The following is a 144,179-nucleotide window of genomic DNA, read 5'->3' as shown; positions in this document are numbered from 1 at the left end:
CAAATAAATAAATAAAAATACGCGAGGCCTACATCTTAATTTCGTAAAAAGAATGAATAAAGTCACAGATACTTTAGAAAACAAATAAATGTCTATAAGTAACTTTGAAAATTACTCAAACAAGATAAAAAGAAAGAGAGAAAGAGAGAGAGTGTGTGCGTGTTTTCAGTCATAATAAAGATTTTCTCGCATGTAAACTGCACTCTTACTGTATTTTTAAAGCCTCTCTTGCCGGAGGGCGCATCGCCGCTTCCATTTGGAGGAAACACACATTTGAATGATTGTTTATTCACTGTATTTACTTGAAATAGCTCATTATCTTCAATAGCATCGTTCGATTGATGTTAAAGGCGCGGATGTGAAAAACTGCTTTCACTCGCTTTCCCGCCATCTCCACCTCGATTAGATTTTCTCGCGAGGTTCCTTTTGCACGTTCGCGTCTCTCTTAGGCTCTCCGATCATTATGATCATTATGCAGTAATTTAATCAAATGTTCTTGACCGCCCGCGAAGGTTGAATCTCAGCCTTCGTTGAAGCGTCTTTCCGAGAAAGTGGGATTCTTCGTCTCTTTTTCATTCGTAGCTCTTTTACTTATGGTGTCTGGAGTCTCATGCTTTATTTTCTTAATCTTATTTGCCGCACAACCGTCTATCATCATTTGCGGAGAGTACGAATTTCATTCTCGTCGAGGTATTTCAATTCAACCGTCGTTATTTCTCGCGAATCTTGAACGATCTTTTTCCCATATCTCGTTATTAACGCAAAATAGCAAACGGTTTTTCGATATAATTATGTTTGAAGAAAATAACTTAGGGAGTATTATGACTGTGTATATATCATTAAATATATTAAAGTTTAATTATACGTAACATAAGGCTTTTTTATACTTTCTTGATTTTTCGTCAGATTGGCTATATAATTTTAATCTAACATAATTATAATGTTGCTAAATTAGCGATTCAATTCGTAGATTTAATCTCAGGAACGTAAATTTAATCGTGTGAAACGCAGAATATGCACTCGCTTCCTGTTTCTACGTTCAAAAGGGTATACGCTTTTGATTATACATTTTATGACAAAAGCATTTCCTTCGTCTCTATTTGTACACAATTTCTACTTCGTGTCTATTGTTACGTGTGATCCGTGAATCCGTATTTCTTATAGCACTATTGGGAAAGAAAGAGAGAGAGAACTCAGGCAAAGTCAATGCTCTAATTACTGATTGTTTGTTGCGAAAAAAAGCCGGTGCAATAACGAGTTTCTGATTAACGGCACTAGTTGATAATTCTCCTATCATGAGAAAAACTACGCTAATGTCGATAATTGGGATGACCTTTGAGCTGCATCGACACATCTCAATATCCGCAAGAAAGCGAGGGAGATCGAAACAAAAGCACGTGTTTTATTGCATTTATCGCATCAAGGGTTATTGTCCGGAGTTTCCTCGTTAATAATCTAACTATGTGTATTTTATAGATAACGAAAGAAATAGATGACGCGAAAAGATTTCAAGCAAAATATTATTTTATTATTTAAACAATTAATTACTTATTTAAACGGAAAATAATCTCGATAAATTTAAATGGAAAATAAATTTAAATACAAAAAGATGTAATAATTTATCGACATGCTTCAATTAAACATAAACAAGATGCATATTCTATCAAACATAAAATGCATGTATTTATTTATCTATTAATTATATAAAGTGCTAGCTAAATAAATTATCAAATTACTAAAAATTTTAGCACCGATTTTAACAAACTTAAGAGTCAGATATAAAAGAAAACAAATTTTGGTCAATCTAATGTAAAATTATAAATCACAAATTGAAAATAATAATACTAGCGAAAAAATAAACAACATTGAAAAAATAAAAGTAATATTTAAAAAAAAGCACTTATCTTATTTATGTAAAGATTAAAACAAAAATACACGCACTACTATTTTATCCGTTTCTCTTAATACGTTGCTTCAAAAGCACCACAAGTGCATCTCAAAGCATTCGGTTGAAAAATTTGGAAAGGAACACCGACCGGCCTCTAAATTTAGAATTCGAAGAGCCTTATTTCCTATACATCGGAATTTGTTTCGTGATGCGTTTCACGCAGCTTATTTCTGGTATCTGTGTATACTGCGATGAAACAACAACTTTGCCAGGCCGTCGAAAGATTTTACCCTCGTCACTCGTAGGACATACTACCGATTAAAAGTATTACTTATGGAAACAGAAAAATCATTACTTTAATGTACATAAATATTAAATTTTTTATTCAGTTTCTCCTTTTGCTTTTAATACTGCATATTCTCTCTCCCTCTCTCTCTCTCTCTCTCTCTCTCTCTCTCTCTCTCTTTTGATTGTTGACAAGTTTTCTTAAAATTGTTATTGATAAAATTGTTGTTATGTTTTGATCCCAGTATGTTTACAATCTTCTACAATTGTTTAGGAAGATTGTAGAGAGGAGAAATAAACAATACACATTTACATATTGTTGACACATAGAATTTACAATTAACGCAATTATAAAGCATCAGTAATATAACGCATTTTAAATAGTATCAAGATTTTACAATAAATTGTATATTAATTAATTTTAGGAAAACAACAGATAATATACAATTTTCATATTTTTCATATTTTACATATTTTACATATTTTATGAATATGTGTAAAATCTAAGGGAAAACAAATTTAATCATTTGCTTGTGCTTGTATTTTTTTTAGATGTAGACAATACTTTTGACAGATACTATAATAACGTATACAAGAGAGAAATAAAAAGAAATTTTTCCATCATTTTTTTCGATACAAAATGATTAGAAGATTTTTTTTTTACTGAGAAAAGATATTTTTTAATACTTTTCGAAAAGAGTTATGAGAATAACATTCCCTCACTTAGTAACTGTTAGCACATTTTATTATCTGCTATACTAGAAATCTGCAGTTTCACACACTGTGCGTAATCTTTAAAAATGTTTTATAAAAACGCTTTTATAAGCTTATAAATTCATATGTTGAGATTTCAAATCGAAAGAACTCTCTTTCAAATCTAGAGAGAGATATCGCGACTGGAAAGCGTAGTACACGCATTACACGCCGGCCTTACAAGACATTCGATCGAAAGTTTGATCAGCGATAGATAGACGCATCGCGTGAAGATGCGTTATGTTCTTGTGAAACATCGCCCGCTCATTGAGAGCGATGATTAAGCAGAGGTTTCGCCACCACCTCGAAAACTGATTCGATCTACGTAATTATTAAATTATGTGGCTTTCACGGCTAACATCATGCGCGCATTCGTCCCTCTCGCCGGTAATTAACACAGAGAGCTATTAATCTAATGAAAATGCACATGTTGCCACATACACGATCCGAGGAACATCGATCCGGAACGTTGACCGATGTTAGATCATCTGGAAATGGACTAACCGTTTCGCCTAATTCGCACAGCTGCGAGATCGGAATGTCATCGGAATGCCGTTAACGGAATGCATAACTGCTCGCCAAGTAGTTACGTCACGAGACGGAGAAAGCATTACAAAGATTTTATATTGCGAAAAAAATATTTACCTGCTCGAAATCTCGAGAAATTATTTTCCGGTTATTCGAAATCTTTTTCTTTTTCCCTATTATTTTTGATATCCTCATATCGATTATTTACTTTGAAGGGATATTTTTTGTCATGTAATAAAATACATAAATCAATCTAAAATCAATTTAGGCAGTTGTGTAAAGAAGAAAAATGATAGAAATGTGTTATAAAGAAGAAAAATGATAAAAATGTTTTACTAAATTCTTTTTGATTTTTTACCGCTGTATTTTTTACGACAAAAAATCCCACGATTCTTTGAAGGATTGAGAAGAGATGAAGCTATATTTTAAATATCATTGGAATTCATTTCGATTGCCTGATTTTGAAATAAATGGTCGTAAAACGTTTGACAGGTTTTTCTTCTTCTTCTTGAAACCTTCAAACCTTTTGACGGGATATTTTATCACGATATTTGAAGAGAGAACAAGCATGACTACTCGCGCGGTTGTTTCTCTTTCTCATTATGCGTGAGTTCTCTCACTTTTCAGGTATCGTCTTTAGCAGAGATTGCAAGGAACAATGCAGTCGCACACGGCTCTCGCGAGATTCTTTCCGTTCCATTTAATTCGTTCGTTACCAAAGACCGCTATAATCTCCCAATTAAAACAGATGTGATCGCAACCATTCACAGACTTTACATCCAGGATATTGTTATATCAAGTGAAAAATAAAAGTTTCGCGCAATTTAAAAAATGCAATTTTTAAGATAATTTTTTCTCACATTAGTGCATAAAATTTTATAACATATTTATCGATATTATTATTGTAATAAATTCACACAAGAATAAAATACAGATCTTACGATAAAAATATAAGCAATTTTAGGAAAAATAAAATAGCGTACCAGACAAAAATGAAAAATAGTTTTAAAAAAAGTGCTATTAAAGAGAAGGCATTTTTTAAATAAAACCAATTGTGAAATTTTTGACACGCATAGTGTCATTATATTATTTTAGAATTCCGAATTTCTGTACATATTCTGATTCACAAGTAGGTAAACGTTACTCGTCGTAAACTCGTCGGATTTACTTTCTGGTTTCACTATCTTCATTGTGGTGCACGTGGAGTACGCGATAAAAACAATGATAAACGAGTCGAACTTTCTATGCATTCGGTGGCTTCCGGGGCGTTCCTGATGATGAGTAGAAAATCTCGGCGCCAGATATGTAATAGGGCGTATATTATTTGAATGCGCATTTCGTTTCTATTACTGATCGAAAGTCCACTATTAAAATCGTAATTAAATGTGGCGGTTGACTCTTTATCTTATTCAGTTGACAGATTCAGAGTGGTAAACTGAAAGAAAGCTAATAAATCTTTGTAAAATAGAAAAAGCGCCAGCACCTTTATAGTGCACATCGCGAAATCTTCCGCTCTGGAAGCTCTAGGATTCTGCGAAATCGATCGTTCTTATCTTCAGCTATAAATCACTCGCTCTCACTGCCACTTGTATTTTGCAGTAATTACATAGAAAGTCTGAAAATGTGCAAACGGCAAATGCATTATTAATTTCTTTAACGATACTACTAATTGTTTGGGTTGTATAGATCCATTTTTCCTCACATCCGGAAACTAAATCCCGTATGTGCAATGTGTAAATATTTTATCGACTAGTTTAGAGTTGCACGAGGTATCAAGACTGGTTTTGATATTATTTTATCTTGTCTTGATTTTTTTTTAATTCAAGACAAAATCAAGACAAGATTTTTAGTTAGTTATCAAGACAATTAGATGAAAGAAACTATTATACAAACTTAACAAATTTTATTTAATAAATAAAATTTATATTGACAAATTTAAAAACAATTAATGTAATGTAATAGACAAAATAATAATTATTTTTACATAATTATTTGGCTACACAAAACTTTGCATGCAGTATGTGTCCTTAGTTCTCTGATATTGTGCGTATGAGATGCGTCTGCATTCTGATCATCCATTGTATGCAACTGCTTTTTTGTAAAGACAACATACATGTGCATTTTGAAAAGTAAGCGAATGACACATAAATAGTAATAATTAAATTATATTAAATTATTTTAAATTATGCAATAAAAAATTATTTTAAATTATGTAATAAAAAAATAAAGATTATGTTAAACATTTTATTTCAACAATTATTTAACATTAAGTAAAAATCCTTAATAAAATCGAGACAAAACAGATGAGATTTTTGCTACGAAAATTCAGAGCAGATAGGATTTGAATTCTCGAAAATTTTCAAAACCAACACGATATGTTTACGAACATTGTCTTGCCTCGAGTCTTATACCCTACAAGCGTTTACATCGATAATAACGATTTCTAAACCGCGAGTGAAACTTTTCAACTGTTATGCGAAATCCATCGCGCGCGGTCATGCTTTTGCGGATAAAGATACGAGTCGTTTCCGTTGATTATGATACAAGGACAAAGAGAGACGTCATAAAAGAAGAAGAAAGAAACAATAATTATATATTAATCGCTATAAAAAAAATTTTGCAAACTGGACAGGACATTTTTGCACGCTCGAGAGGCATCGGAATGCGCGTGTAAGAGTTGGAAATGTTCCTTACGTAGCGCTATCGCAGGTAACGTGAGACTTTGCATTCTACGCTGGTCGCAAAGTACGATGGCAATAGCAATAATATTCCGCATCGAGAGACGCAAAAAAAAATTTCACAGCGGGAAATTCTACGTGATGAGAATAATTTCGAATATAATCATCGTGCGTATAATTATTCGCGCACTCTGCGTGCGCGTTTTCACTTATACAGGATGTTTCTCAATCGTGTTTTGTCAACATTTCGCAAAGTCTTTTAAACAATTTTTTTTTTCAAATTTTTAGCTCTCAGCAAATAACGTCCAAAGTATTTATTCATCTCTTTTTGCTCTATTCACTTGGGACAAAAAAGGCTATTGTATTGGCAGCAATGAAGAAACATCTTGTATATTGCTACATGATGTAGCAAGCAAATCGTAGAACAAGTGCATGTTATCTATTGACAAGTAAATCAAGTTGAACACATTATGCATTGGTTGTAAAGTAACTCCTGTAATAACGAAAATAATATAATACCAGGCAAATAGAATTGATTACGAGTTTAATGACGAGTTGATAAACGAGAGAAACAAAGAGAGAGAGGATGAGAGATTGAGGTAGAACATGGCAAATGACTCACACATGCGGAAATCTGCTGGTAGATAAAACATGTTAAATGCTATGCGTTTTGCGTTTATTGAGGAATGATTAGCGCGACTAACATTATTACGTTATGCATGTAAACATAAATGATTAATTATAAATTGATGACGAGGACTATCATCTTGAGAGTCGGGAACAGGGGGTGTCTCACTGTCGCAATACATGTACATTTTTCCTGGAATTACTTATGCATTACTTCGAATTACTTCGCATTACTTCGAATTACTTCGAATTACTTTGCATTACTTCGAATTACTTCGCATTACGTTGTATTATTTCGCATTTTACCGCGCTTACGTCTGAAGCAGCATCGATAGCATAGGAATGGGGATGAGTAGGGGTCATTTTGGACGGTACACAGTGTCTGTATGCATGTGCGGCCGTTCAGAACCATCCCCACTCGCATACTGTCGATGTTAAACTTATAGAAAAGTTCAATCTACAAGATATTGTATCTCCTGATTATTTGAAGCAACTTCTCCTTTTTACTGGATATGACAATATCACATCAATAAGCAAAATAAACGAAGAAAGACTTCTTTTGCCAAAGAAAAGTTAACTTTATTGTTAATTCCTGAAGAAAAAAAAGATTTTTTTGGTATATACACGGCAAAAGAACAATATTTTGAAATTTTATTTAGGCATAAAGAATTATTAAATATATTAATTAAAAGTAGTAAAATATGTTTCTTGAATCTACTATTCTTGAAAAAACTCAAGAAAAAAATTTAGAATGTTTATGTGACGTTAGTACACAACATCAAAGTCTACGTCTAATAAACGTAAATGCTTAAATAAAGATAGAAATATATATAAAACGTAATAAAAATAATTTTGATGATACAATTAATACATCTAAAAACAAATCTTCTTATTTAACTGAAAACGATAAATCTAAAGCTGTTAATCATATTAAAAACGTAGTTTCAAATTATATTATTATATTCCTACAAAGCATCGATTATGATGAAGCTAAAAAATCACAAACTCTTTCTAATTTAGATAATATTAGCATAGAAATAAAAAATCAAACTGCTTATGTAAATTGCACAGAGTGCAATTTTTTTTCTAAAACATTTACACAAATTGAAAATAATAAATATCAATGGGTTCTTTCAAATTTTAATAAGCATTTTAAAACGCATTTTAAAAATAAAAAGGCTCAAAATATGGTAAAAAATTCTAACATTTTAAATTTTCTTCAAGTAAATCCAAAATCTAATGTAATAGAAAAAAATATTAATGAACAACCTGATGAATGTAATAACAATGTCGTCATAATTCCGTATGATAATGCACTCAAGAAAATACATGTATGGAAGCTGAAAAATTATCAAGTGTCTCATTATGTTCTTCATCAAGTGTTGATGATTCGATTCAAAAAGAAATTAATTTTATTGAAAATGTATCACAAAGTTCTAGTTTCATATGTACTCAACTTTATATGGATGATCAACTAACATCACATAATGCAAGTCTTTTCTTGGATTTTTCTTCGGATTTTTTTAAGAGTGAAATTACTAAGGAGGCAAATCAAAATGACAACAGCAATTCTGATGAAATTATCCAGCTTCCACAAAAAATAACAAATTTTCCAAGCAGATTAGATCGAATAAAGACAAAAAGAAATCTTGTTTTAGATATAAATCAAACGAAAATCACAAACTTTGTTGAAATTTGTGAACGTATCAAACAGCATGTAAATGAATGTGAAATAATTTCTCAAGAGTTTGTTTCCAATTTAAGACTTTTGGATGAGGAAAAATATTATGCTGTCTATTATAATAACACATTCTATATTGAAAGAGTCATTGAAATATTTGAAAATTCTACAAAAATTAAATTTTTAAAATCCAAATTAGATGTTTATAAATGGCCTAAAGAAACAGATATTCAAATAATACAAAATGAATACTTATTCTTTGGACCAGTTACTCTAATTGGAACCGAACCGTTTCCTTAAATAGACATGAAAAGTATTAATTAAAAGAAGAAACAAAGAATTAAAGAGAATATATAATGATTAACTATATGTAACTCAAATATGTGTACATATATATATATATATATATATATGTAATTGTTTATTTTGCAAAATATACATATTATAAATTTAAAAAAATGTCTTATTTTAAACTTTGTTCCAGTTATTAATTAAAAAAAAATCTTTTATTTTAAACTTACGAACATGAACACATAAAATACAATTATACATATATATATATATATATATATATATATATATATATATATATATATATATATATATATATGTATGTATGTATAATTGTATTTTATGTGTTCATATTCGTAAGTTTAAAATAAAAGATTTTTTTTAATTAATAATTGGAACAAAGTTTAAAATAAAACATTTTTTAAAATTTATAATATGTATATTTTGCAAAATAAAAAATTATAAATAAATATATTTGCATTACATATAATTACTTTATATTTCATGGAATTGTTTCGTATTACGTCGCATTACTTAGAGTACATGGTGCATTACATGGAATTACCTGAAATTACCTGATAATTCGCAATACATGTACAAATTTTTAGTCAGTGAGACACCCCTTGGTCGGGAATTTAAGCAAGTGTGCTGCGCATAATGAAATCTGCTAAGAAATAAATCAAGTTGAAGATACGTTCTGCGCACTAAAACGACTTTTTATGTAGAAAAAAAATTGAATTCATTAACCGTTTCTCCGATTTGCATAAATATGTCTGGAAAAAGATTCTGTTCCGCGAATAAAGAATGTTTACGGCTCTGACAAAGAGGATAATATATATGTATTCGTGAAAAATATTTTTCTTAATTCTCAAGATGACTGAATAAGACGGCTTGCAAAGTTTGACAACTTATTTAAAGGATAGCCTATTTTCATGAGATGCAGTTACGCGCAAAAAATTTTAATCGATAGAATTTAATGTTGTGAATAGAATCATTATTACTGACGTACAGATAGGTTATTACGACTTGATTCAGCAACGTGCAGATTGTGCTTAAAAAGAACTCGAGTGCTGCTCACTCACCAAGAGAATGAGTAAGACACAGTAAGAGTCATCGTGAATGACAGTACGTAAAATATAAATAAATTCGAATTTCTGAATCTCGAACACTTGAATTTCGAATCTTGTATTCGAAATTCATGTGCGATTTCGAGTCTTCACTCTTAATCGCACAAGTAAAAAATTAAAAATATTTACATAATAAAAATATCCGACAGCTCAAAAAAAAAAATATTTTGCTGATAGTAAATACAACAAAAATTTAATTACCTTTTTACATAAAAATTTATATTTTTTGTAAAAATTTATATTTTCTACTAGAATATTATTTATATAATGTGTAGAATTTATAGCCAGAAAATTTTAGTAATAAATTATTTGTAATAAATTTAAATTCCATTGTTAAATATTAATCATTGCATCGGAGAAATATGAGTTTCGGTACAGCTAGAATGATCTTTGCGAAAACGATTTTTCTATGTATCATAATTAAATTTTAAGTATAATTAATAACAAGTATAATTAATAATTATAATTAACAACAAGTATAATTAATAACAAGTATAATTAATCTTAACAGACACAGAAAAATTTTTTAAATATAATTCTTTCCAATATATCTATCTCCCTATCATTTAGATTGATTAAATACAAAACATATGCAATATCACGGTATTTACTAATCATTTATCTATTTCAGCTAATTTTTCGTATCCAGGAAATTATTGCTGTAGTTGGAAGATCATTTTCTTGAGTCTGCAGAGACACAAAAGGAACAACAAAGTATGTATATAACTCATATCAAGTTATACCCGTTGTCTTTGTCCTTCCCAACTTTTTCATGTATGACAAACGCATGACGTATCGCAAGAGAGAATAAATTGCGGTAGCAACACGAAACGTGGCATTATATGCGAGAGCGATTTAAGGACTTATTCGTGCGTAAATCCAGACACACGTGCGCGAATACGGTTCGTTCGAAAGTAGAAGCTCTATTAGCAGGTTACACATTATCACTGGACATTTTATCACAACACAGTGTGTGTCGCGAAGAAATACGTCGCGAAAGTCGGTGGAAACGCGAATAGTCCAGTTTAAAGGAACTGAAAGAATCAGAGTCAATAATCACCGCACGCATGATTGAAGTCTTGAAAAACGCGCGAATGATTCTATCATTTACTTCTTTTCCGTAAAAACTGTGTTGAAAAAAAAAACAGGAATATATTTATCTATTTATTTATTATCAATCTAATTTTTCAGTATAAATTAAAAATCCGTAAAATTGAATTTAAAGAATTTTAAGAATAATCATCGCATGCGCAATAAGAGAGTATATATTTTCACTTTAATATTTTATACCGTTTCAACAAAATGACGAAATTTCTGACTCGCAATTTTAAGCTCTCTTTCTCTTGTGAATTAATTATTCTTGACATTAATATAATAATTTAGTAATTTTTATGAAATATATACAACTTTTTTCTTTATTTTTCTTTTTGCGATCTATAATATAATACATTTAAAAAGATAATTTAAGACACTAGCTATATATATCTTTCTCTCTCTCTTTCTCTTTATTAAATTGACCTATTAACATTGTTTTCTTTAATGTTGGATTATTAAATTGTATAAAGATAATTCTTGTGTTTACTTTCATGCTCTCAATAAAATAAGACATTGGCAAATTCATAATAGATACGTAAAAATAAAATGACTAGAAACTTTTTTAGTCACAGACAAATAACTCAGATATTAGATCTCAAGATATTAGATCTCAAACAAATAACTCAGATACGTATATTCCCTATATCGCATACAAACATGCGTACTGCTCTCTCGTGTAATGGAAAATATTTTAAAACCTGCATATTGTATAATGCATTCCAATAGTTTTTCCCCCTCCATTTTTCATTATCACATATATGAAACGATAATCTTAAATCAGAATTATTATCGGTGAGGAGATAGACATATTTCAATGAAGCTTCATCAGTTTACAATTCATATATCACGAACATGCTTATCTCATATTTGTCCTGGATTATCTCGTATTTGTCCTGAATGGATCATACTGCGCGGTATCCGCTCGACAAAAATTAAATTAGAGAATATACGCAAATTTTCTGACACGAAAAATTGCTCTCGGACGTCTAATTTTCGCTAAAACAATTCAGAATATCGTGTTTACTACCGCCGATCAGAGAGTCCACAATTTAAGATCCGCCTTAGATAGTCGCAACTTTATATGCGTAGCGGATCTTGTCGAAGTGTCGGACTTGATTCACTCCAGCTCCGAATCCTCGTGCTCCGAATCTCGGATGAACGAACGAAATCTCCTCGCGAATTTAAACGCTTTTGCATAAAATAAATTCGCAGAAATAATTCTTTATAATAATAAATAAAATTTATAATAATAAATCTTTTACCTTTTCGGAGAAGATCTCAGAGATCGCATCCGGCGAGGCACATTTAGCACGATAATCCCCGTTGGTGAGCAGCGAGAGAAGGCGAGTCCTCTTTCGAGAGTCACAAGTTGAAACACCGCACAGAATAAGAACGGAAAAAAAGGGGGGAAGGAAGAAATAAGAGAAAAAGCAAAACGCCCACGCGATCGCGTGGCACAGCCGAGAGCGACTCGCCGACTGCGACTGACTGACTGACTGACCGACTCCTTCGGTCTGCTACACAGCCACCGCACTTGCATCAACACACATATACCTGGCACATCCAGCACTCTCCCCTCCGGCTCGGCGAGCCTTTCGTTTCCAGTTCCATTCCAGAGCCGACCTAAGAGCCTGGTCCCTCGTGCTGCCTCTTTTGTTGCATCTCGTTCGTTCCGCACGCGGCGGTTCGGTCGCTTCCGACCGATGTTATTCCTCTCCGCACCTTTGTACGTGGATCAACCTACGCACAAAGTAATGAGAGGTGTAAATCGATTGGTGTAAAAGAAACACACATAGTCTTTCAGAAAAGGATATGAATTTGCAACGATTTTTCCTTAAAAATAACTGTGTGTTTTTTATTTGCTTTTAAACGATTTCTCTTATTTTATTTTGTGTATAAAATTATTAAAGATTGTTGAGACCTGAATATTTTACGAGATATTTCATGTTTATATAAATTTATATTAAAGTATATAAAATATCTCGTAAACTTTCTCTCTATTCAATATTTAGCTACTCGACTCTTATAACGTCTTACGCCAAATATTGCAAGGAATTAATAAAAAAAATTGATTAAAAGAAGGATGATTCCATTTAAAAGAAATGAAAATAACTTTAAAATAAATTCATGATTTTTTTATTCAAGATCATTATCATATTATGTCCCCCTCGGAATCACAAAACTTTTGTACGGAATATTGTTTGATGGAAGTCTTCATTTTTGAGAAACTGCATCATTTAAAATAGGCCATTCTGTATAAAAAATTTTGCTAGTGAATTTGCAATTGAAATAGAATTGGTCAATTTAGAATCAAGTTTAATTCACAATTAAGTACATTTTTCATCTTTATTTATCTACAAAGCGGCAATAAATCCGTCAAACCATCCGTCAAATCCAACCATATCTTAATTGCTATGTAATTCAATTAGTTGTTTGGAGTTATTAATACTGTTCCGTTCTTTGCTATATCTTAGTCGCTCAACTAGAAAGAAATATTCTTATGCGATGTCTGATTTTCTTATGTGATTTCTAAAGCTAAGTAATTTCATTTCATCATAATTTATAATTAGGGAAAAAATATCACATCTCTCATTTATTTAAAACATTCTTTATTTATTATAATCAAGATATAATCGAAATAAATTTTATCTAATAAAATTAAGGATTAAATTAATAATCTTTTGGATAATATTATTTAGCACGAACATTTAAAAACTGATATTTTGTAGCTGCAACACCATACGGTTTTTTGCTGAAACTTAAAATTTCAATAATAACTTTGCTGCCTAATCGATTCTGGCGCATCGAGTTGCATCCAAGCATCCCAAATCCAATGACATATTAAAATCTATAGTACAATTTTTCTCCTTAGAAATATAATATAAGCGTAAAAAAAGTAATTAAATAATATATAATATGTAATGATCTATTAAATTCCTTGTATTATACCTTTTCGCGAACTACCTTTGATCAAATTAAACAAATAAGCTATAGATTTTCCTGAGAAAGTTTTGAAAGTTTCGGTCTAACAATTTTTTTCTTTTAAACCAAAGTACTAAGAATTCAACTATCCATTTTTCGGATTTTAATTGCAATAAAGCGGGCCTACACAGTGTATATGGTCAGTCGAATATATTTTATTTTCGTATTTTTCATAGTTCAGTTGAATTAGAACGCGCTCCACATATTCGTAATTCAAGGTTACGGTTGTATATCTCGACATGATCTCAATTCACTAGTCTTCGTAGGCAACCCGACATACCTCTTTGCAAAACTGACGATCATCCACTTCCACTGAACAAATTTTAATTTTTTAAATATATATCATATAATAATTTCTATCATGTTAGAAGAAGAGAAAAAATACTCTCTAAAGAGATAGTAATATAAAATAATATTTAATTAATTAGATTACAAAATAATAAAATAAGTTTACAGATACTGTGTAAATATTTATGATTATATACATAAGATTAATATAATATAAAACTCGCACATAATATCGCGTTACAAAACATTATTAAAACTATATATATTACACGAAATGTATTTATTTACGTACAAAGCGATACATTGAAATAAATAGAGTGATTCATGTTAAATATGGAGATAATATATGTCTTCTCTAAATCTTTAAAACTTATTTTATTTTACATTTAAGTCCGATACGATAATATTTCTTATTCTTTCATTTATATCTGGTTCGTTAATGTCGCTTATACGAAGATACGAAGTTTGTTGTAACATATCGTATTCGATGTCCTGTTGCGGTGTGTTTGCGTTATAATTTGCTTCGTTTTCATCGCTGATATCTAAATTATTCAGTTTACGCATCACGTCGGGTCTGATATACATGGAAACTTCAGATATATTTTCTTGTATTGGGTTTCTATAATTACGGTCGTAAATCGATAGGGTTGACATGCCTTTAATATATTCCATGTCAATATCTGGATCCGCAGAAATTCTTAATGCGTTGATATTAATCGTACCGATGGCTTCCAAAGTAGCATCCATTTTATGCTGTTCCCATCTCCATCGTAATTCTTTTTTAATTTCACAACCCAACTGAAGCATTTTTTTTCTCCTCGAAAGGCGTTTAATTTTTACAAACGGCCTTGGTATTCTCTTTATTTTTCCCATTATACATCAAACAATTTTCTACCCATCAAGCGATTATATCAGATTATATCTCTTTCCCAAATATCAATTATAAAATCTTACATTTCTTAGTATTTAATTCAAAATATGTCCTGGAAATACAAATATCATGTTATTCGATTAATTGTACGGCATGTGCATCTAACTCGATTATTCAGATTATAATTATCCCGTCTGTTATTAATGAATAATTAAATATAAATTTTTAAATTCAATTTTTATTACATTTAAATTTAAAATATAATAATTTATATAGATTGTTAGGTATCTTTAGAATCGATCACTTGAGTCATCACTTAAGTCATCAATTAATTTTTGCAAAAAATTGCATTCAGAATTCAAATTATATCTCGAATGAGAGAGAATCGACAATTCGATATATCTCGAATGAATCAGACAAAATGCGTAGAATCATAATTATCGTTCTACTATCGCCACCTATGGTGACTGAAAGTATTATAGCCTAGTATAACCTACTCCATCAGTACACAATATCATAATGTTTACATATCTATTAAAATGTTCGTCTTTGAAGATGCTGTGTTCAGAATATCGTACATTGAATCTTATTCAAATGTCTGGATATTACAATAGTTGTAATATTTTTATTTTTCACCATGTTATGGAACAAAATCGCGCAACACTTGTTACGATCTACTGCAGCCATTGAGGTTGACTGCTAACTGTTGGAAGTAGTATATCCTGCCATCTAGCCGTACTTTGTCAACCATGATATAAATTCAATAGTTATCAACTATCATTTTCCTGTAATATATATATTTAATTTTCGTATCGATTTAAAATAAGATTATATATATATATATATATATATATATATATATATCATAGATTTCAAAATTATGTTTTTATGTTAATTGTTTAAGTATTATATATATTATACGTTTACTTGGACTTGTAAAACTATATAAATTATTATAAATTATTATAAATTAAATATCAGAATACAAAAAAACAATTATGTTATAAAATAATATTATATTATAAAATAACAATAGTATAATATAATATTAAAATATATATAATATAATATGATAAAATATATTTTTATTTTTTTTTATATGAAATCTAGTTCATTGAATTCTTTATTGATTTTTCGTGGCACTATGAAATATTAAATTATGTTATATTTAAACTAGAATAAATGAAACATCTTTTTTCGATAAATTTCATATTACTTACTTATTATTAACATAAATGATATGTTAAATATTTTACATTGTTTACGTATACATCGATTTTTATAATTTAGGGGAAAATAATGATTGTCCAACCGTGATTTAAAAACACATTATTATAAATTATTAGCGAATATCGATAATATTTGCTTTGAATAAATTGTAAAAAAATCAAAATCAATCAAAAATTTTATAAAAATAACTGTAAGAAAAAATTTCACTAAGAAATGATGAGGAGTACATTAGACTAATCAAATGAAAATTAATCTGAGAATTATTTCTATAATTTTACTATTAAAAATATTTCCAAGAATATTTTTCTCTTGCTAATTTTTGTTCTAATATTAGTTGATGAAAAATATTGTATCATATTGAATATTTAAATATTAAAAAGGAAAAAATACTAGTTATTATTATAAGAGAGAGTACATAGGAAATTTTATATAAAAATTTTTCAGTATATATAATTAACATCGTGAATCGTCGAATTGTGTGTTTATTGATTATCTTGAATTATTAGGGAAAGAGAGAGAAGCAGATATGACGTTTTTACAATAGTTTTTACTTATGTAGAACCTGAGATGTGAATTTCACGACAACCACAACATAATTCGAGTATATTCATTTTAGATGACCGCAATTATGCTCGGTCTCGCTTCCCGACAATGTGAAAGTTAACAGACATCTAACAGACGTCCTAATCCTTCAGATCCTCTTTTATAGACATCTCAGACGTTCTGAAGATTTCTTTTAGACATTTGCATCGTCTGAATTAAAGTATTTTAAAATCAATAATATTTCGAAAGGAAAGTAAATCTAAAACAACTGAAATCGAAACCGTTATTATAAAATTCTGATGACTTCAAATTTCGAAACATAAAAAGAACGATCACTATATAATTATGAAATTATGTTCCTACATCGAAAATTATGTTCCAACATCGAAAATTGAACTCATCATAATTTAAAATCCTTCGTAATCATCCTTTTCTAATCCCTCGATATAGTAGTTTTCGCTAATTTTTCATGTATTCTTCAAATATTCAAAGCAATGAAATACAATTATAGTTAACAAGCTACTTTATTTAAACATTTATAAAAAATTCTAGAAAATAATTATCTTCGATAATATTCTTTAAGTCATAAAAATTTATTATCATGTTCGAAATATTTAAGAATATAATCTATGTGTTAAAATTAATCCGTATATACTGCATTTAATCTATCAATCTAAAAATGTTAAATAAAGCATTATGAGGTGTTGTAAAAATAGACAATCTCTTGTGGATATATAAAACAGATAAAAATAAGTCCTAAGTTTCTACAAAATTTTTTTCTATAACGCATCTCTACTAAAATATTTGTCTTTAAAGTTAAAATTTAAGGGAAAGTCATATCGAGAATTTTTTTTATTAATTTTGACCAAATCTGTTTCAATAAGTTTGAATACAATTAATGTAATTTGGTATCATTCAAAATCATTGCTCTATTATCTGAATAAAGGTTTACTTTCTATCTGTCAAATGTGTTTTTCTTCAAAACAATTAATTTTGACGAAATAAAACAAAAACACCCTTTTTCTAAAAAAAGATGTAGAAAAAAATGTGAAAACATATTTAAAAAACATATAAAAGAAACCTACCGATATATCAAAGTTTTGTAAATTAGAAGGCTTGTAGATAATCCGTCCCTGACTCTCCGACGTGGTATCAAGAAATTTAACATGCTATATTTAACACACTATATTTTCAAGACAACTTTACTTAACACAAAAATAATTATTACAAATTATTAAAATCTACTAGAGCGATGTAAAAATTATTTGAACCAAAAATGCTTCTCAAAAATTATAACTTTAACGACAAATATCTCGGTGGAGATGCATCGTAGCAAAAAATGTTATAGGAACTTATGTGATTATTTCCACCTGCTGTACACATGCCCACCTTTGAGAGATCGCCCACCTTTACCGAAACACTCTGTACATGTAACAATAGAGGAAGCGTTTCCGCATCGGACGGAAGAATCTGCGCACGTGCACCGAGCGCGACCGACCTGACCTGACTGGAAGCAAAGGGATGATCAATAACTTCCAGGATATATAAGGCTCCGTTCCGGTAGCGTGTAGCATCTCTTTGAGTTCACGTGATCGGTTTATCGTGCAAGCAACGGACCTCTTGGCCCACGATCGCGTTGTCGGCCGACTGCGTTTCAAATTGGTCTGTACGTCAGATAGCACCGGAGAGGTATTACACATCCACTGGGTATACATATATATAAGTGCTTAGCGTGTAAGATACGCACGCCGATAAATTACACGAGATTTATCGGTCAATAGTAATGTAAGGTCTCCTCATCTCTTTTCCATTGCGAACGATCTCGGCGATTTAAAAAAGAAAAAAATCGAGCAGGCACGACGATATTTTTACCAAAGTGACGGTATTTCGCGGTAACAGTGAAAATAAAGTAAGCTTCAATTTTCCATCGACGAATCATTAACATTGAGAAGCACGTGCACGATGTCTGTCACGAGAAGTACGGTAAATATGATTGATTCTCCGCGTCTACGGGCTTATAAATTTAAATTTATTCCTAAAGCCGCGTTTATGTAATCAATTACAAGACTAAGATCTTACTGGCTCGCGTTATTTTGCGCGTATACCTCGTGTCAAGCGCTCCGTGAAATATTGCGAGATACTCTTTGATTGGCTCGCATTATAAAGTTTTCCATGACAGCGATCAATAAGGGTTAATTACGTTGTATGATATAATAATGTGAATCTACAATTGTCTACTAAGAGCTTATCGCGATGTAAATTCCGATGCCTTGCCGATATCGTTCGCAAACGGTTAGACGTTGAACTGTATCAGAAATATGAACATTCTTACGAGGCTTTGCGCACATCTCCACGAGCAAATGATTGACAATAAATAATTAACAAATAATTAATAATTACGACGTATAGTGTCCTTCTGTTTTCGCAAATCGTTTTGTCAAATTTTCCCATTTATTTTCCACACGTCCGCTAAACATGCGTGTGGCATGGTGTAGGCCTCCTGGGGATTCCCGCCATGTAAAAAAATGGGAACGCGTCCGGGCACGGTACCTCCTGGGTGACGAGGAAAGCCGTGCCGCTCTTTGTGTTCCTGATAATTGCCAGGATCCTCATTCATAAGAAAATCCGTGCTTTATTCTCTCCCATTCGCGATTTCTCAGCCGCTCGCGTCGCTCGCTGTGCAACTTATGCGCGACGACGAGCCGAGAAAGTCAGCACGATTTTATGAGCGAGGTCTTAATTTGGTTCGCGAACGAATTCTCCTCCCGCATTAACCCGCCGGTATTGTTTCGTAATACCTTAGCGAGGAATGCTACGCGAGTAGCGTTCCACTAATTTGGGCGCGGCTCCGCGCTAATCGACTGTAAATAAGGCTCTAAACAACCGTTTCCACGAAATAATTACGTTACTCGCATCATGAGTGCACTCGCGTTTACGTTATCGTAATTTCCGATCGTCGTCATTAATGTGCATATATATAATTTGTATTTTTTTTTTTTTTTTTTTTTTATTAATTAAGATCGTATCCACGCTTCATATCGTTTTTTCCCGCAAATACCGCGCCGAGGTATATAACGTAACGGGGCACGCCGGTAAATCGAGTTTCGCCCGACTCGGTATATACGACAGAAAATCTCACTTTAATGAGTGAAACCTGTATCTATTAAGGCTTAACGCCCGTCCGTTCGACCTGTTACCATGGCGAGGCTGACGCGATTAAATTCACCGGGAGAGAAGCGTTTTATCGTTATTGTGCGCGCAAGTATTTGCAATGTACCATTGTTCGCGGAAGGAATGCAATCAGACGCGGAGGCGGTTATCTCGACACGCGACGATTGAAGAAAAAAAAAAAAAGCAATACCGAGAGCATCTTCTCGCGCCTACTTACCCACTTATATCGCCATTCTCTATAGGGTTGCACAAGATTCAAGACCGAGACAATATTCGTAGAGATGTTGTATTGGTGTTGAAGATTTTTCAAAACTTAAATCTTAGCTCGGGCTCTTGAGTAAATCTTTATAGCAACAATCTCGTCTTGTATCGTCTTATTTCGAGATTTTTACAATTTAACAATTTTTTTATTCAATACTGAACTGATTGTTTTAAATAATATATATTTAATAATATATAAATAATATATTATAATAATATATATTATATATTGAATAATTAATAATTATTATATAATTAATAATATATTATAGTATATTTAATAATATATTTAACATAATCTTTATAATATAATTTAAGATAATTATTTATTACTATGTGTCATTTATTTACTTCCTAAAACACAGGATATATATATTGCATTCTGACATCATTATATGCAACTGTCTTCGAGTTTATTAATAATTTTTATCTAATATTGAATGATTATTTAAAATAATATTTAACATAATCCTTATAATATAACTTAAGATAATTATTATTATTTATATATGTCAAATATTTTTATTTATTAAATGAAATATTAAATAAATATTAAATAAAATTTTTTAAGATCATATATAATATCGTGATCTTTTTCTCATCAAATTGACATAAAATATGCATACTTTAGTTTTTTTAATAAATTAATAATCTTGACATCAATATTCTTGACAATCTCACTTTTGATACTGTCATAACTAATTAAAAATCTTGCCTCGAATTACGAGACAATATCAAGACTGATCTTGATGTCTCGTGCAATCCTAGTTCTCTCTCTTTTACAGCCCCCATTCTTCGAAAAAATATCCTTTGCCTATCCTGTGGACCTCTAAAAGATGCACCGTCATCGCGCCGTCCCATATCGTTAGCCTGTTTTTCGTCGCTATAATAATCTCCCCTTCGCTCTCGCTACTCATGATGATTGCGAAGAAATTATATTCGCGCGATGTGGCGGCCTCGAATGAAAATGACAACGAGAAGGACGGGACGAGTTCGATAATCCTGATTGAAGATATCGACGATGCAGTCGAGCGAATAAAGTCAGAATCGCTAAAGAAGGGTCTCCGTTTTCCATTTTTTTCTTCTCATACGAACGAGTATTATAAATGCTAATATATGCACGTTTGTTTTTTTCTACTCGTTTCTTTGCAAAATATACATGCGACTTTAGGCTACAACTCGCGACATAAGATTCGGGGAGCGGAATTTTATTTTAACGTGTCGCGTATAATGCAAGAAACATATAAAATTATAATAGATTCATCTTGAATTTTATATCGCAAATTCTACAGATTATTATCGTTTAAAGCAGGTTTTGTGTGTCATGCACGATGCACACACGCAAATTTCAATTTAATTTTCCTTTATGTAATTATACCCATTTGCGTGTGCTAAGAGCATGATATGTGATATTCAGCTTCTCAGAAGCTAACATCTGCGAAGCTGATAGAGAGATTCTATGAATGCAACTTCGAGAACGCGATCTATTATTAGCAGATGTATTAGACATATGCCTCTCTATTTCCTTCGAGTTGATACAAACGACAAGCAATATAAACACCCACGTAACAGGATGCATTAACCTACTCAGACGGCGCATTATATATTACCAATCGATTCTCGAGTAAAGGGTACTCTAAAGCTGTCGCTATTCCTTTCATCTGCGGATGCTGCAGTTGCTTCTAAATGTTATAGTATTCACAACGAGTTCTGATTACATTTTAGCTCATAATCAACGTCATCTGAATTGCCTCTACAAATTCTTTAGCTATTATAAATTTTCTCAATGGAAATCGCTTTGAAGTTGAATTTAGGTTTGTTAAACGAATCGACACGTGCTGGCAACGATTTGTGTCAGACAATTGAAATTCCCCTCTTTCTCTCTCTTCTCCGGTATATTTCTATTATCTGTGTGAAATTGTGCGGTTTCTATTAAATTGAGAAAGTCAAATACGAGGCATTCGTTTCCCGCCTTGAAACCACAATAATAGAAAAGCTGATAATCGTATCGCGCTGTCATATCGTACAAAATCGATTTTTCAAAAGAAAGTTTAGTTTGCGATTTAATTATATCCTTGAAAACAATATTATGACGTAGATTTTAGTGACATATATGATGTGATTTTTGCCTTCTATAAATAATTAAAATCAAAAGAAGAAAAGTAAAAATCGAAAGAAATAAAAAAAGCTGATAATCGTATCACGCTGTCATATCGTACAAAATTGATTTTCCAAAAGAAAGTTAAATTTGCGATTTAATTATATCCTTGAAAACAATATTATGACGTAGATTTTAGTGACATATATGATGTGATTTTTGCCTCCTATAAATGATTAAAATCAAAAGAAGAAAAGTAAAAATCGAAAGAAATAAAAAAAGCTGATAATCATATCACGCTGTCATATCGTACAAAATTGATTTTCCAAAAGAAAGTTTAGTTTGCGATTTAATTATATCCTTAAAAACAATATTATGACGTAGATCTTAATGACACATCATATATGGTGCGTTTTCTGTCTCTTATGAATGGTTAAAATCAAAAGAAAGATATAAAAATCGAAAGAAATAAATCCTATAAGTTTCGTTAAGACGCGTAATGTTAATGACAGAAAAATAAACGAAAGTTCGCGGACTCGCGCCAATATTGGAACGTAGAGAGAAAATAAATATGCTCGTCTTCGCAATACGTTCATCAGGTACGAGACGTGCAACGAATGCCTCGCCTCCGTCTCAAGTGCGTGCACAACTTTCACCACTATAACCATTGTCGCTGTCATCATATGCTCACACGCATCCCATATATTATATACCCACACATAGGTAAAATAATATATATTCCCACACATGTAATATATTAAAAAATCCATTCTCTTTTAGAAGAAGATGAACGTTTGGAAAAACATAAAAACAAATTTGAGGTATTCTTTTTCTCACTACTTTTTTAAATAATATTTCTTAAATTATATTATTAATTATTACTACTTTTCTAAATAATATTTTTTAAATTATAATATTTAAAATAATATATAAAAATAATATTATTTTATATTTTTTTTGTTAATAAAAATAAACTATAAAGTTCTAAAATTCTATTTTTAATTAATCTATCTTCAAATTCGTAATTTTAATAATTAGTGAGAATTTTGCGATAAATTACATCAAACATCATGATTCTGATAATTTTCAGTAAGCAAAAATTTTTAATATCCATCTAACGAAAATTATTCGAATTATGTTAGTATCATTTTAAATTTTCGCAAAAATCTCATTAATCTATTAAAAAATTGCTTTCGAGAAAAATAAATTAAAAACATAAAAATTTTAATTTTTGTTATTATAGTATATTATATTAAAAAAGCATTGTAGTGTTTTCTATTTAGATTTCTACACACGGCAGCTTTCATCTTATCAACGATAATTTATCCTTAGTTCGCGGTCTATGCAGTCTATGATTAATTTATTATTAGGCTGCACGTTAAAATATATATTTGCCAAGTATTCTTAAATACATACATGTATTTAAACCCACACGTATTTTTCTTTCTCTTTTATATGTAGATGTTATTCGAGTCATTAATATTAATTTAATCAATATTTAACAGCTACAACGTGTTGAATTTTCTCAACATATGCGACCGCACGAAAATCATATTATAACTGCGTTAACCTAAATGTCTGTATGCCGAAACGACTACTACACCAAGATGCTGGTAAAGTGGGTAATATTAATTAGGATAAGTTCGCCGTTTGTTGAATTATATGATTCCTATAATTGCCTCTTCTTCCGAAGAGAAGCGTAGTTGAATTAATTAAATTACCTTCAAATTAAAGTTTAGAGAGCACTTTTAAAAGTAATTCCTCACATTACACAAACATGTGTGTGTGTGTGTGTGTGTGTGTGTGTGTGTGTGTGTATTAAATACAAATTATAAATTATCGCATCTTTAAATTAAATTAATTAACTAAAACATCGTGCTTTATGATTATAAAAAATTTCCTGTCTTTCTATTCAAATATGCGCATGTGTATATACATATGATATAATATTTTTTTAAATTTTAAATTGTATCTCAAAAGTTCTATAATTTTATACATTTAATTACGCAAAAAATTAAATTTTTTAAATATTAACTGTATCGAAATTGTTCTGTGTAATTAATTTTTTTTTCTTCATTTAACATTTAAACAAATATATTTAATAAAAAAATAATTTTTAGAGAAAAAGTATTTTCTAAATATAAATTTTTATAAAATATAAAAATTAGAAATTTATAATTTTTATATAAATAAATTAATAAAACTATAAATCTTAAACACAATGTTAAAATAATGCATATATGTACTTTTATAAAAATATTAATTATTATATATATTTTATTATTTATTAATTATATTATATATCTTATTATATAATTGTTATATATTTTATTATAAACTATAAATTTTGAGAAATAAAAAATTAAGAATATTTAACATATGCATTAGATATGACTGGTTTATTTACACTCGCAGAGATAAATATTATAATTAACTTTACAGATAAAATACAAATAATAAATTAAATAAATTATAAATTACTCACAAATTTTTCGCTCTCGATGTCTTCTTGAGAACGTCTTCCATGCTTTCCTCTCTTCTGGTTATTTGCTACTCTTTCATGGCACTCATGTAACATTCACTCGCGAAAACATGTTTAATTGCTCACACATTAATCAGTAAAATACGATGATTGCGACACTTTGCACGACATTTCCGACATAAATCTCATACATTTAACGCGCACTTCATTTTATTTTATATTAACGAGAGAAAATCATAGTTATATAGAAGCTATGTGTTTAATTATTAGAAAACGGAGCAATCAAATTTACATAAAGTTGTTAGTAATTGAATATATCCTTTCGTTTGGGAATATGAATTGTACTGAATTTCATTTTACGATGCTATACATGTATATCGCGATTTATAATTAATTATTACACTCGAATCACATAATGCGATACTTCAGTAAAAATACCAATATCATATTTATGAATAAAACGCGAATAAGAAATTAATCGATTTTAAGTCGAGCAATTCTGCGACTCATTTTATTAATAAATACAGTTCTCGTTAATTTTATTTAGTTAATGAATATACATATCACGCGAAATATTGTAGATTCCTTGAAACAATTATCACCGTAAATATCAGAATAAGATAACTTATAAGTCATCTTTTATCATTTTGATACCTATTTTATGAATCAAATTTTATGAATCGCGAATGAAATATTTGCTTCGATAAGCATCTGATTACGTGTCACTTATGATATAGAAACTAATTATTACGGACTGATAATACTTTCTCGACCGTAGTGTCTCAAATACTGAGGCATCGCTTATACATTCGAGTCTCACCTTGCGAATGACAACAGAACGATCGTTGAGTTGTCATTCGCACAATGACTTTGCCCCGTCTTTTGATACATAACTGTCAATGTATAACGCGTAGTTGTTTATATCCGACCATTTTTCGTTGTCATTCGCGCGGTGAGACTCGAATAGCGACGTGTGACGCAGTATTTGAGAGATTGTCATCGCGAGAAGTATTACAAGAATGGGGATAACTCCGATGATTCGCTATAATTATTATAAGTATATTATTAGTGATTATTATAATTATCGGCTCGTAAATAATTCCATCATAAATGACATATAATAAGATGCCTAATCGAAGCAAATATTTCGCGTACATTTATTTTATAGTGCGTTAAATATATTTCAAGGCAGTAATTATTTACCTAATAAGTAATTTTCCCATCATAAATGACACGTAATAAGATCGTGACGATGCTCATCAAAGAGAATATTTCGACTCATTGTTTTATAAAATAAGAATCAAAGCGGTAAAAAAATAACAATTATAAATTATTGTCTTGTTCTGATATTTACGGTGTCAATAATTTGTTTAATTCTTAGATTCTCGAATATATCTCATATTGCGTTCTATATAGTTAATTTAGTAGATATAATTTGCTCACCATTTTTTCTCCCTCGCATAAAAAATACGAAATAATATATAAATCGTCGAATCGAATAATTTCAATATGTAAAACTAATATATATTGATTATTAATAATATTTTTGTTTATTTCGAATAATTTATGTTTCAAATACATTGCATGAGAATACGAAGTATATTAAATGATAATTAGTATATTTTCACGAATTAACTAATTGTTTATTAGATTTATGTAATATTGCGCAGTATCCAAATAAAATTGCCAATGTTATTTTTATAAATAAAATCTTATTGCGAATAAGAAACAGATCGATTTCGAGTCGAGTAAATAATTCGCGACGCGTTTAATTAGTAAATACAATCGTTTTGATATAATTACGTGCTTTAATATTCATTAATCATAATAAACATTCGATATCTGTGCATCAATGATCTGTCAAAATATTCTTTTAATTTATTCGATCAAAATTTATCGCGCAGACAATCACACTCAATAAAGCAATATATATTTTCGGATATTATACATTCTGCGAATATTTACCTTTTTTTTTAACTTGTACGTTTATTCATACTTATATTAAAATAACAATAATCGTTTTAAAACAAGAATTTATTCGTTAACGAGAAATTCGTTAACAATTTGTTAACAATAAATTGTGTGAATTTAGTAATGCAATTTTCAAGTAGATCATAGAGTCGTGTAACCGTGATTTTCGCGTTTTCCCCTGTTGCAATATAGAATGAAACGCACATTGCGTGTGCGATTAATGTCGTGCAAAGTATCGCACAATTGTATTCCGTTGATTAGTATGCGAGTAATCGTAATTAAATGTGCTTTCGCGAGTATTGTGTACCATAAAGCAGCAGCAAAAAAGACCAACAAGAGGTGGAAACGATCTGGGAAGGCATTAAACGACGGCAGAGCAATCATGAGATGAGTAAGTAATAATTTATTTTCTTTACTGTGTTACTTAAAGTTAAATGCTTATTTGCTAATTTCGCGATAGTGATCCACTACAAATCATTGTGTGTATGTAATTTAATATACATACATATATATGAACAACATACGAAATATTTGTAACAAAATAATTTCTAATCAAATTAATAATAAAATATTTTTTTCAAATTAATCTATAATTTATTCAAATTAATATGTGAAATTTATATGTAAAATTTATATGTGAAGAATTTCTATATTGAACCAAATTTATATTGATATAAAAAATTTCCGAATTTTATACATTATCGCAAATATCGGTCGCTAGTTTAACGCGTTTAGCCTTAATCTTGTTTTATCTCGTTCGTTTCTCACGCATAAACGGCGAACAATTTGTGAGAGTATCGTTAACCGCTCACCTCGGGGCAGGCATTTTTTACAACGAGCGGCACTTAACGCTACAAACTCCAAAATTGCATCGCTGCACGCGAGAGAGAGGATCCGACAGTGGACAATCTGATATTGCAACAGACCCCTCTTTCATCTCCCCCAAACCATATTCGTAACCTTGGACACTCCGATCTTTCTGGCGAGTCACAAATCATATTACTCTGCACTAAAAAAATTGCGTACAATTTTAATTAATTATTACATTATTTAATTTATTATTATTTATTATACATTAGTGCAAAATCACACACGGAATAAATAATAGAAAATTGTACATTTTTATTATTTATTCTGTAATTATACGCTTATTGTTAATGTAATTTTGACACGAGCCTCTCCTTTTCCTCTTCCCCTCTCTCATTCATGTTCGTAACCTTGGTCACTTCAATCTTTCCGACGAATCACAATTCATATTACTCTGTATTGTAAAAAAATTATCTAAAATTACATGAACATTAAGTGCAAAATCACGGAATAAGTAATGGAAATGTATAAAATTTCTATAATCATATGCTTACTGTAAATATAATTCCGTAATGCAATTTTTCTTTGCGGTATAGTCTCAGTTCACGAATCACCGAATAGCCGAACAAAGGAATTATTACTGCAACCGGGTGAAAAAATGCGAAGAAGAAAAAGACGAGAGGCAGACGATCCTGTATCAATTATAATTATCGAAGCGCGTTTTCGTTTGCGCTCCTCTCATTTCGCAAATTTATATATACTTTCTGATTTAGTTTTTACGTAAATGCGCAATTCTTTTGCAACTCGTTCCGTGACGTTCCGCAAGTTTGCATGCGTGAACCGTGGCGAACAATGGAACCGGCCATTTCCGTCTCGCCGCGCGCGACAAAGGCGCCAAAACTTAATAGCCCCTTCAATGCGAGGTTACGAAAGGACGGAAAAATCATCCGGCGGACTCTCGATTTTATTGTCGAGGATTTTGCGTAATACGCATTCGCGCGAGAGTGTGACTTTCGCTTCTTAGACTTACCTTCGCGCGAGCATCCTCATTATGCGTGTATATTCCGAAGAAATGTCACACGTGACAGCTAGTCGAGCACGTGACTATCAGCTGATCGATAGACATCGGGAGACATTTTCCCTCAGCTGACAGTCTTACCGTAAGTTTGTCAACCACATCCAACAATTTTCAATATTTGACTGGCCCAGAATCATACGTACAATCACACACATAAAGTCGTATTTTTTTTTGTTTAGGTAAAATATTAGAAATGTAGGTTAGCCACACGCATGACACTTAGCTAATGCTAGTCAATTGACTTTGATGGAACGGGTCGTGTTAATTTTTTTCTATCAACGAGAGAACTTCTCAATTTCATAAATGTGAACATTTTATAAACTACCATTAGCTAGTAATTTAATTGTGTCGACTGTACAAACGTTCTTAATCTTCGTGAATTTTTTTAAGCTTGCAGATAATAAAGAACACAAATTATTTTCGAGCGGACAAGCGCGAGAAGCCGGTAATGGGCTTTAAGTTTGTCGTGTTCCTTGACTTTTAGCGCGTCCCGAAATTCCGGTGCATTAACGGTGGATCAAGGAATCCGAGGAATAACGGCACGCCGGCGAGAAGAGAGAAAGAAACAGAGAAAAGCAACTATAAATAAATATATATATATAGCTTTCTTTTATTTATAAGATAAAGAAGTCGATAGGGAGAGCGAATTAAGAACGGTGTGCCGAATGTCGTACATTACTTATGAGCGATCCGACGCCGCGGTTTTACAGAACGGAACGGAATGGCAGCTTCTCTCATTTCCTACATTTTAATTGGCCACACGATGATAAATCCGTACGTCTCTAATTGAACCTCGAGAGCGAAACGATGCGATGCGATATGCGGCGGATATCAAGTAGATTTACAAATAGTAGCTGAGGAGAAGTCGTCATCGGAGCGCATCATCTTTACGAAAATGCGTAACTGAGATCCAGCGATTGATGCTCAAAATATATTTTATTTTTACGCCATGCATTATATCGTATTCTTCTAGGCTTATGTCAACATTGTATTGACTGAAAATTATCTTTATTAGGATTTTTTTCTGCAAAAAGAATCTAATATTTTCTTTATTAATTTTATTTTTATACGTATATATACGGAAGATCTCGAACTTAAATGTTAAAACTTCGGGAGGCATCGATAAATTAAGAAAAAAAAATCCTTTAAAGATTTGCCCGTTTTTACTTCATTTTGGAAAAAATGGCAAAAAGCACAGAAGAAAGTTTTTATTTTTTCACTTATTTATTATTCATTTATTTATACTTATTTATTCATGTTACTACCTTAATTAAGATATTGGTCATAATATATAAACTCTCTAAAATAAACAGGATACAATATCCCATGTATTTATTTACAATATCCTGTAATATTTCACTTCAGGAAATTTTCAATTTACTCTCTTTTTTTAATATTTTATGCTCTAAAACCTTTATTTCATGATACTTAACCTAATAATTGTAGTGGTGTTTTATGTTTTTGAGTGAAAACTGTTTTGCAATTTTCTTTAAAACGAAGTAAAAATGAAAAAATTTCTAAAGAACTTCTTTTTATCGATTTCCTGTAAGCTCTCGAAATTTTGATATTTTAAATTCGGGATTTTAAATTCATTCTATATATTTCTTTTTACAATACATTATTTTAATGGCCATAAATAAATTTCCTTTCTCTTTCTTTATTGTACATTATGATTATACAGGATTATAATTTACAAGAATAAAGGACGGTAAATTTTGAAAATTCCGTGTTTGCTGGAGCCAGACGGTTAATGCAACCTAAATATCATAGATGCTTAACTCTCTAATATTTGAGTGGCCTAAAGTCTCTGTTTGTTAAATCAACAATTTTCTTGTTTATATAGAATAAAAAACGTACGTTAAAATAAGAACGCTATTCGTTTTACGATAATTAAACATTTCTTCGAGGAAGCAATGAAAACGAGAAACTCCTCGTGAATTAGAATTCAAGAAAAGAAAAGATCGAACACGAGTACAAAGCTCCGGTAAAACGTACACAGTTATTCTGCCATAAATAAAACGGAGTCGTTATTGGGATCAGCCGTATGTTGTCTTTGCAACTGGACATTTCGAACTGACCTACTTCTTTGAGCCGGGAATACGATGAATGGAACGGGAGGAAGAGGAGCGAAATCCTGATATAATCAATCCGACTGGTTTTACATGACTGTCGAACGTAACAATCGGCTTATAATAATATGTGGTCTTGTTGCATTTTTAGCATCGAAATCTCAACGATCTGTTCACGAAGTTTCATATTAACAATTTTTATTGTGACAAAAATACGAATAGATAGCGAACGCCATCGTTTCTTGTCTCTTATTGTGACATGTGGATAAATTTTTCTTAAGCATCTAACTAAATATCATGCGAATCATGTCACGTTTGATGTAATTTGCCGCAAAAGTACCATTAATTCATTAAAAAATTACTTTTGAAAGATAAATTAAAAATATAAGAATTTTTATTTTATTAACAAAAAATTATAAAAAGAAAAATAATATTATATTTTTAAAAGTATTGAAAAAATTAAATTTATTTTCTTTCAGAAAAAAGATTGTTTATATCTCTTTTTTTTGTCGGATATATTGCAATAGATTAACATTTCAAAAGATCGGTTGACATTCTGTTTCCCAATATTAAAAAAAAAAAAAAAAAATATATATATATATATATATATACAGGGTGTTTCTTAATAAATGCGAAAAATCTTAGATCATTCTTTGTCGAAAATTAAGGGGGTTTTTCATATAAACATTAAAAAGTTCTAATAAAAAATTGAAAAGGGGTTGCTAGTTTCATCCCCTTGTAACAATACGGGAGGCTGAAAAAAATATTAATAAATAACCTTTTCACTAGTAGAAAATATCCATCTAATTTCATTTCTTTAACTTGTTTCAAATTTGAGAAAAAAATAAAAAAATAAAATAATTTTTACCCCCATTTTTGGAGGAGTGTAACTCCACAGGGAAGGATGTAGGAGTATATGTTTATGTGAAAAATCCTCCTTAATTTTCGACAAAGAATCATCTCCTAAAATTTTTCACACTTATTAAAAAACACCCTGTATATATATATATATATATATATATATATATATATATATATAGAGAGAGAGAGAGAGAGAGAGAGAGAGAGAGAGAGAGAATGAGAGAAAAACGAGCGGGCTACCCAAACGAAACACATTCGCGGAACTGTCATTAACGTCATGGAACCATTTAAAAACCATCTCCCGTCCATAAACCCAGAAACGCAAGTATTGTCTCCCGCTGACCGCGGCCAAACTCTTACTCGCTGCCATCAACATCGGCTATAAAGCTGCCGATAAAAATGTACCGGCGATCTCTCGCTCCGAATATACATGCACCGGTACCAGTTAATTAGGGGAGAGGGAGGCGAGGAAAGAGCTCCCGTTTTTTTTGATAGAGCTCTTTATCGACGAAAATAAAGAACGTGGGCGCCCGATTGTGTCTCTCATGAGGAGTGTATTATTATGCAGAGGCGACGACCTCCGCCATTATTCGTTCGCTGTGTCGAAAGTGTGCAACCCAGCAGCGAAGGAAATCTGTTGCAAGGAGTGTGTATCGTTAGCGGCGATAGTCGTGATGATATTCTGCCGCTTAAAAAAAAAAAAGTCTTTCCTTTATACCTTCTCCTCTGCGTTGTTGCCCTTATAAACGAGCGGGCAATTAACGAGCTCCGATACCAGTCTAACCAGTAATTTTGGGCATTTATCAGTGCGTAGTCGGGGGAGAGAGAGGGGGGGAGGGGAAAAGGGGCATAGGAACCTTTCTAAGTTTCATCGGCGTGGTTGAAGGCCCGGTTATAGCCCGGGCTAATCACTCGGGACGAAGGGAGGAAGGGAGCGGGAGGAAACCGGGGAGGGCAATGGACGGCATGCGAAATGAGGCGATTTTCTCCGGGCTCGGAAGGGGGAAGGGGGGGAATGTATATTGCATTAATCGCATCGGTGGCGAATTACAAATCAGATTTTACGATTTACATTTCGTACACGCGCGCAAAATCGGATTAAGAACTCTTACGCCAGGTTTTTCGTGCGAGCGATGTCGAAAAATCGAGCAATCGGAGTTTGTTTGGGCGATCGAGCGGTCTTCCCGAGAAGTCGGCTTAGTAAAAATAACGTTCGCTTTAATTAATCGTGTCACCGCGTATATAATTATGGGGCAACAGCCTGATAACCCATTTAACGCATTCTGGAAAAAAAATCTCGGTTTCATCAGGCATTTATATGCATTTCCAGTCTGAATCGCATAGCATATACGGCGAGAGCGGTGTACCTTTCCCGCTATATTTGCCGGGGATATCTAGCTCAACAATACGTCTCAGCTCGCCTACGTGTGCAATTAGTCGGCGTATTTTAATACAGAGATGCGCGCACGCGCGCGTTAATTAACGCGAGCGTCTTCGTAGACGAGGGGAGAGGGGGGGCTGTTGTCGGCGAGAGGAAGAAAGTACCACTGTACGTTTGTTAAACTACTTTGGCTACAATTGTCGACTAATTAACGTCTATAGGCTCTCTTAGATCTCGGTAGAAGTTTCACTAGCGATTAACCGCCCTTCGTGTTTGGTCTGTCACTCAATTATCCATAACTAATTATACTTCTCCATCTCTATCGTTGGAGAACTTTTTCTTCCAATGGTGACTTCATGGGCTATGTAGCGCAATGATATAGCTGCAAGTTTCTTCGCGTCTGTATTTTTACCTCTATACAATTTCGTTGGTTTTAATCTTGAGTTTTAGTAGTTAATGTGTGTATATTTTAATATTTGTATATTTTAACAAAATTAATTGATCTCACTGTGCTGAAATTCATTTTTATTGCTAATATTAAAAATAATTTTTATGAAATTTAAAAATAATTTTTGGAAATTCAATGTTAAAATTTTCTTCTTACAAATATGTCATGTTTGTTAAAAGTAATATTTGAAAATTGATGACAAAACATAATAAAAATTTGAAAAATGATAATGAAAAACGATAATTAAACGATAATTAAAAATTTGAGAATTAATGATCAAAAAATAACAAAAATGATAAAAAAATAATAAAAAAAGTTATTTAAACAAATACAATTAAGAATGCAAATAATATATAAATAATCAAGCAATTTATATGCTTGATTCATTTGATAAAAGGTCGCATGATAAATTTATAATATTCATAATACATATAATAAATACAAACAAAAGAATTTTACACAAATTGCTTCTTCGCGCTCTTTTGTGTTCATTTTTATTCCTATATTATTTTAATGCAACTTACACATTGCTCGTCAAAATTCATGTTTTCCTTCCGTTCTCGAAACGTCAGGCTGTCCAAATCACTGATCCATAATACTCCTTTCCAATGACCCTGTTTTGCTTTATCGTGAGAGGTAAAAAGCTGAATCTTACGTCTCGACGAAAGCGAATTTAGTTTCAATGCATGCCTGAGTTTTCCGGAAACTATTATTAAATCGAAAATTAAGAATAAGGAACCGAAGATCGTCTAATTGAAATGTTCCACTTTGATAAAAGATAAGGAATGTAATTGTCATGTTACCTTGTTAACGATTTTATCATGAGTCAGCTCGAACGAACAAATCATTTATTATTACGCTGATGTAAAAACAATATTCTCATTAACGCGTCATTAAAGATCAGTTATCGCATTCTTATAAATAAAAGTATTTTAAACTTGTACATAGATTTTAGTGAGTATTTATTTCATACAATTTTCTGTAAAATAATCTTGTTGTCACTCAATCATTCTAAATAAATATGATAAAACTTACAAGACGATTTATTGTATCGGACAGAATTATAGCTGGAATATGTAATATATAAAATATATTTATGTAACTTTATCCAAAAGACATTTTTGTTTTAATTAATAAATCATACTAATTACCATATTTTGTTAAATTTTATATTAATTTTTAATTTAATAGAAAAATATAATAATGTTAAAATTAAAAATTTTCTTCAATATAGATTTTATTAGCGTTTACCATTCGATGTAACAAAAAAATTAACTACATTTTTAAACTACATTGATTCCTAATATGGATTTTCTCTTGGATAAAATAAATTAGAAAATACTCAATTAACAAAAAAATTATCGAAAGAAACATATTTATTTAATTTTATTTTAATATTTGAATATTTTAAATATTTAATATTGTTATATTTAATATTTTTATATTTTTAATATTTTATAATTTTATTTTACTAAAGGATTTTTAATAAAGGAAAAAATTGATTTATGCTGGTTTTTTTAGAAAATATCAATTTTTATCACCGGCATGAATTTTTTTACAAAAAGTGTGCAATTTGCCAATCCGGATGTGCCGCCTCACGATTCGATCGAAAAAAAAGAAACATGTCGCGGTTTTATTGCCGACGTTTTTCCCCGTTAAGTTAAAGAGAACCGTCCGCGGCGGGACTCGCGGAAAACGATTGATGCGGAAGTAGAGTGGCGGTCGACAGACACTAACATAAGAGAGAAGGCCGCGGCAGAGTCGGCCGTCGGCCCCTCGCCGACTGTTCTCTCGAGGAGGACGACCCACTTCGTCCAAAAGCGAGAGGGACGGCGATACCGGCTGGCAATTACGCGCATATACACCTTTACAGGTATATATACGTAAATACGTTCATTATCTCTTGCCTCCCTCCCCTTCCCCCCCGTCGCGGTTGACTCCTCTCCTTGTTCGCGACGCTGCTTGAACTGATTTCGACGACGAGACGAGCGAAAGGAATTCAATAGCGGTTTTATCGTCGGTGATACTCGACATCGAAAAAACTCCTCCAGCACTTCATTATCTCGCGTTTTTTTTTATATTGGCGACATTGATAGTTTTTCCTAGCTGATTAATCGTCTGACACATGGTGGTTGATGCAAGTATCTGATAGAGTTTCACTAATGGATTATTAGGTTTTCTTTTTCATTGAGCCTTCGATGTAGGGTTGGTACTCAAAGACTCAAGACAAGACAATATTGTAAAAATATTGTATTGATATGGAAAATTAAATCATGTCTTAATCTTGAGTGTGATTTTTGTAGCAGAAATCTTATCTTGTATATATTGTCTTGTTTCTAACTTATTAATAATTTTTATCCAATATTGATTGATTATTTAAAATAATATATTTAATATAATCTTTAAAATATAATTTAAAATTGTTATTATTTATGTCTCATTCGGTTACTTCTCTCAAATATTCGTTTACTTCTCTCATATATATACATATATTATTTTTATGTAAAGATAGTTGCATACAATCATTAATGTATTTTTATTTATTAAATAAAATTTTTTAAGTTCGCATATAATATAGTGATTTTTTTCTCTTTAATTGATAAACATACATATTTTAGTATTTTTTAGATTAATAATCTCGACAATATTTGTCTTGTTCCTGTTTTATTAATAGCTAATTAAAAATCTTGTTTTGATCTTGTCTCGAATTTCGAGACAACACAAGACAATATCAAGATTAATCTCGATATCTCATGCAACTCTACTTCGGTGACAGAAATAGGATGGCGCGTTCTCGCAACAATAAATATGAATTTTTCATACGCGGTGCGAGATCCGCGAAGATGACAGTGTCGGTGCTGAATGGTGTCGAGAACAGAGGGAAAGCTCATTTTCACTTCGTTACGTAAAATGGCTGGAGAAGCGGACGGCTTCAGAAAAGTAGCATCTTTTTTTCTTTCGCTTAAATAAATTTGTTTGTCTTGTCATCAGAGGTCTGTCATTACGGCCGGTATTATCAGTATTATCCTGTCATCCGCTCCCTCGTCGATGCGATTACAGTCTAATTTAATGGTAGCCAAAGTGGCACGCGAAACTTTCCTCGGGGTATCAACCTGTACATAATGATATTCCAATTTTCGTATATTATAGACTTATACGCGACCGCTAATCGGAGAGAAACGCGGGGATTTCGATGCAAATGTCAAAATCCTTATCGTCAATGTACTAATTCGCGACTCGAAATCCCGCTACCGCGCGTCCCAAGAAATCGCTACGGCTGTCAGGGATATTTGTCTGCGTGGAAAAGTGCGTGAAAAGTTTCTCTCCCACGACGGGGACGACCGTGATGACGGTTCCTCGCTCGTCGTTCGTATCCAATCGCATCCGGCGCGGCTCCGGGGCCGGGGATCCATCCATCTCGTGGAATCCTGGCGGGAGACGACACGTGGTTGTTGCGCGGCACGAGGCCGAGACCGAGTGTGGTGGCTCCCTACTACCACCTTCCTTCTCGGCTTCCTCGTCCACGCTGGACGCAATGAGGCGATCCGCAAAGCGCGACCGGTAGTCGAACCGCGTGCACGCCGAGGAAGTGCACGTGGATCTCTCGATACGCGCGTATCACGCGGCCACGCGAATAGTATCGAAATAAATCGGTTTCGAGGTTTCGGTTTCGATCGCGCGAAAGGTTCAGGAATCGATCTCGAAGAGCGACGCTGGATATCGGTTTCTCTCTCTTTTCAGATTAATTAATAAGTTTGTCTCACGATCCATGTGCCTGACAGTCCGATATTGCGGTTGCATCTGATCGTGTCATGTGCATCGTGCATCAGATCGTCTCCGAATGTGTAAATACGGCCGCGTGTTCGTAAGAACGATCGACGGGGAAGATGGGCCAGGAATAACGATCGATTGAGTGCCCTACGATACAGACGGCTGCCCTGTGAGGAACGATTAGCTTCGAAATTGGTGAGTCGATTCTCGAGATGACGAGTACTTGATGTGCGATTGCGCGTCGATAGAGTCGAAACCAGTTACAAATCTCATTGAGGATTTAAAGGTGACAGATGTCGCAATGTGTCAAGTAGTATAAAACAATATTTGTAAAAATAGTAAATAAAATATTAAAAATTTTCGAAAACTTCAATCTTGTCTTGAGTGAACCTTTGCAACAAAAATCTCGTCTTGTGCTGTTTTTACTTGATTTTATTGACAGTTTTTATTTCTAATACTGAATAATTATTTAAAATAATATTCCATATTTAACATCATTTTTATAATATAATTCAAAATAATTATTACTATTTATGTTATTCGTTTATATTAAATGTAAAATTTTATACTGTTTATTTTATTTATTGTGTTGATTGTTTTTAAATTTGTTATAATATAAATGTTTTTAGATATTAAATAAAATTTTTTAAGTTCGAATATAATATAGTGGCTTTTCCTCTAATTTAATTTATAAAGTTTACAAATTTTACAAATAAATTATTTTGATAAGATCAATAATCTTGACAATCTTAATTTTGGTAATTAATTAAAAATCTTGTCTTGATCTTGTCTCGAATTTTCGAGATAAGACAAGATAATATCAAGACTCTCTGGGGATCTCGCGCGACCCTAAGGTTCCAATAAATCCGCGTAACAATGAGTAATAATAGTACTTGGAGATGTTATCATAACTTAACGTATGATATCTCCAATTCTTATACATTAAAATAATAAAGTAATAAAGTAGCGAATTATCGTGAATTATTTAAAAAAGAAGAAAAAACGAAATTAAGCGACATTCGCTCATTTGTAAAGTAAAGACGAGCTTCGTAAAATAATTCACGATCGTTTACAGTGAATCACGCGATGATCCGCTGAAACGTGTAAAAGATTGGAAAGTTTTAATCTCGCGGTATCGATAGAAAGTCTCACACCGCGCCTGGCGCGAAAGCAATTTTAAGCGTTAATATACTTGCATCCGTGCGGATGAAATTAGTCTCCGGAATAGATGATCGATCAGTAACGAGCATTATCCGACTGCTAATACAAGAATTATCGCCGCTTCCAGAAGTAGGCGAGCGCGCTAGATTGAAAACAATATAATCAATAGCCGCAGGTTAATATTATTAGAAAGTTTCGATACCGTGCGATCGAATTATAAGCGAATATAGTTTTGAATATAAATATCCTTAGATTCCCCGCAGATGTTAATATCTCATTTTGCATCGTTTTTATCTTTCTTGTACGAGAGCAGAAATTCTAATTAAAATTTCTTTATATATTGCAGGAAGAAAATCAAGGATATATATTTATTATAGTAATTTGCAAATTCTGGCTTTGCTAAAGATTCATTGATTTCAATGAAAAAAGATATTAATGCATACTCTAGCGAAATTTAATAGCTTTTCTCATTAATTTACCGAAACACATAAATAAAAATAAATTTTAACTATTAAATATTAATATATATAATCGATAATGTGATGTTCTTTTACTCACGAAAGACAGTCTTGCTTCCGTTCATACATTTATATGATTTTAGTATCGTACTTTTTTTTACAAATGTTATATGATATAATGCAAAAGTGAAAAAGATGCGCAAAGAATTATAATGTATTTTAGACGTCTTTACGAAGTCTTTGATATTTGTCTGAGTTGGCGGGAAAAGAAGCTATGGAAGAAAAAAATTGCAACTTGATTTTTTTCTGGATCCTTTTTTCTGGATCAAGCCGCGAATCCTAATAGAAGAGATTATTATTGAGTGATGGGAATGCATTGCTCTGATAAAAGACGGAAGAAAAACGTAATCTACTTAAAAAAAATTCTAATGAAGAACGAGACAGTTTTTCCTTCGCTGCTTTTCGCGATCACGAATGCTATCCGAAAGGCGATTAGTCCGCCTGTGGCGGAATCCCCCGTGTGAATTGGGTCAAGCCGATTCCTTCTTAAAATAACCGTAACCACTTGCCGTGATCGAACGCGCCACTTTCACTGATTAGTCTCGCGCGCGCTTCCTAAACACGTGCGTTCTACCTTGTGTCGACAGCTTCTCCACATATATCTTAGGTGTCCTAGTCTTCTCACCCTCTATCGATTGACTGGATTGAAACTAGAAATCCATTTTCTGATCAAAACATTTTACTCAGAAAGTGAAAAAACTTATCATTTTGGATAGAGTTGCATGAGATACCAATTTAATCTTGATATTGTCTTCTTTTATCTCGAAATTCGACATAAGATGAAGACAAGATTTTATTGTAATTGTCAAGACAGTACAAAAACTAAGATTGTCAAGAGAGAGAGAGAGAGAGAGAGAGAGAGAGAGAGAGAGAGAGAGATTGTTGGTCTTGTCAAGATTATTGATTTTTAAAAGAAGCTAAAATACATGTACATATTATACATATTTGTAAATTAGATGAGAAAAAAATTATTACATTATATATGAACTTAAAAAATTTCATTTAATAAATAAAAACATTTATATTAACAAGTTCTCAAACAACTGATACAATAAACAAAATAAAAAAAAATAATACAAAATTTTACAAAATTATTTAACTATACAAAATTTTACATACAACACATGTATGCGGTTCTCTGCTTATATGCATGTGAGCTGTATCATTCTGGCACCTCTGTATGTAATATTGTCTTTTTGTATAAAGACAACATATATATATCGTGTTTTGGGAAGTAAGCGAATGACACATAGATGTGTAATAAATTTTATCTTAAATTATATTATAAAACTTATATATTATGTATTATTTTAATCAATTGTTTAATCAATTATTCATGTTAGGTAAAAATTATTAATAAAATCGAGACAAGACAGTACAAGACGAGATTTTTGCTACAAAAATTTATTCAAGAGATTTTTGAAAATTTTCAATATTAATACAATATTTTTACGAATATTGTCTTGCGTTGAATCTAGTGCAATCCGAATTTTAGAATCTTAATCTGTTTTCATATGTTATTACATTGCATTTTTTAAAATAATTATTTTTGCTAACATAAAATAAAACCACTGATCGAATAATTAATCGCCGAAAAGTAGTGCGTCAATTTTTTATGCAATTTTTATTAATGTATGCTTTTATTATATTTTATTTGTAAAATTTACTTCATAAATCTTGCATAATTTAGCTATATTAAAAAAATAAAAGATTTAATGCTTTCTTGTTTCATCATATCACTATAATTTCACACACAAAATCGTTAGATCTTTTCACGAGAATCGCAAGATTTTGTGTGCATAAATTTTCATCTAATTTAAAAATCACTTTTTGTCGGAACCTATTTAGTCGCCATTGGAAGATTAATAAAAAGTACCTTGTGTAACGAATCGAATCTTCATGCTATAATAGGGCCCTCTCAGAAAAATCTCTCGGTAAAAATTTCAAGTCTAAAAGTAGACTGATTCTCTCTCGTGATTTCACTTTCGTCGAAAGCCATCGTCATGTTAACATCGTCGGTGGTAGCGAGATGCAATCAATTATTTCACGTTGCAGCGAAATAGATATAGTTCAGAGATGCATTCACTTGGGCGCATCGCTATTTCGTTCTAGTTTCCAAGTGTGTGCATGTGTGTGTGTGTGTGTGCCAGTTCGGAACAAATTAGAGACGCTTTTGTTCGCGATGGATTTGGGTCTCTTTTCTCGGAGAGAATCCGAGTCTGTTAGAGCGTTTCGCCGTCACGGTCCCCGGGCCATAACAGATCTGTCCCGCATATATCCGACCCAAAAATCAAGGGATAATCGTCTCGGAAACTCGAAACGAAATGTGGTGTATTAATGCGCCATTTGTATGCGCTTTCTCGAAACACGAGCGCGAAAGCCACGTCGATTAACGAGCCGCTGATGCTCACTCCGAATAAACGAATGCAGAGCATGAGAAATCTGCTGTTACACGCTAATGACGAAACGTTATTTGCTATCGTTTTCACGAGATAAAGCTAATTCACGATGGGTAATCGCGATTTGATTGCATTTCTACCTGTTTGCGCCTTCTGCTTGTCTACCTGCGAAATTGAACGACCTATTTTAGAGTCATCCTATAATAATGGCGCACAATTGGTGAAAGAAATAAATATTCATGTAAAAAGGTGGGGATATTATTATTTACTAGAGGGATCTTGAGGGATGTGGTCATTCTACGGTGTTGTGTTCGTCGGTGCCGTTTCTTACGGAAGGCCAGTCGGAAGCCAGCATGCAGTGCATGCGAATACCTCCACCGGCACTTATTTGGTCAGCGAGCGACCTTTCAAGAATCCTCCATGGCAATCGGAATTGCATCCATCGAGCGAGATACCAACATCGCTCTGGAGTCGCATATCACTGTGTTAAGAAGCAGCATTAGGTGTGAGGTCCGAATAGTTCAGTGGTCTAGAGCAGTTACTTGGAAAGCGAAAGACTCGGGTTCGAGTCCCAATCCAGCCACTTGTACCTCACATATTTTTCTGGTCCACGAATATTGTTTTCTAACAATTACTCGTTGGGCTGAAGAGTGTGCGAATGCTCTCTTCACGGGATATACCGTTGCCATGGATGGATTCTGTCGCTCGTTGAAAAAAAATGGACGTATAGACACGTCAGACTTCCTCCCACATACATCTCTATCTTTTCTGGACTTTTTATACTAGTTATACACTGTGTTATTACAAAATAGTATGTAATAGTACATAATATTCAGATATAGTTTTAAGATTATCTTCGTTGGTTTCAATAACTCGATTACGGTTTGTCAATATCGTTTTTAAATGTAAAATATTGACTTTTCTTTAAAATCTTCCGATCTTTTGTGAAATAAATCTATATTTTTGTACAACATTTTTTTCATTTTCTTTTTTATTTACTTCCTCTGCTGCTTTCTCGAGCCGATTGCTCAAATTTAAATGATCTATAATCTTGAAATTCATGCATGAATTTCCTCAGGCAGTATTTGCATTTAACATTGGGATTCAATATTTCTGTTGATAGATCTATCTTGTAATGTTTTTTGAAAAGATAGGGATGTATGTTGGAGGAAGTCTGATGTGTCTATACATCCATTTGGTCAACGAGCAACAGAATCCATCCGTGGTAACGGCATCGACCGAAGTTATCATGAATGATTGACTACCGACTCTATGGAACGGCGTGTGGCTGAGGATTTTTCCCAACATTATGAGAACATTATTTCAACATTATTTCAACATTATGAGATTTTAAATCTTCTTTCATTTTAATTGAAGATGATATAAATCTTCAAGGCCTCTTCTCTGACTTCCTGTTCAAGAGACTTCTCTATCGATGTCAGCTCACAAGGAGGAAAGATCAGTTAGTAGTAATCAACCACCTTCTGATCCTCGTGATATATTCCTAGTAGGGTCAATATCAGAGAAAGATAGGGAGTATGTGGGAGGAGGTCGGACGTGTCTTTACGCCCATTTTTTTTTAACGAGCGACAGAATCCATCCGTGGCAACGGCATTGACGCATATTCTGTGGAGAGAGCATTCACAAATTTTTCAGCCTAACGAATAATTGCTAGAAAACAATATTCGCAGACTAGAAAAATATGTGAGGCGCAAATGGCTGGATCGGGAATCGAACCCGAGTCTTTCGCTTTCCGGGCAACTGTTCTAGACCACTGAGCTATTCGGACCTCACACCTAATGCTGCTTCTTAACACAGTGATATGCGACTCCAGAGCGATGTTGGTATCTCGCTCGATGGATGCAATGCCGATTGCCATGGAGGATCCCTGAAAGGTCGCTGGCTGAACAAATAAGTGCCGGTGGAGGTATTCGCGTGTACTGCATGCTGGCTTCCGACTGGCCTTCCGTAAAAACCGGCACCGACGAGCACAAAGTCGTAGAGTGACCACATCCCTCAAGATCCCTCTAGTAAATAATAATATCCCCACTGTGCCAAATAACAGTGGCGGATGGATCCTAAATAGGGCCAAGCTTCCAAAAAAGATAGGGAGACGTGTCTATATGCTCATTTGGTCAACAAGCGACAGAATCCATCCGTGGCAATGGCATCGACGCATATCCAAATAAAATATCATAAGTGATTTACTCTCGAAAATGACGAGTTACTTATCTTACTCTAATTACTTGATAATTTTTATAATTTGTGTTGTCTGTAACATGTGCTTGATCGCACACGTGCCCCACAAATGCGTTTATTGTCGTGAAAATAAGTCTTTTTATGATATATCAAAAATATTATCGTAGTGAATTTGTAATTATACATATCTATTCCTTTGTACGTATCTACTTTTTTACATCCGTTAACAGTAGAACAGTTTTACCAAGGCAGATTTAGGGATAATAGAAAACGAGAGGGGATTCTCCTGTAGAATATTTATCACACGTTAGCATTATATTTGTTAGTTGCATCGTTGCATGCATATAACATTAATGTGCTATAAAATTTTCCTTTAAGACGGCCATAATTTTCTGCGATTGTAATTATAAATAAATTGGAATTAATGCGCGTTACCAGGTAGGCAGGAACTTCCGTGAAAGCAACTTCATTAGCGACGTACAACGAGGCATAAAGGACGATGTTTTATACTGTGCTAATTCCACGAAAAACGTTAAACATTCGGATCTGCTGATCCCTCATCTTAATTATTCGAAGATTTAAAAAAATATTAAGTATACGGTTATCGGACTAAATCGCGCGTGCAATGAGTTGTACAAAAGTGCTTTGAAATACATTTACTCAAAAAAAGATGGAAAATTTAGTATTAATCTTATTTTAGTATTAATTTAATATTAATCTGATAATATATATATGGCATGTTTCATCAATTTTAATATAAAATATATTAATATAAAAATAGAAATATAAAAAATTATTTTTTAATAAAAAAGATCGGACTCCTAAATTCTTGCTAATGAAAAATTTGTGTCACAAAGCAAATTTCATTTCGAAAATTGTCTGATTATACACATTTTAAAAAGTCCTTAAGACATGAAAAAAATATCACGCAAAATTAACCGATTTTATATAAAAAATAAATAAATCTGCGGATGCAATGTAACTGGAATATTTTATGTTTTCCATTCTATCTATCTCTCCATTTTATAATAATGTTTTATGTATACTTTCCTTTCGTGTAATTATACGGGCTAGATAGTTAATTTTTCGATAGATAACGAACGAGCGTTTAATTGGAATAAAATGCCCCACGAAGATACAAATGTATGTCAATCGCGCAACTCGACTCGTTAACGCGGTTTCGAGGTGGTCCACTCTGTCTCGACGAAAATCGAGTGCAATAAAATTTAGCGGCCGGAAACATTTACCATTGGGATCACCTGGAAATGACGCTGCATTTCATTTATTTTAATAAACGATTTCTTTCGATGTAATTAATTAAAAGATCGAAATGCCAGAACTCGGTTGTTTCACTTTAATGATTATTTATATGGGATTGTAAAATTCGAGGTTTCTTACGAAATATATCATTTGCGTATAAAGAATCGGTAAATTCGAACGAACTTATAACGGTATAATATCTGCGGGAAAAACGCTCGAAACGCGTTATTGTGCCGACGCAAGATTAAGCTCAAATAGTGGAAAATGATTAGCGTTTCGTCTATTAAATCCTCCGAAACATATAGGCGGCGAACGAGAAATGTGTGCCGATTGAAAGTCGATTTCTAGGTGGCCCGATCTTTGCCGCGCCTCTCTTGCGAAAATTCACCTGCAGTAGATGTAATATATCGTTCCGTTTGATGTTAATGAACCCTTTCAAATAATAATATAACAAGTATCTATCCGCATACCTTATATTACGGTCAGATTTACATTTCTCCTAGATAATCATTAGAAAAGTGTTTCTTTGCAATTTACAATTTTTTTTTAGTTTATTTTTATTTAGTGCGAGGTACAGGAAAGTCCATTACACAAACGGAAATAAGAAGAAAATTAAATTAAATATATACAAATAAGAATAAAATTACGAAAATAGAAATAAAATTAAATTAATTATTTCTGATTTTTAAAAAACTAGGAAACTAACATCTTTATGCATTTTGCATGAGAAATTATTATATTATGCGAGTATATTATTATTTTTCATATCAGACAAATTCTATATTTTTTGGATAAAATCCATGGCAGTGATAAAAACTGTTATTTTCTGGAGAAAACCAATAAAAGCTGGTTTTTTTCTATTAAAAACATTAAAATAAATGGAAAATCTTTTTATCAATATTCGTCAATTAAGAATATTTTCTAATTTAAGTTTTGTCGAAAATAAAATCCGTAATAAATTAAATATAGCAAATAAGTTAGCTTTTTCTTAGCAAATGTTGAAAAGTAAAAACGCGAATCTTTATTGATAAAAAATTTTAATTGTTATCATTACATATTTTTCTTATTAAATTAAAAGTTAATACATAAAATTTAGTGACATTTATATCTAAATTTTTAAAAATTGCACACATTAATTTGAATTAAAAATGATTTTATTATATCGGTTTTATTTTTTGAAATTATAGTAATTTTATTTGATTGACATGATTTATTAATTAAATAAAAAATATCTTTTGCATGAAGTTATATAAATATATTTTAATTAAATATTAGTTATTTTTATAGTTTTTACCAGTTTATTCCATTGGAAAGGCTAGGATAATAAAAACTAAAATTTACAGTAGTTTTTTCTACTCATTAAACTTCTTCAGTCAATCTTGTGTGGTTCACACATATATAAAATACACATATATAAAATATTACTTTGATGAACAAATTTTTATCAATCTTAGCAACACCAGTATATTATTACGATATTAATTAAGATACTCATAGCAATTCAGCGAATAGTATATGCGTGTGCGTACATACACGAAATGGCAAACAAATTTCCTCGGGACATGACATGGGACACCCTATTGCCACGAGAAATCATATCCATCGGCGTTGCCGCGACGATACATACGCGAGGTGTTAAAGTAGGTCACTTTTATCCCCTGTAGCAAACGATCACGATCAGAGATTGGGATCGGCCGTCGTAGCCGATACGGAGAGCGAATGATCGCATACTCGATACACCTTCAGAATACTTACGCCATTGTTATACACCGCTCTATTGTTCTCCGAGACTCCGTTTCGGAAATTCCCTTTTTTCCCTGATATCTCAAAAAAACCACGAATTATAAGATGTCGATATTATCGTCTTCCGGCTCTCTCTCTCTCTCTCTCTCTCTCTCTCTCTCTCTCTCTCTCTCTCTTCATAAATATGCACGGAAGAAGTCTTGCCGTGCTCGCTCGTAATTCGGACGAATCTAGAGAGCCGATCCGTAATCGCGTCCGACTATTTCCGCGACTAATGAGCAGAGCCGCGAATAATGAAATTACGCTTGTCTGGGCAAGTAGCCCAGATGTTCGTGATGCGAGATTCAAACAGGAGTGACGAACACGCGAGTCGTGGACAATCGCACGGAGAGACGATGTTTGATCGAGGAAAATCGTTGTGGCATAACAAGACGAAGATAAATTTAAAGTGCTCTAATCTCGCTATTAGGATGCACCTTTTCAGTAATGCAGCGTTAAGCGTTATTTTTCTTCTCTTCCTTTCAATTCCGCCGTCAATTTTAATACGGATATGACACGACACGCGGGCAAGCTGCTCTAAATGGCGACGCGAGATTTCTATAGTGAACAAAAAAATGGATCGCGCGTCCAGGATCTAATCTCGTCGTGTCAACTGTCGATATCTCCCGAGGATGTAAACAGATGTATTAGAGCATGTTAGAGATGTGAATAGAAAAAAGAAACAAAATATTTGTCATAAAATACGCTTTTTTTTAAGGAAAAGTAAGCCTCTTTTTTATTTTTATTTTTTTTTATTTAACATCTATATTTATGTTTGATTATTGCTAGTTATTTTTTCATTATTTTTGATTTTTTAAATGATAGATTTGAATTAATCATTATTATTTAAATGTAGGTCGTATTTTAATTGGCTATATGATTATGTAATTACTATTTTTTAATTAAGTAAATCTTCCAAAAACAAATCAAAATTGAAGTTGAATAAATTGTTTCTATAAGAACACAGTCTGTAAATTTTAAAAATGTACTTTAATTAGTATTAATATATTAGTTTTAATATAATAACAAAAAAGTACTTATTTTTTTCGTAGTAATTTTAATGAGTTAATTTTAAAATAAGAAACGGAGATTATTACGATAAAAAATGATACTAAAAATGACATGGATTATATAATTCTGATAATTTTCAGTTAAATGTATAATAAAAATTTTTGTATCTTGCATCTAATTGAAAATTATCCGAATCATGTAGTGTTTGATATAATTTGCCGCAAAAGTGTCATCAATTCATTAAAGTTACTCTCGAAAAAGGATAAAACAAAAATATTAAAATAGTACAGTTCTTTAATATTATATTATATTAAAACTATTAGAAAGAAAATAGTTTTTTCGTCTCTAATACACACAATCATGTATGTATATATGTATATATAGGCATGTTCACGTGTCGTGAAGATGAAACTATTAGATACATACACGCGAGGCACACTATGTTTGCGCACTATGTTACCTTACGTGGTTTACCTTACGCGCGATTATAATTCCTCTCTTTCATTTCTTTCTTTCTTTCTTCACTCCCAAGTCTTTTCATGGCGTTCACCCATCGACCTTCTTAAGAGAGATCCGTCGACTTTTCCATCGGCCTCGATCTCGATACACACTCGACGACGTGTGTATCTAAATGCGGGAAGAGCGGCTACGTCAACGCGCAAGAAAATATGTGAGGTCTAGGTAGATGACACGAGATAGATCTCAGATCGCGGATAGCATGCTTTTCGACGACGACCCCCTTTGAACGCACTCGAAGCACTCTTTTAACCCTTCGATTATAAAATATAAATCTGTGAGACAGATGTATCGCGTAAAAAAAGAATTAATTATTCTTAATAATTATTTTCTATTTATTCTTAAGAATTAATTATTCTTAATTAATTATTTTCTTTCCTATTAAATATTGCCGACGTCATTCTTTTCTTATCACTTTTTCAATTTTTATCTGGACGCATAGATGTACTTTCAATTAAGGATTAATCTATAATTAATGAAAATATCTGGGAAATTAATTATTTATTGTATTTCGTGTATACATCGAAAGTATATACGTATTTGCAGTTTGTCAATCGCGACTTTTCACCTACAATGAAATTAATCATATTCGAGAGATGCCTAGAGCGATAATATTTGACAGCAGTCAGTAGGGGATTGTGCGATACAGTGGGCTTTGCAGTAAATTTCGTGCCGGTGAATAATGCGCTGCCATACGAAACGGACAGTGATATGACATACAAAACGTGAAAATAAGGATGAATTGCAACGTTGTTCCGCGTGTGGTCGAAAGGTTTCACCAAGGTACCGCGCGAGCTTTCTCTCGGATGAGAAAAATTCAACCAGCGACTCGACAAAATTTCCAAATATGCCGGACGTGTACGCATAAAAATATACGTAAAGGTTTTATTACTTCGGGGACCTGAAGAGCGACTGAAAGTGTGTCACATGTTGGAAAAGAAAAATTTCATGGAAACGACTCTTTCCACGCGTGCGATTTTTCAAGCAAATTTTCCCTGGAATTTGCGTCTATTAATTACACGATGCTCGCTAGTTATTAACGCACTTACGAATCGTCGCATCAGGCACTTCCCTCGATACTTTCACTGCCTCCATAATCATCGAGCGTGTATAAGGCTGAAGGAAGTGCCATATTAACGTTACATCTAACCAGAACGAAAGTCGGCAAACATCTTCGATACACACGTATGTTCTATCCATTGTCCTATATTCAACGTCGCATCTAACGCATCTTTCTGCTAGAGCAAATTGTAGATACATACCTTGTATATACCTTGGAACTTGATACTTGATTTATATGTAAAAATATTTTTTCACCGACAATAACTTAGATGTACCTTTGCGCAATTTATAATATTTTTTATCTAAACGAGGAAAGTGTAGATTTATGTAAATATCTATTTGAATATTTAAGAAATTGTGTGGATTATAAGAAAAATATTTATAAATATTAATTGCAATTCAATTTTATTAATTTGCAATTTTGTCTACATTTTCCTGAGAATTGACAATGATAAGATAGTCTAAAAAAATTCATCCACTGACAATGTGTATGTTATTGTATATTCAATTTATAATTTCGAATATTTTATTTAAGCTGGAACATATATTTGTTCGAATATAAGAAACTTAATTATACGAAAAATATGTATCTATAAATATTAATTGCAATTCAATAAAATTTTATAAATTTTCGTCTCCTTTAGACTCTAAAACAGTAATGATGAAAACTTGAATTAAATTTTAATGTTTGTATGATTTATAACTTTGTAACAATCAACTGTTCCTTATACATATAATTTTATCTACATCTTCTTGAGGCTTGACAGTGAGATTGTTTAAAGTCACAGCCAACGAATGTCTTAACGAGGTATGCGCAGAGTGTTAGTTCAAAGTCGATTAACGTAAGATGCACGTGTCTCGCATGTACATACATACATACGCCGGCTGAGTGTCCATTCAGCGTCGATAATGACGACTATTATGTCTATACTTTCTCCAAATTAGCGGTAAAACGTCACGCGCCACGCTCGCATTAGATAGGGTTGCGTCCGCGCGATTTTCCTTTTACTTTCAAAGCTATTGTAGGATGCGAAAAGAGAAATGGAAAACATTAGGTGCATGACAAAGTATATGGGTGTCTCCTAAAAGAACATTCTTGTGTGATTGAAAACATCTCGAGAAGAACCTGAAAGAATTTATTAAATCAGCTGCAAAAAGTCTTTACATGCATTATAAATTATCTTGCTAATTATTTTATTAAAAAAACAACGAAAGTAGTTCTCGAAAAAATAACTATTTTGTAATAATGATGAAACACACATGATCGAATGGACTTAATTTCGATTTTATTAAAAAGGAAAACTCGTCTCTTGATGAAGTAGAAACATTAGAGCATTTAGCAATAAATTGTAATACAGAAAATGCGAGGAATAATAAAAGAACGAATCAAATTTTAGGAGAAAATAAAGAGGAAATTAATTGAATGAAAAGAGAATAAAACCAAAGAAATTAAATTAATTATTGACAATCTAAAAGTAATTGAAATTATTTAGGGTAAAAAACAACAGTGTATAATTAAACATATTATAAAGTCTGCAATGTACATTTTATGTAAAACCCCTTTCAATGAAGGGCAAAAAATAAATAAATCTATCTAATTCCTCTCTTGATTTTTTTAACTGATTTCAAAAATTAATTTTTCGACTCGACTACTTGAGAGATTAATTTCTAAGTTTGTTCTGTAATCAATAACTCTATTTTTCTATTTCCTTTATTATGTCATTTTATAAATCGCTGCATCCCACAGATTATCAGATCAAGGATAAACATCTCTTGTGGGTAGATAAAATCGACCGCGGCTTCCTTTTTGCATCCAAACGAATGTCGTAACGTTTGGCTTACGAATAGATTACAATACATTATCGAGTCACAATAGCCAGATATGTACATCCTTTACATTGTGTTATAAAAGACGATCGCGCGAAGTGCGGATTCATGTTGTCCGCTTTGGAGCGAGCCGGTTCGGGTGATTTACGGCCCACCCGAAAGCTTCGAGAGAGTCCCCCTTTTTTTTCTTTCTCTCTCGAAACCTGTGACATAGATCCTGGGGTACGTCCGCGAGCAATAACTGCATCTTCCCGCGATACGAGCGACCGGTTGCGATTCTTAAAACGCGAACTACACCGACTCTCGGCGCGATAAAACGAGCCGCGGTAATTGCCGACACGGCTGAGCGTTTATATCCGTCCGTGGTGAATTCCGCGCGGACTTTCGTTGAGGATTAGTAAGAGTAAAACGTAAATGCTCGGAGACATCGATTAACGGTAACGGTAAACGACTTACTCGTATTCCTGGCGCGTATACAGCAGGCACAGTTTCCAGCTGCCAAGGCAGCTAATATCGACTTTCGCGACGACTGTCGTCGCATTACAACCGTGGAAAGCGTCCGATTAATTATTCCGATTAAGCGCCGCGATTAATTAAGATCGAACACGGAAGGAATCCGCGACTCGGGGCGACGGAGTGACGCAACTCGAATCGCACGTTAGTTGTAATATGCACGGCAGCTGGATTATATTGGCTTTTTTAAGCCTTAAGTCCTTGTCACACGCGATTATCCTTCACCTTGTTGCTATAATTTACTTCTTATCGGATCTCGTAGACTGTATACAGGGTGTCCCGAAACTAACGCTTGATATTTTAAAGGCAGATTCTCTGGCCAATTTAAAAACGATTTTTCCTCAGCGAAAATGTCGCGGCACTAATAGTTTTCGAGTTATAAACGATTGAAAATAAAGGGTTTTTCGCAAACTAAGGCTTATGGGAATAAAATATTAATAAAGTCACATTCTTTAGTTAATTTTAGGTAGAGTTTACTTTAATAGAATTTTAATTTAAGGCTTAGTTAGAAAGATACATGATGACAAAAATTGGGAATATGCAAAAAATAATGATCTCCCTCGACATTTTCGCTGAGGAAAAATCGTTTTTAAATTGGCCAGAGAATCTGCCTTTAAAATATTAAGCGTTAGTTTCGGGACACCCTGTATATAGACATTACGGCGATTTATCTCCAACTTTTTGATACAAAATCATATACAGGTATTTTATTGCTCTGTACATGTACAGTACAGACCATTACAATATTTGCACTATTTAACGATATCTCTATACATATATAATATATATATTATTTTGCTGAGATTATTACATATTGAATTTATCCACGAGAAACATTTCTTTCAGCGCGCGCGATATTAGAAAGATAATACTAGAATTGCGCAAGTTCAAGACAAGATTCGTAAAAATATTGTATTGATATGAAAAATTTAAATTTTGTTTTGATTTTGAGAAAATCTTTGTAATAAAAACCTCATCTTGTAGTGTCTTGTCACGATTTTATTAACAATTTTTATCTAATACTGCACAATTGTTTCAAATATAATATTATAAAATAAAATATAAAATGAAAGATAATAAAATATGAGAAAATATAATATAAATGTTTAATATAATAATATATAATATTTTTTTAGAAAAATGATTTTTTGATGGAAAATTATTATAAATTATTTTTAAGGACTTTTTTTATTAAACATTTTGTTGCATACATGGTAGAATATTTTTTTATGTACTTGTAAAATATAATATAAATATGTTTAATATAATAATATATAATTTAAAATTATTATTACTATATGTCCATTACTATTTGTCATTCGTTTACCTCCTAAAAAAACATAATATATATACAATATATTGTCTTTACGAAGAGACAGCTGCATACAATGATGCGACTTATACGCATACAATGAAAAAATTACATAAACATGCTGTATGCAAAGTTTTATATAGCTAAATAATTGTTTAAAATTTTATATTGTTTATTTAAATTATGTATATTTATTTAATTATGTATGTTTATTTAAATTATATATTGTTTATTTTGTTTATTACATTAATTGTTTTTAAATTTGTTAATGTAAATGTTATTTATTCTAGAAAATTTTTTAAATTTGTATATAATATAGAAATTCTTCTCATCTTTCTCTCTCTAATTGATAAATATACATTTTAGCTTTCTTTAAAAACCAATAATCTTGACAAGACTAATAATCTCTTGAAAATCTCAATCTTAACAACTAATTAAAAATCTTGCCTTGTTTCGAATTTCATGACAAGACATGATAATATCAAGATTAATCTCGGTGCAATTCTAGACAATGCAGTCTCAGGGTTGCAAGAATTATGTATTTTAATGTTTTATTCGCGATGCAACATATATAATAGAAAGGGATGTATGTGTGTGTACTAATAACGCGCGCGCGATAGTCCATTCCGTAATTAAAGTTTCTCTCCAATTATAATTCGATAGAGATGTGGATAAGGCGCCGTCTTACGTCGCCTCACGTCGTAGTATTAACAGTATATTAACCCCTTGCCCTCCACAATTATCAACTAGGCCGGGTTTAAGAATTTATGCGTTCCGTTCAAAGTGTCAACTGGGAGAAAAAAAGAATAGACAAGATTACTTGTAAATAATTTAAATTATAAAAAAATATTGTCTAAGTTTAATATAATATTTCGCTTATTATAATCGTTTACAATATAATTTAATTATATATATAAATGATTATTAATAAATATATTATATATACAACGCAATGTTAATTTTTATATAAACAATTTTTGATAAAAAAATAGAAGAATAGTAAATTAATTGAAATAAGTTTCGAATACAAGTATAAAAATTTTATATTAAATTGCAAAAAAAATTATTTACGACATGAATACGTAATAATTTTATTCACTCTTCTCGATTATTTGGTCCAAAAATTTGGAATCAATTTTCTTTTAATTTAAAGAAATATTTGACTTGCTTGCTGAGTTTCTTATCGAGACTGTCTAGACATGAATTGAGCACAAAAAATTAAAGTCCTCTATTATATTACAAGTAGTATGTCATCCTAATGTCGGTCCTCGCCTACTCCTGTATATCATAAAAATTTCCATACGATCTAAATGTCATGTGCATAACCGTTCCACCCTCTTTTGTGATAGACATCTATTGATTAAATGAATATTAAACATGGCATCGTGTACAGCTAATTCAAAGGTTGCGTGTTTCCAGTTGCTTTTGATACTGCTCTTTTTCATATTTTTCATACTTTTAAACGTAGATACGTATCGCGCTAAAAAAATATCAATAATATTTCCGAGAAGAAATAGCTGCAACCAACATATTCCATTACTCATCACTCATGCAAGTGTCCACCTTCTCGTCAGGCGATGTAAAGAGATTAATGTGGAAGGGGCGCGATTTCGACCGGTTCTCATTATATGTATATCACTTTGAATCGATTAGACGGGGCGCGCCCTTAAAAATTCGTGTTTAAGTAGCGGGGGCAGCGAGCCGAGAATGCCCGTATGATAATAAGAATAAGATGCCATCCGCGATAGCGCCCACCAGCTTTCGCTACCACGGGACCATAATCACACTCGGACATATTGATGCATGGACCGATCCCCATTCCACGCCCCGCATTAATGACAGGTTTACAGGCCGTCATTGAAATTTCGATCGATTACCCCTGCGCGTGACCGCTGGTCCCCGCTATAAAAACAGATTTTCCGGAGAGGTTACAGCCAACCGTGCGGAGATTTGGATTGATCTTATCTCGTTAATTAAGCTGAAACATTTTCATACGTTGTGAGAAAATAAGAAATATTGTGTTTCAAAGATAATAAATTATATAATAATATAATTTATTAAATTTTATAAAAATAATAATTAAAAGTTTATTAATATAATAATAATTCGAAAGAGGAAAGAAATTATAAATAAATATGAGTATTATTATTGGATAAGAAACATTAAAACTAATTTTTTTTTCAAATTTATCTTTTGATTTAAAATATAAATAAAATTTTAATAATTTTTAATTATAAAATTTAATATTTAAAATAATTATTCTAACAAAAATTTCTTTCAGAAAATTAGAATTAATTATTATTAAATAAAATACTCCACTTTTGAACGGGACACTTCTTATGCATTATTCATACGAGAGGAAAAATGCGAAATTTATCCCACATTTATTTACAAAGAGACACTCTATTAATATTGTGGAATTAGAATGTCTTTTTTATGAAAAGAGAATATAAGCTTCTTTTTTCTGTAGTTATCCCTTAATATGATTACTGTAGTTACGCGTAATATGTACGTATGATTGAATGCATTCGAAAAGGGTTTCAGTCGCAGACGCTAATTACGAGTTATACGGTACTCTATCCAGGAGGGGGATGAGAGACGGGCTAAAAATTACGTTGGCCGTGTCATTAGAGAGTGTTGGGCTTGTGTGTCAGTCGATAGAAGAGGGATTAATCATCCTTCATCGTTCCATCTTGCTTACATTCGTCCACGGATCGTTCTTTGATTCTCTCTCGTTCGCGACGCACGCTCTTTGGCATTGATGACTACCATCGAAGAGACCGAAACGTTTCTTTAGGGCATAGCGGCAGTTCGCTACAGTCATTTAAGCCCATTGGACTGCAATCGATTCACTACGGAAATTACTCCTCAGTTAATAATGCCATCATTAACTAATCTCTTATGCTTGTATTTCTCTCTCTCTCCCTCTCTTTCTCTCTCTCTCCTTCTTTGTCTCTCATTTCGTTTCCCCTTTTTCTCTTCCTCTTCCTCCAAAGTATTTACGTGGTAAATTAATCACGTCCGGGAATAAGTATTTCGCATAGCTTGAATAAAAAAATTTTGTTGCATTGTTCTCCTTTTTCGTAAAAAGAATATTAGCAAGTTGAAACAATAATTGGACGAATTGTATAATTATGCAATATAAAATCAATATAAAAAATTACATTCCTTTTTTTTAATATTACGAATCCAGGAAAAATCGACTACAATCTACTCTAGATACTTTTTTTTCAGATTATCTTATTAGAAATCCTCGTGTTATTACATTAAAATATTTTGCAATATACAGAATTAAAAATTCTTCAAAAATGGTTTGGTATCGTCTAACTACTATCAATTGGAAACAATATAATACATTAAATCGATTATATATTTTTAATAGATTTATATGTCTTGTCAAAAAAATGATACGTAACATGAGAAAAACAGACAGAGAAAGAGTAAAATTTTTTACACTTAGAATTGTACAAATACTAGTCTTGATATTGTCTTCTTTTGTCTCGAAATTCAACACAAAATCAAGACAAGATTTTTATTTTTTAATTGTCAGTACTAAGATTGTCAAGATTGTCCTCATCAAGATTATTGATTTTGCGTTCTTATTATAATTAACTGCCTTTTCGTAAAGACTTGTATTTTTTGAGAAATAACTGGATGACATATAAATAATAATAATTATTTTATTAAAATATATTATAAGGATTATACATCAAATATCATTTTCAAACAACTGTTCAATAATAATTAAAAATCGTTAATAAAATCGAGACAAGATGAGATTTTTGCTACAAAGATTCACTCGACATCGGAACAAGATTTATAAATTGTCGAACATTTTCAATACCAGTACAATATTTTTACGAATATTGTCTTGAGTTTTTGTGCAACAAGACCTATTGACACCCCCTCTGAAAAAGATGCTAATACATCGACCGCTCGTTCCATACGTCTTATACCTTCTTATTCCGATTCGTCCGTGCTTAATGCAGATAGGAATACGCGGCAGTGAGGAGAAACCGCGTGTAAACTGGCCTTTACCTGAATGGGACACGGCTATTGCTCCGCGCCGCGCGTCCGAGAGAGTTACCGCTAATCTGTACTTACGCTCGACTGGTGTTGCCTCCGTGCTTACACGAGCGGATCAGCCTACAAACGGGTATCGGCCGATCGGGGATTCAAACAATTACTTGTTCATTAATCGGCGGATTTTCGTTATTCGGTATCGACTGCATAAAAAGAGAGATACTTGAGAATACAGACACATTTTAGGTAAAAACGCTCTTGCATCACTCTTACACCAAAATGGGTCTACAAAAAAGGAGCACGGAGGGACGTAAACTTGTTTAACGCGTTCGCATAGCAGTGAGCATCGACGATGGCCTGAACTTTCACGGCTCGTGCCGTGTCAGACACCGGTTGGTGACCGCCAACAGGATCCAAGTAAAATATGTCTCGTGACTTTGTTGACGAGCGAGCGTTGACGTTTTGCGATAAAAGTGTTAAATGCGAATGTTGCGATTATAGAGAATCGATGGTATGGACCCATCACGATACGATAATCCCGCGATGATGATATTGTTCTGATAAGACGACAGTTCGTATCTTGCGCTAGTCGAAGGAATTTCCTTTGGTATGCCATCTACGCGGTAATCGACGGTGTAATCGAGGGTACTGAACGGGTTACTCAGGGATTAACAGGTACTAAAAATTTTCACCGTTCTCTTTTTTGACGGAAGTTCAACTTCGATACTTCTTTTCGGTAATATTACCTGGCGTAGCCATAAATCGATAGATAAAATAATCTCTCTGATTATATTCTGACACGCTTATTACTTTTCAATATTCATTTTCAGCTAATCATTTCAACGTTTCATTAAACACCAATACATAATTTTTATTTATTCCAACAGTCTGTATTTCTATATATTATATATAATATATACTAAATTTAGTTTTATATACATGTAAACATTTAAAATAAAAAATATATGGATTACGTTCAGTGAAATATCATTGGCTGAAAATATATTATCGTATATTGAAAAGTGATATTTATACAAGATATTTCTGTAAAGGTGAACAATTTTTCGTGGGCATCTAGAACAGATAAAAATAACCCTTTAATTTCTTCTAAAATTTTTATTCACACATCTCTTATCATTTTATTATCATCATTATTTATTTCTTTCTATCAATTAAATGTATTTTTCTCTAAACTATTAATTTTGACGAAATAAAACGAGAGTACTTATTTTTGGAAAAAGATATAGAGAATCTAAAAATATATATAAAAATATAAAAAACATATATATGTATATAATCTACCGACTTCAAAGTTTTTAAGTTAAAATAAAGATTTATAGGTAATACGTGCCTAGTTCTCCAAAGTGAAAAGTTCTCAAAAGAAATCTATCATGCTATTTTAACTCTGTTTCTTTACTCTTTACGTAAAAATAATTATTACAAATTTTTTTAATGTACAAAGTGATATAAAAATTACTCAAAAGAAAAATGATTCTAAAAATTTTAATTTTAAAGACAAATATCTCGGTGAAAATGCGTTGCAGAAAAAAATTCTATAGCAACTTATGAAGTTATATTTATCTGCTCTACGTGCCCACGAGAGACCTACCTTTATCGAAACATCCTATATAGTAATTCGTATATATTTCTTAATACATGTAGCGCGATACTTGTTTCCATGTTTTATTATACAATTTCAATAATCGCGCTGCTCGGTATCAAATCGCGTGAGTGGCGCAAATGATAAGCTGTCTCATTGAAATAATCCCTCGGACACAATTGCATAAACGCGATGTTGCAATTGATAAAATTGCGGTGCAATTTTCGTATCCCATACTCAAGACGGGAGTCTTTTATTCCTTGCTCTTTACTGGCTTGGATAACGCTACCGGCGTACGTGACTACGCACGTTCATCCGAGGCGACAGATTAACGACGAATTATCGTACAATCTTCATTGACGATCTCACCTGTATGCATATGATAGCGCTCACTTAGTTTCTCAATTTCTTCTTCATCTCTTGTATACCGTTTTTTCTCTCTTCCTCCCTCCCTCCCTCTCTCTCTCTCTCTCTCTTTTTAAATCAAAATTTTCTCCTTCGCTCTCTGCATCGGTCTTTTAGCTGCGTCTCCTACCGCATTCTCGCTTCTTACCGCGTTTACACAACCACAGATTTCTACGGGTGGGATGGAGAAAACGGTGCCTCGTATACACGTCCATTTTTCCGAAATCGGGCTCACGTTTCTCAATCTGTAGCTGGATTGTATACGTCTTTTTTGGGACGCATTAATTTTTTTTCTCCTGCCAAGTGTGCCACAATCGCTTGAGATTTTAATTGAAGCCTCACGAAGGAGAATATAAATATTTTGGAGAACAATATATGATGATGTGTAGATAGACATCGCACGTTTATATAGATATTTTTTTGTATCATTATTAATCTTTCAATTCTTGTATCATTATGAATCTAAATTAATTCGTTAATATTATATTGAGAATGAAGAAAACTCTGGAGTAAACTCTCAAAAAGATGGTCTTGTAGTTACAATAATAATTTTCTAGGTATAAAAGATTAATTGAGATAGATAAATAATTAGCAAAATATCGCATATTTGCATTTGCAATTTGCATTTAATTAATCTAAATAATAGAGATAGAATTTATATCTAAACTGTTAGTGAAATTTAGAAAGAAAATTATTCTGATGCTTATCCATGTTAAAATTAATCATTAGAATGAATCATTACTTGTTATAAAGTTTAATTAAATACACAGAAAAATCATTTTTCATAAGATTATTCTGACATCGTCGAAATTATTTATTCAATGTAATGATTAATATTTGACCATGGAACTTTTTATTGTTAGATTTGTTACAAGTTGTGACTAGAATTTGCTCTTATAAATTATACATGTCACAATATTCTAGCAAGTACAATAATAAATAAATTTTTGTCATTACATCTAAAAATCTATTTACATAAGCAAAACATTTTTTTGAGTGAGAAAGCAATGTAATGGTACAACGACTCATTGTAATGCTTGTGAAGAGAATAATCGCGTGAAAACTCAAACGAGTCACGCGACACGCCGTTCTATGGTGTATGCGAGATTAGGCTGTATAACTATTATAATAGCAAAAACAATTCTCTTCTCCCTTCAACGGTGGCATAACGGTAGCGAAGCGGAAGCTGAAAGTAATGCAGGAGCTCCTGCTACCCTTCCTTCTTTCTGGATGTATCTCGCGATATCGGACGTTCCGCTATATCTATTCCTCCGTTAACCTCCCGTTATTGATCGTACGTTACCCGAAGCGAGGATTATGTCGTAAATTTTAAAATTATGTTTACATGAATTATTTACGCATTGTTTACATGATGCTTACACGGCTTTTTTCATGTAAACTATTATAAATTAAATGTTAAAAACGGTAATTACATTATAAAATAATATTAATATAACACAATATTTATATAATATTTATATATAATATATATATAATATTTATGTAATATAATATTTAATATTTATATAATATTTATGTAATATAATATATTGAATATATTTTCTTTTTCTATTAATATAAAATCCAACTTGTTGAATTTTTAAATTTTTTATAACATCATAAAGTATTAAAATTATATCGTTATGTTTAAATCAGCATAAGTAAAACATTTTCGATAAGCTGTATATTTTATAAATTATTTATTGTAATTTACATTATTTATACGTAGATTATTATAATTTACTAAAAGCTCAGCCTTAATTTCGCTCGCGTGTTCGATTTTGACGTCCGATTTTCGATCGGTAACCTTGCAGATACCCTGAAGACGATGCGCTGCCATAAGAGATATGTATATATCTACGTTTGTGGAAGAAGGTCGAGTGTGACGACGGTGGCGATAATAGTTAGCGGTGGACGAGGATGGCACGGAAGAAGATGGCGAACGAGGAAAGAGAAAGAGAGAGAGAGAGAGAGAGAGAGAGAGAGAGAGAAAGAAAGAGAGACGGGAAAGAAAAACAGGAGTAGAGAGAAAGAACGAGAGGGAGAGACCGGTGATGGCTGCGATGATGACGGTCAGTAGTTGTATATACCGGTTAAGCCGTTCAGTACCAGCCCGACGTCCGTCACGGCTAAACCTCAACCGTTCGGTTTCGTCGACCCTCTTCTTCTACTTCTGACTTCGCGCATCGCGACGAATTTCTTGTCCCTGTGCTCCCCGTGCGATTTTTTTTATCGCAAGCTTGTCATTTCACTTGGCCTGACTGCAAACTTCAACTTCCGTAAATGATACTTCGATTCAGCTTGATTAAGTGAGATCATGAGCCGAAAAATCGAGAAGAAACTATTCATTAATCATTTTAAGGGACCATCATCAGGTGATCATCAGAAAATAATGCATGTGCGCGAAATTAAATGACAGAGACATTATTTTCCGAATCATCTACGTACTCGTCGAAGAATTTGGTATCATCGTGGAATTCTTTTCTTTTCAAACGACTGCATCGTGTGTTTCTAATCCAACAGAATGCGACGCGATCAGATGATCATCAGACCATCTCGAGATTTATTTCATCGATCCATTCGATATTGACACAAGTGAAAAGCGTATATTTCAAAGATCGTCAATCGAATCTCCACAAAATTTATTAAACGTAGTTTATATTAAATTTTTTTAAGTGTATTTGATATTAAAATTCCGCCAAGATGAGGAACTGATTTTCGGCGAATCAGTCCCAGCGGGCGGCACCGAGGAATTAGTTGGTCCACATCGTGAATCACGGTGAATCACGCGCGATGGTGGCTTCCCCGTCGTACGATTGTGTTCGTTCCCGTCGGAAATCCGTGGTTGTCGTTGCATACCGAGATACGAGATGAATCACGAGGATACATTGAGTCGAAGTGAGCGCGGATGAAGTGATTACACCCTCGTGGATTTACCATATCGCGGATCAGCTTGGTCCTCTGAGAGCGATCGAAGGTAATACTTCCGTTAGAAAATAGCAATTATACGAATTACAGCTAATGAACCTGTTTATATATTTTTCTAATTTTTTTTATAATTGTTTCTAAGTTTTATAATTGAGTCTAAAATTAAAATTTTATTAAAGTCTAAAAACTTGGAAAAGTGTCCGCTTGAAATTAACTAAAAATTCCAATTTTTGTAATTTTATAAAGTTTAGTTTGCGAAAAACTTTTTTCATTTATAATTCGAAAATTTTATATTTCAATATTTTTAAATATTATATTGTTACTTTTTTGAAAATAACGATAATTATAATTAAGATCGATGATATCACGATATTAATAGTTATTTTGAGTGAAACAGGTTCAATTGGTCTGAGAACGATTAAACATTTATCATGAACATATGTTTGACCAAAAATAAGTTTTAAATTTAATTAAATAATACATTAATAATACAATAATAAATTAATAATAAATTAATAATAAATTAATAATATAATAATATGTTTGATATTTTGACTTTAAAATGCAAGATTCTTTTCCTTGATTAATCAATCAAACGCTTATTCGAAATATTTCATTGATTAATCTAATTATCTAAGTACCTCTAATACTCCAAGACGGAGTTTATAACATCATTAATCGCTCTCAGAGCTATCAAATTTACCTCATTCGAAAACGCTATAATATTTTTTAATTTTGCATCACAATTATATTTACAAAGTTACACATCAATTGCAGGATCATAAACTAAGCAAAATAATGTTTTCTTCAAATAGGAAGCTTTCTAGTAAACACTGTTATATTAATGTTATCAAAGCAATGACACTGAATGTTACAAATAATATACATAAATATCATCAGTAAATTATTGCATTAATTATAATTTCCCATTTATAAATATAACATGTAATATAACATGTAATATCACGTTGCTACATTGCAGTTATATCGTAATTATAGTTCATGTAGATTATAAAATATTGATCATACATATAAAGTTGGTAATTAAATAAATAAAACAAATGTGTTAATTTATAAAAATTCAGGATTTATACAAAAATTTCGATTTTTACCTTCAAACAGGCAATAAATGGACTATTTCTCATATATTTACGCGTTCAATTTCAAATAATCTATTTAATGTTCTAAACTCCTTGTAAGATTGTATTTGGAAATTAGAGAAAACAGAGACTTTGGATCTTAGTATTCGTCCTTTATATTCATTTATAAGCTTTACATTCATAAGCTTTTTTTTATTCATTTCATGATGAGAAATTGAATACGAGTTAACCCTAGTTAACCCTAGTTACAAATGTGTTAATTTATAAAATTCAGGATTTATACAAAAATTTCGATTTTTACCTTCAAATAGGCAATAAATGGACTATTTCTCATATATTTACGTGTTTAATTTCAAATAATCTATTTAATGTTCTAAACCCCTTGTTGTGGGATTGTATTGGAAACTAAAAAAAAACAGAGACTTTGGATCTTAGTATTCGTCTTTTATATTCATTTATAAGCTTTATATTCATAAGCTTTTTTATTCATTTCATGATGAGAAATTGAATACGAGTTAGAGTTAATCCTAGTTTCGCCACGTAGTAGCAAGTAAAGAAACACATATGTACATAACAATATATTATATTGTACTAATAAAAAAAAATATGTATGATATATTACAGTAAAGTAATATATATGATATATTACAGTTTTATATCATAATACGTAACTTGTATTATTTGTTACTTCCACATTATATTACTGCAACAAACAATGTTTACTGGATTATTTAATATCGGGGTGCGTAATTCTGAGTCAGTGACCGAGACTCGACGCGAGTTCATATCAAGTTCGACTGCAGAAAAGGTCGCATTATGGGTAGCCGCACGATCGGGAGGCGTTAAAGCGTTACGGCTGCTGTGATCTCCGCGCGCAGCTGCTATGATCTCTGACGGTCGTTCAAAATACCGTCACGATGCCGAACGTGACTTCGGTCGAGAGCCGCCGCCAATATATCCTCGCTATATCTGCGGGACCGCGTCCGCGCGCGCGCGCGCGTATGCATGTGCGTGTTGTAAATACGTACGTTCCGTAGTGTCGATGGGACATGAGCGCAATTTCCAGTTATCCATTACCGTTGTCATACTTCCGGAACACTAGCTCCGGTCGCGTCCGTCATTCGTCGTCTAATTTGCAGACGTCAGCGAGTTTCTTCTTCGCGTAAATAGCTTGTCTACATTAATCCTTTTTTTCTTGCACTAGTTATTAAGTCTTTTTATTCTTTCAAGACTTTAACAAGCGATCGTGTATCAGATGATTAGAATTGCAATTGAGTCTATAATTAAGATATCTTTTACATGCATACTTGTAGATATTTAAACGGGGTGTCAACTACTTAAAAAAAACATGGAAAACCTAGAATTCTCAGGAATTTAGCTGGAAAAATCAGGGAATTTTTATAGAATTTTATTGAAACTTGGAAAATTTAAAAAAAAATTCTCTCTCTGATAATTTATTGTAAGCAGTCGACAAGCTAAATTGTTAATTATGTATGTTTAAAATATATTATAAATATATATTTGTCTCTCCATTTATATATTTAATATCTTAACAAAATATTGAATATGCAATACACATTTTTCGTTATAATTTTTAGTGATAAAAAATGAAAATGTTATGCGAGTAAAAAATATTTATCTTATGAAAGCTATACAATTTTTTAAGTATATTCGCAAATCTAACACTTGAAACTTAAGCTTTACGTCTTTTTTTCATATGAGCGAAGAGCATTGAAGAGAAAATGCATAAAATAAAAAAAAAAGATTTTAAAAAGTATTTTAAAAAAAGCATCAAAAAATCTTGGAAATATTTTCTTTAGTTGGAATTTTGAATAAAAATATCTAGTAGATCTAGTAGATATCTAGTAGATCTCAGAGAATTTTCAGAGAATTTTCAGAGAATTTTTTTATAAGATTTGAGTAGATATTTTAAATTAAAATTAATATAAAATATATTTATTAAAATATATTAATTAAAAAAATATATTTATTATATAAATTAAAATTAATAAAACAAGTTAGAAAACGATCTAGTTTCGAGAACTTGTTTTGCATTAGAAATTGCACGAAACATCAGGATCTATCTAATCTGATTTCTCTTGATTTTTACAAAGATTCACTTAGACCAAGATAAGAGTAAGTTTTCGAAAATTTTTAATACCAATATAATATTTTTACGAATATTGTCTTGTCGTGAATCTTGCAGCCTACCTCGCATCAAATTCTTTTATAACGTCATTGTAATCGAGGGCTTTCGGCGCAGCCAATATCTCTTCTTCGAGTTAAATCTTCGGATTCGACCGACATCGTTGTAGACTTCGATGCCGGTACCGGCAATAGCGTGGTGCGACCGTTCGTCTGCTCTTCGTGTGCTTTTATCAGACTTGCCGTAGCGCTTCTCGGTCGGTTTCCTCCGCGCAACGGGATGTTTGGATTATGGAAGTGCATCTTTTTAACATCATCCGGCGTGTCCCACCCACGTGTGTTATCGTACGCACACGACATCTTATCGCATCGCTAAAATGTCACCGCAAATCTACCGTGCAAAGATTAATATGAATCACAATCGTCCCGTATCTGTAGGATATCTCATATAGATAAATTGTATTCTTTGTCGGACAATAAACTTTAATCTTTTTGACAAAATTTCAAAAGTGCATCGCTACTTTTTAATCTATTCAATGCATGTATTTGCTTCTTGATTTTTCGCGTAGAAATTTTGATCATTCCAATTGATCTATTATTTATTTTTTATAACAAATTTATTCATCAAATAAAATTCCTTCAATAATTTTATGAAAAATATATATTGTATATCAGACTTTTAATAAGCAGATTTATGAAAATATTTACACGAAGAATTATTTATACGAAAAGACAGCCGATGCATTTATTGATATAATTAAAAAAATTATATTTTGAGAACGATGCGTTTCTGCAAATTTTGCCAGAGGAAAAATACCTTTTTCGACAAGAAATAGTACCAATCTGTAGTCTGCGCCCTATTTATATGGGACATCCTGTACATTACATACGTCATACATCGATGATCGTTTGCCGGCCGGTTCATCGGCCATATGCTCGACTCAGTTACTTTACCGCGTAAAATAAAAGAGACGATGTGGTTTCTCGTCGTTCCGATTTGCTCCAATTCACGCCATACACATATATATATATCGATTTGCGTGTTATACATATCTGCAATTTACACATAGTTGTGTGCGAGAAGTATCATCGCTGCCGGCATAATCCGAACGTCATCGCGCTTGTAATCGCTCTTTGTAAAATCGAAAGAAATCGCGTCTCGAGAAACTTGGGGAAACCTTTCCATAGCAACACACTAAATATTCTTACGTAGCCGCGGAGCGTACTCGGCGAGCATTCTGTTACTCCCCCTAATCATCGTCCATTTCCTCTGCTGGAGGAACTGTTACGCCCGCTCATTAAACTTGCCAACGCCACTCGAACGTACCCAGGAAAGACATAAATTAAATTACTCGGGAATTAAAGCGCCGTGAGGAGCCTAATTCATATGGAAGGGTGCGCACGCACGGTCGAGAGGAATTCTCCTGAATCTTGTCTAGGGTTGCATAAGATTCAAGATATAATATATTGTAAAGATACTGTATTGCTTTATTACAAATTTTAATGAAAATTTAAATTTTGTTTTGGTTTTGAATAAACCTTTGCAGCAAAAATTTTGTCTTGCCCTGATTTTATTAACAATTTTTATCTAATACAGAATAACTGTTTAACATAATATTTAACATAATTATTTATGTGACATTTGTTTACTTTCTCAAAAAAATACAATATATATGTATATGCTATTTATGAAAAAGTAGATGCATACAATGATGCCAAAATACAAACACGACTTATACGCACACAATGAGAGAATCACGTACATGTGCTGTACGCAAAATTTTGTATAGCTAACTAATTGTATAAAATTTTATATTGTTTATTTTGTTTATTGTATTAATTGTTTCTAAATTTGTTAATATAAAAGTTCTTATTTATTGAGTAAAATTTTTTAAGTTCATAAATAATATATTGTGATTTTTTTTAGTTCTTTCTCTTTACTTTACAAATATATATATATATATATATATATTTTTTTTTTAATCAATAATCTTGGTAAGAGAGAGACCAATAATCTTGACAATTTCAATCTTGATATTGTCTTGATAATTTTATTAATTAAAAATTTTCTGTCTTGATCACTTTATTCATTAAAAATTTTGTCTTGATTTTGTTCTGATTATCAAGACAAGACAATATCAAGATTAGTCTCAATATCTCGTGCAACCCTAATCTCAGCTTGCCGTTCGAATGTTGCGGCGATTTTATTTCGTCGCGTTGATAACCGTTCACCCGTAACAATTGAAATAAAACAATCATGATACCGCACTCCCGGGGAGAAGATTACTGCAGCTCTCAAACAGTGAAATTATTTTAGGAGGAAAATACTGTAGAGATTCTACAAATACGAAATGACATAAGAGCACTCAACGTGCTATTTGAAAAAATAATATAAATTAGTATAACACGATTTCTCAAATACTTTGTTATTTAAATTTATATTATGTGAAGTTTATGAATTTATAATTTGTATAATTAATTTATATTTACATATACTACCATATTTTCCCATTTTTACTGAGAAAGATGAGAGAAATGCAAATCATATTGTACAAACATATCAAACAGCATTTATATAAGATGTTTTACATAAATTGCAAGGTGTTTTCTCTGAAACTTGATATCGTACAAAAAATGTTTAAAAAAAAATTACATAATTTTGAGAAAGAAAAACCTTAATAATCTTGAATTTTAAGTAAAATTATTTTTTAAAATCATGTGAAGACCAATTTTATTTTTTTAAATGGAATCATTCTATATTCTTTTCGATTTCTCATAACATTTAGCGTAAAAAAATATTCGGATAAGATGACCAAAAATTAAATTGTTTACAGAATATTTTGTACTTTAATTCGACATAATTTTATATAAATTACAAAATTCATTTTTTAAAAATAGAATACTATATATGCGGAAATTTATTAACTTGTTTACTTGTTTATTTGGCAATTATCTAAGGGATAAAATCGAGGGGTCAATCACCACTGAGAAAATGTACAATGATTGCCATTTTTGGCAATACAATACATTTTTGGCAATACAATACATTTTATTGTTAACATTGCTATTGTGTTATTCTTGGTATTCCTATTATTATTTTATTGTCAATATTGCCAGTACTGCCGCAGAATTAAAAAATATTTCTAATGCATATTACTTTTTGTCTTATATTGCTATTATTTTAATTCATATTTTTCTAAAACATGAATTTCCTAAAATTATATTTACTGTACTGCCGCAATATATTCCTAATGAAATGATTGCCAGTGGTTGACCCATCGAATTCTTCCGTTAAGCAGAATTTTTTAAATGAGGATTAAATTGCTATTATTATATGTGTATGCTTAATGCATACCGTCTTTTGTAATTTATTTTGATATCTCTATTATATTTTTTACTGTTCAAAAAACTTAAATCCTGAATTTTAATTATTCAATAAACTGTGTACCTAAAGTTAAATTTAACTACGGACAATTTGTAATAATCAGGATTATCACAAAATCTTTTATTAATGTGTATTTTAATTCTTATAAATCAAAATTATTATTGTTATTGTTAAATTATTATTATTACTATTATTATTATTATTATTATTATTATTATTATTAAATCTTATATTCTTAATTTGAATAATCTGAGTATTTGCTGTGAATCAAACAGATTTAAATACTTATAACTTTATCAAATATGAATATGTTACATATCTAATTAGAATATTTATAATATTTGTGAGAAATGTCAAACATTTTAAATTTTGCGATTATTTATAAACGAATATACATTTAGGACGATTCAGAGAAGATAATTTAAGAATATTCGTAAAATTTACAATCATTTCTTTTATTTTGTACATTTGATCTTGTAGCTTTAATCGTTGAGAATATTTTGATATGTTAAAGATCGAATAAATATTTTATTAAATTGAAAAGAAAGAATTGAAAGAATTATTTAAAATGCCTCCAAGTTTCGACTTATTGATTTACTAAAATATTGAAATATCTAAGTACCGCGAGAAAAATAAATTTTATTAGTTAAATGCATTTTTATATTAACAGCATAGAAACTGCTTTTTAATTTCTGCAGGATATTTGCAGGATGGTTTGCTATTGCTTTCCAAGAGAGAAGCGAACGTATACAATTTTTCGGTTCAACCGGAAATCAAACACGGGGCCTTTGGCTTTGTAGACTAGTGCGCTGTCTACTATGCCACGCTTCGCTCTATGTCTTCATACATAGACTTTGATCTCGTTGATCAAATGGACGTAAAGACACGTCCGACCTCCTCCCACATACATCCCTATCTTTCTCTGGAGGCCTGCACCGGCCCTATATTAGGGTCCATCCGCCACTGCTATTTGGTGCAGTGGGGATTTTAGTATATACTAGAGGGATCTTGGGGGATGTGGTCACTCTACGGCGTTGTGCTTGTCGGTGCCGTTTCATACGGAAGGCCAGTCGGAAGCCAGCATGTACGCGAATACCTCCACCGGCACTTATTTGGTCAACGAGCGACCTTTTCAAGGATCCTCCATGGCAATCGGCATTGCATCCATCGAGCAAGATACCAACATCGCTCTGGAGTCGCATATCACTGTGTTAAAAAGCAGCATTAGGTGTGAGATCTGGATAGCTCAGTGGTCTAGAGCAGTTGCCCGGAAAGCGAAAGACTCGGGTTCGATTCCCGATCCAGCCACTTGCGCCTCACATATTTTTCTAGTTTGCAAATGTTGTTTTCTAGAAATTATTCGTTAGGCTAAAAAATGTGTGAATGCTCTCTCCACAGGATATGCGTCAATGCCGTTGCCACGGATGGATTCTGTCGCTCGTTAAAAAAAAATGGGCGTAAAGATACGTCCGACCTCCTCCCACATACATCCCTATCTTTTCTGGATTAAATATTTTATGAACATGGCAGCATTCTCGTAGCTATCTCGAATTTTATCACCACATTTGAAACATGTGTCTATTTTAATAACACTTCCTTCTTCAATTTTATCCCGTTTTTTTTTTAATTTTATGAATATTTTTCAAATGATTGATCATATCTTGCAATTTGCTGGTTATCGAACCAGGGACTTTGACTTTGTAGACTAGTGCGCTGTCTACTATGCCACGCTTCACTCAAGCAAATACAATGCAATAACAAAAATAAAAATACATCATTTATGATGCCAAAGTCCCTGGTTCGATTCCCGGTACAACCGAAAATTTGTATACGCTCGCTTCTCTCTTGGAATTCATCTTCTAGATGCTGCATCAGTTTTGGTTTTTATTAATGTGGGCCTTTTAACGTTATTACAAAAACTGCACATTGCTTCAAATTTACTTTCTAATTAATTTTATAAAATATTTATTTTTTGATTATTTTGTCTCAATATTTTTATGCACAAAATAACAAAAAAGAAAATAAATAAAGGAATCAATTTAAAGAAAAAACATAAATATAAAAAAAAATATGTAATTGTTCGTTTCAAATTCATGTGTTGCAAATTCGCAATACTTTGTACGAAACATTCTGTATATCCTGAATGAAGATTCAAAAATTGATCTTTTCGAATATTCTCTTCGTGCACTTTGAAACTTTTTCTAGATTTATTTTCAATGCAAGAAGCATGCGGTCGAATGCGTATAGATCGCGCGAACTTGTTACAAACGAGAATCTCGAGATCCATTTGCTGTCGGATGAGAACGATTAAGCAGAAATGAGAGAAGACGAGTAACTATGATGACCGCTAGTCGTTACGGAATACTTCTTTGGACGGTGACGTGCGTCGGGAACGCGGTTATCGCACTGAACGTTTTTCTCGACGAGTTCTCGTAGATGCGAAATAACTCCAGACAATGGACGTGTTCTTGCTTTCTATCAGAGACAAGAGATTTCGTGCCGTTTTTATTGCATTCAACCTCATCATTCATCGCACAATACGTATCATTGCGATTTGATATTGAGTTACTTCCGTATCTATCAAGATTATTTCATCTATTATATTAATTCAATATTTATTGATCACATGTTACATATTTGTTGTATTTGCAACAGGGTATTTACTCCTTGGGAAAACATGAAGAATCTAAAAGTCTCTCGAATTTTTTTTATATTTAAGAAAATCGGGGAATTCTCATGGAATTTTATTGAATTTAGGAAATTTTAAAAGAGGATTTTCTCTCTTTGATAAATTTGTTTTTATAGTGCAGTCGACAATTCACTAATTGAGCAAGTTGTGAATTATATTATACATTTAAAATAAATTATAAATATATATATCCATCTCTATTTATGTATATTTCAATGTTTTAACAAAATAAAAGTACATATTTTGTATTGTACTTTTTAGGTGATAAAAAATAAAAATGTTACAAGTGAAAAATTTATCTTAAAAAATTATTCAATCTTTTTCAATACATTTGCAAATCTAGCACTTGAAACTTAAATTGTTTTTTATTTTTCGTTCGTATGAATGAAAAGCACTAGAAAACGCATACAATAAAAAACTTATTATAAAAAGTTATATAAAAAAACCGCTTAAAAAACCCTCTTTACTTGTAATTTTGAACAATTTGAAAAATCAGAACTTTCAGGAATTTTTTCTGTAAAATTTGAATAGATTTAATTATGATTTAAATATAATTGCATTTCGAGAATCACATTATTCCTATTACTAATTTATCAGCATTAACTTTAATTAACTTTCCTATTTATTTACTGACAAAAACCAGTATTAAAAAGGTCAAATTTTTCTTGAGAAGAAAAATATTTATTTTCACGTTATAATTATTTTTACATTTTTAAAGCTGCTTTATGTAAAGTATATAAAAATAGTTTATAGTAAAAACATATTTTCAAAGCATTCTCAAAAACTTATAAAAACTTAGTTGCAAATAAATCCAATATTTCAGGATTTACTATAATATTTCCAGGTTCGCCATTTTTTTCCTAAAATTCCATCTAATACAGTTTTCAAGTACAAAATTACACATTAAATGCATATTACTCCATTTAAAAATTAATTAAATTAACATTTTGGATATGCCATTTTAAATTTTGAATAATAATCATAAAACGATATTAACGACCCAAAAAAACTACAGAAATTGAATTTCTCCCAAATAAATTTAATATTTCCAGATTTATTACTTGAGGTCCGCTATTTTGAATCCATTATTCTGAATTTTGTAGTAACGGTCACAAATTTGAAATCAGCATCCTCAAAAATCTCCAAAATATCATTCTTACTTAATATACGTAATTAGTGATTATTTTTCTCATTTTTTTCTAAGTTTAAAAAAAAACACTTCTTTTTTATAATACTGAAATGGACGCAACTTTGCAAAAAGCAGTCTTTACCATTAATGATTAAAAGTCCGACCTCCTCCCACATACATCCCTATCTTTCTCTGGAGGCCTGCCCCGGCCCTATCTTAGGGTCCATCCGCCACTGCTATTTGGTACAGTGGGGATTTTAGTATATACTAGAGGGATCTTGGGGGATGTGGTCACTCTACGGCGTTGTGCTCGTCGGTGCTGTTTCATACGGAAGGCCAGTCGGAAGCCAGCATGCACGCGAATATCTCCACCGGCACTTATTTGGTCAGCGAGCGACCTTTCAGGGATCCTCCGTGGCAATCGGCATTGCATCCATCGAGTGAGATACCAACATCGCTCTGGAGTCGCATATCACTGTGTTAAAAAGCAGCATTAGGTGTGAGGTCTGGATAGTTAAATGGTCTAGAGCAGTTGCCCGGAAAGCGAAAGACTCGGGTTCGATTCCCGATCCAGCCACTTGCGCCTCACATATTTTTCTAGTCTGCGAATATTGTTTTCTAGCAATTCGTTAGGCTGAAAAATGTGTGAATGCTCTCTCCACAGGATATGCGTCAATGCCGTTGCCACGGATGGATTCTGTCGCTCGTTGATCAAATGGGCGTAAAGACACGTCCGACCTCCTCCCACATACATCCCTATCTTTCTCTGGATTAAAAGTTAATTACTAAAAAGTATAAGTCTTTAGCTTTAATTTCGACTTTGATTCATGTTAATACCAAGTCTGATTATTAAATTGTTAATACCAAGTCTGATTATTAAATTATGAAAATATTATTTCTCGGCGAATCTGACTCAGAGTTAATCTTTCGAGCATGATTTGCTTATCCAGTCAGATTCGGATTGAATTATAAAGACATTAACTAAAAACATATAATATATTATATTTATATTATATATTATATTATAGTTTAATTTTTTACAGTAAAATATTAAAAATGTTATATACATACTAAAAGATCCATCTCAAAATTGTTTATTTCGATGTTTGCATGTATTCTGACATAAAAAGCGTGGAGAGTTAGGTACGTTTGATTTATACGGTGTCTCTTTTAAATAGTGTATACATCTCACGCGTCATGTGGCACGTGCCTGGGAACTGAGAAGTCAACAGAGAGAAGATGCTGCACGCGTTACGAAATCTTGTCACGACCATGAATGCTAATGGACTCATACACTTGGCCGATTCGCCTTTTAATTCAATGTTAGTAAATATATGACCAGAGTGTACGTAAAAATTGAATGAGCTTTACATAACGGCCGTATTTTTCTAATTATTTTAATTAAACGAAGAAATGTGTAAAGTTGACAAGTACGCCTGTAAATCTCGCGCGATTTTATTAATATTTATTCATTTTATTAATAAGACGAAATAATGGTGCTTTTTCTCCTTTTTTATAATGACAGATTGAGAGAATTGGTTAATTTTAAATTATTCAAATCTTTATCTATTTAAATTTGAGGCACAAAAATACCTTATATAAATTATCCATACTTTCCTTAGAAATTTAGAGTTGAATACCAATTAAGAAAAAATTGCACACACTTGCTTTAGAATTGGTTAATTTTAAATTATTCAAATTTTTATCTATTTAAATTTGAGGCACAAAAATACCTTATATAAATTATCCATACTTTCCTTAGAAATTTAGAGTTGAATACCAATTAAGAAAAAATTGCACACACTTGCTTTAGAATTGGTTAATTTTAAATTATTCAAATTTTTATCTATTTAAATTTGAGGCACAAAAATGCCTTATATAAATTATCCATACTTTCCTTAGAAATTTAGAGTTGAATACCAATTAAGAAAAAATTGCACACACTTGCTTTAGAATTGGTTAATTTTAAATTATTCAAATTTTTATCTATTTAAATTTGAGGCACAAAAATGCCTTATATAAATTATCCATACTTTCCTTAGAAATTTAGAGTTGAATACCAATTAAGAAAAAATTGCACACACTTGCTTTGCACGTGAAGCAGCTTTAATACGCGAGGCTTCAGACGTATTGCGGCTAATGGATGATCCGCTATTGATGGCGTGGCTCTTTTTCGTATTATTGTACACGACTATAGCGGTCACGATGAAGAAGATCGATAAGCGCGATTTGAAATCCGCGATCACTGGGTCATCCGGCATCTCTTCTTGCTCGTCCTTGGTACATGTTCTGCCTCAAGTGGCAGCGACCGCAGCTACCGGTGGCAGTAAAAGAAGAGTCGCAGTCGACTAACCAGCGACAGTTCTATATTCTGCTTCTTGACCTTGTCCCATAGCGGCCTCGGAGCATGTATAATAGAATAGACTTCATAGACCCGATTTTACGGCAGTTTACAAAGGTTTAACATGCGTAGTGTTACGCTAAAATCAATTTTTCGCCTCATAATTAGCGTAGGTGTACGAGATATAAGACTAGATATCTTGATTTTATTTTGTCTCTTCTCGAAATTCAAGATCAAGACAAAATTTTAATTAATTATCAAAACAATACTAAGACTAAGAGTGTCAAGATTATTAATTAAAAAAAATTAAAATATATATTTATAAATAAAATGAAAAAGCTTTACTCAATATCAAGATTTAATTTTTCGAAAATGTCAATACAATATTTTTTTACAAATATTGTCTCAAGTCTTGTGCAATCCTAATGCATGCAGCAGTTTTTAAATTTAAATATAAAAAGAATGAAAATCTTATGCAGTCAAATTAAGCACCGATCTATATTCGCATATTAGTTTCTTAATTAATCATTATTTAAACACGAAAAATAATTTAAAAAAATAAGTAAAAAAAAGAATACAAGTCTAGAAATAATATCATAAAATTGCGATTATATTTGATAAAACCCTCTTTATAGACTTTATACGACGTATTATTCGCTATAAAATTTAAGAAATTGAAATGTACGTATATACATCATGATATTTCTTATATACGTATTTTGCAAATATTGATCTGCAGTTATTAACATAATATTAATATGCAAAAAATTTCATGATAGAGATTTTAGTTTAAGTAAAAATATTAACAATGTTTCGGAAAGTGAAAGACATGTAAAATTTGAATTCTTTACAACTTACCTATATGCGTAAAAATTTATAAATAAATTCAAATATAGATATCTATGAATATCTGATGCGCGAAAGAAAATATCCATTTATCAGAATATCCGACATGAGCTATCTTTCCTGAGATATCGAGAAAGTTATCCGAGTTATATATGGGATATCCATTTCCGCAAAAGTTACGCAAAATGCAATACATTGAATACGTAGAGAGTAATGTCCGAGAAGTATATTCGAAATTGTTATTTCCTAGAAAATCATAAGATTGAATTTTATACAAGAAAAAATTATTTAAGAATGATTAAAAGACGTTACACAAAAATAACACAGAAAATGTGACATATAATATACTCAAATATCTAAACAATTTTGTAAAGAAGTCTAATAAATTTCTCAAATTTTTCAAATCTGTCTTTTGCAGATGTCTTTTTTGTTATTTGAACAAAAGAATTTCATGTTAATAAGAAATTTCTCTACAAGAATGTAAAAAAGAGAACGATCAGAAGATGTAACGTCGGTGGAGATAATCCCAACCATGATGACAAGACAGAACCAAGATGATGGTATCCTCGATTGAACATTCGAAAGCGAGAGACGCTGCATCGATGACCTGGAATGCAGGACCAGAATTCGGTGACAGGTCGGACCAGGGTAGCTTTTTTGTTCCTTCCGATACATCTTAGCTTCGTGATATCTGTCGCATCGTCGAAATACCATCGTTGATCTCAGATTATTCAATGATAGATTAAATGAGAAATTTACGTACGCATGAAATATCTACATAATTAAATATTAAAACGGTGAAAAAGGTTTTTATATAATATTATTGCTGATAGTATTCACACATTTTAAAATTATAAACGAGTAAAAAATACCTTATGCTTTTTTTTAATTTAATGTTTAATATATCAATTAATTTAATTATTAAATATTATTAAATCATTAAATATTAAATTTAAAGAAAGAAAATATTAACATTATACAAATCATGAATTAAATTTAACGAGAGAAAAATAAAATAAATCTAAAAGTTACAAGATTTATTTTAAATTTATCGATATATGGCAGATTTAGATATTTTAAATCCGCATAAAATAAAATTTTATTATATATCTATTCCACTTTTACTCTAAATTTCTCAATTATTTTGCATAATATTATATATGAGAAGTATCAAATTTTAAACAATATTCAATCAAACATTGTAATACTATTGTTCATGATGAAAACATGTTTTACAACAAATTTTATTTTATTTTTGCCTTGTATACGTCATCACTCTTTAAAGAAGGCATCGTTAAAAGCAATACATGTCGCGGGGATTTGAAAGACACATTTAATTCCGGATGGCTTCCTGTCTTTCGTAATAATATTATGTAAATTGAAACCGCTAGAAGTGACGTTTATATAGAGAAATTATGAAGTTGCGTGCTCTCAAGTACGATACATTTGTAACAATTTACTTATTCGTAGTTTCACTGAAAATGAGAGAAAAAGCGCGTTGTATGTAAATATGTGTATGTGCGTGTGTGGGATGAAATACATCTCATGCGTCTCTGAAAAGGGTTAATATGAAAAGCGTGCATCAGCAACGGGAAAGTGAATTAGAAAGGAGTGCGCACACATACGTAGCAGAACAATAGACAATAGATGAGACGAAAGAGTAGACGTAAGCGTAGACGCTCGCGTTCTCCTTTGACGGAGCTCTTAATGGAATTATAAAATCTACCGCAGGAGTGTCTAGTAGTAGAACATGACTGGTTACCAATCGCTTTCGGGAAACGTTAATCTAAATTGACACGTATGATAACAAATAGCCGAGACTGAGAAATCATCCTGAATGTAACCGATGATATCTTTGTTTTCAGGGATCAGAATGCGGTGGATCGGTTACGTGGCCACGATTCTCTGGTGGTCGGGCATCGCCAGGTCTCTCAGTACGCTGAATCGAGGTCACAGTCAGTAATATTGCCTTTTGATGATTTAAGCGCGCTTCTTGTCGGCATCCGCGGCATCTCTCTATAGTCCTTTTGGCTGCGAAACGCATTGGCCGCTGTAGCATCTTCTCTTCTTTCGTCTCGTCTCTTCTCATCTTTTTCGTGTACTTTCGAACAAGCCGTATGCAGCTGCTCTGTCTCTCCTCTCTTCTCTTTTTCATTCTTCTTCATTTCTCTTCGCTACCATCCCCCTTCACGCAACGTCTCTTGCTTCCTGAAGATTCTCTTCTTAAATGTGTAACGCTTAATTGGAAGGAGAACTCGGTCAAGGTGCAGTCGGTCGTGCATGAGCGTGAGAAAAGAAAAGCGAAAGAAGTTGCTACATTCTTTTTTGTTTCCTATGAATTTCCGACCGAAAGGGAGGAAAGAGAACTTTCTTCTATTATTTCCTCACATTTTACGGAAACGCACAATTGACGCTGCGCGCTGTCAGCCGAAGATCAGCTGTGTTCTTTGAGGGAAGAGACGGACGCGTTCGCGTGCGGGAAGATAATACGAGAGCGCATTTTAAATCGGGTCGTAGTCGTGATGACTTCGCTGTCAGGCTAACAAATTGGAAATATCTAGCGGCATAATACCAACTTTCACAATCTGTAATTTTCGTAACGAGACCCCGTCGCCCTCCGTCTCTCAACGAGAGTATCGAGAACGGAACAATTACATCGATCTTTCGAGCCGAACGCAAAACGTCGATGGGGAAAAAAAATATGTTGCGTAAAAAAAAAATCTTGCCCCCTCCCTTTTGCAAACTTCCCTATATCTAACATATAATGCAATCGTGGCGCGGACTGACACGATCGTGTCAGTCTCCGAAGCGGAGAAAGCGACTACATCGTGAAGCTACATCGCGGTCGTAATTCTTGCCCAAGTCTCGCCATGACTCGGTTAATGACACGGGCCCGGGTCTACGTACTCCTTCCAGCAATTAAGTTTCATTTTTTTTTTACGTGATCTCCCACAAACACGCGTTCTTCGACAAGTAGTACACTTTCACCCGACTTGATAGACCCGACGATCTCGAGATAGATCTCGCGTATGTAAGACATGTAAGACAGTCTAATTGTCGAGAGCGCGACGTATGACCTATCGTGCCGTATCGGCGCGACAGGACGTCACGCAATATTCATTCCTTTAACGCATCCATCAAATTTAATGTATGTAATCACGTCGCCTGGAGCATGTTTCCTTTCTCGGCTTTTTCGAAGCAAGCGCGTGAATAGAAACGTCGGTTTTGCGCCAAATCACAAGTTGCTTTTGTCGACAAATGATGAGCGTTTCAACGCGCATGTAACGTAACCGAGTTTGAATCCTGACGCGAAAATAAGATTACAAATTTATTTAATAGCATAGATGTTTTTGATTTTACTCTGAAAAAAATACTACGGTGTTCAAAATTCTCTCCCTCTCTCTCTCTTTTCCTTTCTCTATCGGTTAGAAATATAGAATATCTAGAGAGAATAGCACGATCTATGCATTTCCGTGCAGGTTACAAGATCAGTCCGAAGCCCTGCAAAGTGCCTGGTTCCGAGAGCAAGGAAGGCACGTGCATGTTCGTATGGGAGTGCATCAAGTCCGAGGGAACGCACGTGGGCGTGTGCGTGGATACGTTCATGTTCGGCAGTTGTTGCGTCCACAACACGACGATAAATACGATAAGTACGTCTCACCATCCTCATCAACAGCAGCAGCACAGCGATACTACGAGTACACTCAAGCCGACTCTGTTCGACCCGGCAGCGTCAACTGAGACCACCAAACTGACCACGTCGATCTCTCCCTCGAGTTGGAGCACGGGATCGAACACCGCGAGACCGAGTCTCCATCAACTTTCAGGGTCTCACGGCTCAACCAGACCGTTAAAACCGTATCCGCACAGTGCCGCAAGGCCCTTGCAGAAGAGGCCGCACGCGAAACCGACGTCCGAGCACGACGTTGATAGGCTGCAAACCCCCGCGGTGTCTGTCTCCGCGTCCACCCCGAGCACATGGACGAAAGACAGGCCGCAGGAAACGAAGAGACCCGGAAATCATCACGAGAATCACTCTCATCATCAGAAGACGAGACCGGATGAGGAACAAACGAGCGAGAAACCTCTGTCCGTCCAAAGCCAACCGGGCTTCAAGGACAAAATAGAGACTCATAATACGCTAATAGTACGTTTGCCGGGAAAGGAGCATGCCGATGACGAGGCTGCTGGCTTGAGCAAGCCGGCCAAACCGAATAAACCGAACAACCAGAGGCCGGTTGAGTCGAGACCGGACGAGAAGACCGGCGATGTCGATCTCAACGTGCAAGAGACGATAAATCGGCCAAATTCGGTCAATTCTGTCGTTGAGAACGTAAGGATTTTTCAGTCTTTGTCGAAAATTAAGGGGGGCTTTTCATATAAACATTAAAAAGTTCTAATAAAAAATTGAATAGGGGTTGCTAGTTTTATCCCCTCATAACAATACGGGAGGCTGAAAAAAATATTAATAAATAACCTTTTTACTAGTAGAAAATATCCACCTAATTTCATTTCTTTAACTTGTTTCAAATTTGAGAAAAAAATAAAAACCTAATTTTTACCCCCATTTTTGGAGGAGTGTAATTCCACAGAGAGGGATGTAGGAGTATATGTTTATATGAAAAACCCTCCTTAATTTTCGATAAAGAATCATCTCCTAAAATTTTTCGCATTTATTAAGAAACATCCTGTATATGTTAATTGATTAAAATTATCTATACTTTTAAAATTATTTATGTAAAAATAAAAATAATTTATATAAAGCTAGAAATAATTTAATCATAGATGTCTTATCCAAGTCTTGTATTGGCAAGCTTTTCTCTTTTTTTATTTAATCAAATCAATTAAAGATATTAAAAAGTAAATGCTTGATACAGATATTCCTCCAATAATACAAAGACTAACAGCGACTGCTATTTTTCGCACGATAAAAGCATCATCGAGTTTAATGGAATATTGATTTTCCAGGAAACGGCGAAAGAGCCCCATCCGAATGTAAATTTTATACACACTGAACGACCGCACTGGGCAACCAAGCCAGTACAATCGAAACCGTCGTCGACGGATTTTCCGAAGCCGTTCTTCTCGGTCAAAACGACGACGCATCGACCGATCTCGATAAGTAGTCAGGCAGATCAAAGGCCGAATTTTATCTCGAAACCGAATGCCTGGTCCACAAAAACATCGACGACAACGACCACTAGGCCGACTTATGTCAAGCAGCCTTCCATCAGGTATGCAACTTGTCTTCGAGTCATCAGTATTATTCCTTATTGCAAAAGGATTTATAAAAAAATCTAATTATTCGTATGTGAATTACGTATTAGACATAGTGTAAAATTTGTCTTTCATTCTAGCGCAGCTGGATCCATACCACAAACTTCTCATTGGCAAGTGACTACAGAGCCAGTCTTCGTTACAAAACAGAAACCGTCGTCGTTATCTTCATCCTCGTCCTCGTCATCGTCGTTCTCGTCAACGTCGTCATTTTCATCATCCTCGTTTCCGTCATCACTATCATCATCGTCATCATCATCCAAACCAATGACCACGATTACAGAGACGGTACGAATACCGTCTTCAGGTACAAACTCTCATTTCTGGTCGAACAGCTGGACGCCACCTAGGCCATCCTTGAAACCGCACTGGACGGATAGTCCTAGTCTCCTTCAGAATGGACCGGAAAGCTTTCCATCGCGACCGAGCTTTAAGCCGACCGAGTCGCAACAAGTACGTCCAAGTATTTTTTTTCTTCGATAGATATTGATTGTCGCTTGTTTATTAATGTTACTCGATATTGCAACAGTATTTTTATGCTTTGGACATTTAATCAAATGTACTCGTATTTTAAAAATCTTTACTAAAATTTTGAGTAATTGTATTTTATTGGTATGCAATACAAGATATTTATTAAATATATAAATAAATTTTTCACTATTTCTTATGAAATTTAATAATTTAATTTTATTAATTTAATAATTTTATTATTTTTATTTTAATTTAATAATTTTATTAATTTAATAATTTAATTTTATTAATAAATATTGTATAATTTAATCATAAAAGTGATCCTATTATTCCTCAGCATTTTCCTTCATCTTTGGACAGGTTATTCTAGATCGATAGAAAGTCTGGTAATGAATTTATCAAGCCATTTTTTATTTTTTTGAGATTTGTAAATTTTCTACTCATAATCAGAAAAGAAGAAATAAGAAAATGGCTTGATGAAAATTCATTGCGAATAAAAATCAAACTTTCTATCCACCCAGAATCTATAATTTATCTAAAAAATAAAAGAAAGTGAGGATGTTAAAAAATGAGGATTACTTTTATAATTGAACTGTATAATGTGTTAATAAAAATTAAATTTTGTATAAAAAATAGAGAACTTATTTATACACTTATATGCACTATCCGCTTTGCGTAGAGCACTGAGTATCAGAAGCCCCTGGGTTCAGCGCACTACATAACGACGTCCCACTTGGAAACATCAACTAGGCCACGACCCACGAAGAAAACCACAATACTGAGCACAACGTCGCTGAGTACATCAATACCTTCGACAACTATCCGTGCTACAACTAACCCAACGACCGCGATAACGACAGTGACGACTGCACCGAGTAGCACAGTCAGTGCTAGCACCACGAGTATCGTTCCAACTCAAGGGTCGGCTGATCGCGGAGGATCAACAGCGGCGAGCGAGAAGGGGACGGGTTCGGTGATGACGATTCCGGCCGCTGACGAGAGCAAAAACATGCAGTGTGGGGTACCACCGTTGTTCCCGCGACCGGAAACGCGAATTGTTGGCGGAAAGGATGCACCGTTCGGCCGATGGCCCTGGCAAGTATCCGTACGTCGGACGTCCTTTTTCGGCTTCTCGAGCACTCACCGATGTGGCGGTGCGGTACTCAACGAGAATTGGATCGCCACCGCGGGTCATTGCGTCGACGAGTGAGTAGTCACCGTTTCTTCCTTGGGAGACACTCAACATCGTCGACGCTACTCGATTTTCGATTTTCAGTTTGCTGACGACGCAAATACGGATACGAGTCGGTGAATACGACTTCTCGTCGGTCCAGGAGCGACTACCCTACGTGGAACGTGGCGTTGCCAAGAAAGTCGTGCACCCCAAGTATAACTTTTTCACGTACGAATACGATCTGGCTTTGGTGCGACTTGAGAGCTCCTTGACGTTCGCGGCGCACATCTCGCCCATTTGTCTGCCAGCCACGGATGATCTCTTGATCGGGGAGAATGCAACGGTGACGGGTTGGGGAAGGTTGAGCGAGGGTGGAACATTGCCCTCGGTATTGCAAGAGGTAGTTGTTTAATTGTTAATTATTAATTCAAATCAGATGATGAATAATCTCTTTTAGCCATCTACTCATACTTTGACTATTTTTAAGGTTTCTGTGCCGATAGTGAGTAATGACAGGTGCAAATCAATGTTTTTAAGAGCTGGCAGACACGAGGTCATTCCGGACATCTTCCTCTGCGCCGGTTACGAGACCGGCGGGCAAGATTCGTGTCAGGTATACGCGCACGAACCATACATTAAAACACTTATTTCGAGTACAACGCTTTCATCAAGAGAAGTGTTTCATTGTTCCTTCATTTCACGCAGGGTGATTCCGGAGGTCCTCTCCAAGTACGCGGAAAAGATGGTAGGTACTTTCTCGCTGGTATCATATCGTGGGGAATCGGATGCGCGGAAGCTAACTTGCCGGGAGTCTGTACAAGGATCTCCAAATTCGTACCGTGGATTTTGAAGAACGTTACCTGATCTACTCTACGATAAACGCGACTATGATGGATATGCGAATAACAAGAGGGAACTTGACAAAACCTATACCCGAATGCTACAAGCGATTTGCAACATTGGATCGCGAGATATCGAGAAACCAAGTTGATCACCTTAGATCCTTCTCGCAAATGAGAACGTATCTTCTATCATTTGCATTTATTTATTGTATTCACACTGCCACTCACGAAATAACACAATCTGTGGTGTTGCTACATATGCACAAGAAATGGAATCGAATCATCGGATATTCTAGCGACGTACGCGAAACAATCGTGCATTGCAACAATATACATCGAAAACTTGTATTTATATATAAATCTAAGTAAGGAAATAATATATATTTTTTAGATTAAGGCTAGACAGCTGAATAACCGAGGGAAGTCTGAATTGTAATAAAGAGCTCAAAGAAGTCTGCTAGAGATTAAAGGAAACGCTGTTATCATTCTTGCTATTATTTTGCTTCGAAAAATGGACATAACATGACCTTTAGGAAAAGTTGCAATTTTGGATATTTTTTTATATATGGAACACACACTATTAAATTTACTATGTAAAAACTATGTATTTTGAAAAATTAGTATAATTTATTGTTGGAAAATTAGTGTTATTTAATAAATCCAGGTACCTGGGTTTCACAAATTAAATCAATTCGACTTAAAAACAAGTGACATTACAGTAATAAAAGAAAATGCGAATTTTTATAATTATCACAATATTTTAACATTTTCGTAATCTTTTTTTGCATCATAAATATGCTTGTGTCAATTGGCAAGACGTATAAGATATCGCCCTTCCACTCTACGATCCGAAATAACTCGGAACGATTCTTCAAATGCTCAATCTTGCACATTTCGAATTACACACTGCCTCTTTCTTATCTTTATAATTCTTTATTTACAAATAGAAATCTGTACAGAACACATGTTAATTGCGTGTACTTGGTAATAATTGTGTGCGTGTTGGGAAGGAGAAGTCTATACATTATAAGATATAGCTATTTATAAGTATCGCCAAATAAACGAATGTTTATTTAAAAAATCTTAGAATATGTCATAAATTATACATGTCTACAGTATTCTTGAATTAAGCGGGTCGTCCACTCGACCGGCGATTAGACTTACCGAAGTCTCGGTGTCGACGATGAAATAAAGAAACGGATGCAAAGCTGTAAAAGGTACAGGTCCGGCTCTCTCGAACAGACCGTTACCTAAAAAAAAGTTATAAACTTACTATTATTAATAAATTTGCAAAGAGAGAGAGAACGCCATTTTTTTTTAAATTATAATTATAAATAATATTATTAAAAAATATTTTCAAAAATATGTATTTTATATTTTATGTGTTACAGAAATATATAAAATAGTGAATTATATACATATTTCAGAAAAATCAATATGAAATTAAGAAAAATATATTTTTGCGAAGAAACTTAGAAAAAAATCTATGTGATTTATGGAATTTGTACAATTCTCTTTACAATATTTTAATAGAAATAATGCAATACTTGACATAATACAAAGCTTATTATTTGTGCTACTTTACATAGTGCAAAGGAGAATCATTTAAATTGAAAGGAAGAGATATTTAAATTGATAGAACACTTTATATAAAAGATATGTATAGACAGGAAAAGGAGAGAGAGAGAGAGAGAGAAAGAGAATTAATGTGAGTGTAAATTTGGAAGAGACTGAAGCCTTTTTATTTTTTCTATAAATCAGAAGAAAATATACTATTATAATTTTTTACAATTGCAAATCTTTAAATAATTTTCAGAACCTACAGTCTTATATTTAATAAATAATAAATAGAAAATATTTAGAGACAAAATGATTCTCTCTAAACATTTTTTATCACATTATATTTTATTTTTTGAATGATTCGAAAATGAATGTAAATAGAGATATATAGCGCAAAGTCTTCTTATTGACTCTTTTTGCGGCCTCCAACCGGATATCAGCAATTAAAATTCCGCGAGCTGAACAACAATACTGAGAATATATTTCTAAGAGTAATCGATAATTTTATTCACATCGACGAGAAAATAGATTGACCTGATTACGCGTTTTCGAAAGACTCGCATCTTCGCGAATATAATCCATTTGCATTTCGCGAAGTTATAAACGCAATCAATTTCTGTGATAATTTACTTGACAAAAATCAAAAAGATATTCTTCATCAAGAAAAGCATCTGATTGAACTGTCAATTTCCTTCTTTCCCGAAGCAGAGGTCATAAAATTGCAATCATTCGTAATTTTAATTTCATGACGCATTGAAAAGATAATAATCCGTGCTCGGCATAATTATCGCGAGACTTTATTAGCTTAATTGCTTGATTCAACGTTTGTCCTCGGCAGTTTCTCAACTTTAAATAAGACTCGGAAACGCGTTTTCATATAATTTTGGCAACGCAAGATAATTTCGAAGCGTTGAAGCGATCGTTAAGGACAAAGCATTAATGAAGATTTAGCGGAACGTAAAAAGAAATAGCGAGAGAACGGAAGCGAAGGAGACAGAGAGAGAGAGAAAGAGAAAGAGAGAGAGAGAGAAAGGCAAAAAAAAGAAACCAAGCCAACCCAGTAGTAACGGCCGGTCATCGTCGGACGCGTTTTCACACGCGTTAAGGAGTACATTGTGTCTCTCTCTCTCTCTCTCTCTCCCTCTTTCTCATCGCGTTGTCGTTTACAAATTATGCGTTTCTGGAGAGCATTCGAGTCGCGCGGCGAGTCTTTGCAATTTCACTCGGTTAATACCGGATATTGCGTCAACGTGATTACCTCTTCGAACATTATCTCCGGCGCCGCGCTTGAGAATCGAGGCGAATCGCTATTCTCGCGTCCGCTGTTGTTCCAACAACTTAGATCACCTGGACGTATTTAATGGGATTAACATCCGGTCACTTGCCTGCATCAAGACAGGACCGATTTTTCGAACGTTAAAGGTAAATTAATATCCCAGTAAACACTGTTTATTGCAGTAATATAACGTGAAAATAATGTAACGCACACAAGTTACCTATACAATATAAAACTATATCACACATATTATTTTATAACATTACAACAGTAATGTAACAGAATATATATTATTGCAATGTAAAAAACTAAACTTAACTCTAACTCGTATTCAATTTTTCATCGTAAAATAAATATAAAGCCTGCAAAGGACGGATACTAACATCCAAAGTACATCCCTCTTATGTTTGTTTAATTTCTAATACAATCCTAATAAGAGATTTAGAATATTAAACAGATTATTTGAAATTGAGCGGGCAAATGTGAGAAATAATCCACTTTAAATTGCCTATTTAAAGCAAAAAATCAAAATTTTTATATAAATTAAATCCCGAATTTTATAAATTAAATATATATATAATTTATTTTATTTATTTAATTACCTATAAATTAATATTCTAATGAATTTAATATGAACCAATTCTATATGGAATATAACTATGATGAATAACAATATAAACATATGTATTACACTACGTGTTACGTATGAATGGAAAATTACAATTAACCAGTAATTTATCCCTAAAATTTATGTATATTATTGTAACATTCTGTTTTATTGCTTTTACATAACATTAATATAACAGTGTTTACTAGGATTGTCATCCGATATATATCGTACAATCTCATAAAAATTTATTCCAGATTATATGGCAATGATTATACCGCTATAAAGTGGTATCAGGATTATTCGCAAAGCGAAATCATGAATAACAAATAATCGTAAATTATGCAACTGTTGAAAATATAAAAATTCGTAAGCATGATTAATGAACGGATATGCGGTCCTCATCCTCAATTACTGTACAGTATCATCACGTTTATAAACGAGAGGAAGCAAGTCTCGCAGCGAGAAAAAGTGCGATACCTAACAATTAAAAAATGGATTAAAAAAAGGAATACACTGTGGAGAAAGAGAGAAAGAAAGAGAAAGAAAGGATGCTAATTTGAAAAGGGATAGTAGGTGTGCGCGATAGTGCATGAAAAGCAAGAGTAAGAGAGAACCTGGAGGCAGATATCGATAATAGTCCCTTCGAGGTGGAACGACATTAGACGACTCACGAGAATGGGTACGATCGGATTTCATATAATTCCTTATATTGACTCCTATACTCTGTTGCACGTCTCGGGCGTACACACCAAGGTCGGATGTCATAGGCGATAGATCGGCCAACCTCGGCTCGAACACATCCACAATTCCCAACTACGAAGAAGAAACATAAAAAGTACAAGAAGCACATCGCAAAGTCTTCTTTTTTAATACTTTGAAGAAATATTACGAGAGTGAACGGACGCAAAGAAATGAAATTAAAAAATTTATAATTAAATATGTCTATGTGTTTGACCTCAGCATTTTATAAAATTGTTTTACATTTTTATGAACGAGTTATTGATGAAATCTTGGAGTAAGAAGCTTTGAAAATGGAGAAAACACCATAGGAATTATAGAAAACTACTTGTAACATTGTTACGCGCGATCAGTTGATTGTCACTTGCTTTCATTTGATGTTGACGTCGAAGTGTGTGACGTATTGTTCAGCTTACCCTTTGCAGAAATGATGTCAGTGTAACGAAACCACGTAGCATGAACGAAGGTATCGTGGCCCTGACCCAAGTAGGCTGTAATCGCTTCCTCAACAATCTCAATGACTTCCCGCTGAGATCTCTCGCCAGACGATGCGTGTCCGTTTTATCCGTCGGCATGAGAAGTATTATATTGTATCGGGGATCCTCGAAAATATTAAGAGAACAATATTTATTGTATTACACGCTTATACTTCTGCAAAGTAACTTTATTCGAGAACAGCTCATATTTAATTTCTAAAGATAAGTTGTACTTAGATCGATGTTTTTTCAAATAGATCTTCTTTCTCTGTCTATGCAGAAGATAAAAGTCATAATTTGATTCTAAACTATGATTAGAATTATTAAAAAATGATTAAAAAAATTAAGTTTGATTTTCAAATTTCAAACAAAAAAACGAAATAGATGAATTAAATCTCCATTTAAACTTACGTCTAGAGGAAACTCGAGCGCGACAGCATGCAAGGATGGGAAATAGGCAAAAGGTAGCACAGCGATATATGTCGAGGCCGATATCGAGGATACATCGCAACCGTTTACTAGAAACGATATCTCCACAGAATCTCCGTTGGAGGATTCGCCCGCGTTTACCGAATTATACGATGATTTCCAAATTTCCAAGTTTTGCATCCAGATACCTTCGTCTAAAAGATAACAGTTCTAATTTTGAATCAGGGCATACAAAAGAGGAAAATTCTCTTCCAATTGTTAATTGTTATATCCTCATAAGTGCAATGCTTTACAAACTTTACACAATTTTTATTATAATTTTATAATTTTCTATTAAAGCGTAAAAAGTTTATATATTTCGAGATTCTAATTTAATTAGGATTGTACGAGATTTGCAACAAGCAGACCTTCGTCTTTATACATTTTTTCTTAAAAACAATTATTTGTTTTTTCTATGACACATAAATAATAATTATCTTAAAAGATTATGTTAAATGTTACTTTAAAATAATTGTTCAGTATTAGATAAAAATTGTTAATAAAATCGAAACGAGACAAGATTTTTGCTGCAAAGATTCATTTAAAACCAAGGTAAGATTTAAATTTTCGGAAATTTTCAATACCAATACAATATAATTTTTACCTTGAGTCTTGTACAACCCTAAATTTAATTAATAATTTAATCGATTAATGTGCACGATGATCAAAAATGATTCGAACGTACCTGGATAACTAGAGAAGTATCCACGCGGATTCCTCGCTCTGCGTTTACGTAGATTCGACGATTTGTGATTTGTCAACTCATCCGTACCTTCATTTATTATAACTTTCAAATCGGGCTCCGATTCTTTCTTCTTCCGATTCATCGAAACGATATTCCCATCCGTCGATGCAATCGTGGAATCATTCAAATCTCCAACGAGATCGCTCGAAGTCATCGTGTTTATCGCTTGGATAGATGATGTTGTCATCGTCTCAGCGGACGCTGTAGTGTCGTCATCAATATTGATAATTGGCGTTATTGCGACATCATACGTAGGAGTAATTATCCCCGAAATATTTCCGTCCGGAAGAGCGCCCATCGATGTCATACTCGATTGCGAAAAAACACTGTTATTCGTCATGGTTTCGATAACGGGACTCGGAGTAGTTAAGTTTATAGCGTTGACTAAAGACGAAGAGATCGTGGAAATTAACGAATTCGAAGTAACGGTATTCGTATTAACGGTGACAGACGTATCATTAATGGGCGTCGCATCCACGATAGTCGCAGTCGACGAAATATTTGTCGGCATCTCGTCACTCATCGCATTGGCATTAGCCGCCGTTGACGTATCTAGGTCATGCGGTACCTGAATATTCGCATTAGAATTTGCATTCTCCGTAGCGGTCTTAGGAATGATGGTATCCGCGACAATTTCGTCTGTTTCAGCGACGGCGACTGTCGAAATGACCTGCGGACTCTGATCGATCGAAACAGGAACCATAGTCGGATTCGTTTGGCTGTCCACAGTGACTCGCGTTGATGTTAGCTGGATGTTTTCATCAGAAATAACCACAGATGAAGAATCTACCGTCGACGTGCTTGGAATAGCTGATTCGGGATTCGCGACTGTAATCGATTGCACGTCGATTGCTTCCATCGTGACACTTTGAGTAACGTCCGCTGCGGTCGATGGAGCGATCATTGTTTCTGACGGAAGTGTTGTAGCGGTTAAGGTGATCGTCGTCGTGTCCGGTTCATTCCTTGTGTCCATCATCTCTGTCGGGATTGATCCGGCAGTAGACGTCGGAAGTTCGGTTGTATCCGAAGAGTCTCCCGTATTGACAGTAACGTTCGCTTCTTGCTCGATACTGGACAGATCGAAGCCGTAAAACCTCAGGATGTCTTCGTACTCGGGACGAAGTCTGATGTTCGCCTTGTTTAGCGTCAATCCGCCCAGGAAGCCATCAGCATTGAGGTAACTCTTAAAATCGTATAATTTTATCAATAAATGCAGCTACTTGCGCTCTAATCAACAATTTGCAGCAGTCACCAGTTTTATTTTTCTATCTAATCTATCTTATATCTAATATCGAACAAAATATTAAATAATAAAGAAGAAAATACGAAAAAGTAGAGTGTCTTCGGACAACGTTCCTTTAGATACTTGCATTGCTCTTGCGCGATCTTACTCTCAATCGTCGGTGAATATCCCTGAAACCGATCCTGGTAACATCCCTGGATGGTAATCCTACAGCTTCAGCGATTTGTTGACACCCTCTACCACCGGATCCTTCGTAAAGCGCCGCCAATACGAAGGCAACCCCTGTGGGCGAAAACGCCACATTTCCGTGCGCCGAGTATTGTTGAAGGATCTTCAATCCGAGATCATTGATGACATCGGTGATGACATCGACCGGACGTTGCGTGTCCGCGCGATACCAAGGATCGTACCTATAACCGAACGCGAACGACACTGCTGCAACATAACAACATAGTCGATAAAAATAAAACTTGTAATTATAATTGTATATATAATTATACATGATATATTAATTATATTAGATGTAAATAATTTTACAATATTTATTATGAAATTCAATGTTTATCGACAAATTATACATGTACAGTTCAATCATGAAAGCAATCCCCATCAATTTTTAACACTTCCGTTCAAGTAAGTTATAGATTTTGAATCGATAGAGAGTCTGTTCCTTCTCGCGATAAATTTCTTAAGCTTTTCTTATTTCTTCGACATTTCTAAATTTCTTGTCAGACGTGCTGTATCGATCGGAACAAGTAATAGCCTAAAGACGCCATGTCCAATAAACATGCTGAAAATGGCTTTTGGAATGAATTCATCGCAAGTAAAGACTAGATTTTTTTATCAATTCAGAATTTCAGAATTTCATTTTCAGAATTTATTACCTGCCTGAAATTGCGAAAAAATGATGAGAATTATTTTCATGATTAATCTATATTAAAATATATATAATTCTATATAATATACATATATAATTTGCTTTTTTGATGTGTGTGAATTGAAGCCTTCCTTTGAATAACGCAGCTTCTCATCAATTATTCTTTCTCAATGTAATCTCCTCTTTCGTACAATCTTCTTAAAATATAATTATTCCTCTCTTTAATTCGCGTTGAAAGTGAAAAGAAAAATGTTTTACTTATCTGTATGTATCTTTTTCATTTTCGTTATTCAGAAGGAAAGCTGTATATAATTATCTAATTTTAATATAATAATTTTAATATAATAATAATTTTAATATAATAATAATTATATAATTTTCAAAGAGAATCTTGTCGAGAGCTTGGATCTCTGTCGGACTAATCTAAATCGAATCGAGACGACTTTACGTACGCTGCAATATTACAATCCAGTGTAATGGCTTTTCCATCGTTTCCGGTCGCTGCTGCCTTCGACGCCGGAGTGTCGCGGCGTCGCTGGTTCTGGTTCTATCAGAATTAGCCTCAGCTCGTTCGCGCTCCACGTCGGGACTGGCTTGGTACGCTGGACTAACGGCCGTCGAGGCTCGAGAGGTTCGATTAAGGCCCGCTCGACGAGGCCTGTTTTGAAGCGCGCCGGAGGAAGCCCGGCTCGCGAGCGAGGCCCGCTCTTAAGGCCCACCGATTATTACCGCGACTTCCTAAGTGGCTAAGATCGTAATCCCCGTTAAATTGCGTACATAGCTCCTCTCCTCCCTCCCCCGCTAATTCTCCTTCCCTCCTCTTCATCGCTTTACTCTTCTTCTCTCTGTATTCTTTCAGAAGCTGCTATCTTCCAGCGTCTTGAGAGAATCATATCCCTCTATCTCTCTGTGTGTGTGTATGTGTGCGTGTGTGTGTTGTATTCATTATATATGTTCACTGTGTTTATGTTTATACGTGGACGGGCGCGTCCATCATCGCGTATAAATTGATTTATGATTTATGTATACATACTATTTTCTATTCACGCAATCTAATAATACTCATGTTACGTATGTCTATGCATAGGATACATGTACCAGTGAATGACCGACCGAAGGACATTATTACATAATTTAATACATCCTTGTGAAATAGAAAATTTATTCCGACATCAAGTTTCAGCTCTATTGTTGATTAAAATAAAAAATAAAAAGAGCAATTATTATTAAGTTGCCTTAATAAATTAAAATTGATGTGTCGCACTCTCGAATTTGACTATATATATTTTAATTGAGAAACATATGAAATATATATTAAAAATTTAATTAAAAATGTAATCAATAAGAGAATTAAATTAAATTTAATTAAATTTTTAATTAAATTTAATTAAATTAATTAAATTTAATTTAATTCTCTTATTAATAATATTTTTTTTATATTTACGGATTATTCTCGCTGATACGTCGGCCCTGTTCGCGACATGTTAATCGGGCATTCCTCTCTGCGATCAGGGCGATCCCCAGATCACGAATCTTGGAAAATATGCGGATATCACGCATCCGATAACGGTAGTAAGTAGCGGCACGAAGGCGCGGTGAAGGCGAAGCGAGGATCCGCTTTCGACTGATCCAAGTGGGAGGATCTCCGCGACTTAGAGCGTTATGTAATAACGTCACGGTGACTTTTACCCGCCGCCACGGGTGGTTGCTTAATGTGCGGAATCTGGGGTCTATCGCGCTAACAATGCGAATCGCACGCGCGCGCGGTTGAAGATTATTTCGCCGAGCAATTTATGCCGTGCGACCCTCTTCTCATTCATCTCCATCGCTCGTTTCTATTTAGCTCTAGGCCGATCATTATCATTATCGATACGAAGTTATTGTGTTTAGAGAGGGGAAAAAACATGTTTGGTTTTTCAGTGGAAAACAAGCATTGAAGAACATTGATTTCTTCTACCTTTTTAACTTATTATTTTTCTTCATGTTGTTTTGTTAATATAATAAAAATTTATTCTTACTATTCTTATTAACTAAAATTTTTATATTTCTTGTATTTATTTATTTTCTTTTTCAAAAGTAATTTTAATGAATTAATGAGATTTTTTTGGGGCAAATTACATCAAATACGACATAATTCGGATAATTTTCAGTTAGATGCATAACAAAAATTTTTATATTTATTTTTATACTTCTAACTGAGAATTAGATTCAAATTATGTCGTGTTCGAAAAAATATTTTGTTTATTTCTCATTTTTGTTTATTTTTTCTATTAGAAAAAAATAGTTTTTTACATCTCTAAATACAATTCGTGATTAAAATAAGATCGTTCCATAAGAATCATGCATATGCGAAAATGGTCCCTTTATTAAATTTTACCTTTTTACCTTTTTTAAATTTTAATTCTAGGATAATTATTATTATTTAATTACATTACGAAGATTTTAAGAACGCAAAACTGTTTGGAGAGAAGGAGATAGAGCGTTTATAATTTAATTCCGACGCTGGATCAAATTCAGGAGAGAAAAGGTTGAATCAATTTACGTCGTTTCGCCACTTGGCGTTTATGCCAATAAAATTCGCAGCACAGGAGAAATATTGATCCAACCACACCTGAAAAGAGCGAAATAAAGCGAATCGCATGCTCTCACGAGATATTATTATACTCTTGGAGAATGTGCTTCTCAAGAAAAAAGATATACGTTACCCATAAAAAGCACGAAAAATATTCCTTGCATATCCGTCACGTTTACTTTACGTTCGTTTACAGCTTGATTGACGAGAATATCCGAGCATTTGTCTTTCATCGGTATTTGTTCCGTTACCCATTTGTTCATCAATCCAGACTCGTGCATGCGATGTAATCTGGATGACAAAGTTGATGCAAATTAATAGATTCGTCAAGTAATAATTATCGAGATATGCAATTAAATTTTAATTGATATTTTTTTAACATTATAAAAAGTCATGATAAAATGATCTATACAGATTATTTGTGAGAAAAAATTTTACAATTGCGAAATTATATAAAATATACATATAATAGGTCACAAATTTTATGTATAGTTAAACAAATTAAAATTAATTTACTCCGCGTTGATGATTTGTATGTAAGGATTGTCTTGATTAATAATTATGGCTATAGGTTCATCCATAAATTCGTCAGTGCTTAAGGAAAAAGAGCATCCTCCAGTTGTTAACATATCAGTTCTCATCAAGAATCTGTTCAAAGAAAAAACAAACGAATAAATTGTGTCATTTTTTTATTTTAATCGCTAATTTATTCCATGTATTAATAAAGAAAATGAAGTATTTAAATGAAAAAAGAACTTTTTTAAATGTGTTTATGTCCCTTAAAATTTTTGAAAAAAAAACATTTACTTAAATGTTACTTTTCTTCTCGAAAAAGTATTTGGTAAATATATTCGGAAGCAATTTACAGGACTTTGACTTAAAGTTATAAGATTACCTTAATGTGCTTCTCCAGTCGATTAAGGCGTACTTTCCTGCCTTTACTTTTTCGATAACTTCCGCTTCTTGCGTCGCGTTATAAATTTTAGCTCGTTTCAGCAGGATATGATACTTTTCTTCTTCTGCATTTTTTAGGTACTCCTCCAAATAACTGCCATTAGGAAAGCCCCAGGTTAATCTGTTTTTATTAGCGAGGAGAGCGTCTACGGTCAGGATGGCGCTGTCCATATTTGGGAATGTCAGGAATGCGACCAAACTTCCGGAATAAGTCGCTACCACGATCATCACAATCAACCACCAGATGCCGACTAGCAAACGAGCACTATCGGAATAAGGTAGATACATTCCGCCTAAAAATATTCATGTGCATTTTATTATTTTTTCTCTCTTTTGATAAAATATAATCTTTTAATTTTAAATAGGGTAAAATGATATAACATGCTCCCTATTTGCTTAGATCAATATAAAATATACTTAGGCATATATTTTATATTGATAGTTGAATTTTATCAATATTTATTGATATTACAATTAATAATTGCATTTGCAATTTTTGATTAATTAAACTATTATAAAATCAACTTTTTGAAAATACTGAAAAGGATATTTTCCTGGACTTCAGGAAAAATGTCTCAGATATTTATAATCAACAAAAATAATTTTTTCTTTAAATTATAAAGTTCAATGAATTAAACAAATTCATATTTTAACTTAATAAAAATATTGCATATTTACAAGAATTGATCTTTCTTTATTCTTTCTAAATAAAAACACTGACATTCATTTATAGTATTTTGTCACTGCTTCTATCATTGTTTCTTCACTCTATTCTACCCTAATATACTTTTTCTTTTATATGTTTTGCTCATCAACAATAATAAAACCTTTAAATTAAAAACGGAATAAAGATTTAAGGATTTGAGGATTTAAGTCGTATAATATAAAATAAAATGATATTACCTTGCTGAAGAAGGGCACCGTAAACATACCATATACATTGCCAGGAGGAGTTGAGACCCGATTTTTTTGTACTGACTGGACCGTACTTGTGAATCAGATACAAGCTCGGGCCCATTATGATAATGGATGCTGCCAGGCAGGCCCATGTCTGCAAAATTAGCCTTTTTAGAGATATACACTTGTTACAAGGGCATGAAATAGATCGAGCTAATCGCAGCTGAAAAGCAATCGATATAAGGTAACTGCCGATCTCGAGCATCTCATAATAAATCTCTATTATTTCATAATAAATCTCTATCTTTATTATTCTTATTCAAATGAAGAATAAAACTTGATAAAGATCCTATATTTATATAATTTTCAATTTATGTGCAAAGTAACATTATTATATTTATTAATAATGTGTTGCTATATTTTATTACTAATGTGACAAACTAAAATAAAAATGTTACATATTTCATTATTAATGTGATAAACTAAAATATAGATTTCTATCGAGTCTTGTCCTGTTGATAAACTTTTACTTTCTTCGGCTTAGCATAACATTTTAAACAATTGTAATATAATCCTAATGCAATTTGTAAGTTTTTCTCCAAAAAACCGTATTTTATGAAAAAAAATAGACATTTTATTTTTTTCTATTTACGTCTCTGTACAAATGTAAAGTGTTTTTAGTGCAAATTATACCTCTTTAGCAAAGGGTGCGGTGAACAGCAATGCTCTAGAGAGTTGACCCGGCTTTGCGGTCAGGAAACTATATGTCTGTATAAAAATCGGTAGAGTGAAATTTATCTCGCTCTTTTCGCGATTGTTTACAGTATAAGCGCAGGCTGCAAAGAGAACTTTCTTTTCGATGACCATATCTATTATTTCTGGTGGCATTTCTCTCGTCGTTGACGTTAATACCTTCGAAACGTTTGAAATATTCGTCAAAAAAGCACAGAGTTGGATCTACATTAAATTAAAGTTACAGCGAAAATTTTATATTACACATTTCGAGAATTTCATATGAAAAAAAAAATAAATTTTTCTACAGATTAAATTATTCAATCGTTTTTATATATTTTAGATTTTCCATCATCATAGTGAAGACTAGCTTGAACATTCACTTAAAAAATGTTTATCGCTATTTTTTGTATTTGATAGAACATTGTTTATAACATGTATTATACATGAATTTATTAACGGTAAATTTTAATAATAATATATTTAATAATAATATATAATAATAAATTTAATAATAATATCTTCTAATTTAGATCTCATTGTTTCCATATTAATCACTTTATTGAATAAATGATGATATAATATAAATGACGAATATGAGTTTTCATACTACAGAGAACGATCTTTGTAAGAAACGATTTTTCTATCGCTAGTCAAATTTATAACAACTATAATTAATCTTAATATAGGTAGTCTACAGAAAGACTCTCTCTAAACTTCATTAATAGTACAAATATATTAATATAAATTCTATCCTAGCCATTTAGATTAATTAAACATACAAAAACAGGTGATACATCACGATACTTGCTAATCATTTATCTATCTTACTTAATTTTTTGCATCTAGAAAATTATTACTGTATTTGCAAGACAATTTTTTTAATGTGTTATGAAACAGAAATATATTGTTACATAAACTTACCATATCTTGAGTCTCATTTTGAGTAAACTTGATGGTTCGATTGCTCGTTGGACTGAGCACGGAATACGTAAAGTTCATTTTTTTTCCCAAATATTTGACGATATCAAAAAGCAATCCACCGTATTCCTTCTCACCAGAGTTAGTCAATGAGATAATTTGCCACGGTGGATTCTAAAAAAAAGACGCGATCTTTATACGACCTCCGTCACCGGGAAAAAGATTCACGTTCATTACTCACGTGATATGTAGCGATCGGTAAGTTGATTCCTCGAAATCCATGCGCGATATGCGGAAAAATGATGTCTGTCAGATTCATACCAAGAGTGGGAATCCACGATCCTGAATCGATCAAATGCGCGGTGCTCTTGTCGCGAACGAAGAAGTTACCCCATGTTATAGCTGAAGCGAAACGCCAAAACAGACATTTACCGCAAATGCCGCCCGTGGCGAAAGTATCTTGGGCAAGTTTTGTCTGCAAGAAAAAAAATTGCGCACGTAAAAATAGAGACGAGAATTGATCATCAACAATAGAGAGATTCTTTACAAATGTATTTAAGAGCCTTTTTTCCCTTAATGCATAATATGTTTGAGTTAAGTGTAGACATTCAATAATTCGTTTAAATAATAGAATTATAAAAAATGTTTCGAGTAAAAGTTATATATTTGTTGAAGAAGAATTACATGGTAATTTAAATAAAATTTCATCAACGTGTAAAATGAGATTTTCAATAGTCATCAAAAAAATACATATCTCTAATAAAAATTGTCATGAACAACATTTAAAAAAAAATGATTTAAAAGAACAGTGTAAGCTTAGGCCACAAATTTGCCTGTAAGGAAACGTATGAAATCAACCTATCTTTATATTTTTGAATCTATTAAACTCGAAAAAGAAACTTAAAATTGTCAAAAGTCCGGGGAACTTTGTGAAAATGCAGTTTTTACAATAAAACCTCGCTTCAAATATTTTTTAATGAACAAATAGTCATTAAACTCACAAAAATCAATAAAAATTATTTCTTTTGCTCACAATGATCATTAGTATGTGTTGTAAGTTCAAAACCACTATAAATCCAAAAATATAAAAATAGACTGATTTCGTACGTTTCCCTTAGAAGTAAATTTTCAGCCTAAGTTTACATCGTTCTTTTCATTCGGGTCACACATTACGTATAGATCTTTTTAAATAAAATAATTTTTATTCAAAACATTTTTTATAATTCTATTATTTATATTATTTATTAAAATTAACGAAGTGTACACATTAAATCAAACACTGAATATGTAATGATATTATATATACATTTAAAAGAGAAAATATACTTGAAATTTCAGAAAAATGTGGTTTCCAATTCCACGAATAAATCTCTGTGTATATTAATTTGTTTATCCAAAACCCATAGTTACACAAGATATCATTTTTGTATCATCATATATCTCTAACTTATATCAAAATGAATTTACGAACCCTGATAAATTTAAGAATCTCCCGACGTCTTTCGCGTTTGTTTAATTGGACGATTTCGAATTCTTCATTGCTCACGTGGTTATATAATTCTATTTCAGTCATCAATGATATTTTTAAAGCATTATTCAAAGCCATAGTTAACTCTTGGATATGACATATTAAATTGTTCTGGAAAAAAACAAGTTTTCTTCAAATATACATATCGAGAAAAAGAGAGAAAATGACTTTTTCTACAAAAAGATAATCTTTTTATTAATCAGTCTACATTATCAATAATTATTTGACCATTTAAATCATAAGTTTATTTCAAGCAATAGAAATATGTATATAGTATATGCATACAATGTATACATATATATGTATAATCAAACAAGAATAATTAGAATAGATTACATTGCAATATGTGTTGTTGTCCGTAGCGTTATAAATGAAAGCCACGTTACTACCTTCCGACAATAGGTCGACCAAACTAGTAATGTTTGTAGATTTATTTTTTACGATATCAGTAATGACATATAACCATTGACTGTCAGGTTGAACCATATTTAACATCTTTGCCTAAATAATACGAGAAAATAAAAATTACATTTATAATTTGTAAGGCTTCGTAGATAAACATTATATATATATATATATATATATTTGAAATAGAGAGAACATGTTATAATTTGTAAAATTTCACGTTAAAAGTAGCGGTAAATATTTATATAAATTTACATAGCACGGATCACTTTCCTTTTATCATTTTTATAAAAGGTCTTATATGCCTAAGTAATACATAGTTTAAATTTTATGACACTCTCTTCTTAAATTTGCGATTTTGATTTATAAAAATAATAATTTTAGAAAAAGAAATTTAATTTCAAGTTTCATTAATTTTGACATGTTTCCAAAATCACGATTCTCGTTAGTTTTTAAAAGGATTTCATCATTATTATGCATTCATGATTACGCTTTATCAATTATTAAATATTTACTTAAAGATTTAAATAAGCAAGTATATCGAATTCATGTATTTCAAATCTTTTTTGTACGGAAAAGGTCCCAAACCATATATTTTATAATTTTATTTTACTATAAAGTAAAATGAATGAACAAATTACGCCGAAAAAAACTAATTTAACCCTTTAAATCTAATTTCAATTTAAAACAAAAATATAATAACCAAAATTTGAGTTAGATTAGAATTTTTTAGTTTGGTGGAGAGAAAGGGGCGAAATCGCTCTCCAGCCCAGCTTTTATTTAAAGATTTATTTTTTAATTCTAATAATAAATATTGAATTAAGTATTCACGATATTTGATTTTATCATGTATAACACAATATGTTGAAATAAATAATCAATAAGTTTCTTTTTATCTGCAGTAATATCTCTCGAAATTCGTAAAACTGCATTTATTACGAAAACTAAACAATAATTCAGAAGCATATCAACAATGTGTGACACAATAACGAGCAAATGAAAAAAAGAATGAAACTTATGATATTTCAAAATCTCAGGAACCAAAAAAGCGCCACAAAATTTAAAGTGTGTATTACTTAAGAATATATCCTTTACAATATATATACATATCGAAAGAATGTATCCTCTACAATATGTATATCAAAAGAAAAATAATCCATGTTATATTAATTTAAACATTTACCGAAACGGTTTTACATCAAAGTGAATTTATTATGAATTTATTATGAAATGTATTAATTTTATTTTTTTACGCTAACTAATTTAAATAGACATTTAAATGATATTTAAATAAGTTTTTACATACAGCTTCCATAACATCGGCCACTGTATCTATCGTGACGATTACGAGAAAGCATTTTCCCAATTGGTCCACGTGAAAACTTTCAAGCATTTCTTTTATGTGATGTCTCTTATTACGCTCAGAATCGGCGTGCTTAAACGCAAATAGCGATCTAGAGACCAGATTAAATCTCTTGTTTGGCAATGCAATCGATATAGCTTTTGTGACTCGGTTGATTGTGTCTCTATCTACAATGCATTAGAAAGAAAAAAAAGAAATGACATACAAGAGAAGACGAGAGGAACAATGAAAGAGAGAAAGATGAATAATTAATTATTAAACTACCAAAAGTATCGTCGTGCAATATATTAACGTTGTTCCAAAGCAAAGCATCGGCCATTCTGAGATCGAAGAAAATCTGAGATAATTCTTTGCCTGGCAGTATCAAAGGAACGCTCACACCTTCGGGTAATCGTGGACAATCATGCTCTTCGAATATAAAACAAATAATATTTAATACTCTCATCTTTCGCTATTTTATATTATTTGATAAAGCATACGGTGTGTATTGAAATTTTTATATAAACAAGAGTTAGACAAAACGTATTATATACACATACACACACACACACACACACACACACATATACACTGGTCTAACAGAATCTCTTTCTCTGCGGCGAATGAGATAATAGATAACGCAATTAAAATAGTATTTGATATATGAGTAGCATATCTCTTAGTCACCAGTTATAACTGTAGTTGAGTATGTATTTGTCCTTGTGAGCCAAAGAAAAATTTTTTACTCACTTTTTTTATAGAGAAAATCTCTTCATACGTACCTGTTATCGCTAAATGTACGATTTCGTCCTTACGCACTGCATTGTACAGATTCCACGTTTGATGACAGGTTGTCACGGATAGAAGCACTGTATAATCTTTATACACATGTTAAACACGAAGAAATTTATTATTAGATTGATATAAAAGATTTTCTCTTTTTAAGTTCTGTATCAAATAAAATAAAAAATCCAAAGTTTTTTTTTTTAAAGAGGCGATTGAGATATTTCTTTATATATAAGAAAAGTATCTCGAAGCGAGATTTTTGCCTCTATTTTATTATAATTTTGTATTTTCAATTATTTGACGAATCTTTTTTTTGGACAACTTAATATCTAATATCTTATATCTTATTTCAATCTAATATCTTATTGCAATAAGATTAAATTGCTCAACTTATCCGTATAATGAACTTTACAAGGCAATTACATTTGATTGTCTAATATACTTTGTGAAAAATTATATATCGATCGTATTATGCAATATTTACCAAATAGTATCAAATTTAGAAAAATTACACACATATACACATACACATATACACAGGGTATAATTGAAAAAACATATATGGAGCACACCATCATATACAAAACAATAATCTAAATTGAAAAATCCTGAGCTATTTTTTGATCTGAGTTTTCTTTCCGTTTTTATACGATATTAAAATTAATTTAAAATTAATTAATCAACGCTTGTCTATAACGGAAAGCAGGATAGATAAGGCAAAAAGTCGGATAGTAGAGACTCCGTTTATAGAAAGGCGCTGATTAATTAATTTTAACGTTGTAAAAACGGAAAAAAGCTCAGATCACAAAATCGCTCGAGATATTTCGATTTAGATTGTTGTTTTGTATCTAAACATAGTGTGCTTCATATATATTTTTTCAGTCACATCCTGTATATGTATGTGTGTGTGTGTTTATAAAAGAAATTAAAAGGATAAGAATTTAATTTTTTTATTAACAAAAAAATATTAACAAAGAATATGAAGAAAAATAATATTATATTAGAAAAAATGAAAAAGATTAATTTTATTTTAACGAGTAAAAGTATGTTTTTTTTCAAGATTTTTTTTTATTAGAAAAAAACAGTTTTTTACATGAAAATGAGATATCTCTCATAATGTAATGAACATAAATAAGTATATATAAGATGATATAATATATCTTTGAAATTTATCTGAGATATCGTACATTCGTATTCTTACCTCGAAAATTGTCTATCTTCGTGTCACGAAAGACATGCACTTCAATATCAGACGTGATGTTTGAGATGAAATTGTAAATATCTCTTACAACCCTATGATATTCAGCTTTATTGTCGAAGAGACTTTTCTCAATAATGATTGCTGGATCAAAGGAAGAAATTTTTTTTATTAATACATACACGTGATATTAATTTTTTTTTTAAGATAAAGAAAATTGTCCATACCCATCGAGGCATTGTTGGATATCAGCGACGGAAAATCATTGAAGGCGTCAACTGTATTGAGGATCCACACGAGGAAAAAGACGGAGATCATATTCATCAGCGAAAATTGCATTGAAGCACGTCGCTGCAATCAGTCGATATATAAGGGAGGACATTGTTCAATGATATATGAGCTGATTACTTTTGCCAATCCATTATTATCGTATCAACCGAAACTTCGTCAAGCTCGATCAAACCGCAATTGTAGACTGTGTGCATTTGTAGACTCGTATCGTAACTTGTACCGAGAAGAAAAGGTCGATTCTTAAATAACTTATTAAGAAACGATCGAATCTCATCGCGACTTGAACAGAAAATGCATCACTGGCCTACATGGGCGAGGCAATAATTACACATTGTGAAATATCATCGTGAAAAAGTCAACTGATCGATTCTCTTTGAATCCGACTATTAATTATTCGAGATTCATTTTTGCGATAAAAATATGAAATCTTTTATTGCAAGCACAATGTAAAATTGTATGTGTAACTTATATTGTAAGTGTAGACCAAGCCATAGACTCTGCCCACACATATATATATATATAAATTCATTGCATTCATTGAGCAAGATACCAACATCGCCCTGGAGTCGCATATCACTGTGTTAAAAAGCAGTATTAGGTGTGAGGTCTGGATAGCTCAGTGGTCTAGAGCAGTTGCCCAGAAAGCGAAAGACTCGGGTTCGATTCCCGATCCAGCCACTTGCGCCTCACATAGTTTTCTAGTCCACGAATATTGTTTTCTAGCAATTATTCGTATAAATATATATATATATTTGATCGCATTTGATCGACGAATATGGCGATGACATTGAGGACTTTCCTTCGCAAATTCTAAGAGAGTAACTGAAACAGCGAAAATTAAATATTATTAATTTATCTCTTTTGAATAATTTAGATATTTGAAGAAGAATTTGTAATTTGAATAAAATTATAAAATTCAGATATTTATACCACATGTTGAAGCTAAATTTTATAGTAGTGATTAATCCAGTAATTTATATTTTATATTTTGTACAGATTACTTCCTTCACCTTCTATAAAAAATGAAGTATTCTACAAAAAATGAAATATCAATTATGACTTGCCAAGTCCAGAAATATTTCTTTTTCAATAAGAAAAATCTCTGGACTCAGAAGGTCCATAGTTAATCTCTGTTTAATGCTATATTTTTATTTCTATAATATAGACAGTCTGATCTTTTCCCACATACATCCCTATCTTTTCCTTCAACTTCTACTGGAAATGAAAATACAGCATTAAGCACTGATCAACAACGACCTTCTGAGTCCAGAGATTTTTCTTATTGAAAAAGAAATATTTATGTCTATACGCCCATTGGTTAACGAGCGACAGAATCCATCTGTGACAACGGCATCGATACATATCTTGTGAAAAGAGCGTTCACACATTTTTCAGCCCAACGAATAATTGCTAGAAAACAATATTCGTGGACTAGAAAAATATGTGAGATGCAAGTGGCTGGATCGGGAATCGAAAGTCCCGAATCCCGAAATATATATATATATATTTCAATAAAAGAAATAATCATTGTTTACACAAATGAAATAAGTAACTTTTTACAAAATACAATGTTTGTAATGATTTTGCAAAAGGTGAAAATATGGCAAAAATATCATCTCTACAAGCGAACATCAACTTTTAAAAGCAAAACGCGCTTGAAGTTCGTTGGTGCATACGCTTAAAGATTTGATATTTTTATATTAAAGTACAATGTTCTTCAAGTTTTAATTTGCGTCATTTTAAAAGTTTCTTACATTGGGCTTGTCAGCTACAAATCTTCAAAAATAGTTAAAAATGAGTTTTTGAAGGGTTTTAACCCCATTTTTCTCGTAAACTTAATATGACCAGATCATTTTTTGCTTGTGGACTCGGATTCAGCACGCAAAAACCATAGAAAACTACTTTTCTTCTCCAGATTGCGGAAAAAAGTAACATTTTGCAGACTTATGTAATTTTTTGTAAGCAACCGACAATCCATCGACAAACCAAGTTGTGAATTATGTGTTTAAAATATATTATAGATATATATATCTATCTATGTTTAAATGTTAAATGTCTTAACAAAATATTAAATATATACATATTCTATATAGTACATATTCTTTATAATTTTTAATGATAAAAAAATGAAAATGTTATGCAAATAAAAAATGTTTACCTTATGAAAGCTATTTAGTCTTTTTCAATACACTTGCAAATCTAACACTTGAAACTTAAAAGTCTCTCTGTCTAAAAAAACTTATTTTAGAAAGTTAGAGCAAAAAATGTTTAAATATTTTCTTTATCTGAAATTTTGAATAGAAATATTTGAAAGATGAAGAAATTTTCGAGAAATCTTTTTACAAGATTTGAATAGACACACCAACATCTCCCTCTGTTATAATACAAATGTAATGTTTTAAAATTAATATAATCAACAATTGTGTAAAATTGAAAAGATCTTAATATTCTTATATCTTAAAAAATCCATGGGCTTCATTAAATTTATAATAAAGTGTGAGCCAACATTTAAAATTCACATCACGTAATTACTTGTAGAGAAAAAAACTTGAAAATCCTATCACTCTGTTGTAAAAAGATGTTATTTTATGTTATAAGCAGAATAAATATAAAAATATTAGACGAGAGATGCAGTATCTTTAGATATTACTCAATTTTATTACATGTATGTATGTCTACAATTAAAATATTGTATTACGACGAAAGGCAAAAGGCGAGACGGATTTATGCATAAATACGTGCGCGCTTTGCGGTCTACCACTTCTATCTTTGATGTAGGCATATGATAAGAACGTAACCCATTGTCTGCATTCTACTGTGTAAATGCTTACGCACATCAGGAATGGAGAGAACTCGAGTGTCATTGAAAAGCATTTGAAATTTTCTCTATTCTTACTTTAGAAATATTTTACATTTATTATTGTTTCTGATGTTGAAGCGTGAAAAGGAATTTGCATTCAGTTTAGTAGATCACAACAGCTGTTTTTAAAATTCTGAAAAAAAGACGTATGTTGTCTTCAGGAAGACATCAATCGATTATTCTGTTTCTCTCTTTTTCCCTCGATCAATATAAAGTTGATTAGAAGAGACTCATATTGCAATTCTGTAAATTCTAACAACGATATCATTATTCTTATATGTGTCGTTAAGAGTTACAGAATGACAATACTGGATTATGCCATAAATTTCAAAATTATGTTTACATGATTTGTTTACGTATTGTCTATATGATATTTATATACGGACTTTTTCATGCAAACATGCAAATTATTATATATCAGAATAAAAAAAAAAGTAATTACATTTAAAAATTATGTTAATATATAATATATAATACTTATTTTCTTTTTTTATCAGCATGAAATCTAGATGAATTCTTTGTTTGATTTTTCGTGTCATATAATAAAAATTGTATCTTTAATCCCATACAGCACAGAACATTGTTATAACATTACAGCAATGTTCTGTGCTGTATGGGATAATTATAAAATTAAATTTAAATGATTTTAATGATAAAATTGCGTCTATAAATATAAATGAAGTAATAGAATCTCTTTGATAATAGTATGAACATATTTTATAAATTATCCACTGTTGACATAGATAACATTAAATATAGTTTACATTGTTTACAGATAAATATTCAACCCTGAGAGGAGGACTGACTGACGATTCGAACGACATCGTGCAGACGCTATTGCGCACGCGCGCAGGAAACAGGCAGGGACAGTCACGAATATTGGTAGGAAGCAGGAAGAGGAACAGGAGTCGAGAGGAACGCGTTATACACGCGCGCGTGTGTATACGTCGTACATTGCACAGCATACGGCAGCGTACTCCAGTGTCCGTTGTTGACGTTCTTCGTGTCGCCACCTCGTCAAATGTCAAACGTCGTCCTAGCGTTACCCACGAGCTGAGTCTTGCAAAGCGAGAAGAGCTGTCGACTGCGAGCAAGAGAATCACTTGTTTGTTCACAGCAGCCCGGGAAGCCCGATGGAGGAGACGATCGACGAGAGAAGTCTCGTGGTGAAAGTGGAAAAAGTATTGTCCATCCTTTTCTTTGTCACGCGAGAATTATAAATATATTCACGAGAACAAAAGACACGCCTTCGCCAGCTCCACGAACATTCTTCGCGCCGATGAACTCTTCGATCGCCAGCAATGGAGCCCGAGGAGCCTCTAATACAAGGGATTCTGCTGTTACCGCCGCAGGGAGTGTTAGGCCAACTCAAGGTTGGTCTCCTACGCATATAAGATAATTCATGTGGACGCGATAACGCATCATTCTGCTCCACGTGCTGTGTTTCCTATTCTCTTTTAATTTTTTTTTATCGACGTTTCTTCCTCCTGTTGAATATACAGTAAAAATGTGCTTACAATTTGTCTTGAACAATCGTCTCAAGAATATATATCAGGATATAACTTACAAAATATTTCGATATTTATTAATTTCTATTTATACAATAGAAAAGTTTCAAACGAATGAATATATATATATATATAAATTTGTTTCTAGAAAACATGGCACAAGAAATTTTGCCAGCTGTTCAGAACGAGCAACTATGGAATTAAACGTGTCGAGATCTACGATAGTCAAGAAGAAGCGATATTACAATCTCATTCTCCACGTATCATCACGCTAGACGCTTGTATAAAAATTGCACCTAGCAATCAATCACATGTCTTTACTGTATGTATTTAAATCTCCTCTTGCATTTCTGTGCATGCCGTTTAAATTTTTTCTTTTGTTAACTTTGTCTTGAAAAATGATTCGCTTATATATTTGTTTTGTACAGGTGGTGACTAAATCAGGAATATATTATTTTGGCTGTTATTCGGAAAATGAAATGACTCATTGGATTACAGCATTTCAGTTGGTTGCTTTCAAAGATAGTGTATCAAATCAAACGATAGAAGAAAACAATGATCTGTATTGCACTACTGGAGAAGGTGTATTTTCTGTAAAAGTTATAGAAACGGATGCGTCTAAACGATGTGGACTCGAAGTAAGAAACTATACATTAGTAGTTGCTGCTGTGGATATGAAATTAATGGACGGTGATATTGTCCTATTCACATGGCCATATAAGTATATTAGAAGATACGGATACAGAGATGGAAAATTTATCTTTGAAGCTGGAAGGAAATGTGAATCTGGCGAAGGTGCCTTCCACTTGGAGTATAGTAGCCAACAAGAGATCTTTCGATGCATATATTCAAAAATGAGATCTATGAAAAAGCTATTAAACGAAGAGAATAGTCCAAACATAGAATGCAATGACGCTCAGTATCATGCAGCTTTGTCTATGGAAGCTGGCTCTAGAGCGGCTTTACCTCCATCTCCAAATAACACTAATAATCTAATCGATATAGATTTCCCTACGCCACAGAGTTCTCAAAAACCATTAACCTCATCGTCATCTAATTTGGATTCTACCTTGTCAAGCAAATCGATAAATAAGTCTAAACCAGCTAAGCCACCACGAAAATATTTTGGTAATCTACTGGAAAAGAAGAATCTCGATTCGGAATTTTTAGATTTACCTACGTGCGGGGAGTACAGAACATTAAGCCAAGCTAATTCGCCGGAATTATCTCACAAGTCCATATGCAGTGTTATGCGCGAAGAGGAGAAACATCCGTACGATCAAGTAGAAATAAGGAACGATGCGTGGAAAACGCACGGTATCGATAGCGTGCATCACACCGAGAGAATAAATTCGAGTTTGCCCGGAGAACGAGACAAAGAGAATGATAATGACGATTTACAATACGAGCTCATGATGCCGATACGAAATCATGATACGTCATTCCAAAATTCAAAATGCAAGAGTAAATGCGGCGATTCCGCGTCATCAGTACAAAATATCGCCAAAACAGATGAGTCAGATTATGATAAATTGGAGCACTTTGGATCCGTAACAAAATTCGGTCCGAAGCCTACATACAAGTATACGAATTCCTCGCAAAGCCTACATTCCAACGCATCTCATGGGGAAAGTTCTAATCTTATTAATCCAGCATGGTCCAATTATGATATCGTCGAGGATATGTCTGCCGTTAGATTAGCCGATGACAGTCATCTGGGTTACGGAATTATCCGTAAAAAACCGGATTCTTCCGAGACGACTTTCGCCGGAGGTAATATCGCGAGTGGTCCGCAACATAAGGTTTTTAATAACAGCGAATACGCGATTGTATCGAAACCAAAAAGGGTATAAGATACCCCCAAACATTCGAGTACATTAGAACCTCTCAGAGAGAAGATAATCCGCGAGAATAAACCACGAAAGAGTATATTGTATATTGTGTCCTTTCATACGTAAATAATTCCCGAATAACATGAATAGAGATAACGATCTAGCCGAACAGCAATGCACAGAGTTACGAGTGCAATAATTTCTTCTAATGGCGTAGAAAGGACATGTTCATACAAATTTTGCAAGTAACGTGTGGAACAATACCTTCTACTGCTCTAAATAATGAGACGAAATATAGTCTCGTTATGGTATATGAGAGTCCTGTAGGATCTACTTTTAAGAGGTTCCAGTGTATCTTTTTAAAGTATTACAATTGCGCGACAAATTCTCTTTAAATTTACATTTCCAAAATTTTTGTTCTCTTATATAATTAATTATAAGAATGTGAAGAATATGCTAGTCTGTGCCCACGAGTCTGTGGCTCGAGTAAATTTATTTCTCGCTTTACAAAATTTCACTAAAATCATTCGTTTTCTGTATCTATTATTTATAAAGATAGAGAGAAAAAAAGAGACTTAGTTTTTTTTAAATTTAAGCATCTAAAAATCCCACAATTGTGTCTTCTTATGAAAGATTTTATATTATTATTGTTATTTGTTAGCAAAGCTTAATATAAAAATTTTAATATTAAAATTTTATCTAATTGCATTAAATTGATTTATGAAAAAACATGTAGTGCCTTATATACAAAAATATTTTAATTGATACTAAATTGACATAACTAAACTATTGTAAACATGTTCATGTGCATGTGTTGAAATCTCTATCAATATTTGACAATATATATTGTTGTACTTAGAGAAATTTTTTTTTACTATGATATATTTTAATTAAGACTCCTTAATTATTACTGTTTCTACTCTCTATCATTATACTTTTATTATCGCGCTTATTACATAATTGCTATTATAATATGGATAATTCATGATTATGGTAATAATATCCATATTTTATCATATTTTTGAACAGACGAAACATTCTATACAGATGTGTTATATAAATTTGATCTACATATTTTAATAATACAAAATTTTCTATATATAAATTGTAAATGTTTTGACAAATAGTTTTGCAAACAGAAACAATTGGATAAACTATTTCGTCAATATATAATGTTATGCTGCCGCGATTCTATTATATAATAATATATCGTAATGAATAATAGTGTTTTCGTTAGCAATAAAATCAATTTATTGGCTTAATTTAGATAAAACTAACTTTTTGAAAATCATTATTAAATTAAAAAAATATTACTGAGTAAACAAAAAATTTTTATTAATTAAAATATTACATATGTACTTAGTATGTGCATGTAAATATATGTACACATGTATATACATGTTTAAAATATAAGGGGATAATTGATGTAGCGACAAGCTACAGAAATCACTATTATTCATTATGTAATTTAATAATTGCAGGTCATTTGCAATAATGGTATATATATATATATATATATATATATATATATATATATATATATGTAGACATAAATAACTAATTATTTTTCTTATATATATTTTTTATCTGCATAGAGATTTTTCTACAAAATTGTATATAGGAAAAGTATATACTGATTTTAAGATGAATCTTAAAAATAAAAGGCTGTTTATATCCTTTGTGCCAAACTAATGGCCTGCCATGGGTAGGAATATTATCCAAATAATATATAGACGATTATTGAGACAAGAGAGAATTACGCCGAATTCAACAAATTCTAAAAATATAACAGATGCATGATAAATCTACTTTTTAGAATAAGTATTATCAAATTATATTTCTATCAGATATTTTTAATAAAAAAATATTTCAAAAAGTTTGTGCAAGATATGTAAGATTGATGCTTGCTTATATACGACCTTATACACATTTCTTTCATTTGTAAATATGATAAAGTTTATACAAAGTTTATATTTGTAAAAAAATATATTTTGTTATAATATTTGGAATATACTCCCACAAATATATTTTGATCTGTACATATAACAGTACAATTATATATAAGTATAAAAATTAATATATATATTATACTTTCAGATTCTTTTTTAATATATTTTTCACAATAAAATTTATAAAATATATATAGATAAGAAATTTGTATACGTCTTTCATTAATTCATTGATGTTACATATACAGATGCCCAGATTACATATATAAATTTGTAATAAATTTCATATAATATTGTTCTAATACCATTAAACAAGATATTAGCTTTCTCTCTCCTTTGTTACTTCATCTTTTTTAATTTCATCATTGCTTGAGTCTTTCGTCTCACTAGAGTCTTTCTGATGTAACTTGAATTCTTCATTTGCGACAGCTTCAAAATATCCCTCCTTATCATTTGCTATTCTTCGTACAGTCTCTCCTTTCATTGCCATGATGACTTCGATATTTGTCCTAGTACTTATTTCAGGAAACCATCCTAAGTTATCAGCAATCAGATGGTTGTTTTTACAACCATTGCATCTCACTATTACTATACCCTTATTGTATGCCAACTTGGATATCAATTTGCTGTTTCTCGTGGAGCATTTTTTACATGTAAACATCAATTTCAATTTTCCTTCCAGTTTACCCAGCTCCTTCCTATTGCTGTCGTTCTCGTGAAGAAAACGACTCGAGTTCCGGAATGTTCTGATATCATCATTACATACAATTGGAATGCGGTGACGATATATGAAACGTTGACTGCACGCTAAATGTGCAGCGAAATGTAACGTTCGCCGAACGTAAAACATTAAATTTGCCTTTTGCGCAGAGTATACGTATATGTGTATATTTACTTATTCGCTGGAGAAATATTCTTTCCAATTTCTAAAAAGCACGTGTTACAAGATAGATTTTAGTTTCTCATGCAGAAATTTGACTGGGATCCTAATAAAACAGATCAGCGTCAAAACCGAATAATAAGAAGAAATGCAGAAATTTCTAGGAAGTGCAAACAATACAAATAGACCTAATGGGTCTGGTCTTTTCAGCTGCACTGCTGCACTAGTGCAATAAGTTAGAAAGAGATAAACATACTTTCTTTCACTCTAACTAATTGCAGTAGTGCAGCTGAAAAGAACAGAGGGTAGGGCACAGCAGGGCCAGCGCACAAACATTGCCGTAAAGTCACTAGATAGGACAAAGTACCGCAATCATTCGCCATTTTGGCTCCAATAAGCGGTTCATTCAAATTATATATTTACATAACCCCTTAATGATAATGTATTTTTGGCAATTAATTTCAGCCATTTTTTGCATTTTTTGTTGTTATTTTCGCTTTTTGGGATGCGAAATAAACGAAAATCTTTTTCGCTTTGATTTCTATAGCCTTTTACGCAACAACCTAGTCACGAATGCTTCTCAGATTTCACATACAGGTTAGAAAATTGCACTTAAAGTGTACATACATACGTAACAAAAATGTGCACTTGTACTTTTAGGAGGCCATTTTGGCTCCAAATCCTTATACAATGGCTGCGTTCAGCAGAAAAAGCTGCTTTGCAACCACAGACTTCTATATATACTAGACTGCTAACTCCTTATATATAAAGCCGACGGCACACGGTACGATTTTTCGTACTGGATTTGATCAGATTTAGTAAAATACTAAAAATGCACCAATCAGAATGCAGCATTTCTAATATTTTACTAAATCTTATCAAATCCAGTACGAAAAATTGTACCGTGTGCCATAGGCTTAAGACGGCTTCGATTTTATGTACAAATCACAGATAGATATATAAAGGTATTCTATTCTGCGCATGCGCTCTGCGATAACGCATGTTTATATATATATACATACGCAAGCTAGGTTAAGTATATGATATATATCTATATCGATGGTATCTGCGCATGTGCAGAATAAGTCACGTTAGTCATAAAATGTGAGGACATTTTATATAAGCAAAATATGGGGAGTTAGCAGTCTAGTTATATTAGAAGTCTGTGTTTGCAACTGTTGTAAAATTCGTGAGCCTGATTGGTGTATGCTCTTAATTTTGACTGAATCTAAGAGCATACACCAATCAGATTCACGAATTTTACAACAGTTGCAAAGCAGCTTTTCCTGCTGAACGCAGCCAATGGGTGCATCCAGAAACACAACCGCTCACTGAGCGGCTAAGTAGCAATTGAATGTGATTGGTTTTTATCTTTGAATTCACCAATCACATTCGAATGCTACTTAGCCGCTCACTGAGCGGCTAAGTAGCAATTGAATGTGATTGGTTTCTATCTTTGAATTCACCAATCACATTCGAGTGCTACTTAGCCGCTCAGTGAGCGGTTGTGCTTCTGGATGCACCCATTGAGTCTTATGGATTGCGGTACTTTGTATATCTAGTGACTTTACATTGCCGTAGCGCCTTACGCCACCTTACGTAAGAACCTTATGTTACCAGAGAGAAGATTGAGAGCAGAGAGAAGACTGAGAGATGTCATGGCCCGGTTTTAGGTGATCCCTGGAAGCGATACTCCCTCTGGGGACATTAAAAACATGGACATGAACTACAAAATCAATGTCCACAAATATTCTCAGAGGGTAACATATATGTCCCTCTGATAATATAAATAATATAAATAAAAATATAAATAATTTAATTAATAATAATTTATTATATAAAAATATTAGTATGTTCTCTCTTTTCATGCTATTATTTATTAATTTATTTATGTGTCTTCTTTTTCTTTTTCTCAACATTATTTATTTATTTATTTATTTATTTATTTAGTTCACTCTAAGTGAGTCTTTTAAAATGCAAAACTAAATATTATAAAATTTGACTTCGGAAAAGCGCGGTAAAACAATCGAATAAATTCAAATCATTAGCATAACAAAAGGTGATACATCAATCGTTTAATAATTAATTTAAAATAAAATATACCTCTATAATTTAAAATTCCGCGTGTATATGTAGTACGTAAAATATTTCGGCAGAGAATTATCAATAATATCATGTTTGGTCTTGGCGACGTATAGCAAGCGCGCTATACATGTCACGGCTTTGTCATCATTCGCACGGTGACTCTCGAGTAATAAAGTAGTGATGAGAAACGCTTCGTATATTGTAATTTTTGTACTAAACACGATTACGATTAATATCGAAACATAATTTGCTATAAATATTAATAAGTATTAATTAATTAAAAATTAATTAACGACATAAAACTGTATCGCAACGATAAATCTTTATCGAATCGCATTCATTCATTATTGCGAATAAAAATTGAAACAGGGGATACATAAAAGGGCATAAGAGAATTAATTATGTTATGACCTTTCAATCATATTGATGCTTATTATATGATATTTCCTTAACAATATTAGAATTAAATATATTTCGACCAATGCTTTAAATATTCTCAATCCTTGTTAATTAAACAATATACAATTTAATCGAGAATCGATTAAACGATAGGAATTCAAATTAAATAATCATTTCGATCGTTGCAATCTTTATGGACAATAATTATTATTTTAATACTTAGAATCAAATATATTTCATCCGTGTTACTTTATCGTTCTACTTGACAATCTAAATATAATTTGGATTATGAGAAAACACGAAGTAAAACAATCGAATTATAGATGCAAATAATTAGCAAGGAAAGGCTCCGTGATAAATTGTTTAATAAATAATCAATTTTAATAAATAAATTAAAATACTTCATTAATTTAATATATTCCGCGTTAATGTACATTTTATAATATATAAAATATTTTGGCAACGAATTATTGATAACACGGTGTTCGACTTTGGCAATATAAAATATAAACAGTAGCGCGCTATGTTTCGGCTTTGTCTTTGACTCTCGAGTAATAAGGTAGTGGTGAGAAACGTTTCGTATTGTATTGTATTGTATTGTAATTTTTTTACACTAAACACGATTACGATTACGTTCTACTTGAAAATCTAAAAATAATTTGGATTATGAGAGAATACAAAGTAAAACAATCGAATTATGATGCAAATAAATAGCATAACGAAAGGCTCCGTGATAAATTGTTAAAAAATAATCAATTTAAATCAATAAATTAAAATACTTCTATAATTTAATATTCCGCGCGCGAATATTTTATATTACAGAAAATATTTCGGCAACGAGAGAATTATCAATAACACCGTGTTCGACTTTGATAAACAGTATCACGCTATTGTTAATACGTTACACGGCTTTATTATCATTCGCACAGTACCTTGAGCAATAAAGTAGTGACGTTTCATATATTATCAAATTCTTTCTTTCCATAGTCGACCCTGGCGATATAAACAGTACCGCGGTAATGTTCTTGACTTACGATCATTCGCTCAGTGGCTCTTGAGCAGTGAAGTAGTGATGTGAGACGTTTCATATATTATCAAATTCTTTCTCTAAACACAATTGCAAGTGCAACGAGGAACTTTTCGTGAATAAGTGTGAGTGCAACGAGGATTAAAGTGCCACGAGAAAAGAGCGAAGGAAGCAAAAGAAAAAAGGAGGTTTTGGAAGTGGATGGATCAATAAGATATGATGTAAGTCATTAATATAAATTATTTATCACATTCATTATTTATTATATTGTTGCGTCCCCGCGTCCCGTCCCGCTGAATGTATTCGTCACCCGTTGAATTCTTTCGAAGAAGATCGTTTTTGCGCGCGTTGTCAAAATATTGTTATAAACAACGACTGTCAGAGAGTCTAAGCCCAGCTGTCAAGTTGTGCGGACGCGCGTCTATTTGTGATCCGTTTTACGATTATTCTGAATTCTTGTATGTTACTCGCGATTTATTAAAATTCTTGTGCACCTTAAATCGCGTTATTATTTACGAGTGCACGAGCGTCGGCGTATGCTATGTATTTTGCCGATTGTGTCGCGCGCGTTCGATATATATCGCGTTCGATATATACCGCGTTCCGCAGACGCAACAATATATGAATTATTTATCAATAATATATATATTCAAAATATACATATTTCTCGTTTCGTTTTATTTCTTTGATTGTGATTTAATAGTGATTTTAAATTGTAACATATATAATACATATACTTATAAAAAATATTCCATTTTATTTTAAAATAATTAAAACATTTATAAAATTTTTTATTAATTAATATTTTCAGATACTTTTATGTTTTATAAAACATTTCAAATTAATATATTTATTTAAATATTTCATATATAAAAATATAGAAATTTTTTTATTTATCATATTTTTAAAAGTTTATATCTAAGAAATATAAATTATTTTGTAATTACGCAGTTTATAATATTAAAATATATCTATTTAAAAGTAAAAATGTAAAAATTAATTGCGCGCAATAATTAGGTTTAAAATAAATTATTTTAAACATTGCTTTGTATAATAGATGTTCTCTTATTCTTTATATTTGCGAATTTAAATTTATGTACTATATTACAAAATAAATTTCAAATTATGTATTATATTATATATAAAATTATATATAATATAACCCTCCCATGGGGTACACCTTGTCGCGGTGGGAGGGCTTAGTACTTGGATGGTGCCTTGAGGTTTATCTTAAATTTTTCTATTTATGATAAATCTTAAGGTGCCTGAATGGGAAGCTAAGTACCCTTTCGCGTCGTCGGTGCCGTCAACGTGCCGCGGACGGCAAGCGCTTCGTTACCGCGTTTTCGCGTTGTAGTATTCTCGCGTCGTCGCGTTTTCGCGGAACTTTTGGACTTTTCATATAAAATCCCAATTTCATTTATTGTCACGAGTCTCTACTTCCGATGCCAACTAACTGGGATGTTTCGAGTTTGCACACGTTGCTATGCAACGTACACTCTTGCTTCGTGCTCCGTCAAGTGATTCGGCCCGAATTAGTTAGAACTCGATCGATTGCTCGGAATGGTCGTCAATGGGTCCCTTCTCTTTGCTCGTCTACAGCCACACGCACTGCGTGTGTTAACCCTGTCGAGGAGTCGAGTGGATTCCCCTAGGCACGATTTTCGCTCGGTAAAAGGGGTTGCCTCCCCATTTTCTAAATTGCTGAATGTTAGCATTTAAAAAATGTGGGTATCCTCTTCTTTTGCCGTCTACTAGCCTGGTGTAGCATATAGCAACCGCGAGAGGCATAATATGTCCGGGCGGAGCACCTGAAATCGTGCTTAGCGGGTCCAGGTTCGATACGAGATAGGATAATTGCGCGAAAAAGAGTTGGTGAACTTCATTTTCCTTTATTTCCGTCAATCGTTTCGTCTTCTTTCCGGTTTGGACCTAATCCTTGCTCGTTGTATCGTTGCATTCCTGACCTGTTGGCTCGAAGCTGATTCTCGTAAGTGAAATGGGATTTTCGCTCGTACCGAAACCGGGAGTGCCGTTCAAAGTATGTACATATTAAGTATATACATCGCGCGATCAAATAAAAAATTTTTAATCGCATCGAAAGTGCGGAAACCGTTAAGTATCGCGCGTAAAATAGCGGAAATAGCGATATAAAAATATCGCTCGTGAGTGCGGGAGTGCCGTTAAGTTTCGCGCGTCTAAGACTGAGAGGAGGAGGAGGCCTAGGAGAGGCATCAGGCTCCGGCAGAGCAACCTTCTGGTAAGCAATTTATTTATTTGTAATTATATATTAAATATTAAATATATTTATTATAATTTAAATTAAACAATTAATCGCAACAATTAATTTGATGTTTTTATTTATATTTTTTTATTTATATTTAAATAAGAGAGAATTAAAGAAACAGATTTTTAAATTAAAACTATAATCTTGTAAAGGTGTAAGCTTTTATAAAGTTATAAGAGAATTATTAGTAATGTTTTTTAAAATTTATAGAATTATTTTATTAATCTGCTATTATTATATGCATCGAATATAAAATTCAATGTATACAATAATTTTTGAAATATTAATTATTTTGAACATTGCTACATTGGAATCTTCTTTTGTATGTTATAGATCGATGCAACAACCCTGATGATCTGAGAGGAGGAGCAGACCTAGGAGAGGCATCCTGCACCGGCGGAACAACCTGATGGTGAATATTATTATTTATATATTAATTGTTATAAATCGTTAACTTGTTATAAACGAACAATAATTCGATCTTATTATTTAAATGTATTAAAGAGAAAGATTTCTATAAAAGTCATATAAAATTTTCTATTTAAAGCAGTTTCAAAAATTTATAAAATTTTTCCATACGTATTTATCTGCTTATTATTTTACACATCGGATATAAAATTCCGCGCGATAAAAATTTTTTTAAATATTAATTGCATTTTGTGAGCATTATTATAAATGAATTATATATTTGTATGTTACAGACAACTAGCTTCGATAACAACAACTCCGCTGTTGCGCATCAATGCCGGTGAGTGAAAAAAACTTTTATTTAACTTTAAGGTAATGGATTCGTAGAGATTGCAGATGTAGATGTAGATGTAGATGTAGATTGTAGATTGTAGATAAATCCGTTGCCTTAAAATGGATGAGCTAGGATGGATTAAATTAAATAATTAAATTAAATTAATTAAATTAAATTAAATAATTTTAATAAGTTCTTTCGAACTTATGCTTTGCATCCATTGCGAAAATATATTGAAATATTAATTAAAAAAAGAAGAGATCAATAAAAGATTTTTTTGTAAAGATTTTGTCTAATTTATTAAATAAAGAACACGCATTAACAATTATCAATTTTATCAATTTTTAATGCTAATTTATTCTTATAATACGCACTTATCTTCTAATTGCTCATAGCTCATCCATCGTAGAATTTGTTTGTAGATATTGTTTTTAAACTTTACTTTAACTTAATATAAAGCCTATAAATGATTAATTAATTAAATAATTTGTAACATGATAAATACACACATTAATTTTATATTTTATTATAAAATATAATTTATAGAAATTTGTAGTAATTTGGCTTTATTTCAGTTAAAATAAAGTTATATTCAATATTTAACGAACGATCGTGAAATCGAACGATCGTTACTAAATGAGCGTAAATATTTCACGCTCTTTTGCCGGTAATTATCCGGCAAAAGAAGGAGTAATTATCTCCTTCTTCGATCTCTGATTAGAGATCAAAAAAGAAAGTGGCCAGGATCAACGAAAGGTAGGTTCAACTGGCCTGAAGATTACGATTAGGGTACGCGGTTAGGGCACGCGGTTAGGGCACGCGGTTAGGGCACGTAACTAAAATATATACATGATTAGGTGAGGTGATGATTAGAGATAGGTTCCTCAAATCTCGAATAATTTTAATTAATCAGGAAGTAGGGTTGTTAAGGCTATTAAGTAAAATCATTAAAATTCTTCTATTAATATTAGGGTTGTTAGGGCTCTTAGGATCATTAGAATTCTGTAATAGTAGGATTGTTAGAGCTATTAAAATTATTAGAATCCTTTAATAATAGGGTTGTTAGGGCTATTAAGTAAGATTCATTCTTTCTTTTAATATTCCAATAATCCTAGGGGTAAATTAAAATTATTTTCATTAAATTGAATTTATTTTTAAAAACGTTGTAAAAATAAATATAACATGTTTTAAAAATAACAATGTTTTAAAAGTGAAATTTTAATTATCAAAATTATCTTCAGAAATATTAAAGAAATTGCATAATTATTAACGTTTAAGAAATCTTAACATGTTATATTTTATTTTAAAACTTAAAAATATATGTGTATTAAATCAAATATAATATTAAATCCAAATGTTTAATGCTATCAATATCAAATTATTATATCGATGTTATTAAATATTTGAATAAATCGAATATTATTATTTGATATTGATAGCATCATAAATTTGTAAATTGTAAATTGTAAATTATAAATAGTTATAATTGTATTTTAATTATAATCTAACATTGATATTTTAATTGTAAAATACAATACAATTATGACTATAATTATATAATATGAAATTGTATTTACGATTGTAAATTCTTATGTAAATTACACGAAAAATTATCGAAAGTATACGTATAATGATTACATAATAGTAATTAACATAATAGTAATTCATTAAATTAAAGTATTTGTTTCTGAAGTATATATTTTTGGAATATTCATAAAAGAGTAACTGTTTGTATTTTCATGTCAAAGAGTCATTAATAAATTCGGAAAATTTTTATATAAAATGTAAAAATTCGATGCTAAATTAATGATTAAATATAAGCATTATAAAATTGGACGGACGCCTTCGTTACAGAATCGCGAGTCAATTATTATAAATTTAATGATATGCTTTGATTAGCTTTATTTATTTGATGAATTCCATATCGCGCGGAACTGAATATTCTTAAAATAAATTATTAAATTATGATGCGAAAATACCGTGTTCTTTCCGCGTTCTTTTCGCGTCCTTATACAAGATTATCATTTTAACAAAAGAATTTTATCGCTGTCTCTCTCGTCAGATAATATTCCTAAATATTGCTAATTAAATATAAAGAAATATCGAATAAGAGAGTGAAGATTCGATGTGATAAATCAACGATTAAATATTAACTTTACAAAATTTAACGATCACCTTCGATATTATAGAATCGCGAGTTAATTATTATGAATTTAGTAATTTGTTTTTTCAGTTATATTTGTATTTACGAATTTTGTATCGGAAAATATTCATACATAAATTAATAAATTATGGTTGCGAAATCACCGTGCTTTTCCCACGTTCTTTTCGCGTTCTTAGACGAGATTGTCGTTTTAATAAAAGAGTTATCATTGTTCCTTCCGTTAAATAAACGTTAATGAAAGTTGTGTGGCTCGTACCGCCGAGGAGTCGAAACGATTTTCATCATGGAGAATTATTTCTCACCGGTTCTTGTGAGATCCATTCGCGACGTCTAGTTTGGTGCCCTGTTAAAAATTGGGAATTTTTATTGTAAGGTTGAAGGAACTAATCTCAGGTTTTCCTGGCAATTTCCGAAAGCAATGATTTCGGTAGTAATTCAACGATGATACGCTTCTTTAACGTCGAATTAATTTAAATAATATATATTTAGATGAGAGAAATGTATCTTTTCTTTTCTTCGTTAAAAATGTTCTATCATTATTAGGACTGGTATTATTATTGTCTATATATGTAATGCTAGAAAGATTTAATAGTAGATTAAATATGGATATAGCGTTGTGTATAAATTTTAATTTTTCAAGTAATTTCATAGTGTAATTAATTTGTATAAATTTTTTGATAAAAATAATTACGAACGAATATATTTTTAATTAATATAATTTGTCTCTTTTGAAAAATTATTTCTAGGTGCTGGGGATATTAACATTAATTTTTAGTTTCTTTTAAGAAACTATTTACAGGTATTGGACATCCATCGCCATTTTGAAATATTAGTTTTTAGGTATATACCATTTTATATATATGTATAATAAAATACATGCACAAATTCACGTATCCAAAATATTTTTATAATTTTTAATAATGTTATATATTATATATAAGCGAAATTATACATGAATGTTACATAAAATGTGCGAATACTTAAAAATTTCGAGACAAATCGAATGGGTATCCCTATATCAGTAAGATATTGATTAAAAGAAAATTATTAATTTAAACGTTATAAGAATAAGAATCTAGAGAATTAATCCAGAATTAATTGTTTAAAATTATTTGATTTATTTTATTTTGCATACTGTTCGAATTGAAATTTTTTAAATCTTGCTGATATCGGGTTCGATTCGTCTCGCGCGCGCGAACGGTACCCCAAATTATATGTGTTCGCACATTTAACACAAACTCCAATAATGCATGTATTTTATTATTTATAAATATAATCGTTCGTAATCACATTTTAATAAAAAAGGTCGTTATATCCATTTAATTTTCAATAAAGAAATATATTTCTTAATAATGGAAGAACATGTTTTCTGATGTGCATATATCAATTTCGTGAATTGAAGATAATGACGAGGGATAATTGTCGTTGATGTATTACTGAAATCATTGCTATCGGGAATAGTCCGGAAAATCCAGGATTCGTTCCCTCCTACAGTGAAGTTTCCGACGTTCAATGGATCACTTAACTTTTCTTCGCAGATTGATCTTGCGAAATCTGTTGTAGAAACAAGATGTTAATCGTTCTCCATTTTTAAGATCGCTCCTCTTTTTATCGGATTACCGGTATGTCACTCGCGTATCTGCAATTGAATATTCTGAATATTATCGATTTATTTATTCGTCGCGTTTTATCGCGAATTTTAAATCGCGATTTATCTTATAAAAATTCGCAAGTAAATCGGTCAGAATTGCATATTCACAAACATTACAGACCTTAAATGTTTGTCGAAATATTTTCGATTTTCTATATTACGTGATAATAATTATATCGCGCACGTGTCTATTGAGAGCTTCGATTATTATATTATAAAATATAGTATAAAAATTATACGTATCGCGATCAAATATTCCGCATATTATCAACTTATTTATTCGTCGCATTTTCTCGTGAATTCGAGTCGCGATTTATCTTATAAAGATTCGCAATTGACTCGGACAGTGAGTACTGTATTCGTAAATATTACAGTCATCAAATTGTCTGTCAAAATATCTTCACATTTATGTGATAATTATATCGCGCGATTATAATGTCTATTGAGGCGCTTTGATTATTATATTATAAAAGATATACATATCACAATCGGATATTCCGAATATTATCGATTTATTTATTCGTCGCGTTTTCTCGGGAATTTTAAATCGCGATTTATCTTATAATTTAATCGTTGACTTATACATTGAAGCTTTGTTTATCTTTCCACGTCTTTGAATATTGTTTTTAATAGTTCGTGCAAAATGCTGGTAGTGCAAATATTTTCTTTTATAATTTAAAAGACGATCGATAACTTTATTAATGACTGTTTTAAACGTGATTCTTTACATTATTTAAATCTTATTAAACTCTATAATTACATCGATTATTAGAAGGACTTTGAAAATCATTCCTTCCGTTATCTTCTATTAAACGTGGCCACAACACGATTTTTAATTATATTTTAAAGCTTATAGAGCTCATTTCATCTTATTCAGCTAATCATGCGCGAAATAGGATATGTATTTTATTCTCAATCGTGAAATTCGTATAAAGTCGTGTATTAATCGCAAATAAATCGGACAGTGAATTTTATGTTCATAAACAATACGGATCACAAATGTTTGCCAAAATATCTTCGTCTGTCATCATTTGTGTGATAATAATTATATCGCACGCGTGTTTATTGATGGTTTCGATTATCATATTATAAAAATTATGCTGATCTCGCAATCGAATATTTCGATTATTGTCGATTTATTTTTTCGTCGCGTTTTCTCGCGAATGTTAAATCGCGATTTATTTAGTAATTTAATTGTTGATTTCGAAGTTTATTTCATCTTTTCATTTTGAATATTTCCTTTGATAATCTATACAAAAAGCGCCAGTAATGCAAATACTTTCTTTTACAATCGAAGAAACGATCAATAATTTTATTAATGACTCTTTTGATCACGATTATTTACGTTATATAAAACTTATTAAATTCTATTATTACATATCTATTATTAATAATAAATGTCGCGTAATTAATCTTCGCTAATCAGTCTCGTCTGGACTATGTAAACATTTTTAGTAAATTTTATATTATACGTATATTTTGAACATTTTCGTGTAATAAATTATTCCATGTAATAAATTATTTTGTATTAAATTTCGAATTATATTTTATATTAAATTTGTATTATATTTTGTTATATATTTTGTAATATGTATTTAGCATAAATATATTATGCATAAAAATATTATATTAAGCATAAAAATATTATGTTGGTATGAAAATTATAATAAAAATATATAAAAATAATGTTAGCTATATTAAAATGGAACATATGAATTCTTTATATTTTATATATAGGAAGAGACTTAAAATATTTTGCAACATCTATATTTTTCGAGTCTTAATTATAAAAACTTCAGAAGAATCAGTGATTAATTTGACAAATTCTATACATGTATTAATAATTAAATTTTTAAATAATTAAAAAAATGATTGATAAATATCAAAGATCAGTTTACTGCTAATTAAGAAGATTTATAGAAATACGCTTAAAAATGTTTTTATCCCACAGCAGGCATTTTGTGTTTTGTAAATAAAAAGATATAAATATGACAATGAATATAGAAACATATTTATTTCATCTTTGAATATTACAGTATCTTTCGCGATTGAATAATTTATTTACTATCAATTTACATACATAAGTATCTTGTTATATAGCACTAGTGCTACCGGCATTTCGTGCACATAGCACGGAACAAAACCAGAAATTGTGCACATTATATATTACCCTCTGAGAACATTTATGGACATTGGCTTTGTAGTTCATGTCCACGTTTTCAATGTCCATAGAGGGAGTATCGCTTTCAGGGATCACCTAAAAGCAGGCCATGACATCTCTCAGTCTTCTCTCTGATGTTACATGCGTAAATCGGAACGCACCCTAAGTCAATATGGCGGTTTAATACTCGATGTTCATTGGTTCATATGGTCTTATGCTATGCATATGCAGCTATGCATAACATAAGACCATATGGACCAATGAGCAACGAGTATTATGTTATGTAAGTCAATATGGCGACTTAATACTCATGCTCATTGGTCTATATGGTCTTATGTTATGCATATGCAGCTATGCAATTTTGTGTGTGATGGCCTTAAGGCTTTCGCACATGAAATTCCATAAGCACGTAAGACATAAGCGTAAGGAAATCGACCAATCACGGTCGAGTTTTGACCCCTTGGAGGGGCTAATACTTGACCGTGATTGGTCGATTTCCTTACGTTTACGTCTTACGTGCTTATGGAATTTCATGTGTGATAGCCCTTAGTCTACTGAATGCGATATTCTTACACCATGGCCATTATCTTGTCAGTGCTACCGGTTACATTCCAGACTCCAGATATGCAGTTTGTATGATTGTTAAATGACAACAATCTATATCTAACTAATTTTGAAATATAACGCGCTGGGCAGATGGATTTACAATATAAGTTTGTATTTTGTTTTGTTCAAATATAAGCTATATAAAATGTGCATAATAAATAAGGAATTATAGTTCTAATTTTCTATGAAAAAGAATTTGACAAACGTAAAGCAGTATTTCTCTAATTATAAATTAGAAAAATATACTCTTTGCAATTTATAATTTTTATCTTGTTTTCATATAGTATTATTCACTTAAACATATTTTCAGGACGATTCATCCTGTAAAATATTTACAAGATCATCTTGTGAGTATTTTATATGTAACTATAAGAATTTTCTCGATAATATTAAAAATTTTTTATGAACAATTGATATTTTCAGGAACAAGGTATTCGACCAGATGGTAGAAAATTTTTATCATTTAGGCCGGTAAGTGTAAATGTTTCATCGATTGTTCAAGCAGACAGTTCAGCAATATTCAAGTTGGGTGACACAAGTGCAGTTTGTGGCATTAAAGCTGTAAATATATACTTCATAATATTTCCTATATTATATAATTGAGTATTATATATAAATGAATTATTGTGTATTTGTTTATATACATATTACATACATATTAAATACTTATATTTATTTTTTTTTATATGTCAAAATTAATATATTACTTAAATTTAATTGATATTTTCTGTTTATATATATATATATATATATATATATATATATATATATATATAATTTTTTTATATAAATTTATATACCATATATAATTTATATAAAATTTATATTTAAAATTATATTTGAAAGGATTTTAAGAATGAAAAATAATTATCTTTAAATTATTGATAAAAAGTAACAATTCAATATGTAACCTATTATACATTTCAGGAATTAGCGCTGCCAAAAGCAGATATTCCAGATCATGGGTATATAGTACCAAATGTAGAATTATCTCCTTTGTGTTCTCCAAAGTTTCGTCCAGGCCCCCCAAGTGAACAAGCACAAGTGCTTTCTAAATTGATAGATATTGTATTAAATAATTCAAGAGCACTTGATTTAAAAGATCTTTGCATCTGCAAAAATAAATTAGTATGGGTCTTGTACTGTGATATTTTATGTCTAAATTACAATGGCTCAGTTATAGATGCTTGTATCGGAGCAATGATTGCAGCTCTTAAAACATGTAAGTTATATATAATATCTATCCTCAATTTTTTTTCTCCACTACTGTATTTGAAAAAAAAAAATTTACAGTGACTCTACCAGAAATAAACTACAATAGTGAAACAGGAGTAATTGTTACACATCCAGAAAATAGAAAGGCATTTACTGTAAGAACACTTCCAGTTTCTGCATCGTTTGCAATATTTGAGAAGTCAGTCGAATTTATTATAATTAAATATCCTTAAGTAGTGTCTTTTTTACAATTAAGTTTTTAATTAAATTTCTTTTTAGACAACTATTGCTAGTTGATCCTTCAGATGATGAAGAAGACATGTCATCTACAAGATTTTCTATTGTGATGGATGATGAAGAAGAAATTTGTTATATACATAAACCTGGTGTGTTACTCTGTTTTTATAATATAGAGTATAGTATAGTAAATATTGTGTATATTTCAATAATTTTTGCACTATTTAACTAAAAGCTATTTAAAAAAGGCTAATAAAATATACTCATTTCGTAAAATAATAAGTTCTCTAATAATATTGATCTTAATATAGGTGGAATTGCTATTTCTCAGAATTTACTTTGTAAAGGGCTAGAAATGACAAAAGTGAGAGCACAATCAATCAGATCCGTAATTAATGCTGCAATCTCGACACTAAATGTGAACAATATAGAAACAAATTCACCTAAATAAAACTTACATTGTATATGTACATGTTGTCATTTTTTATATTAGGTATTATTAAATAAAGTAATATTTAATATAGAAAATAAAGAAATTATTTTATTTTCTATATTAAATATTACTAAATCAAGACATACAAGGTATCTATAATTATCATATCTCAAATCTATGCTTTTTTCTATATTTTACTATAATAGTAATTTTAATATGTCAAGAAAGAGAAAAAAATAAAAGTTTAAGAAAGTGAAAAAATAATTATTTGATTTATAAGATATATAGTTAATATTTTTTATTTTAATATATTTGTGGAATCTCTTACTAAATATATTCACATAAATACCATGAAAAAATATTGATAAAAATATATAATTGTGCTAATACATATATCAGTCTTTCTTTTAGATTTATGAACATATAACACATTTAATTTAAAAGCACATTACGTACTTCAATAATAATCTAATATAAACATGCCTTTCTCATAATTTTCAGAAATTCTTCTTGGGATATCTCCCCATCGCCATCTTTGTCCGCTTCATCAATCATTTCTTGTATTTCTTCATCAGTCAGATTTTCTCCCAATTCATGTGCAACTCTTTTCAGATTTTTGAAAGATATCTTCCCTGTATCATCATCATCAAAAAGACGGAAAGCTCTTAATACTTCTTCTTTTGAATCTTTTTCTGACATTTTCACTGTCATTATATTTAAAAATTCTTCATAAGATAATTTGCCAAGACCATCTGGATCAACATCTGCCACAAGCCTTTTTAATTCTTCTTTTGTTGGTTCAATACCCAGAGCTCTAATAACAACTTTAAGTTCTTTAGTAGCAATTTTTCCAGTACCATCTGGATCAAATAAATCGAAAGCTTCTTTTATATCAGCTTTTTGCTCTTCTGTTAGCTCAAATTTTATTGTATTTTTCTTACGAACAGCACCAGTGATATGCTTTTTAGATGTGGATGCCTGTAGGGGAAAGAAAAATAGAATTAAATAAATTTTATCCTAAAAAATGTGAAAAAAGTATAGAATAGTTAAAAAGAAAGAAATAGTTTTGATATTCTTTTGAACGAATAGAAAATAATTTTGATAAGTTAAAAAATAAAAATATAGAATTAACAAAAATGAAAAAGTATATTAAAAAAGAAAAAGTATATTAATAAAAAATATATATTATGTGTGTGTGTGTGTGTGTGTATAGAAATTGATTAAGTCAAATTAATTAGCATAAATATAATTATGCTACATATAAATTACCATATCCGCAATTTGCAATTCGTCTTATATGCTAACTGTACAAATTATAATAATTGTTTTCCTATATCAATGAAAGGCTAAATACTATATATCGTTGCGAAGCTGTCTCGTTATTTTCGGCAGATACACGGCGTTTATGAGTATTATTTTCATTATATTTATCGAAAGAAATTTGAAGTTTGATCGATATATGACGCGATTATTAAATACACTTTTTATACTTCAAGGTGTGTTCGCTTTAGATGCTCGAGTTTCGCGACGGCAACGCGTGACAAGAAGCGATGCGATAGTCGATTTAGGCTAGTCCGTATGGTTACATTCTTCAGAAGAATGGTCGTGATTGGTCAATGACATATAGTAAACTATCCCGGAGCGATTAAACTCGATTATTCGAAAACGCCATAAGAGCGAAAGGTTGATTGGCTACCAAAGCAGAACAGTTTGTCGGCCGGCTCTCTGATTGGTCAATTCCAATCGCAACCGAGCCCGCAATCTATAGTGTAATATGAACTTAATGTGAGCGTAAGACACATTTCAAAACTAAAATAATGTCAAGTGAAATGAATTTTGTTTACTTTTAGAATTCTTTTCAAAATTAATACTTAACTTAATTAACATAAATAAAGTAAATTTTAACTTTAATGAGAGAGATAAGATTATAACAAAAAGCTATAAATCAAAATGAACTTTGGCATTTTTTTTAAAAATCAAGTCAACGTCAATAATATGCAATAATATTTGCTTTAGCATCTGTGTCCACAATCATGATTCCGAAAAATTTTTTTATTTTATCTGAATCATATTCAAATATTTTCTTGATCTTACACACACTTCATTTTCTATTTGCTAAATATCTTTAAATATTTTTGATACCATTATCTTTGCTAGTAAGCTTCCATTATTTTTTACTCTTCCACTGTTCCTTCTTTCCTATTTTTCATTTTGTCTTCTTTCTTATTTTTTATGGATTTTCCATTTTCTTTTTTTATCTATATTTTCCTCATTTATTTTTTCTTAATATTTTAATTTCTTCTGTCCTCATTTTGCACTTTTTCATTCAATTATTTTGTTTCTATATCTTGTTCTCTTGCTTTATCTTCTATATTTTCATCTTTTTTTTCTCTATCTTTTTCCTGATCTATCTGCTTCCAATCTTCATTTTCACTATTTATTTGATCATTTACTTCTATCATTTTCATCTGTCTTTTGTTAAAATATTCCTCCAAAGTTTCTTTATGGATCTCAGCAACTTCAATAAGTATCTCAGCTATCCAGCAAGCTACTATATCAGCCAAAAAGCGTAACTGCTGCGTTGTTTGATCGCCATTTTGAACATTTGTTATATATCTGTTAAGAGACGTTAAATGTCTGAATATCACAGTAGCGATTTTACAAATATCCTTCTTTGGTGTTTGACATTGATGTCCAAGAATGCTCTTAATAAAGTGTTCAGCCATCAGATATTGGCACATTGTCGCATCCTTGTCTAGCATTGTTGCGTATGTAATATCTTTCGTGATCTTTTTCCCCCATTTTCTCATGAGTGGTGAAAATTGTGTTAACTTTTTCTTTCCGCGTTTCTTCCAGCGAAGACTTTGCGCTGCTTCTCTATAAGCAATTAATTATGTCAGAAATTCTTACAAGTATAAATTAAAGATTAAAAAATATTCAACACAATTTTCTTCATATAAAGTTAAGTTTGAAATTTTATCTATGAAACATATGATGTAAAACATATGATATGTACTCTGGAGTTAAGCAGGATTCAGCCTCAATAATTTTAATAAGATTATTCACAAATGCTGGCGACAGTATTGGTATTTTCTCTTTCAATGTGATCAATACACGTTGTTTGGTAGGTCGTGCTAATTCCTCGATGCGAAGAGATGCAGATTTTACAGTTACTTGTGGTATATCATGCTGAATATTCACACATATAAAATAGAAAATTAATAATAAAATTATATAATAAAGTTTTAATATTATAAATTATTATAAAAATTTATATTAAAATATATTATTAGATATATAAATAATATATAATATGTAGAAAAAGAAACTTGGCAATATAATCAACATTATAAAGGAACACACATTTAAACACACACACACATATATACATAATGAGATTAATTATATATCCTTATTAATTTTATTATATATATGTACATATATATAAATTTCAAAATATCAGATTACTTTTATGATTTTCAATGCTAATGCTTTCGAGTGAGGCTTCTGTATTCTTTCCTTTTTCAATTGTGAGTATTCTTTCAATACATCATCCTGTTCACCTTTAACGATCTCTGTTTCCACATTTGCAAATTCATCGTTATTTACAGCCATAGCGGTATTTTATCGAGAAAGAACTACAAAAAATGTCATGTTGAAAATATTCTTATATAGAGAGCAAATGTAAGTTGTCTTTCATGCGCAAGCTATCGCAAGTCATTATGCATACTCTGTCTTTGTTTCTTGTTTAAATTAACGAAAGATTATATTTTTTATTATATCCATCCTTACGTTTAATAGGTACACGTAATAATTTAAGTAATTGTACACGAAATAGAATTTACAATAAACATGATTTACAAAAGAAAATCCACTGAAAAAAAAAGAGAAATTGGCTATATTCAGCGGACTGAATATTTAGGCAACGTTATTAGATTTTCATTGGCCATTGGCCCTAGTTTACATTGATCGTTTGATACTCATATTAAATTGCACCAACGTTATTTTGCAAAACTTAAATACATCTTTTTATTTAGAATAGATTCCAAAATGTCATTTCTTTCCAAGGAAAATTTTACTCGATAGTCGACGCAAAACTAATCGAAAACGTTTGAGAAGATTTTGAAATAGTTATAGAGTAAAATTTTCCTTAGGGAGAGAGGGCGTTTTGGAATCTAATCTAAATAAAAAGACATATTTAAGTTTTGCAAAATAACATTGGAAAGGACATTTTGGAATATAATTTTAAAATGTAATCTAGAAAAAAAGATAAAGATAGACACGTATTTAAGGCTTTGATAGTCCAGTATCAATAGTCCATTTTTATATTTAAAAACATCTCAAGTATATTTAAGATCGTCTTAAGTAATGTCTTAAGATCGTCTTAAGTAATGCTAATACAGCTCTGTGATTGATTTATAACATTTTGAGATTGTACTTAAGATGATTTTAAATATAACAACGGACTATGAATACTATACATCAGAGATATGCAACTGGCGGTCCGCAAAGCCACTCTAGATTGTATTGAAGGTAATTACAAGAGTTAAATGACGAATATTTTAAGTATAGCTATTGTTTTATTATTGAAAATATATAAATCTTTTATATAGTTGTCTGAAAAATAGCAAAATAAAGCTTTTATTGTATCAAAATACCAAATTACTATTTATATTGCATTTTATTGCTTCTATATAACATTAATGTAACAGTGTTTACTAGGTAACTCTGTGTCCAACACGATGTATTTCAACTACGACACAGTATCACATTGCTTGACACAGTAAAATACAAACGTGTAAAATGTCCTAATGTTACCAATATTGTAAAAAATCTTATAAATACTATTTAAATTGTGGTAAAATCTTTGAAAATAAAATAAATGAAATAAAATAAAATATATAAAATAATATATAATAATAATATAATAATATAATAATAATAATATAATATAATATATAAAATAAAATATATAAAAATGAATTATAATTCTAAAATTTGTTTACAACAATCGGAAAATCACACAACATATTATATCTTAACCATGTTTTAATTACAATAGAGGCCTTCTAATATATTATAAAACCGAAACCGCCCTCTACAGAGATTTTCAGAAATTAAACCTACACTTTAATTGTTCCAACAATAATTTTACACAGTGTTACACAGTGTAATTTAACATGTCCTAGTTGGAAAACACCCTATAAATGGACGTTAAATTTCGCGGTGTCCAAATCAAAAAATTGTCTATTCTCTTTCTATCTTAGCCGAAGATGGCGCTACCGTGATAGTGGTATTTCGCTCATCCAGAAACAACCCGTCCGTTTTATTAATCGATCATTCCGGGAGTCGTTGTGCATGAATCGCGTTCGAGTTTTGTTGCGGCCTCGTCGCGGTCTCAAGATTGATAAAATAAAACGCATATAGATACGTCATCATCAGGTGAGATGTAATTGTCAAATAAGTTTGCACGCTATTCCCATACAGCCGATGATGTCCTCGTGAAGCAAGATGTGATCGTTGTCACACGTATTTGGCACATCGACGATTAAATTAATAAAATTGCTGGAGGAAAGGATCGCTGCGCACCAGGACACACCACTATGACGAGATAACAGATGCAGAATGAGACACAGCAGCAGCGGTAACCTATTCAGTTATGCGGTCCTCACATTCACCCTCACTCGCCTCAAGGGTGAGTTCATTATACGATAGCGATATGGATGGGTGCGCATTTATTACACACATACACACATACATATATGCGTGTTCTATTTTACCTTTTATTTATAATGCCATCGATTTTGTGCAAACGTTCGCATATTGTATCCGCATGTTCGATTAAAGTCGGACGCTCTTGAAGGTTATCATAAAAATGGAGCAAATTATATATACTACAGCAGAGGCTCACATATGAAGCGAAATAAGGAGAATTAAATATGAAGAATTAAATATAAGAAATTCTAAATTCGTCTCAGATAATGAATTGAAGATTAAAGATAGCAATTCGATTAATCAAAAGCAGTTAAAATTACTTTGTTTTGATTAATTAAATTTCTTTAATTGAAATCTTTAATGCATAGTTTGACATAAGTATAATTTCTTACAATATCTTATGTATTTAATTCTATACTCCTTTTTTCGTTCATGTAAAGTGTGTGTGTGTGTGTGAAGTCTGAACGAATACATACGTGTATATCAGTATATGCATGCTTGCATTTTCAAATATTATATATAGCTGAAAAATCAGGGGATTGTGGAAATTTATTGAAACTCAGATAATTTTAAAATATTCTCTCTTTGATAATTTATTATAAACAGTTGACAATCCGTCAATAAATCAATATACAAAATATATTATGTATATATATATATATATATATATATATATATATATATATATATATATATATACACATATGTATGTGTGTATCTGTTTATATATTCAATATTTTAACAAAATATTCAATGTACCATACATATTCTTTATTGTAATTTTTAGTAATAAAAAAAATGAAAATATTATTCGAGTGAAATGTATTTAATTATTTCTTAAATGCAAAAGCTATTCAATTATATTGCTATTCAGCTATATATATATATATATATATATATATATATATGTTCAGTTATATATTTGCAAATCTAAGAGGCTCTGTTTTTTCTTCGTATAAGTGGCAAATATTAAAAAATACGTACGATAAAAAAATTGTTTAAAGTGTATAAAAATATCTTTTTTTAAATATTCTCTTTATCTGGAATTTTGAACAAAAATATTTGAAGGATCAGGAAATTTGTAAGGATTTTTTTTTATAAAATTTGAGTTGACGCTTTGTTTGCACCAAGAGATCTTTAACACATTCTCTTTATTTGAAATTTTAAGTAACAATATCTGGAAGATCAAAAAATTTTCGAGGAATTTTTATATAAGATTTGAATAGATCCGTTAAATCCTGTTAAATCTTGTATTTAATTGTTCTAATCTAATTCATAGCATATTTTATTAAAAACACAATAAACATAATAGCATAAATAGAAGAAATAGATAATTGCCCATTATAGGTAACTATTAGTTTTTTTTTATACATGTTTCAATTATTTCGTTTTTTTCTGTCTAAATACCGAATATATATGTCTCAATATTTACAGTATATGCAGAAAGCGGAGTTGCTTGTAAAGATCAATCTGGACGCACTTTTGAAAGTGGTATTTATTATACTCCTGGACCTGAACCATGTACGTTTTGTGTTTGTGATAATGGCAATCCAAAGTGGTGTAAAGCATTTATTTGCAAATTTCTCGAGGTATGTAGTATTAATAATATATCCTAAATCTTGCAATTAAAACATTTAAATTTACAATTTAAAATTGTTAATTGAATTTGTAGCTCAAAGAGTTATATAAAATTAATTTTCTATATAATATAGGAGAATTGCAAATCTTTTCGTCGAGGTAATACCTGTTGCGAATTTATTTGCTTGGATGATACATTGTCATCAATATCTAACGACAAAGCCGACGGAACAGGAACTAACGTAATAGACGGAAATGCGAATTATGATGTAGGTTTACGATCAGTTGCCAGTTTTGTGACAGCAATATTTTCACTGAGTCTGTTATTTTTTCTGATACATCGTCTGCGTCAACGTAAAATACAAGGTAACACAATGTCCGTATATGTCCTATATATAGTCTTAAATTTTAATTTTTTCAAGATGAAACGATGTAATATCGAGATAAAAATAAATCACATTATTACAAAATAAAAAATGTAATAAGTGGTGTTAACTGTAGTTTGTGTAGCGGGTCGAGAAAACAGGCAACTCGGAGAAGATCAGAGAAGCTTAAGCAATATGGGATATTTGGATAGAGGGTTGCCCCATGGGGTTCCCATGGATGATATATCTTGCGGAACAGGTTACTCACTATGGAAACCACCTGGTAGCAATTATTTTCCACGTGGTGAGGCGCCTCCGCCCTACGAAGAGGCAATCGCTGCTGCGAGAACGGAGCAACTGCTATCAATGAATCCGCACACGTTATTGTCGATGAACTTTTCCGACAATTATATGCCAAATATTAACAATCATACAAACGTATCGGTCGTCGCAGACGCACAAGATGAATTAACTGTAAACACGCAAGCCTCATCCAATGATAATCATACAAGCACACCCCTGATATCTTCATCGAGTAGACCGCTTCCTAGTCCCAGCATATATTCGTCTGGCAATTATCGATCGATGAACCAAAATATCAATGCAACATCCACTGTTGGTCTGAATACGAGTACATCTACTACGAATTTCACAATGGGAACAAATACGTATGAAAATCTACCCATCCCGATCAGTACGACTAGTTTCAACGACAGTCAACATTCTGGGATGAGTAGCACCAGTACACAACAATCATTATTGCCGATATCACATTCTACTATACCCAAGAATTATCGCCAGCATACGACGATTTTTCAGCGTCAAAGCGATGTTGGCGCGTTCACGATATCGGCAACTCTGCCGAATTCGGACGTGTCTTCTCATCGCACAATCTCGCGAACGTTAACATCTCGCATTACTGGCACATCGAAGGATGTTCTGACCGATTGCTCGACGAAGGACTATCTTCGCTTATCACCGAGCAGAATCGTAGCGCCACATGAAAACTTGTCGCATTCCGTGCAATTGTCCGCAGTTGCAGCTTCCCCGAACAACTACAAAAATTCTACCAAAGATATGGATATGTTTTATACGGATGATATTCCAATATCATCAGCGTCTAGTTTAGTAGCGCAATCTGAAACGTATAAAGCAAACACGACAGATGTATCCGAGAAGACTCGCGAATATACGGTATGTAAAAATATTAAATGTATAGATAAATTTTTCACTATTTTTTGTAAAATTTAATGTTTATTTTTTTAACGCATTCTTCCATCTTGCAGAAAAGTTCTAATAGATTCTAAATTGATAGAAAACCTAGTCTTTATTTGCAATGAATTTATGCCATTTTCTTATTTCTCTAACATTTATAAATTTTCTGTCAAATAAGGCTATTTCGATCGAAACAAATAATATTTGAAAGCGTTATATCTGATAAATATGCTGGATAGAGCAAAAGAACTCAGCCAAATTCCTGAACAATGTGCTTCTGATCAATTTCATCATATCAAGCTGATTAAGATAGTTGGGTGTAATTTATTACTAAATCCAACGAAATGAATTACTTAAATTCTATGAAACAGTAATTGCAAATTACTATTTTCCACTAATATATCTATATCCAACTTTTAGACAATTTCACTGAAACCACTTTTCCATAAGATTTATGCGGGATTCTTTAGAAATATATATAAAAAAAAAATAAGAAAATGGCTTAATAAATTTATTGTAAGACCAGATTTTCTATCAAATCAGAATCTATAACTTATCTGAAAGATGGAAAGAAGTGTTGAAAAATGATGGAGATTACTTTCATGATTGAACCATATGTATATAATTTGTATTTTAATAAATATTGAATTTGATAAAAAAATAGTAGAGAACTAGCTTGTTTATATACTTAATTTATTGCAATATAAATCTCATTGAGAGACGTAACATTTATTGAATACAAAATTTTGTTTGCTATAGCCTTCGTTAAGTGCAGCTAACGAAATGAATGCAAGTGGTAGCTTCGAATCAATGACATGTACATGCAGTATGCAAGCATTACCGACTCTGCACGATGACACAGATGATTATCGAAGCGAATGCGAGAATTGCAAAAGTGCTACTGGTTCTCGTTATTATCTAGATAACGAAGACGAGTTAGTCACTTCTCTTCATGAAACCATGACATTACATAGAAGACCGGACGAAGCAACATCAAGTGCCACACCACAGTATTATAGAACTTCACTTACACTGCCGACGAATACACGCCAACGTACAAGGTGATATATACTTAATCAATATAAATACATAATATAGATAATAATATAGATAAATTATACTCTTTATAATTTTTTAGAATATTTTTTAATATATTAAATTATTTATAACTCTACTAAAATAATTTTTTAATATATTAAATTATTTATAAACTCTACTAAAATTATCTATAGAAAAAATTATATTTAATACTTATATAATGTATATACATATAATTATATTCAATACTTAAGGAGATAATTTATGCACATGAAAAATTTCCTACATAGATTTTTTAAATATTTTTATACTTAGGATTACCGGGGCTCGTGAAAATTGGTTCAACACTATGCCAGAAAGTTCTAGCGGATCTTCTGATGAAAACTAAGTATGAAGAAAATAGAGGAAAATATTTAAATGCGCAAATAAGATTATTATACACGCATACACACGCATACATACACACAGACACACACACAACATATTCAGTATCTGCATGTGTACACAATTGTTAAAATTATCTATACAGAGTGTCCCAGAATTATCGCGCTTCTGCTCTCGGATAAGATCGTTGGTTGAATATCAATGCAATAATTTTTGCATCGTGTTAAGATTCAAAACAAAAATATATTGACATCTTATGTAATGTTTATCGCGATATAAAAAGAGCTCTCATAAAAAGCTCCACAAATATTTCCATTTCTTCAATACAATGGCAGTTTAAGTCTTCCAAAATTCCCTAGCTTTCTTATACTCCATGTAACATTGAGAGAAACTGCCAGTTTTTGGGACATCCTCTATAGTGTGTCGCTATAATTATCATTACTATACATCATAGCTGTCGCCATCATTATTATCATTGGTTGTGTTCAGCAAAGAAAATTGTTGCATCATATTCTTCTAACATTCAACACTGATGTGCTGGATCTGAAAGTAGGAACCAATCACATTCGATTGCTATTAAGCGGTTTTTTTGCTGAATGCATCCATTGCTATCACTATCGTTAAGCAATGGAAGTTTGTGAAATCTTATAGTGAAATCTCTTAATCCGAAATGAATCAAGCAAAGTCTAGTGAGAAATTTTACAATAAAATTAAACAAACTTTCACACTGTATTAGTATTATTACTGTCACTATATATTTTTTATTATTGTTGTTATATTATTGTGTGTTACCATGACAATATTTTTTTTTTTAATTTTATTAAGTTATTCGCCAAACGAGAAAAATTTCGTTACATTGAAATTATACAAATTTTAACAATAAGTCTTTACTGTAAAAAGTAGAATAAATTCATATCTGTATATGTATATGATATTAAGAGAGAGTCATAAAAAATGTGTAACAAATCATGAAATTCATTCTTTCATGAAATGTCTACAAATGCAAAATTATATATATATATATATATATATATATATATATATATATATATTGTATTATTATATTTGTTAATATATAGTTATAAAAGTTGTCTATGCGCGCGGCACCGAAGTATTAAAGCAGTCGTGTGGTAAATTTTTGTGAATACGAAGCCCGATACTCCCGGGGATAATTCAAGAGTATTAATATTATTTCGGATCGTTTTCGACGATATTCGAAATATCCAAATATATACATTGTTAATTTTATAATTTATAATTATGCCGATATTTTATAGATAGGAATTAGATTTTATTTAGACATATGTTATAGAGGATATATTAGGAATATATCCTCTATAACATATGTCTAAATGAAAATTAAATATGCGCTCTGTAACTTAAAGTAAACATTTACTTGTTTTTCTTCATCGAGCAGGAAATTGAGTTCGGAAAACCGGAATAGTTTTTAGATATCTTGTACAGTAAATTGAATATTATTTCAATCCGAGTCTTCGATAATTATACACATTTACGCACACACAACATATATATTTTTATTAAACATGTTTTTATTCGATGGCATTTATTATTGTTATAATGTTAGTTCTCATTTTGGCCATAATATTTTCTAGCAGGGTGTGTTTCAAATTTTTTTTTTCAAAATTTTATTAAAAATTCAGTTTGTCAAGATGTTATTGAGAAGAGACTATATGAGCGACTAATCTTTTATCAAATTTTCGATAGAAAACAAAATTGACTTCACATTCATCGAAAAATCTGTGATTCCTTATGCTTTGCTACTATGTAGATATATGTATAAAAAAGAGAAAATTCGGCTACATATTGTAACATTCAAGTTGGAAAGTAACAAAGACTGGAAGTGCCAAAGTGTTGACATTAGGCAAGTAAACAAAAATAAAAAAAATTGTATAAGAAGTATTTTAATTGTAAATTAAATACTATAATTCGAGTAAAGAGGACAGAGAGAAAGATAGAAAGGGAGAGAAAAAAGAAGTACATATAAGTACAAGTACGATTACATAAACTGCATTTTATTTACAATTTAATTGCGATATTTTTAAAATGAAATAAGGACAATATCGAAAAGTTTCGATTTCAGTATTTACGATATTTATATTCTCTCGATAATTCACACAACACTGAATATCCGAATGATAATTCTTTGCAATTGTAACAAGAAACTTCTTTAGGTTTCTTAGGAATCTCTTGTAACTTCTTATTCTCATGATACTATGAAATACAAATGATTAGCAAATAAATCTTTTCTTCCGATTAATCACAATATACTGTGTAAATGAATGAATCTATAAGTTTCTATTTTATTATGTTACTGTCTCAAATATTAACGCATATTTTAGAAATAAGTTAATCTTTTACCATTATTTAACATATAATACTGAAAAATATATCGAAACGCATATTAGAAATAATTATTTCTAATATGCGTTTCGATATATTATTTTTCAGTATTATATGTTAAATAATGGTAAAAGATTAACTTATTTCTAAAATATGCGTTTTGATATATTATTTTTCAGGATTATATTAAATAATGATAAAAGATTAACTTATTTTCACCAATAATTTCTAATATATATAATGTTAATTGAAAGGAATGGGAATTTAAAATTAATTTGAAATAACTCTAAATGAGAGTGCAAAATTCCGGCAAAGAGAAGCCTGAAAGGGTTCACGCCGCTGTTTCTCAAAGAACGCTTTTTCTACATCGCACATGACGCATACATCCATTTTCCACCGCCTAGATACGCTTTTCGATAAAACCATGATAAAACAGCCAGTTGGTTCATGTCTGTGCTACATTCAATTTATAGATCAGAAATACATTCCATACATAGATGTAATTGATGTACATACTTTGTTAATTGTATGATTTTTCTATCCAAACATATAATATAAATATCAATGCTATTATTGAAATAATTTTATTTGTCATATGCATTTGTAAGTTATTCTTCTCACGATAGAAACAGAAAAAATAAATACATGTAACAATAAAATTCAATAAATTGAATTTTATTTCATTAAGTGATTCTACAAAAAAAGGCAATTTTTCATATTAAACTTTTTTATATTTTTCTTTATAATCTACATTAAATATGATGTGCAATAAAATAAAATAATGTCAAAACGCAACACGATGGTCCAATGAGAGAATTTCATTTTCGAAAATGAATTCTCTTCATTGAACGATCGACTGTATTCCGACATCCAATAGAAACATATGACAGTGACATACGACGTATTATAGAACAGACTTTATGGAGAAGTCGATGTAAGAGTTGGTTTTATATAAAACAAAAACCATCAGACATATCTCAAAAATTTTTAATTATCTGGAGGATATTTGTAAATGAAATGTTTTTTTTTTACGAGGGGAAAATGCACCTTATGCACATCCCGACCGGCCCTCCTCGCCGCTAAGTGCATTGCAGCGGGGCTTACCAACTAAAAATCCCTCGCGGCCATCCTTGACCTACAGCGTCCAGGCCCTAGGAATCGTTTACACATGCGATCGGGACCCGGACACAGAAATGAGATATATTTAAAATATACTGAGAATACTGAATTTTCATGATATCCATAGGAAACCCAAAAATGAATATTCTTAGGAAACCCAAAAATGAATATCCATAGGAAACCCAAAAATGAATATTCTTAGGATAACTTACATAAAATTAAATTTCAACAATATCCACTGAAGGTTTTAAAATGTTTCTTTTTGTTATCTTAAGCTCTCTAATAAAAAAATATATAATATCATTAAATATATCATAATACGTTTGTATATTTAAAATATCTATTTAAAATATCTCTTTAAAATATCCCTCTTTAAAATACCTTGAAAAGAATATCTATTCTAAATATCTATTTAAAATATCTCGAAAAAAAAGATACTTTTTTTGAAAAAATATTTCAGACAAAAATATATAGGTCCATATTCCAAATCCTCTTTTATCGATAAAAGTGCCTCTAAAAATGGCTTATAAGCCTCTAAAAGTGGCTTATAGCCTTTTGATTGGCTATAAGCCACTTTTAGAGGCACTTTTATCGATAAAAGAGGATTCAGAATATGGACTATAGAGTATGAGGCTACAACTTTATTCTGAAATATCTGCATTAGTTTTGGAAATATATATATATATATATATATATATATATATATACACATATATATATATATATATATATATATATATATATATATATATATATATATATGCGCCAACCGAAAAAGCGAGTCGGAATGCAATCGTTCGATTAATTGATTACGACGTATTAATTATGTACGTATACCAACGGAAAATGGAGAGCCGAATGTAATTTCGATTAATTAACTAAATTTATACATGCCAAACGAAAAAACGATCCGGAATGCAATCAATTAATTAATTAATATTTTATTCTCATGAAAATAATAACTATTCAATTAATAACTATTAATAATAACTATTCAATTTAAAATATTACATGAAACATATAACGCTGGAATTACATATATATTCTATGTATATATAGAGATACTGTCTCTTTAAGAAAGGTATTATTAGCATTGAAAAATTTAAATATAATATATTTTTAATTCATTGGTTCATATCTATTCTATGTCGCATCAAGATATAAATAAGAAGTTGAAATTTGACAATTATAATTATGTATACTTTTTAATATTTCCAAGATACTGTAATGTTCAAAGATGAAATAAATATTTTTCTACATATTTATTACCATATTTATATATTTTTATTTACAAAAAATAAAATGCCTGCTGTGGGATAAAAACATTTTTAACCATATTTCTATAAATCTTCTTAATTAGCAGTAAACTGATTTTTAATATTCATCGATCATTTTTTTTAATCATTTAAAAATATAATTAATAATACATGTATAGAATTTGTTAAATTAATCCCTGATTTTTCTGGAGGATTTATAATTAAGATTCGAAAAATATAGATGCTGCAAAATATTTTAAATGTCTATTTCTTTATATAAAATATAAAGAATTCATATGTTCCATTCTAATATCAACATTATTTATGTATTTTTATCATAATTTTCACAACAGCATAATATTGTTATGCTTAATATTTTATATAATAAAATGTACTAAATTATAAAATTTAATATATCGCATCGTGTGTGTGTGTGTGTGTGGGTTGGAGGACGGAAATGTGAAAATGATCACAGCGCTAAATCAAATATGGAATGAAATTCCTCAGGCAATAATTAAAGCCTGCAACAATATGCATGAGCGTCTGCAAGAGATTATCCAAAGACGAGGCGGCAATACACATTTTTAAATGTGAACATTTCCACATTCCCGTCCTCCAACACACACACACACATACACACACACACACACACACACGATGCGCTAAATCCGACCAGCAACCTCCTCGTGGTGCGCATCAGCTAATGCTAATGTTGGCGGTAAAAAATGAACAAAAATATATAGATTTGATGTGTCATAATTCCACGAAAAAAAATCGTACAAATTTCATTTTTTTTAAATTTACACATAAAAGTCCATATTTTATGATGATTATCATAAAATTTGCGAAAAAAATTGATTCCACCCCGAATGGAATGCGTCAAATTATGCAATTTTTGGAGACAAAACACGTCCTTACTTTTAAAGAGATGACGAGAGGGGGGAGAGGATAAATTCTAAATCTGACAAATGATTTTTAAAATAGAGGCTTTAAGCTTGAGAATGAAAAAAATTTCAAATACGACCATTTTTGACGGAGTTACATTTATTTGAAGTTATGCGAAAATTTGACATGAAATTATCTATGCGATAATTTTGTTGACGAGTGTAATTTCAGAGAGAAGACTGAGAGGTGTCGTGGCCCGCTTTTAGGTGATCCCTGAAAGCAATACTCCCTCTGTGAACACTAAAAACGTGGACATGAACTACAAAGACAATGTCCACGAATATTCTCAAAGAGTAACATATATAAATGAAAACAATCTACAAAAAAGGTCCTGATGATCAAATCACAAATTTAAATACGTTTAAAAGGCTTAAGACCTACGCCAGTTATTAATGCGTGAAAATATTACAAAAACATAATAAATTATATAATAAAATATCAGAAAGATACAAAATACATTAAAACGAACATGACAAACGCTCGCGTTTCGACTCAATTCGAGTCCTTTTCAATGTCAAAATTAAATATAAATTAAAACCGTTGGAGAATAGACTCTGTGAATATAAAACCGTAACGCATGAAGGTCGGTAAATATAAGCGCACGGGAATATGGAAAAACGAATGATAAATCGCTCGAAGATCGCCAATACATATGAAAATCGCAAATCATGATCGACTAATTACAAACATTCAACGTTCGTATTCTTAGGTGGATCGTCTCAAATAATATAGTGTTTGACCCTTGCGGTTCGTTGTCTGTGAATTTTCGAAAATACAGTACGTTGTGATTTATTACATAGTTTGCATCTCTTAATTATGTTGCTTTTGTGTTGTTCTCTTGGTTTGTTCCTTGAAAGAGATACTTTGTGCTTTTTTATAAAACTTTCAGGCTTCCTTGGTACGTCATACCGCTTGATCGCAGTATTTTATCCTCTATCATGGAATTTTTTGCACTGCAGGAGCTTTTTAATTTTGGATCTAATTATTAATTTTTGGAATGACTACAGAAGGATGGTATTAGCTGTGGATTGCTTTATTCCTGGCTTTTTTGGATGACTGTGATAACAGGTGAACGGCTCTTTCATAGAATGCCCCGGAGGCGGACAAATAATAATATATTTTCAAATAATTCGCGGATTTGCATTGCATTTGCCGAATGTTTGTAATTAGTCGATCATGATTTGCGATTTTCATATGTATTGGCGATCTTCGAGCGATTTATCATGCGTTTTTCCATATTCCCGTGCGCTTATATTTACCGACCTTCATGCGTTACGGTTTTATATTCACAGAGTCTATTCTCCAACGGTTTTAATTTATATTTAATTTTGACATTGAAAAGGACTCGAATTGAGTCAAAACGCGAGC

The 144,179-nt window shown here is 31.7% G+C and overlaps 11 protein-coding genes, 2 long non-coding RNA genes and 1 other non-coding gene across 26 annotated transcripts in view; 7 read left to right on the top strand and 7 right to left on the bottom strand.

Moving 5' to 3' along the window:
- Nucleotides 1-12,476, bottom strand: part of LOC145971153 (uncharacterized) — a 49,443-nt gene extending 36,967 nt beyond the window's left edge. For 2 of the 3 annotated variants that reach the window (XM_083098506.1, XM_083098507.1), the window contains exon 1: nucleotides 12,216-12,475. The gene's annotated coding sequence lies outside the window, so the exon portion shown is untranslated. Of the gene's footprint in view, nucleotides 1-12,215 lie in introns of all 3 variants that reach the window. The other variant, XR_014438784.1, reaches the window with a different exon arrangement.
- Nucleotides 12,477-13,646: 1,170 nt separating this feature from the next.
- On the bottom strand, nucleotides 13,647-25,199 carry LOC145971156 (uncharacterized). Its single transcript, XM_083098518.1, has 3 exons — nucleotides 24,883-25,199; nucleotides 15,622-15,879; nucleotides 13,647-15,206 (listed from the first exon to the last, which is right to left on the bottom strand). Exon 3 carries the CDS (start codon nucleotides 15,094-15,096, stop codon nucleotides 14,599-14,601), a length of 498 nt encoding a protein of 165 aa, XP_082954644.1. The 5' UTR covers nucleotides 15,097-15,206; nucleotides 15,622-15,879; nucleotides 24,883-25,199; the 3' UTR covers nucleotides 13,647-14,598.
- Nucleotides 25,200-37,063: 11,864 nt separating this feature from the next.
- LOC145969667 (uncharacterized) lies at nucleotides 37,064-84,998 on the top strand. 3 transcript variants are annotated; one of them, XM_083095792.1, is made up of 9 exons: nucleotides 37,064-37,460; nucleotides 77,282-77,371; nucleotides 78,896-79,749; nucleotides 80,385-80,650; nucleotides 80,774-81,146; nucleotides 81,844-82,370; nucleotides 82,441-82,738; nucleotides 82,826-82,951; nucleotides 83,044-84,998. In XM_083095792.1, exons 2-9 carry the CDS (start codon nucleotides 77,290-77,292, stop codon nucleotides 83,200-83,202), a joined length of 2,685 nt encoding a protein of 894 aa, XP_082951918.1. In that variant the 5' UTR covers nucleotides 37,064-37,460; nucleotides 77,282-77,289; the 3' UTR covers nucleotides 83,203-84,998. The 3 variants fall into 3 exon arrangements, with proteins under 3 accessions (XP_082951918.1, XP_082951917.1, XP_082951919.1); XM_083095791.1 differs by lacking the exon at nucleotides 37,064-37,460 and adding an exon at nucleotides 60,974-61,830; XM_083095793.1 differs by lacking the exons at nucleotides 37,064-37,460; nucleotides 77,282-77,371 and adding an exon at nucleotides 60,974-61,830 and having other exon boundaries at nucleotides 83,044-84,997.
- On the bottom strand, nucleotides 83,938-92,761 carry LOC145969669 (uncharacterized). Of its 4 annotated transcripts, none has more exons than XM_083095795.1 (8): nucleotides 92,618-92,761; nucleotides 91,626-91,919; nucleotides 90,445-90,731; nucleotides 88,994-90,236; nucleotides 88,252-88,463; nucleotides 87,781-87,966; nucleotides 87,241-87,439; nucleotides 83,938-84,430 (listed from the first exon to the last, which is right to left on the bottom strand). In XM_083095795.1, the coding sequence occupies exons 2-8, from the start codon at nucleotides 91,660-91,662 to the stop codon at nucleotides 84,291-84,293; spliced, it is 2,304 nt and encodes a 767-aa protein (XP_082951921.1). In that variant the 5' UTR covers nucleotides 91,663-91,919; nucleotides 92,618-92,761; the 3' UTR covers nucleotides 83,938-84,290. The 4 variants fall into 4 exon arrangements, with proteins under 4 accessions (XP_082951921.1, XP_082951923.1, XP_082951924.1 ...); XM_083095797.1 differs by having other exon boundaries at nucleotides 90,445-90,728; XM_083095798.1 differs by having other exon boundaries at nucleotides 87,298-87,439; nucleotides 92,618-92,760.
- Nucleotides 89,627-103,138, top strand: LOC145969670 (uncharacterized). The gene is made up of 3 exons (XR_014438219.1): nucleotides 89,627-90,230; nucleotides 94,778-94,977; nucleotides 102,716-103,138. It is a non-coding gene; the product is annotated as an uncharacterized LOC145969670 (long non-coding RNA).
- Ir93a (Ionotropic receptor 93a) lies at nucleotides 93,502-103,132 on the bottom strand. Its single transcript, XM_083095794.1, has 15 exons — nucleotides 102,736-103,132; nucleotides 102,512-102,652; nucleotides 101,307-101,402; nucleotides 100,810-100,953; nucleotides 100,489-100,712; nucleotides 99,114-99,278; nucleotides 98,721-98,888; nucleotides 97,491-97,724; nucleotides 97,253-97,423; nucleotides 96,290-96,508; nucleotides 95,603-95,750; nucleotides 94,641-94,992; nucleotides 94,262-94,393; nucleotides 93,879-94,036; nucleotides 93,502-93,784 (listed from the first exon to the last, which is right to left on the bottom strand). Exons 1-15 carry the CDS (start codon nucleotides 102,845-102,847, stop codon nucleotides 93,687-93,689), a joined length of 2,562 nt encoding a protein of 853 aa, XP_082951920.1. The 5' UTR covers nucleotides 102,848-103,132; the 3' UTR covers nucleotides 93,502-93,686.
- A 265-nt stretch (nucleotides 103,139-103,403) lies between the features above and the next one.
- On the top strand, nucleotides 103,404-103,477 carry Trnas-aga (transfer RNA serine (anticodon AGA)). Its single transcript has one exon. It is a non-coding gene; the product is annotated as a tRNA-Ser (tRNA).
- Nucleotides 103,478-106,506: 3,029 nt separating this feature from the next.
- Nucleotides 106,507-110,875, top strand: Dok (docking protein homolog). 2 transcript variants are annotated; one of them, XM_083096645.1, is made up of 4 exons: nucleotides 106,507-106,840; nucleotides 106,916-107,032; nucleotides 107,316-107,489; nucleotides 107,596-110,875. In XM_083096645.1, the coding sequence occupies exons 2-4, from the start codon at nucleotides 106,961-106,963 to the stop codon at nucleotides 109,018-109,020; spliced, it is 1,671 nt and encodes a 556-aa protein (XP_082952771.1). In that variant the 5' UTR covers nucleotides 106,507-106,840; nucleotides 106,916-106,960; the 3' UTR covers nucleotides 109,021-110,875. The 2 variants fall into 2 exon arrangements, with proteins under 2 accessions (XP_082952771.1, XP_082952770.1); XM_083096644.1 differs by having other exon boundaries at nucleotides 106,507-107,032.
- LOC145970143 (uncharacterized) lies at nucleotides 109,457-112,125 on the bottom strand. Its single transcript, XM_083096646.1, has 2 exons — nucleotides 111,254-112,125; nucleotides 109,457-110,776 (listed from the first exon to the last, which is right to left on the bottom strand). The coding sequence occupies exon 1, from the start codon at nucleotides 111,796-111,798 to the stop codon at nucleotides 111,268-111,270; it is 531 nt and encodes a 176-aa protein (XP_082952772.1). The 5' UTR covers nucleotides 111,799-112,125; the 3' UTR covers nucleotides 109,457-110,776; nucleotides 111,254-111,267.
- A 4,885-nt stretch (nucleotides 112,126-117,010) lies between these two features.
- On the top strand, nucleotides 117,011-118,586 carry LOC145970940 (uncharacterized). The gene is made up of 3 exons (XR_014438685.1): nucleotides 117,011-117,599; nucleotides 117,960-118,038; nucleotides 118,328-118,586. It is a non-coding gene; the product is annotated as an uncharacterized LOC145970940 (long non-coding RNA).
- Nucleotides 118,587-124,894: 6,308 nt separating this feature from the next.
- LOC145970218 (exosome complex component RRP43) lies at nucleotides 124,895-126,872 on the top strand. Its single transcript, XM_083096780.1, has 7 exons — nucleotides 124,895-125,057; nucleotides 125,261-125,297; nucleotides 125,374-125,511; nucleotides 125,878-126,172; nucleotides 126,244-126,364; nucleotides 126,445-126,551; nucleotides 126,714-126,872. Exons 1-7 carry the CDS (start codon nucleotides 125,041-125,043, stop codon nucleotides 126,851-126,853), a joined length of 855 nt encoding a protein of 284 aa, XP_082952906.1. The 5' UTR covers nucleotides 124,895-125,040; the 3' UTR covers nucleotides 126,854-126,872.
- A 322-nt stretch (nucleotides 126,873-127,194) lies between these two features.
- Nucleotides 127,195-129,058, bottom strand: LOC145970219 (uncharacterized). Of its 2 annotated transcripts, none has more exons than XM_083096782.1 (2): nucleotides 128,978-129,058; nucleotides 127,195-127,813 (listed from the first exon to the last, which is right to left on the bottom strand). In XM_083096782.1, the coding sequence occupies exons 1-2, from the start codon at nucleotides 128,978-128,980 to the stop codon at nucleotides 127,304-127,306; spliced, it is 513 nt and encodes a 170-aa protein (XP_082952908.1). In that variant the 5' UTR covers nucleotides 128,981-129,058; the 3' UTR covers nucleotides 127,195-127,303. The 2 variants fall into 2 exon arrangements, with proteins under 2 accessions (XP_082952908.1, XP_082952907.1); XM_083096781.1 differs by lacking the exon at nucleotides 128,978-129,058 and adding an exon at nucleotides 128,105-128,389.
- A 107-nt stretch (nucleotides 129,059-129,165) lies between these two features.
- On the bottom strand, nucleotides 129,166-130,705 carry LOC145970217 (uncharacterized). Of its 2 annotated transcripts, none has more exons than XM_083096777.1 (4): nucleotides 130,566-130,705; nucleotides 130,304-130,473; nucleotides 129,852-130,024; nucleotides 129,166-129,712 (listed from the first exon to the last, which is right to left on the bottom strand). In XM_083096777.1, exons 2-4 carry the CDS (start codon nucleotides 130,448-130,450, stop codon nucleotides 129,166-129,168), a joined length of 867 nt encoding a protein of 288 aa, XP_082952903.1. In that variant the 5' UTR covers nucleotides 130,451-130,473; nucleotides 130,566-130,705. The 2 variants fall into 2 exon arrangements, with proteins under 2 accessions (XP_082952903.1, XP_082952904.1); XM_083096778.1 differs by having other exon boundaries at nucleotides 130,628-130,688.
- A 1,303-nt stretch (nucleotides 130,706-132,008) lies between these two features.
- LOC145970151 (uncharacterized) lies at nucleotides 132,009-139,391 on the top strand. Of its 3 annotated transcripts, none has more exons than XM_083096660.1 (6): nucleotides 132,009-132,479; nucleotides 133,985-134,139; nucleotides 134,263-134,494; nucleotides 134,630-135,687; nucleotides 136,468-136,769; nucleotides 137,062-139,391. In XM_083096660.1, exons 1-6 carry the CDS (start codon nucleotides 132,461-132,463, stop codon nucleotides 137,132-137,134), a joined length of 1,839 nt encoding a protein of 612 aa, XP_082952786.1. In that variant the 5' UTR covers nucleotides 132,009-132,460; the 3' UTR covers nucleotides 137,135-139,391. The 3 variants fall into 3 exon arrangements, with proteins under 3 accessions (XP_082952786.1, XP_082952785.1, XP_082952784.1); XM_083096659.1 differs by having other exon boundaries at nucleotides 132,010-132,530; nucleotides 134,639-135,687; XM_083096658.1 differs by having other exon boundaries at nucleotides 132,012-132,530.
- The last annotated feature ends 4,788 nt before the right edge of the window (nucleotides 139,392-144,179 follow it).

This window comes from Camponotus vicinus, unplaced genomic scaffold (assembly GCF_025532165.1).
Source record: "Camponotus vicinus isolate PSW18456_S1 unplaced genomic scaffold, iyCamVici1.0 SCAF_4, whole genome shotgun sequence".
Taxonomy (NCBI): domain Eukaryota; kingdom Metazoa; phylum Arthropoda; class Insecta; order Hymenoptera; family Formicidae; genus Camponotus; species Camponotus vicinus.
Note: the sequence above shows the minus strand (reverse complement) of the source record. Positions and strands in the feature narration are given on the sequence as shown.

Bases quoted from the DNA above. Each gene is read 5' to 3' on its own strand.
- LOC145971156 (XM_083098518.1), bottom strand. From the start codon at position 15,096: ATGGGAAAAATAAAGAGAATACCAAGGCCGTTTGTAAAAATTAAACGC.
- LOC145969667 (XM_083095792.1), top strand. From the start codon at position 77,290: ATGCGGTGGATCGGTTACGTGGCCACGATTCTCTGGTGGTCGGGCATC. The intron at 79,750-80,384 runs GTAAGGATTTTT...TTGATTTTCCAG, and splicing joins TCAATTCTGTCGTTGAGAAC to GAAACGGCGAAAGAGCCCCA. The intron at 81,147-81,843 runs GTACGTCCAAGT...CGCTTTGCGTAG, and splicing joins AGCCGACCGAGTCGCAACAA to AGCACTGAGTATCAGAAGCC.
- LOC145969669 (XM_083095795.1), bottom strand. From the start codon at position 91,662: ATGGAAAAGCCATTACACTGGATTGTAATATTGCAGC. The intron at 90,237-90,444 runs GTAAGATCGCGC...TACGATTTTAAG, and splicing joins ATATTCACCGACGATTGAGA to AGTTACCTCAATGCTGATGG. The intron at 84,431-87,240 runs GTTCTCTCTTAC...ACTTTTTTTTAG, and splicing joins TTATCGATATCTGCCTCCAG to GTAACGGTCTGTTCGAGAGA.
- Ir93a (XM_083095794.1), bottom strand. From the start codon at position 102,847: ATGCAATTTTCGCTGATGAATATGATCTCCGTCTTTTTCCTCGTGTGG. The intron at 99,279-100,488 runs GTATGTAAAAAC...CGTATTATTTAG, and splicing joins TGGCCGATGTTATGGAAGCT to GCAAAGATGTTAAATATGGT. The intron at 97,424-97,490 runs GTGAGTAATGAA...TCTTTTTTTTAG, and splicing joins TACCGATCGCTACATATCAC to AATCCACCGTGGCAAATTAT.
- Dok (XM_083096645.1), top strand. From the start codon at position 106,961: ATGGAGCCCGAGGAGCCTCTAATACAAGGGATTCTGCTGTTACCGCCG. The intron at 107,033-107,315 runs GTTGGTCTCCTA...ATTTGTTTCTAG, and splicing joins GAGTGTTAGGCCAACTCAAG to AAAACATGGCACAAGAAATT. The intron at 107,490-107,595 runs GTATGTATTTAA...TGTTTTGTACAG, and splicing joins ATCAATCACATGTCTTTACT to GTGGTGACTAAATCAGGAAT.
- LOC145970143 (XM_083096646.1), bottom strand. From the start codon at position 111,798: ATGTTTTACGTTCGGCGAACGTTACATTTCGCTGCACATTTAGCGTGC.
- LOC145970218 (XM_083096780.1), top strand. The intron at 125,298-125,373 runs GTGAGTATTTTA...TGATATTTTCAG, and splicing joins AATATTTACAAGATCATCTT to GAACAAGGTATTCGACCAGA. The intron at 126,365-126,444 runs GTCAGTCGAATT...ATTTCTTTTTAG, and splicing joins TCGTTTGCAATATTTGAGAA to ACAACTATTGCTAGTTGATC.
- LOC145970217 (XM_083096777.1), bottom strand. From the start codon at position 130,450: ATGGCTGTAAATAACGATGAATTTGCAAATGTGGAAACAGAGATCGTT. The intron at 130,025-130,303 runs GTAATCTGATAT...GTGAATATTCAG, and splicing joins TAGCATTGAAAATCATAAAA to CATGATATACCACAAGTAAC. The intron at 129,713-129,851 runs GTACATATCATA...AATTGCTTATAG, and splicing joins GAATCCTGCTTAACTCCAGA to AGAAGCAGCGCAAAGTCTTC.
- LOC145970151 (XM_083096658.1), top strand. From the start codon at position 132,461: ATGAGACACAGCAGCAGCGGTAACCTATTCAGTTATGCGGTCCTCACA. The intron at 132,531-133,984 runs GTGAGTTCATTA...CAATATTTACAG, and splicing joins CACCCTCACTCGCCTCAAGG to TATATGCAGAAAGCGGAGTT. The intron at 136,770-137,061 runs GTGATATATACT...TTTTATACTTAG, and splicing joins AATACACGCCAACGTACAAG to GATTACCGGGGCTCGTGAAA.